The sequence below is a fragment of the Drosophila biarmipes genome, chromosome X (genome assembly GCF_025231255.1).
Source record: "Drosophila biarmipes strain raj3 chromosome X, RU_DBia_V1.1, whole genome shotgun sequence".
Taxonomy (NCBI): domain Eukaryota; kingdom Metazoa; phylum Arthropoda; class Insecta; order Diptera; family Drosophilidae; genus Drosophila; species Drosophila biarmipes.
In genome coordinates, this window is record NC_066611.1 from 24760578 (window position 1) to 24880601 (window position 120024).

Consider the following 120024-nt stretch of genomic DNA (forward strand, 5'->3'; position numbering starts at 1 on the left):
GAATGGAGGTGGATACCATTTCGCTTTGTTATGTATAAATTACCCTTATCTATTTACCTATAGTTTTAATAGGAATTTTCTCTCTCTAATTTTCTTCCTTATGAGTCACGAACTTTTCCCTGCCACCACTGCCTTTCTGGCTTTTAAGCCAATCCATGCAAATTAGCATCCAGTACATTATCAGCTCCGCAAACCAATACAGACAGTTTTCCTTCACTTTCACCGATGGCACGCACTTGTGCTTGACCGCTTTCCCGCCCCTCCGAAATGTCCTGCGAAAACCCCCGAAGAGTGCAATGCCAAATATGCGGAAAAAGCTGGGAAAAGTCCTGGCTTGCCAACTGGCAGTCAGATCTGATAGAGTGGCACAGAAATGGGGCGGGGGAGGAGGGGCGGGTGTCTGGGCATTGTGTTTCCCATTTTCCGTTTCCCGTTAGTTCGTCTTTAGCTTTGGCTGCGTGTCAAACGGTAAATTTGTGCAGCGGTCGCTTGTCAGTTACAGTAGTCATTCGATAGACGAACTCGTCCTAAAAATTCAATTTGAGAGCTATAATAAAAATACATGTTTTTTTAGATAATCAGAAATAAAAAACCCTAGCCTTAGTTATAGAAGGCTGTATCCCAAAAAGGTCGGTGGCACCGCTATACATTCCTCAGTTCATTAAGGTTATTAACTGTTCTTATGTGTGTATCCCGATATCCCAAAAAGTTTAGTTATATTAGCAATCGTCCTCCAGTTCCTTAAGGATATTCACGGTAAATTGTACGAGACAAGCTAAAACAAGGCTGTATCCTAGAAAGCTCGGCTATAGTTCGAATCATTCTTTAGCTCTTAAGGATATTCACGGAAAATTCTGCGAGACAAGCCAAACAAGACTGTATCCCTAAAAGTGCGGCTATAGCAAGAATCATTGTTTAGTTGCCTAAGGATATTTGCAATAAATTATTCTAGACAAGTTCATTAAGGTTATTAACTGTTCTTATGAGTGCAATGGTGCATTTGTTACAGAATCACGCGGTATCCCAAAAAGTTCAGTTATATTAGCAATCGTTCTCCAGTTCCTTAAGGATATTCACGGTAAATTGTACGAGACAAACTAAAACAAGGCTGTATCCCTAAAAGTGCGGCTATAGGAAGAATCATTGTTTAGTTGCCTACGGATATTTGAAATAAATTATTCTAGACAAGCTAAAACAAGGCTGCACCCCAAAAAGTTCGGCTCCTTGGAAAAATTCTGAACAAGATCCTGGGACTTGTCTGAGGTAGGGATCTGAGTTGCTTTATGATCTGGATTTATTCTACCGAGCGGCCCCTGTGCCGTGCAATTGTGTTTTGTCGCGCATATTAATCATAAAGCGGACACGCGTCGCTTTACGCACGTCTGCCGGCTGCGGATGCGGACGCGGATGCGGATGCGGAAGACAAGAGACTCTAGCAAGTAACCCGACACCCCGCCCGCACCCCAGTCGCCACCACCGCCTTCTTGAGCACTGTCCGCGTATTAGATTTAAGCGCGTTATAAATGAGCCGGGCCAATACACAAACACACATAATTTCTGGCTGCTCTTCTACTTTGGCTTTCGGCTGCTCATAAATCAAAATTGTTCGTTTTTGGCATTTTTAAAGGCCACAGAACTAACAGCGAGGAGCCCGGGCTTTTTTCGGTACTTTCCGGGAGGAAAGCCGTGATGGTGGGGTGGGGCCGGAAAAATGGACAGCCCTTTGCTGCTTTTACTGTCCATGACGGATGATTGGATTTTATGTTGATTACGAAAATGTCTGCCACTGTATTTGTGTGTGCAAGTCGAAATTTTGGCTTTGCCTTTCCCAGATATCTTTTATTCGCCCCTGAAAAAATTAGGCAAAAGTATGGCAGGGTAGCAAGCCGGGGTGTTTGAGGCTAGTGGCACCATAAGATGTTTTTGTGCAGATAAATAAATAAAATAAGAAATTGTATTATTTTATTAATGCATTTTCCTACCACCAAAATATGGGGATTTCGGTATGACATTAATTTACCAAAGCTAAAAATTTACTGAGTGTTACAGGAACCACGCAGATCCCGGCTCTGATGTCATTTCCTTAGTTTCACCCCCACCGCTCGCTCCCCACTCGTATTACCAATTTTGGTCCGGCCTGAACTGCGCCATTATGCTCGGGGTAGCCGGGATATATCACATGGATATTCGGTTATTATTGGCCATATTTTAATGCTCTCTAGCTGCTCCGTCTGCTTCGGGCCAACCGAGATTTGTCGTAGTCCATTTTTGATTTATTTATGTGTTTATTTGCCTTGTTTTTGGCTTTGCGTCTGTGATTACTCATGGCTCCATAGCTCCCTGTTCGCCGGTTGTTTGGGATGGCTCGGGTTCGATTTGCATATTATTTTATTTGCATTTTACATAATAATTTAATTTTATTAGTTTTGCTGCATCATCGTCGACATGATGATGGTGTGCGGCTCAAGATTTGCCAATCCTAATGGCTCTAATGGCACCTTGGTGGCCCTGCTTCCACATCGATTATGTGTATGTGTGCTTCGAGGTCGTTGGCCGACATTCCATCGTGGTTTTGTTTTTTCCTTATTTTTATTTTTTACTCTATTGGGGACACTTAATGCCAGCACCGCCTACTCGCCATTTGCCGGGTGTATACTATAATTTCTGGTTGCATTTTTGGGCATTTATTTTCACGGCTTACTTGTAGCATACTTCGCAGGCCACCACATTCATTTAACTTTGCGGTGCAGGGTATTAGGAGGGGGAGGGGTGGGCGGTAAGGCGGTAAGGCGGTGGTCAGGGGTCAGCGGGTTGCTGCTGGAATTGCTCGACGATTGCCGCAGTCTTTGGAGGGTCTTCCCAGCGCGACGGGCAGCCGTAAATTAGTTGCGAATGGCAGCAGTAACACCATCAACAACAACACCACAAAACAACAATCACACCAACAACCGACGCAACCACAACAGGAACAACAACAACTGAAAAGTTCCACCGTGCAGAGGGAGAAAAGTTCAAAAAGTCGAAAGGAAAAGTTCGGGAAAAGTGTGAGGTGAAATTATTATCAAGTGCTTGCCACGAAATTTGCGGTGGCCTTAAATGGCTGCACCTGTTTGCGCTCAAGCGAGAGTGTTCTAACTCAACATATCCACATGGAAGCATAGTTCCCCGACCAATTATTCAAATTCAAAAGCGGCCTCCCGTTTAAAGTGAAGCCGAAAGCAGTTGTTCACCTAACGTACTCGCATGCACAACAATCACAACAACAGTCTGCATCAACTAAAACATTTGGAAACTACTCCAACAATAAAAATGTTTTTCGTTACTAGATATGATAATAATAATTCAACTGTACAGCATTAAATCCCCCAAGATATGTTATTGATAAATTGAATTCATGATGAGTTTATAAAATAAAATGATATCCAGTTATACCATTAACATTTACACCAACAGTAGATATTTTAAATTTATAATACTGAATATGGAATATGTGTTTAGTAAAATACACCAAATATGGATTAATATAGTAATATAGTTAGTAATATACACCAACAGTAGAAAAAATAAATATAGAACTAGATATAATTCAACACAAAATTCGCAACATTAACATCAATAGGAAAGGCATTATCTAAGTATCGCCAATAACTTGAATTAAATTAAAACACACCAACAATGAAAATATTAACTGACGATCACCAACAACAAACCACTCAAACCTTATCTCTCAAGATATGTATTAACTTAATTAGATTCATGGTGGATTTACAAAATAAAATTATATCCAGGTATACCATTAACATTTACACCAACAGTAGATATTTTAAATTTATAATACTGAATATGGAATATGTGTTTAGTAAAATACACCAAATATGGATTAATATAGTAATATAGTTAGTAATATACACCAACAGTAGAAAAAATAAATATAGAACTAGATATAATTCATCACAAAATTCGCAACATTAACATCAATAGGAAAGGCATTATCTAAGTATCGCCAATAACTTGAATTAAATTAAAACACACCAACAATGAAAATATTAACTGACGATCACCAACAACAAACCACTCAAACCTTATCTCTCAAGATATGTATTAACTTAATTAGATTCATGATGGATTTACAAAATAAAATTATATCCAGGTATACCATTAACATTTACACCAACAGCAGATATTTTAAATTTATCATACTGAATATAGAATATGTGTTTAGCAAAACACACCAAATATATTTTAATATATTTAAATGTAATCTTTTAATTGGAAAATACCCCAACAGTAGAAAAAATAAGTACAGAACTAGATATAATTCAACACAAAAATTCGCAACATTAACACCAATAAGAAAGGCATTAACTAAGTATCACCAATAACTAATAATGGCAGAATGAAAACTTCACCAACCACAGGTACAAGAGAAATAGTTCGGGACCCAAACAAAAGACATCTTGGCCATCAGTGCAACACTATGTGCCACTCCGAATCTATTTTTCCCCCACATTAAACAGTTGAGGAAACAAATGGCACCGTCTGCAGCCCAAAGAGAACACAAATACCCGTTCCACCAGTTCAGCATTCAGCATGACTTGCAGACAAACCCGAAAATCTGACTCAGAAGCCTAACGTTCGATGCAATTTGGGCGGCTTCTGGTGGCGCTTGCCACTACCAATTATTTGCGCTGTTATCGCGACCTTCTTGTGCTGACCCCAATTTGGCCAATAAGGTTTCCTTGTCGAAATGAAAAAAGAAAATAAAAACGGAAAGAAAAAGTAAACACAAAGGAAAAGGGAGCCGCAAGCCCCGAGTTTCGAGCTTGTTGATTGCCTTCGCGTCTTGGCGATGGCAGCTGATTGAAGTGCAAGGTGAGGCGGCGCAGGAGGGGTCTGACAATTTCTCTCAGTGTTTTCGAGGGGGGAAATGCAGAGGGTCCTTGGGCAGGTTTCTCTTTCACTTTTAATGGCAACTGGCATAATGAGCTGCTATGTGTGCCATGTGCCACCAGGCCATATTCGAACTTGCTGCATTTGTTTCGGCCACTTGGGACCTGGCTGAAAAGACCCCCTTCTCGCCTCCTTGACTTTCTTTTTTCCCCGCCCCTCGGCCAGCATTGACACAATAAAATATGTGTTGTCGTTGCATTTATTGACGCATTTGCTCTTTTGCATATTTTGAATGTTTCCATACTCTTTGAGGAGGTATGTCGGATGGAACCAAAGCTGATCCAGTGAATGACCGCCAAAATAAGACAAAATCAACAACAAAACAGGCACCTTCTCAGGCATACACCAATAAAAGTTTGCAATTAGAAAGTCATCAATCAAGCCAATATATACACCAAAACTAAGCAAAATAAAGGAAATCACCAATAAACAAGTACCTCTGTAAAATGTACATCAGATAGTATTAAATAAAAGTTAAACACTAAAAACAACTAGCTATATTTGTTTTAGTTCAATTCACTTCAATAAAAATATACCAATAAAAGTACACCAAGAAAGTATTATTGGTGTACTTTCATTGGAAAAAAAGGCACCTAAAAATATACCAATAAAAGTACACCAAGAAAGTATTATTGGTGTACTTTCATTGGAATAAAAATGCACCTAAAAATATACCAATAAAAGTACACCAAGAAAGTATTATTGGTGCACTTTCATTGGAATAAAAATGCACCTATAAAACACCAACCACACCAACAGTGAAGAAAACCCATTTTACACCAGTAAACGCACATTTATCAAAGTTATGCAATGAATAGAAAATACACCAATAAATCCCCAGTATAAAAGACACGAACTGTATAAGAAAAAATTAGTAAACGACACCCCAAAAACAACAATCCACAAGCCTGCAAATGTTACACCAACATATGTATTTTCCCATTAGGTTACACCAAAGAAATATACAGAGCACCAGCACTAATATATAATAATAAAATGTCTGAGAAAAGTGACTAAAAGTAGAGTATTCACTATTTCCTCGCCTCGCTTCCCGCGTTTCCCTTCCCCCCTGCCGTTCCTGCCGGGCTCCGCGACATGCGACAAAATAAAATGTAATTTCTCTTTCAGGCCCAGTTCCAGTTTGCAGTTTGCAGTTTGCAGCTCCCAACCCTGGCCAACATGCGACAATTCAATGCTGACAACAACGACGAAAGGGGCAAAAATAACAACGATGGCAACAGCAAAATATGCAAATCGTAGCTTCTAGTTGGGCGAGGTCAGGCACTCGGGGTTTGGGTTATTGGCCAAATTGGAGTCAAGTGCAATCGTATTCCCGCCCCATCGAACATAAATAATTTAAGAGCGTGAAAACATTTTTTTCCGATTGTGACTGGCCCGTCCGGAGTTTTGTTTAGATTGTACTTCGGTTGACTGGAAATAATTACGGCAAAAAAGACTGAATTTCGTTATTTTTATAATCCCGTTGAAATGCGATATTCTGATTTTTAATTGTTAAGCCCTTTTAAATGATTTTATTTCGATGTTAGACTGTGTCGTTGCCGTTGATTTTATTAGCCCGCTTAATAGTTTTCACAGCGGCCGCACTTTGTTGACTTTATTTGTGCCGCACATTTGTATTCAAATATGGGGCAGTGACATTTTAATTTCGGATAATTTGCATGCCAAAGCTGGGCCGTTTGATTTAAATCATTACTTTCCAAAGGTCTTCATTAGATTGAATATTTCTTGGGCAAACATTCGATTTGGACGGTAAATTCATTTTAAAACAACACACAAATGTTGCAGTTAATTCGGTTTAGGCCTACACATTGGTATATTCTTACGATTTGGCTTTTTAGGCATATTTTTACGATTTTGTCACTTTACACATTTTTTTAGCATTTCAAATTGTTTCGAATCTGTTTTCAAACTTCCCAGTCTTATATGAGTTTCGAGCTACTTTTCGAGGCTGCTGCCTGGCCGTGCGAGAACCAACGGATCGCATGGAGGGCACTGTGGGGAATCAGTGCCCTCCATCCAGTCCGCCGAGTCAGGCGGTCAAAGCATCAGCCTCCTGCTTCTTGATCTCCGAAAAGTTGGGGGAATAGTTGGGGGAGGTGAAGAAACTGGACCTGTTGGAGAGCTTGGTGCGCAGTCGCTTGCTGGTCACCAGCTGGGACATCTTGCGCAGCGTTATGTAGTCCTTGTTGAGCATGCGGCACAGCTCGATGAAGGTGCACAGCTGGGGCGACTTCAGCTGGGTGGCCAGGTCGTAGGCGGAATTGAGGACCTCCGTCTGCCGCTCGTACTTGTGGAGCACTGCGTGCGACTTGGCCATCAGCATGGTGCTGAGGAACTCCCAGATGCGGCTGTTGCACCCCCGGGCCTCGTCGATGGCCTTCTGCGCGTAGGACAGACTCTGGACGAAGTGGTTCTTCTGCATGTGCCGGTCGGCCAGCTCGTGGAGCAAGTAGCTCCTCTCGATCGGAAGGCGGGCGAACAGCAGGCGTTTCTCCAGGTACTCGATGAAGTTTCTAGCATGGAAGAGGAGTTGAGGCAATTTAGTGTATCTTATTCATCCGGCCTTGTGAGGAATAATAAAGGGGTATTATAATTTCGAGGGATTGAAGGATAGGTGGGAGCTTTAGTTGAATGTTCGTTCATATAGAGTGGGTCATAACTGAGAAGGTTTCCCTCTAAGATGGTTTTTTGTTTTTTGTTTCTAATCGAGTTCAAAAATGTAGAAACCTTCCAAGCAATCCCTGTTTTTAACCAAGTCAACGCAAGAACTCACTGGTCGGCCAACCGGTCGGTGCTCTGCTTTTCGGGACCCGCGTAGGAGTAGGTGGACCGGTCCCCGAAGACGAACTCCGTGTGCTCCAGGGGCTTGGCGGTGGGTATGTTGAGCAGGTGGCACATGGCGCCCTTGTCGTAGGGCGTGACCCGCGTGGGCGGCAGGCGGTATCCCTCGCACAGGCTCAGGGCCAGGTTGTTGTACACCTCGTTCATGAACTCCGCCTTCCAGGGCATCAGACGGTTCGTCTTGATGACCACATAGCTGCCCATCACGTCCTCCACGAATTTGCGAAGGCGCTGTTGGCGTAACAAGGATATACAGTTGAGAAATGTGCGTCATAAATGTGGTTAGCCGTTAGTCACCTTGAGGTCCTTCTTCTTTCTCAGCACCTGAATGGTTCGGAGGATGCTCAGCATATTGCGCCTGGTCTGGTACTGGATCCTGAACAGATTCGACTCCCGCATGCGCGCCTCCATGCGCGGACTTCGCTGAAAGTACTCGTTGTACATGGGACTCCGGGCCTGGAGCATCCGGGTGAAGGTCTTCAGCCGCTGGAATGAGTGCTCCAGGTAGGCGGTTCTGTCCGGCGAGGAGCCAAAGTTGTTGTCCAACAGGCTGTTGGGGTTGCGGCGAAGCGTTTTCAGAAAGATGAAATCGGTCCAGTTGCGGCCCAGGTAGTTCTGGTAGTAGATCTTCGTCTTGCGGCGCCTGCGCTCCATTTCCAGCGGGGAGAGCATCTCCTCCTTGCGATCCATGCTGCTCTGGACGTCGCACTCGTTGCGCTCCTTCAGGATTTTCCACAGCGGTCGCTTGTCCGCCTTTCGCACCTCCTCCTGCTGATGGTCGTAGAAGCCGGGCAACTGGGACGAGTGCTCCATGAAGAAGTTCGCCAGGCTGAAGCCGGTGCAATCCCTGAGGTTCTCATCGACCACCAGGAGGCGGTTTTCGAAGGCCTTCAAGGCGGTGCCCGCGTGCCGGCGAACATTGTCGTGCAGCAGGCTCTTGTTGTCCTCGAACCGATTCAGATCGTACAGGGCATCGGCCAGTTCCATGGACACGTTGGCATTCCACACCTCTCCCGCCGCCGTGGCGCGCAGACTGTCCTCCAGGGCGCCCTGGGTGAGGGCCACCGATCTCTGGAACTTGCTGCGCAGACACAGGGCCTTGTGGTCCAGCCCCTCGTGCTCCTCGATGCACTTGTCGAAGTATGAGTGGGCAAAGCTGTTCTTCCGCATCCTCGCAAAGTACTGGCCCCAACTGCGGTGGATCCACCGCTGCTGCTCCTCCGGCCAGTCGACGTTCTCCCACGGTCTCGGGTTCGCCGCCAAAACGCTCGTCGGTCCCGATAGACTCGAGTCCTTCATCCTGCGCCCAAGTCTCCTCGTCGTACAGGTAAAAAAATAAAAAAAACACAGGGAAAGCCCTAAAAATACAAGTGCTACAAAAAAGGAAACGTTCTAATTTGCCTCTCCTAAAACAGAAATTAATGTGAGGTAAAAGTCATGGATAGATGCTAATATCCTAAAAAACATTATTAGTTATCTTTTATAAAAAAAACCATTCAAGAAAAGTCTATGTAAGGAAAGTAAGTACGCAAGGCGCTTTGTTAATCAACAGTTCAAGTTTACACGCTTTTCGAGAGGCATAATAAACATTTAAAATGTGTAGTATAATATGGGTAAACCTCCGTCAACGACCAATAACCATAACGAAATACAAAATCCGAATACAAAGTGTGTACAAATATCAGTGCTCAGGATCGCCGGCGGGGGATCACTTCTGCTGAAAGGGATCCTTCTCGATGTTCTTGTCCAGCCGCTGATCGCCGTCGGCCTCCACCTGCGACAACTGGCCAAATCCCTCCTCGTCCACGAAGCAGATCTCATGGCCATCGGGATCGCCGAGAATCACCACGGAGACGGTGGCCTTGCCCGGCGTATCCAGGGTGATCAGGGGCGTCAGAATGGCGCCGCCGGCTGCTGTCACAGCCTCTTGGAGCGGCGACTGCCGGGCTGCCGGAATGGCAAAGGCAATTCGCCCATAGGCCTTGGCCCTGTTCAGGGGCTCTGCGATCTGGGTGATCTGCAGGGAGGCCTGCTCTCCGCCGTAGCTCAAGCGCAGGCTGCCCTCACTCTCCTCGAGCACCTGCATCTGCAGCAGCTCGTGCCAGTATGCTCGCGACTTCTGGAGACTGCTCACATTCAGCTCCACCGACTGGACGGGGTCGGAGCCAGCGGACGGCTGATCGATCACATAGAACTTGTAGCCATCTGGCGAGGTCAGCAGGCTGCCCGCCTTTCCAGCCACCTGCTGCACAGGATACGCGTGCTTGGCGGCCCGCGAAAGGATGTCCTTGGAATGTATGGTCACGCCGCCAAAGTCGTTGCCTGTGGGGATCACAAAAACTTATTAGTTTGCAAATACAGTTTTCTACTTTCCCTTTTTCCTCGTTTATTATGCTCACTATATTTATTAAGAAAACACCCAACACCCACTGTTAAAGCGTTTCGCATCACTTAATCCTGCGGTTAACAGCAATCTGTAAGGGTTTTAAAATAGCTTCTCTGCTCTGATAGATTCCCGCCTCAAAGATAACTATGTGTCCACTCATAAGGCAAAAGATTATTAACCTATTATCTGCAGGCAATTGTGCCTAGTCACACATCAAACAGCTATTAATAGCAGACCACTTAATTATTAAATTGTCGAAGACAGAACAACCCGTTCGTACGTGCAGATAAGCCCACCGAAATTACAAGTGGTAGCTAAATGCGCTTCTGAGTTATCAACTAATCATTGAGATTTACCGAAGGTGAAAACTATCACGTGAGTCTGGGGATGTTTTGGAGTTAAGGAAAGTAGTCTACTCTGAGTTATCACAATGTAAAGAACATACCTAAAGACGGATTTAACATCTTTTAAATATGAAGAGGGGCAGGTCCCCTAACTTAACTTTCTAGACACATCTTTAAGGCCTTAATTCTAGACAGCTATTCTGAAACTCCTGCTATGCAATGAAGATCACATTTGAGTTGCTCGGTATCCCTTTGAGCGCTTGTGAGTTCGGGAAGGTGCTCCTTGTCGTCCCAGGTGCTAGGGACACCGAGCCCTAGTCCTCTTACCCATTTCGTAGCTGCTCACGCCGTAGTTGTAGGTCAGCTCGATGACGAAGTGCGAACTTTCGGGTCCGTAGCCCACCATCGTCTTGCTCCAGCGGTTGTCGTAGGGCCTGCCGGGGTCAAGGGTTACCGGTTAGTCCTGTCCCAGGAGCTTAGCCCGCCCGCATGTCTGCTCCCCGCACTCACCCGTTGCAAGCGGCGTCGCACCCCTCCTTGAATTCCTCATGCCGCAGCACCTGTTGCCGTGGGGGAAGGGGGAAAGACAGAAGAAAAGAAGGCCATTTTAACAGCGTCGTTATATGATGTTAGTCGGCACCTGGGCTTCTCAATTAGCGGACGCGCGACGTCGACAAGACGTCCAGATAAACGCCGCCAGACGTGCAATTGCCGATAAGAAAGTCTGCCGAGTCGGGAAGATAGCTGCCCGGGAAGATGCTATCCCGCCGCCCCACCCCCGCTCACCGTCATTCCCAGTATCTGGCGGAAGAAAAAGGCGTTCTTGGCGCGGTCGCCGATCTTGAAAACGTAGTGCAGGGCACGTCCCGGAATGGCCGACATCTTTGGGCTGGTCGCTGGGGATTCACGCAGGCAACGAGTTTGCGGGCAAATTGTTTGGCGAGCGAGTCTCGAGCTTGTTTATGTACGTCCAGGGCGGTGTGACCGTACTCAGAGCGCCGGGAGCTTTCGGCCTATCGATAGTCGGCAGTCGCTATCGGCACCAGACACATCTCTAAGTAATCGAGTCCCTAAATTGAAAATATCGAATGGGACTATTCTCGTCTCCTGGTATCGATATGCTTACAATCGAGTGAAATGGTATTTTATGGTACTGACTAGTATAATAAAATACCAAGTGTTTCGGCGGGACTTCAGAACGGTCACGCTAAGTAACGACTATTTTTTAAATTTCGATAGCAGGTGAAACAACATTAAATAAACTGTGTTAAACAGTAATGACAATGGCATTTAGGAGCTACGCAGGCGTCCCCTGTCCAGCAGACTGCCCTGGAGCACCCAGAGGACAACCCCGTGGCGGTGGCCCATGACGGCGTCCAGCCCAAGGCCAGAGGCCTCTACCCTCGACTTGGCCGAGCTGCACCAGGAAGAGGTGAGCCCGAAGGTCGGTTGGAAGGCGTGCGTGTGCCGCGTCCAGTCCACCGATGGATGGATACGTCGACGTTAAGGTCCACAGCACCTCGCCGCGCGCTGCACTGAGAGCATACTGCCAGAACCAGCTTTAAATGCCTATAAAAACATGTGGATTCTTGACTTAATCTTCCATTACACCACAAAATTAGCTTACGAAAAGAGAACTGAATGTGCACCCCAAGATAGAAGAGTATTTCAGAAAACAGGATATATAAAAATGATTTAATACATTGTAATAGCAGTGTTACAAACGTGTAAAATAAAATATTCAACAATTGTCGTCTGGCATAGCACACCGTGGAATATTCGGCCGTGATCGGGGCTATGGTTTCTTGGGAATGCCTTGAACAAACACATGTAAGTGGATGGGCTTGCCAACCTAACTTTAGGTCATCATAAGGCTTTCGAAGGGCTCGGCTTGAAGTCATGGAAGTGCTCTTCTGGCAGCTCCATTGGCGGAACGTCGTGTGGTTCTGCGTCCTGCTCTAATTTGTGCTCCCACTCGGGATCTTGTGGATCCTCCAGCTCCACTTTGTGCTGCCATTCCTCCAGCAGACCGTGCTCCGCATCCAGCTCCGCATCCAGCTCCTCGTCCTGGCACTCTCGATCTTGTTGTCTCTCCTTTGGCTGCTCGGTGGCCTCGTTGGCGTGGTCCTCGCTTGGGTGACCCCTCTTCCTCAGCTTTTCTTTCTTGCGAAGCAGCTCCTGGTGCTCTTGCCGCTCCAGACTGCCCTGATCCTGGTCCTGCTCCTCCCTTCGCTTCCGGTGAGCCTTTCGCCCGCTGTGCCTCCTTAGATGCAACTCCAGAGTCTGCCGCGAAACGCAGGGCTCCTGGCAATGGGCACAGGCGAAGGGCCACTCCTCGGCGGCCTCTGCTGCTCCGCCGCCAGTGGACCCGGCGTGCAGCCGCTCGTGCCGCACCTGCGAGGCGTGCGTGCCGAACTTCTTCTCGCAGTGGCCGCACTGGAACCTCCGCTGGCCCTCGTGGACGACCCGGACATGCCGGCTGATGGCGCTCTTGTGGCGAAACAGCTGCGGACACTGCTCGCACTTGAAGCGCTCCCAGGTGGGATTGTGGGTGCGCAGGTGGGTCAGCAGCTCCGTCCGCGTCACCTTGGCCACGCCGCAGTGCTCGCACACGTGCTCCTTGCGCTGGGCATGCCGCTTCAGGTGCTCGCCCAAGGCGTTCTTCGTGCTATACTGCCGGTTGCACAGCTCGCAGATGAGGTCGCGTAGCTCCTGCTGCAGTTGCTCCAGCTGCGGGTGGGCGTTGCGCATGTGGGAGCGCAGCTGCTCGTAGCGGGTGAAGCACTTGTCGCAGCTGCGGCACAGGAAGGGCTTCGAGTAGCCCTGGTGGACGCTGCGGATGTGGGCCTCCAGGTAGGGCAGCTTGTACACCTGCTTGCCGCACTGATCGCAGGCCAGGCCGGCGCGTCTCTTGTTGCCAGCGGGCTGGATGAGCTGCTCCTGGCTGTCCGAGTACTCCACTTGGTACTGCTGCTCCTCTAGCGCTTCCTCCTCCTCCTGATCCTCCTGCTTCTCTGCCAGCTCCTCGGGCACGCCATCCGCCAGCCTTACCTGCTCTGCCCCCAGTTCCGGATGGTTCTGTCCGACAGTGCCCCCTGTGGCTTCCTCCAGCGGCTCCTCCTTCACCTGCGGAAGCCCTAAGAAAGTATTAATCCTGGCTTAGTCACCCGAAAAGGGGCATATATATGCACCCGGTCCATCGCCTGCCATTCGCCCAGCTTCTGGCTGGACTCCCTGGCCACCTGGCAGAGCTCCTCGAAGTAGACGACCGCATTGTGGCACAGGGTGCAGATCTCCGTGGGCAGGCCGTGCGGCTGCTGCAGGAGGTCGATGTCCAGGAACTTCTGCAGGATCGCGATGAGTCGGGGATCGGGGCGCTGGCTCTCCCGGTCCCGCAGGTGGCGCAGGCAGATCCTGCACAGGCGGGCCAGGTCGGTGAATGCGGTGAACATCGCTGCGAATCGTGGGCACCAGAATGCAACGCCCTACGTGGAAAAACAGCCCTTTTATTTCCCTTTTTCCTTTGCCAATTTCTTGCACCCACTGCCGGTGTGACCAGAGCGCAGCGACACCTGTGGCACCGCCTGGGATCGGATCCGTCGCAGTTCGGTCACTCTGGCCGCTATCGGCATCGGCATCGTTATCGATTTATTAGTTGGATTTAAATTAAGAGAACTAAAATGGTGGTTAACATGGCATAATTAAAAAAATCATAGGCCTGGGGGCTTGTTTTTATCGCAATTGTATGAATCGCAGCACTCTCGGGATTTGTTATTTTGTTTTCAACTATTTGGTTACAATAAAAGAACACACATAAACAAGAACAAACATACAATTACCCCAAAACCTGAGAATAAATACAAAAATAATACAGAATAATAATTAGAATTTTCTTCTAAGAGCTCTATACAATCAGAATGGCGCCCTAAATTTAAACTTTAATGTCGACCATGTGGGGAGTATGGTGAGTATGGTCAAATGGGCGCGGGGAGGGTGTCTCGGCTATCGCAGCTAACATTTTGGTGAGACCGTACTTTCGGACTATCGATAACAGCGGTATTTCAGGTGAAAATCACGATTTTCAGTTCAGTCTTTTATCGGCCACGATAACAGCGATACACGCGGTGAGCAATCATATTTATTTTTATTTGCCTATTAAATTGATAGCCGACAACCTCGGAAAAGCTATCATCTCGCTTTTCAACCACTCACCCTGAAGCTATCTCCCTTTTCTACTGACTTACGTTGCTTACGTTTCAACGTTAGCTCACGACTAAACGAAAAAATGAGAGACTTACAAATGATATCGCTAGGCGATATTTCGGCGTAGAAAAGTATCGCCACGATCATACCTTTCAATACAAATATCATCGATGTATCGATACCTTGACATCTTTTCACATCCCCACTAATTTGGTTGGTTTTTTGGTTTTTTAAAAAGTTTCAAAAAGTCGTGCTGCCGCGATCGGATCCGGACTCCGCACTCCCCGACTGCCTGACTGCCTGACCGCTGACTGCCTGGTACCCAGCAACGCAACCTTCGACCGCTCCGCACCGCACCGCCTCCACCGCTCGAGTGAAATGTCGCTGAATCCGCAGTACGAGGACATCGGCAAGGGCTTTGTGCAGCAGTACTATGCGATTTTCGACGACCCGGCGAACCGCGCGAACGTGGTTAACTTCTACAGCGTGAGTGTTGTTGCTGCCTCCTCCCTCTCCCTCCTCTCCGCTCCCCGAGCCCCCTTCCCGCCGCCCTGCTCCTCCGCATCCAGCTGTTGCCGTCCCTGTCGCACGCAGGTGACGCGCGACGCGCCCTTGAAAATTCGCCTCCTTTCACACTGCAGGGCGGAAAAAGAGGGAAGGCGGGCGCGAAAAGAAAAGAGCGCGCCAAAAGCAGCTGGAGCCTGCCGGCGGGACATCGGGGCGAGGGGAGGGGCGATCGCGGGCGGACGGGGCGGGGCGCATGGGTTCTCGAAGTTTCGGGTGACACATACGCCCATGCCCGCACAAATAAATACACATGCGAAATATATGGCCAACACACAGCCGAGGGCAGCACAGTAGCACCGGCAAAAATGAAAAAAGCACTTGTAACGACCAACATTTGATGTGTTAGAAGAAAAAAGGTTTATGTGTGAAACAGGCCTTTCTGGGGGGGCACAGTAGAACGCAGAAAATTTTTAAAAATGATATTTTATGTTGATATAATGTACGAATAGGTTTTAACAGCCGTGATCCAGACATGCAACCATCGAAAAAAGTACATAATTAATTTGATTGCTTTTAACTAATTAATTAAAATTAAAACTCGAACTTAGAACATAGTTCCAATACATTTACTATATCGAGAGGAACGGCTGAAGAAGACTTGAAGCATGGGTAGATTTGTGTAGAAACAAAAGTTAAAACTCTTTCGAAGAGTGTCCAAACCAAGTAAAAATACCAGGCTTTTGCCCGGGATAAAGTCGGCACATTCGGCTAGAATCTAATCACACCCCTGCTGTCTTCCAGGCTACCGACTCCTTCATGACCTTCGAGGGCCACCAAATACAGGGTGCACCCAAGATCCTCGAGAAAGTCCAGGTGAGTCCTGACCCACGCTATCTGAGGGCACTCTGCTAACGCCTTGCCCCTTGCAGAGTCTGAGTTTCCAGAAGATCACCCGAGTGATAACCACAGTGGACTCGCAGCCCACGTTCGACGGCGGAGTGCTGATCAACGTCCTCGGAAGGCTACAGGTAAGCAGGATCGCCACGGGAAGGGGCGGAAGCGAGTCGCCCTGGGAAAGTCCCACAACTCACATCGAGCGACTGCCTGTGGCGCGGCGGCGGTTGGGAGAAAAGCACTGTCCATCAGTCGAGTTTCATCACCTAAAAACTGTGTTCCCCATGGTTTGGTTCATCAACATGTTGCGCCAAGACCCCAATCATTGTGCTCTTAACTTCACATGAGAAACATACATTCACTGCCCGCACATAGTTTTTTATCTTTGATTTTTATACACTTGCTTGACCCTGCCACATCTGGTGATTCCACGAAGTACAAGTATATATGGTGTAGACCTAAACATATTGATTGCCCACGCTGAGTCATGGTACAAGCCTAACAGATTATTCAGAAATAATGATCTAAACAGGGCAAAGAATATGAACTCAACCAGTACTAGTGCCTCAAGGAAAGCATCTCTGTCGAGTAGGATCAACTATCAACCCATCACGATAACTTCAAGCTCATTTTCATGCAGCAACTGTAGATTTTGCAGTAGCTATCATCCCAAAATGTGTGATAGACAGCCCCTCTGTGGCCTGCGAGCAACCGAAATCAGTGCTCGCACTCGTTCGGGGTCTGAGCTCCACTCCATTCCCCATGGGGCAGTGCCGCCAGCCGCCGCCGCCGCATCGCATACACCTTGTGCATTGTACACCTGTATATCTCGTATATCCCAATCTGGTTGCCACGGAACCCATCAAACCGGTGCAGACCGACGAGGACCAGCCGCACGCCTACATTCAGACCTTCGTCCTGAAGCCGGTGGGCGGCAGTTTCTTTGTGCAGCACGACATATTTCGGCTCTCGCTGCACGATGTGTAGCCCCACCGCCCCCGACTTGCCACGCCCGGTCAACTGGCTGCCTGCGAGTACACCAATCGAGCTCCCGACCGAGACGAGCAGCCCCCGCCAGCAGCGACGAGACGAGACCCAGTTAAGAGGCGAAAGAAGACTACATCTACGCGATAAGACAGTGCTGCTGCTTGCCGCCCCTCTGCCGCCCACTCCACCCACCAGCAAATAGTCCACCTTCTTCCGATTGTCCGCACAGTACGTGAATGCCCGCATTAACCAAAAGTGTTGCGCATTTCGTTTCGTGCATGGTTGCGTTAATTTTTGAGTTGGTTTCGCTTCTCCTAACTAGTTGACGCGCAGTTGGTCGCTGGAACCCGGACACTGCCCTACAATGAGGAGTTCCCTAGCACGGATGATGTGATCAGATGCTTATGACGTCTTCCTCTGCACTTACTGTGCCCTAGAACTCTCTTTCAAACTGATTTTTATTTATTCACCATTTGCCATCTGAAACACCCTAAACGCCTTCAGATTGACTGCCTCCTCACAGAGAGTCCTGTAAATATCCTAAATACTTGCACAACATCGGAGGCTTGGCTTTCAAACCTCTATGTTAGCTAGCTGTATAGTTTGGTACAGTGAACACTCACCTGCACGCAACCGATCGCCAGTTGTTCTGTACACCCCTCTCCCCAGGCCCCCGGAGCTAAGTGTGTTTTCCCTTCCCGATCTAACTTAAAGCCCGAAATTGGTTTTTCGCACGCTTGTTAGTGAACTAACGCACCGCTTGAGTGACCACTGACCATTGATATGTGTCTATTTGCTTGTTTTGCAGTGCGACGACGACCCCCCGCACGCCTTCTCGCAGGTCTTCGTGCTGAAGGCCAACGCCGGCACCTTCTTCGTGGCCCACGACATCTTCCGCCTGAACATCCACAACTCTGCCTAGGAGCGCCCACTCCGCCGGACGCGCGTCCAAAACTATTTATCCGCACCACTCAGCAACCAGCACACACACTCAACCCACATCCAAAGATGCCCGGCGCCCAACGACATCAGCGGGCGGGCAGTGGAACTCAATAGGAAAATAAACTAACTATGCAAAGCAGCAGCACAAGCAGCGGTCTCACGTCTATCAGCAAATGCAAAAAGCAACAGAAAGAGAAGAAAAACACACACAGTAAAGGAAGAAATTAAATTGTAACTACTATGCGATGTAAACAAAATGGGCCACCAGCCCGCCACTCTCGTGTCCCCTTGCGCCCGGTACTCTCGGCTCGCGGGGCCAGCGAATCGTTTGTTCCGCGAACACCTGGATCTCGGGCTCCCATTTAGCCAGGGCTATCGAGCGGGGTATGTGGCCTGCGACGAGCTCTCCTTTCATTTTCCCCGGAAAGCAACCAAAACCGCTGGCAACTGCACGCGTTAAAATTGATTTTTGTTCGTACTTTTATAGACTCAACACACTTTCGATTGGGCCCTCGTCCGGTTCTGTATTGTAATTATTGAAATACTTTAGATAGCCGCATTGCAATGTTTTGTATCGAATACCCACTTCTTGAACCGCGATCTGAGTACCGGGACTATTACACAGTCGAGGATATCGACTCTAGCTTTCTTGTATGACTAATTGAGTGATGGCGAATTACTTTTTATTGAGACAAAAAAACACTTAAATATAAAGATTAACGTTAACCCTTGGCTTGTTGTCTTAAGGTTGGTGGACTTTCAATTTAGAGCGGCGAAAAAGTACGTACTTAGAACTATTAAATGCATCAAATGAAGCTCCGAAGGACTTGGCAGAGTGCTTTCCGGCCGAACTCCGGCCGACTCACTTGTCGCGAAATGTGAAGACGGCGTCGAACCCGAACAGCACCCCGTTGACGATCGACAGCGAGGCCTTGATGAGCGCGAGGTCCCGAGTTCGGGTCCGGAAGGAGAACTCCCAGGCCTCGATGATGAACACCCCGCTGGCCACGAACAGGGTGCAGCCCAGGACACTGAAGAATATATCGATGCGCTTGTGTATGGGCGCCCGCATCAGCACACCTGCAGGTATTTATCATTATGAGCACGAACTCGGGACCCTGTACATGGACACGTACCTGCGAAGACCCCAACGACCACTATGATGTAGCCCGTGAAGGTGCCAGTGGCCAGGAACGATGTCATTATGTCGCGGTCGTTGAAGCTGTAGAAGTGAAGCACTAGGCACGCCACGGCAAAGCCCTAAAAGTATAATGCAGACGAGGGGGACTGAGTTATGATCCTTGAAACGCGTAGAACACAGGTGCCGGAAATCGGGCTATAATTCCCAAGTGGTTTTTGGGGGCAAAATATTTGAGGATTGCGAATTGTTATGGCTTTATTTTGTGCATCAGTTCACGGTCCCCAAGATGTTTTGGGGGAAAAGTATTCAAGGATCCGGTAAGACATTCAGTTATCCACCAGAACGTAGACAGTCACTTGAAAAAAAATCCTTTACCAGTTCCAGGAACTTGACCACGTTAAGGCGTCCCTTCCGCTCGCCGTGAGACATTCTGTGAAACTGCTGCCGCTGACAGTCCTCGAAAACGTGGTCCAGCTTGAAAATCCGTGCTCCGTAGCCCAGGACCGTTCTGAATGGTTCCGTGGCTGTTTGGCTGCTTACTCTGGACGTGCTCGCGACGACAGTGCGCTGGACGAACTGAACCGAATGGACGTCAGATGGCATGCAAATGCGGCTGCAGTTGGGCGCAGTCACAGAGCCTCGCCGCCGAAATTAATTAATTACACTTAGGAAATAGGCTTTTCATTCGTGGCCCCTCTGCTGGTCCGTCCGCGCTTGCTGCTCGGGCCTCTCGGGCCCGTCTGTGAAGTGGACACCGCCTGGCTCTTCCGCCGTAAGCCGCACTCGAGCCCCAGCCTTCGCCCAGAAGCTGATTGAGTGGAGCATAATGGCTTTACATACGCGTGTGGTGTGCATGCTGGGTCGGATCTGGGCAGCCGCCCTACAGACCATTGTGCTCGCCTCGCCATTACCCAAATTCGCCGGCAGAAGGTTAGGCCCAAGATCGGAGCTATTTCCCGGAATTGGGGCCAGCGGGTTGGGTCGCCGTGGCTGAGTGGCCGAGTGGACGGTGCAAAACATATCGAGGCCTTGCTGTAGAGGCGGGTTGGAACATGTTTTATTCGAATTCAATCGGAAGCTATGCTTCTACTTACTAGATCGAGTTATGGATCCTGTTCTGCGGCTGCTTACTTCAAGTATTCCTCCACAAACAGGTTATACCTGTTGACCATCCCCCACTGTGCATAGTAAACTAAGGCGTTACATAGTCTCCACTAGTGTTACATTTTTTTAAACCCATCGGTTTTTGGGCTTATCAAAGGAAAAGCTGATAGGATTCAACAAATACAGGTGTGCTTCTAATCTATATTCGTTGCTTATCGCTTGATTTGTCTGATCAACCCATATTTTATTTTTAAACTTTGTGATGCCTGTTTCGAAGATTTTATTGAATAACCAGAGCGAAATATAATTGGGCTCTGCGAGCTTTTGCAATTTGATGGTAATTACCGGCAATTCGTTTGCTTTTGTAGTTCCATTTAATGTTAATCGCCGGCACTTGGCAGCGCCGACAGCCAAACAAGTTATGGCCAGAAGTAGCGAATGATGATCCAAGCCATACCCTCAACGTGCCGCAGGAAAAGCACTTGGGAATTATAAGCCTCGAATGTGAGGCTCCAGGCTTTACCACATGTCAACCGCGCAATGCTTGCTTCAAGATAGGGAACAATGTGGGGGAATCTCCTGATTATTGGAAAACATATTGTATACTGCGTGTGTAGAATTTAGAATGCTGACATTCCTTGGAATCGACACTCCCGGCCTGCAAGTGCCCAGGGTATCGCCGGGTTCTGCTTCCCAGCGCGATTACAACCGATTTCAGTAAGCAAGTGCAGCTGCAGCCCTCAGAATGCTCAATCCCGAGCTCATTTCGCTGGAGAACCAGGTGTTCCGGTGCTACCTGGGATGGTCGGCTGTTCTGGTGCTCAAGATCTTCGCCACGGCCATCTACACGGGGCTGATGCGTTTCTTCACGGCCGTAAGTGCTCTTTGCTCAAACTGCATCGTCTACATGGTATCTACACGATAGTGCGCAACAACTTCGGGTTTCTACAGATACACAGGCGTACACTTGCGGGCGGTTAAAGAGAGCTTTGAACTCACAAAATATTTGCTTATGAAGAGGTGTCAACTGTAATATTCCTTATGATGTTAGAAAACCAGGAGCTAAATCAAGTATTTAAAAATGATTTGTCTATGAAAAGGTCTTGAGCAAATGATTTCTTGTAGTGTTATTTCAACAACCCACTGAAATCCCCTACCAAACCCCCACAAAAGTCATACAAAATGGAATTGCAGCGTTTCAAAAACACAGTGCAGGGCAGTGCCACTTTCTTGGCCGCTGCTGTGTGTTCGAATTCGACATTCGCCGCCTCAGTGTGACTAGGCACTTTATCAGCTAGTCGGAGCGAGAGGGCAAGTGAGCCAAAGCTCCTCCGTTCGCCGGCATAAAAAGAGAGAGCGAGTGCGGAGAGGTGCTCATTCGATTTTTAGCGGCGTGCGAGCGAGCTGTGGAGTCGGTTATCAACGTTTTATAAGGCCAGGGAACCAGGAGATAGCACCAAAATGGCCAGCCCCGTGGAACTGCTCAGCCTCTCGAACCCCGTCTTCAAGAGTTTCACCTTCTGGGTCGGCGTGTTGGTCATCAAAATGCTGCTCATGAGCCTCTTGACCGCCGTCCAGCGATTCAAGACGAAGGTGAGCGGGGTGGGGTCGCACAGTGGGGTCAAAGTCTCGCGCCAGGGAAAGTTTATTAACTAACTCCCTATATGAAAAGGTATTGATCGCCTAGAGTCTTCATTTTAGTGTATATTCTACAACGAGTAGTCTTGGAAGTGCATCGCAAAAAACAACTTGAGAATTATAAGCACAAGAAGTAAATACTTGTTATACACAGACGGCGGGGTTAAGGTTGGAAGTAAAAGCAGCTCAAGCTAATTAGAAAGGCATTTAACTAACTTCGTTTAATTACCTGTAAACTCATTCATTAAGCTGAGATTTTAAGTTGATAATCTTCGTGTGTTGTAAATGAACTTGATTACCATTGCCCTAAAAATGTATTTATGCCTCTGGTTCAACTGAATGTGCCCACACTGTGACTGGACAGATCAGTATCGCGATGAGACCTAGTTCCTTGTGCCCTGGCTCGCCTGGGTTGGGAATCGGAGGACCCTTGGGATGGAGCATACTCACTTTCCAACTCGTTTTCAGACCTTCGCCAACCCCGAGGACCTGATGTCGCCCAAGCTGAAGGTCAAGTTCGACGACCCGAATGTGGAGCGTGTGCGTCGTGCCCATCGCAACGACCTGGAGAACATCCTGCCCTTCTTTGCCATCGGGCTGCTCTACGTGCTGACCAACCCGGCCGCCTTCCTGGCCATCAACCTGTTCCGCGCCGTGGGCATCGCCCGCATCGTCCACACGCTCGTCTACGCCGTGGTCGTGGTGCCCCAGCCCTCCCGCGCCCTGGCCTTCTTCGTGGCCCTGGGCGCCACCGTCTACATGGCCCTGCAGGTCGTCCTCTCGGCCGCCTTCTAGGCACACAGCTCTAGTCCTTGATGCTGTTCCAACCCGTTTCCGAAATAACTTCCTGCATATTAGAATACACCGACCTCGGCTTCGGTGCTGTTGGAGGATCACAGCCTGGGTGAAGACGGTTCTCCCTGCAGTCCACTGGAGGAGGGAAGGGAATCCAAGCGAGCTTTTCCACGGAAAAGGGGGCATTGCTTAGACCAAACTAAGAAATACAAAAGTCACATTGCAAATATGAAGATTGAACCGTTTTACATAATAAATTAAAAAAATATAAATCCCACTTTTAGTTTAGGATAACATAAGTATTTTCCAATTCACTTCCATCTTTCGGGATCATCCGTGGGGCAAAAACGGTAATTGTTAGGTCAAACGTTTAACTTAATGTGTTTTTTAATGATCACAACGACTGGTTGCACTTGTAGATGCATTGACAGTTTGGGAAAGCTTTTCTGGGCCTCGCAAACTATTACAGTTTGAAGCCATAGTTTTAGATTATTGCGTAGCTTTACAGTTTTGGAGCCCTTTTACGTGCGATTACTCCCGTTTTCCGTTTATTTTTAGTACAATAAATCACAGCTCAAGCCGCGCTGTGCGAGCGAGGGCGAAAACTGGTTATCGCTGCGAGCATCTCGCTCTCGCACTCACAGTGGGAAAGAAAACAGCAAATGAAAAATGCAAATATTATAAACCTTCGAAAATGTAAGTGTTCTTGATGATTTGCGGACTGCCCAATTACCCTCTGTTAAGCTGCAGGCGTGATCAAATGAGCTCAAAACAGAAAACTCGTCCTCTTTCCAAGCCAGACGTTTTACCAAAGCAAACGCATGAAATAAAATATATATTTATTTTCTGAAATTAGCTTCTTTCAAGACCTATAAATTTTTGGAAGTGCACAGGAGGTTCCCCCACTGCTGCGGGGCGACGGCGCCCACTGTGCGCTGCCGCCGCCTCTGCCGGCGTCGCCGCCGACCACCACCGCACTTTGTTGTCGTTGGTTGTACTTTTTGTTGGCTTTGTCAATTGCCTTCGTTGGCAGCATCGCAGCGGTCGCCCTTCGCAGTTCTCGCCACTTAGTTGCTCCTTGACTGGCCCACACCCGCCCCAGTAAGTACCACCAGAGCCCCAGATCGGCGGGGGCCCCACAGGTCCTGGCCCGCCCAGTTCCTGCAGCCTGCGCACCTAACCAAGAACCCAACCGGCAACCAGAGCAGGGAAACATGTGCTTTTTACGTGTTCCTACATACATATCGTCGCTGCTCTCCGCTTCTGTTTTTCTATTTTGGAGCCGCGTGCTTTGAGAAACAAATATATCGATGTACGCATAAATACATACATACTTACAAGGCGGATGGTCCGAGCGCGCGCGAGGGGGAGATAAACAAGAAAGAGCAATAAAAAACTCCTGAGCGGAGCAGAACGAAGAAGAGAGCGTACACTGAAAAAAGCAGGAGCGCGAGGAGTTCGAAAATCGTAAGCTGTTGGTAGTTGTTGAAAAGTGATTTTACAGAGATTTTTAGCTTTGCGCGAAGTTCCCAGTGATTCTTGTTCGAGCCTATGTACGCACTCAGGAGCAATAGACCCCGACCCACCCCAGTCCCAGCCCCAAGAGGTGCCCAGGTCCTGGAGCCCTCCCAGAGTGTGCGCAAACACTGACCCCTGCTCGCACCTCCAGATGACGGGCAATCAATCAGTGCCACCTGGAAGCCTTATCTACCACATACGACGCCACCCGAACGGCAGCTGCCCCAGTTATTCGGCAACCCCCAGGGGCCTCCGACTGGAACCATTGGGATTGATGAACGGGCCCATCCAAGGATGCCCGGAAATCAAGGAAGAGCCTCTGCACCGGCATGGCCAGGCTAGTTTTCGGATCCCTCAATGGCAAACTTTCCCTAGAGACAGTCCAAGCAGAACCAGGGATCTGCTTGCAAACCAAAAGAGTTGATAAGCGTTCCCTCCTGTTTCCTAGTGGCTCTGTTCTATCAATTTTTTGGCGCGTCATCGTTCTTCGGGCCCGACCTTTCGCTTTCGATTGAATAACAATCATCTCGTGCCACTTCACAATCTCAGTCGCAGTGAGACGGCAAGAAATGTGTTTTGATCGCTATCTTCGCACTTCCCTGCGTATGCCCACCGGAATTCGGAGGTGACAAGGTCCAGGATCGTCGGGGCCAACCTCGCCACCTGGCGCTGTTCAAGTCGAACAACCTTGAGGTCTCCGGCAATCAGTTGTTGTTTGCGATTCCTAGCAAAAAGCGATAGCTCAAAATATCACAAGTCGGTTTACTTTACTACCGCGAGTGCCCCATGCTCCCACCACTCCTACGCAACTCCAGCCCAACCAGGACCCCTGGAAAAGCAGGGTCCCACCTACCGCAGATGTATCTTGATTACACATCCACGAGTTACAATCCTTGCTCTTTCACCCCCGCAGAGATGCCACAGCCGAAGCCGTACGAAAGGCCCGCCGACTTCATCGATCCCGGAAAGCCGTCCAAGTGCAAATGGCACCTGGGGAGCGCGGAAAAGTCGCCCCACACCCAACGGGGCATCGCTCACCGCCAAAAGATCACGCCGAACATCCTCGAGGTGATCGGGTGCACTCCACTGGTCAGACTGAATCACATTCCCGCCAGCGAGGGAGTCGAGTGCGAGATGTGTAAGTCCTTGGCATCTTGCTAATGCATAGATGATTACTCTCCTTTGTCACATTCGAAAAGAGCCATCTGTTTTACAGCGGGGAAACCCAGAAACTTCAAGCCTTGAATGTACCTTGAAACAGGGAATCTTACAAAGAATTGAAGGCAATACGTATCTAAAACGAAATGTAAAGTAACTGAATGAGGTATAACTGAGACTCTAAGGATATTTTTAGTTACGTATTGCTTTGAATTTGTTGTATTCCTCCTTGAAGTAATGACAGTGACATATCTTATGTTTTGACCAACCCGATAAATACCTTGTGCTCTCGTAGATGCCAAGTGCGAGTTCCTTAACCCCGGAGGATCGGTGAAGGACCGCATCGGCTACCGCATGGTGCAGGACGCCGAGGAGCAGGGGCTCCTGAAGCCGGGCTTCACCATCATCGAGCCGACGTCGGGCAACACGGGCATCGGCCTGGCGATGGCCTGTGCGGTCAAGGGGTACAAGTGCGTCATCGTGATGCCGGAGAAGATGTCCAACGAGAAGGTGTCGGCGCTGCGAGCCCTGGGCGCCAGGATCATACGGACGCCCACGGAGGCCGCCTACGACTCGCCGGAGGGACTGATCTACGTGGCCCAGCAACTGCAGCGGGAAACGCCCAACTCGATTGTCCTGGATCAGTACCGGAACGCCGGCAACCCGCTGGCCCACTACGATGGCACTGCCGCTGAGATCCTGTGGCAGCTGGACAACCAGGTGGACATGATAGTGGTCTCCGCGGGAACGGCGGGCACCATCAGCGGCATTGGGCGGAAGATCAAGGAGCAGGCCCCCAACTGCCAGATCGTCGGCGTGGATCCCTACGGCTCGATCCTGGCCCGGCCCGCGGAGCTCAACGAGACCGATGTGCAATTCTACGAGGTGGAGGGCATTGGCTATGACTTCCCGCCCACCGTCTTCGACGACGGCGTGGTGGACGTGTGGACGAAGATCGGCGATCCCGACTGCTTCCCCATGAGCCGGCGCCTGAACGCGGAGGAGGGTCTGCTGTGCGGCGGCTCCAGCGGCGGAGCGATGCACGCTGCGCTCCAGCATGCCCGCAAGTTGAAGAAGGGCCAGCGCTGCGTGGTCATCCTGCCCGATGGCATACGCAACTACATGACCAAGTTCGTCTCGGACAACTGGATGGAGGCGCGTGGCTTCAAGGAGCCGGTGAACGAGCACGGTCACTGGTGGTGGGACCTGTCCATCGAGCAGCTCCAGCTCCCCGCCCCACCGGCCACTCTCAAGTCGAGTGCAACGGTTGGCGAGGCCATTGCCCTGATGAGGAAGCATCGCGTGGACCAGCTGCCCGTTGTGGATCCGGATGATGGGTAGGCCACAGAATTTCCGCCTCTGCCAGGTTTATAACTCTGTTTCCCCCACTTAGGTCCATTCTGGGCGTGGTGGGCCAGGAGACGCTCATCACCCAGATCGTGAGCATGAACCGCCAGCAGTCCGACCCCGCCATCAAGGCGCTCAACAAGCGAGTGATCCGACTGAACGAGTCCGAGACCCTTGGCAAGCTGGCCCGCGTCCTCGAGGTGGATCCCAGTGTGCTCATCCTGGGCAAGAGCGCGGCCGGCAAGGAGGAGCTCAGGGCGGTGGCCAGCAAGCTGGACGTGACCACCTTTATTGCCGCCGGCCAGCAGATGCACAAGGCCAACGGCACCACCAACGGCAGCAGCCACTAAGCTATGTCCACGCGTTTTAACTTATACCCGCAGCATTTCGTCTTATGTCCAATAAAGCACTTTAATGTACACGAATCCCATATTTGGCTACTTGGAGAGCACAGAAAAGTGCAGGCGATCTTTGTTTACTGATTTTTTAATTGTTTAGTTTCCTGTTGCCAAAGTACAGCTGTAAAGAGATTGGGTATAAGACGCGACTCTGCCTCAGCGTAGTCTAATTTGGCAGCCGAGGATTCCCATTTCGGTCATCACGAAGCCATTCATTCTTCTGGCGCTCGCGGTTTTGGAGCGGATACCTCCCGGAGCCGCTGTTGTCGACGAATGCCCCAGGAACATACTGGCACAGCTGGAGATTCCCTAACATACAATGCGGGTAATTCCTTTACTACAATCGATCGGGATAACGACCCCTCCTCGGCGGCGGTTGGTGGTACGGGTCCTGTGGTAACTGGTACGCACGTATCATCCATTAAAAACTACTTTAAATGCCTGACCCAAAATGTTAATTACAGTTTTCTAACTGACAAATTCTATAAGGATGGCACATCACCATTCCTAGGGGGAATACTATAAAATCGATTATACGACCTCATTTACCTCCGTTGAAATGATGATCAGGCCAAAATACGTTGGAGCTACAGAGGCAAGTATAATCTACACCGTCTTAGAACAAACAAAAGAGTAAAAAACGTGTGTTAGAAAAATAAACTATATTTTTTGTAGTATTTGTTGAATGAAATTCCTTTTCCAACTATCAATGCTGTCTAGTTTAAATTTATGATTTGTTTGTGGTGTATCTTAATTAGCTGCAGCAGTTGCAAACACACCTTTCTTATTATTGTAAGGAAAGACCCAACTCCAATGAATGAGATTTTGAAACTAGCTTTGATACGTTTTCACATATATATATATTTCGATCGATTCGCTTTTCTTGCTTAGGGACCTACACGCATCTAGTTCACTCGAGACACTGGTAAAAGTATAACGAAATACTTGGTTTTTGTGGCTTGGCGCAATAAATGCATGAGGCGAAAGCAGCAAATAATACTCGTTGAGCGAGAGAGAGATTACCAAATGTTCGAGATAGATAGAGATAGGGAGTGGGCTAATACACAGAATAGAGCGGAATGTTGGCGACCTGATGCTTTGATTAGACCCCGCGATTCGGCAGGTCCTTGACCTTGTAGATGCGGACTAGCCAGTGCTCCGTGGTGTAGGCCTCCTCCAGGACATCCAGCTCGAAGTCCTTGTTGCCGATTTCGGCCGCCCGGACCCGATCGTAACCCTGGGCCTTGCCACCCTCGGTGTACATTTGCCCGAAGCGGTAGTAGCACATCTTGTACATCAGACAGTTGAGCAGTGTGGGTGAGCCCTCCTTGTCCACTCGGAACTCGCCGTTGGCTGCATAGTAGTCCTTCTCGCGGATGTGCGCCCCACGATCCGTGCTGCCGCCAATGCGCACCATCCACAGGAACTTGTTGATATCGTCCGAGGAGTAGCCAGTCAGTCCTCCGAAGATCACCAGCACATAGTCCACATCCAGTTCGCGCATTATCTCGTAGGCCTTCTCCTCCGACGAAGCCATCGCCTGGCCGACGCGCGATATGTGCGTGTTATTCCAAGTGTTGTTGTCCACCAATATCGTGCGGTTGGCCATGGCCGTTATCTGATAGCCGTAGTCCCACCAGGACATAATGCGAGCATCCTGGTAAAGCATGTAAAAACAGTTTAGTCTCGGTTGCTCAACGGCAATGTGCAAAGGGATGAGGTGTTAATGGCTTTGTCAGCTTGTTTGTTTAGTACTCATTGTGTATCATACTCTTCCTATCAAGAATTTAAAATGTAGTCATCATGAGAAGGCGAAGATCTCGAGATGCCCACGCAGCCAGATGAATGTTCTATGTTTAAAGTGACTTAAAAATAGCTTCTTCCCATGGCTAGGCAGGCAAAACATTCGATAGGAGGACCTTATATGCTGGCAACTCACCTCCGGGGTGTTCATCTGCAGCCAGTAATAGGCCTCGCGGAAGTCGTCGAAGATGATGCGGCCGCCGTCGTGCGACCTGGCACTCAGCACAATGCTGGGCGAGGAGTACGCCTCCGAGGTGACCCAGGTGCAGTGTAGCGTGTACACGATGAGCATCAGTGTGATGACGCCAACAAACCCAATGGCCACCTCGCTCTTCACGCCGCCCGTCTGCTGCTCCAGTTTCTTGTGCTGCCGCTTGCTCTCCACTCCCTGTTTTCCCGATCCACCTGCATCCACGCTCTTGATATACTTGGCGAGCAGATGCGATATGGCGATGCCGGACAGCACACACATCACGGGCGCCAGGACGAGCATCAGTCGCACCATCACTCCGGCGAAGTAGATGCTGGTAACGCCGTACAAAATAATGAAGATATTGGAGTCCGTCAGCTTTGAGAAGCAGAAATACAGACCAGCTGGAAATAGGAACACCAGGATCTGCAAAGGAGTTCCGAAGAAGGATAAATAAGTGGTTTCCAAAGAGAGGTCACGATGCAAGGAGTTTCAATATCTATAAGACTGCCTCAGCGATCAAAGTGCAAGGTAATCATTTAAATGCATTAAGGCGCAACTCATTCGCATCGTGGTTAAGTTTTCATCTTTGGCAGATAAATCTTTTCCGCCAGTTTAGGGGGGATTATAGTTATCTCTCCTAACTTAAAATAAAGAAATTATATTTCTACATTTTACATACCATAATGGATTTTTCACAATCCAAAAAGTGGGAATGCATTTTAAACATTTAATGTTCTTCTTACAAAACTACGAAACCCACCTGCAGATCGAAATAGAAGGACGACCAGGACGTCGGCTGGTGCTCTGAGACCGAGGCAATGATTGGAATGTGGTTCTTGGCATAGGACGGATCGAGCAGCGAGTAAAACCTGCCCGTCCACGGCGAGACTTTGCCAGTGAGCGTGAGCAGGATGCCCACGACGAACACCACAGTCAGCACACTGGAAACCAAGGTCTTGAAGAGCAGGTCGAAGTGATCCTTGGGAATGCGGGAGCGCAGATAGTCCACAAAGGCGTGAATCTGGCACAGGCCGAAGGTTCCCAGTGCCTGAAAGAGAGAACAACGATTAACAGTGTGGTCTGCAATCTTGAGCAAGTGAATATATATTGATTCCTATCAGTGATCAAGTCAGCTTGGGTTTTTCGTACTCATTATGTTTCATACTCTTCCTATCAAGAATATATTAGGTATTCATCACAACAGATCACTCTTTACGTGGATAAAACTTCGATTGCTAAACAGCATCGGGCCCTTACCAGCATATGCTCGGAGCTCTGGATAGGTTGGAATCCCACGAACGAGATCTGCATGGACAGAATGGTGCCCACGCAGTAAAGCGTGCTGTACGCTATGTATATCCTGTGCGAGAAACGTCCGGTGATCATCAGCGCCAGCACGTGCAGCGGGATTAGATTGATCAGGAAGACATAGCCACCCCAGGAGGAGACCATATAGAAGTAGGCCAGGGCCGACATGGCCGACCAGAAGATCGTGCCCGTCTTTACCGCCTTGATCCACAGATAGTAGGTGAAGAGCATGCAGAAGATGGCGATGCCCTCATTGTCGTACGATCCCGCCACAGATCGGGAGATGTATCCCGGAACGATGGAGATCAGGGCGGCGGCCACCAGACCAGCTCCAGTGCTCTAAAAAGAAGAGGGAGATCATTAGGACCATGTGTAAGACATAACCTCGAAATGGGTAAAGGAGTTATTAGTTAAGATATCAAATTTGACGGGTTATAATAACAAAAAAAAGAAAACTAACAAGCCAGAAACAACACATAAGTATGGAGGGTTTAAGTTCGGAAATAGTTAGGATCGGCAGTCGTGATAACGTTTAGGGCAAGCATTTAGGATCCTAAATTGTAAAGGCAAGAAAAATTGAAAAGGAATGATCTCAAGTAAGGACAAGTTGGGACCCATTAGGTACATAACATTAACTACATACATATATTGAAATTCGTTGATATAGACACCGATCGGCGTGTTCAATAGTTAGGAACTGAGATCATTTTGAGATCTTAAGTGGAGTGTTTGGTTGTTTGGGGTCTGGGATCCAAGGTCGTTGTGGGGACGGTGACTTACGTGGATCTCCTTCGTGAGGGCGTAGGTGACCAGCGTGGTCAGCGAGGAGAAGAAGGGCGCCAGGAAGACGCACACGTTCCGGATGTCGATGGTCACGTTCAGCAGCCACATCAGGCGGTACAGAGCCGCCGAGGTGAGCATCAGGCCCGGGTAAATGGTGCCGCCGATGATGCGGCCCAGGGGATACCAGGCGCGGTCATCGAACCAGTTGTGGAACTTGTAGAAGCCCTGCTCGGCGAGGAACCGCGTGGTGCGGTAGTTGAAGTACGGGTCGAACTCATGGATCACGCTCTCGAATCGCAGCACGGAAAACAGGCGCGTGGCGAACGCTGTTCAATGGAAATCGGAAAGGGAAGTTCAGGTCGGCGTTGGCAAGAGGAAGACGCGCGGCTAGTGGTGGCAGCTGCGCGAGTACTGAGCTATCGATACTTCCGCAGGGCTGGCACAACAAGCTGGCGCTATTTCAAGGCACAATAATAGAGAACCCTTTTCGGGTTCCTAAGTTCTGAAAGCCGGTTTTACTAATAAGCAGGGCTCATTAAAGCAATAAGAGGGACTTCGAGTTCTAAGTAATTTAAGTAAAGAAAAACCAGTAAACTCTATAGCTTCCATCTCTAGATGCCTTCGCAGTTAGGGTCCACCACTAGGCAATAGCGACCGCCGCCGATCACCGATAGCTATCGATAGCGGGGAAACTCGAACCAGATGCGAATGTATTTTTTTAAGCACGCCCACTCGAATAATGCCAAAACAGGAGATGTACTCACACAGAACCGCTGCCAGGATGAGAATGGCCAGTTTGACCAGGTGCTCCTGCTTTTCCCAGGTGAGCAGTCCGCGGGCGACGCCGCCCACGTCCAGCGTCATTTTCGCCTGCCGGCGTTTTTCGGCGATGTTTATTCGCTTCTGGGGCCGTCAAATCACCGGTACGCGATGTTCACTCCACTCCGGATGTCCAGGACTGCGTGTGCCGCACCACGGAGCGCACTATTACCAAGGATTTCGCACAAAACACTGGCTGCGAACTTCAGGGCGATGGAATTGCAAACTTGCAATTCGTGGCAGCGAGCGAAGAGTGCTATCGGTTATCGCGCGCGGCGTCTGGCTATCGGCGGCCGGGTGGCAACCCTGGCGGCTGGGCGCGATTTAATTATCTCCCATTTTTACCGATTCCTGCGGTTTCTTTGGCAGTCAATGCCTGATTTACGATTAGTTGCCGGGGCACGGGTGAGTCACCTAAGAGCACGGCCTGCATTCAGATGGCCAACTCGTAACCGGCTGTTCCTGCGCCCGATTCCCAGCTGTTTTGCGCTCTCTCCGGGAGAGCGGGCGAGCGAGAGAGGGTTCGGAGCGCTCTCAGCCGTTTACATTTCATTTATTTCCCATATAAAAGCGCCGCTGCTCCGTGTTTTCGTTGCGTTTTACAAAAATGTCGGAGAAAATATGACAAAAAGACATCGGACAAACCGCCGGGCAGAAAACTCACGGTTTCCAGTGAAAAACTGCTGATACCCTATCGGATTTGCGCGATACACGATATATTCATCCGAAACGGGAGCCAAATCGCCGAAACAACCCAAAAAACGCCAAGCGGAGCGAATACAAGTTGACTTCTGCTGGTAAATACATAGGGAAAAAAGGAGGTTTACCTAGACCACACTGAGAAAAGCACAAGCTCACGTGCTAAATATTTAAAACAAATTGTTCTCGCCCTGCTCGGGCACCCCCAGTCGGTGTGCGTGTGTGTGTGATTGCCAGTGGAAGACGTTGGTTTTTTTTTGAGTGGCAGCTTTGTTATGTGCAATGTACATACATGTGTATATACACTGGCGGCGTTGTTGTTGCTGGCTTTTTAACTGAAGTCGCGCCAAAAGTAATTAAATAATAACAGTTCGCTTGTGTGTAGAGTTCAGTGGGAACGGTGAAAAATCGAACATCAACACGCTCTTAAAAATGCATGTGTTATGTACTCGTCCATGTATGTGTCGGGGCGTGTGAAAGTGTGTGCGTGCGGGTGGCGGCAGCGACGCCGGCAGAGGCAGCGGTTGCAGTTGCCAGCACGCATCGAAGAAGAGGAAGAATAAGTTATAGAACGGCTGGCGGGGGATGGGGCGGGGGAGGCGCAGAAGGGGAAACCAAAAGCAACAAACTCCAACTCCTGCCCCCCGCACTCATGCCGCCCACCCCGCTCCGCGTGTGTGTGGGTGCTTGCATTTGCATGGCATTTCTGGCATGCAACTCTCTGTGTGTGTGCGTGTGTATTTATGGAAGTTGGTGGTCCTGGGCGTGCGAAAGGGAGGCAAGATCGGGGGCCTCTATTTATTATTATCCAAGTTCCCAAAAAGATACAAAATTCGATTTGGGGTAAATTGTTTTACACGGTTTTGCACGGTTTTAGCATTCGATTTTCTAGGCTTAGGATCCAAGATAGGAGTTAAAGACGGAACTTGGAAATAGTCAGGTTCCCAAAAAACATCATCCACGATTTTTCATTCTTTACTAAGAATGATAGGGGGATAATAAGAGCACTAACCATCGGATGTTTTGGTCTATGGAAAGGGTAAACCACTCTCACGCAAGGGGTCCATTTTAGGTCTATAGTTTTAGATAAATATAATAAAGAAACTATGGTAATTAAGGGGAAAAGGGGTGTAAAATCAGTTGGAAAATCCAACATGAACATATCTTCAAAATGGCAAAAAAAAGTATTGGAATAAAGCACACGGTGAGACTATTCCCATAAGTCAGCATGGAAATCTAAGCGAACCGTCGAGTTTGTCATTATTTTGAGACACTATCTTGTCCACAAAGTTGGATAACCGCCAGCTACTTGATAGCTCGTCTCCAGAAGTATTCAGATTAGATAAGTGACCTTCCCCTCCCACTTGTCGCCCCTGGATGAAGGCTGATAATTGTCTGTCATAATGAGGAGTTTCCTATCAATGGGCTTGTGACGTAGCCGAAAATTGACTGCCGACCATCAGCATGACAATCCATCAGTTTTCTGTGTATCTTGCCGGCCATTTCCTAACCCATTTACATGGCCAGTGAGTGATTAAGTGATTTTTGCTGCACTTCTGCTTTCGCTCGAATTAATTTACAACAATTTTGCCTTTGCTCGGCCCGTTTTTGGCCGTAAAAACGATGTAAAATTTAATGTGGCATATGGGGCGAGAGACAATGTTGCTGGCTCGTTATTGTTATTATTTTCGCTTACACGTGGGAAACGGAAATTGGCGAGAGAAACAAAGCTGCCGCCGTTTCACTTTCGCCTCTGCACTCTCCACCTGCCCCCTCCAGAGTTGCTGAAAAATTACAAATAACTGGGGGACGCAGTCCGGGAACCCTTAAGAACCGCTGCCAGCGCCGTGTTTTTACACAATTAATTTCACGTAATTAAACCTCTGCGACGCTTACGACTCTAATGTCCGATCTCCTCCCTTTCCCCCTAATGTTTCATTTTTTTCCCCCATTTCCCTCATCGGTTCCACCTCCAATTGTTGCCTTACAAGTTCCGCTTCCAATTGGATTACGACCATAACTTGTCTGCGGGCCAAATACCGATTAGAATCGGCCAAGATACGGAACTCCGCGGGTCGCCTACAAGTTCTGATCGACGACTAAATACCCTTCTATGACTCGTCTCTGAAGTCTTTTGGAAGACTACCTAAGAATTGTGTTTAAGTCGATTCCTCAAAGTCCAATTTTAATGCTTTAGCTCAAGCGAAACAATAGTTTGAAAGATACAGTCTGTATTCCTCAAGCAAATCATGTACCTAAAATGTACCAAGATAAAAATTTCTCGCGAAATCGTAAAGAATCATGACAGAGCTCTTGTTTCCGGGCCAACAACCCCAGCTAACCCCTTAGGAAGTACAAATTACAATAACAAATTATAATTCTTGTACAAATGGTACATGTTCACTTCCTTTTCGAGGTACAAGCGTGCATTTCTATAGGAAAAAGCAGGTACACTTACACGATATCCATAAGAAGTGGCAGGTACTCGTACATTCATTTGAATTTTTTATTACCAAAGATCGGTACTTTCCCCACCATGACTCGAGCGATTCGAAGGGCAGGGAAGACGAATACAAACCGCTTAAGGGTAATGGCTATAGCGATATCTCATTAGATGCCCCACGACTGTTTTACGATGATTGCGACCGAGCAAACACCAATTGCTGGACAAAGGCAATCGATGACTTCGATGCGAAATTACCACGGAACGACGGAAGGGAGGGGAAGATGGGGAAACCAAGAGGGGAGTCCGCATCGCCCATTAACCCCCGCCTCTCCAATATTGTCACTGGCCATTGACATGCCATTCAACCCAGCCCTTTCCACGCGACTTTTCCCTTTCTTCTGGCAACTATCAGCCACAACTTATTGGCATTTTCGCATTAAAAGTTTCCCAGTCTGTTTTTCTACTTTTCTACTTTCCAGTTTTCCCTCTGTTCTGTTTTTCAGTTTTTCAGTGCCCACTGACATCGTTATCAAAAGAGCTGCTTGCTCTCGGTTTAAGGTTCGTATTGTTGATGTGGCTGTTTCAGGGGATCTTAAACATGCAAAAATAGTAACTCGGTTGGTTTTACATCGTGTTCTACCTAGTGTTATTAGGCTTTGGCCATATTTGTTTTTATTTTTCTCAGTCTTGGAGCTTGCTTCGTACCCCTTTTACCTTTGGCTATGGACTTCAGTTTCTGGTCTTCTAAGCGGTGTATTAGGTGTATTTGCATTTGTTGTTTTGTTTGCTTTTTGTTTTTGGTGTTCGTGTTTCTGTGGCTGTGAGTGCTTTATTTTCAAGGCAACAAAACGATGACTTCATCTGCTCTGCCCACGGTTGTTGTTGCTGCGCAGAGTGTGTGCGTGCGCTGGTGTGGGCATACCCCTTACAGAGGGTATTTGTAGTTTCGGACCTAGCCACGCTCCAGAGAAAGCACTTCCGACCCTCGAGCCGACCAATTAGCCCACAAACGGCGGTGGCAAATACCAATTACGAGATATGAAGAAAGCTGAATACATTTATATTCTAGTCATTTTCCCAGAGCCACTTTGGTTGTTTTCGGAAAGGAAACTCCACTATTGCTCTACGAGATGTAGCAATATAATATAGTACTAACACTTTGTCAACTTGCGAAAAAGTTCTTAACGGAATCTAATTGGCGAAGCGGACTTCCCCATTCTGCCGCATGCCACAACTGGCGATTTCCAGGGTATTCGCTTGCTCGGTAATCAACGCGAATTCGATTGCCCCGAGGCGTGGATGATAATGATGAGGAAGTGTTGGCCTTGCTGGCCTGTGTGGCCGATGTGTGTCGCTGCCACTTCATCATCGCTACCGCTATCAGCCACACGCCGAAGACATTGTTGCAGTGCAGCCAATACGCAAAGTGTTGGGTAATCGCCAGCCCGGCCGACATGGCCAGGGCATCATGTTCACCACCATCATCACCGCCAGACTGTCTGTCAACGGTTGGCTGACCGCCTTCAATAACTACACTGGGGAGAAGTGCCCAGCTTCACTTTCTGAAACACTCGGTTCTGAGTGATGAAGTTTACGCTCCTAGAAAATAGTAAACATTCGATTTGAATGGTCACATGGCCTTAAATAGGAAATCCCACTGTAACTTGGACTCCAGATGTGGGTGTCATAAGTATTTCTCCTGGTGCATTGGCGACCACGAACTTTGCGACAGCGAATTGATTATTTGGTGCCCTTCCCTGACGCCCTTCCACCACCGCCTTCTGCTCCTCCCTTCTCCGCTGTCTTTCCCACTCGCTGCTTTGTTTTATTATTCATGTCCAGCCCGGAAATGTTTCGTTTTCCAGTCGCACTCTCCAGACCAACCCCAACACTATAAAATATACGGGGGACCCCGGACCCCAGACCATGTAGACCATACCCTCACCCACTTTCGGCCACTTCCCCAGTTCCCTATTGGGGTCAGCAAACAAAACTCGCAGCCGTTGTTTGCTTTGTTCTATATGTGTGAGTGCTCTCCGGAGAGGTTTTGACCAAGTTTTGTTGGCCGGTCGGGAACAGGTTGTGCGGATCTCCGTCGCCAAAAGTAGAAAAAGCCAGCAACTGCAGATAGTCTTTGGCTCTGCGAGTTCCCGTGGATTTTCGTACGATTTATTTCGGATTACCGTGTAGATGCTAGTGTGAGATATAGCATTTGGATGTGCCTGAACTATGCTGGCGCTGATCTCAAGACGCGAACAGAGGTCAGCGAAGCACTAGACACTGTCTGAGGAGCAGACCACTCGTGCTGAGATTAGTCATCCTTAGGTATCCACGCACTGCTTGCCCTATCAAGCGAACTAAGTTGGCACATGTGACTAATCCCAGTCAGTTGTGTTGAATTCAACTGGTGGGAATGCCAGGCTTAGGGATGGAGATCCTACATCCGAAGCTTTCTTCATATATTATTCAATTATCCTTGAGAAGATTGACAAGAAACGGCTCTAGAGGATACAAGAAACAAGGTAGCTTTCTAACACGAAATGATTTATAATCCAAGGAAGGGAATACTAACGTAAAAAATTTAGGTGGACTGGTGCAATACATCGATCTCTGAGAATTGGGACATTCGCTGGCAGCTGCAGCAGTTCACAGGGCTCCCAACTGTGTTGCAATACCGATGAATAATTAATTAATGAACTGGCCTAGCTAATTGCATGCGATTTTCCTCCCTTTCAATAAGGCTCTACGTGGCTGTTACAAAGCCACGGGTTGTTTCAGCCCTTCGACTAGTTCAAAGTTTGTGGAACTGTCTTAAAAATGTTACTTCTTTCATTTTTCAGCAGCTGCCCAAACAATGCAACAATGTGACCGGCGGCAGCAGCAGCAGCAACTGTGCCAGGAGCAACACACGCGGAAATCCGGCGGCAGCAACAGCAACACATAGTCCAAACGCAATACTACAAAAATTAACAACTAATACTTATGCGGCAGCAACGACAACGGATCAGCGGGCAGCTCAAACTTGTTAAACGAAGGAATTTTGAATTAATCTTGCTTTGGCGAGGACAACAACCGCTGGAAAACCGTCTATTCGCGACACGAACCACAAAGCACAACCGTTTCGGAAAGGGCAGCGCAATAACCAAACCACCCACGAAAATTAAACAAAACTAAAATATTCATAAACTAAAAAAGGAAATCCCCAAACTTGTTCAGAAAAACACTGAAAAAGAGGAGTTTTTGCACCGAGCGCAGACAGGAACCCTGGGGCATAGTCAGCGAATACACCAACCCACTGGGCTCCTGGCAATTGGCGAGGAGGTGCTCCCAAGGAGTAGCTCAAGGATCAGGCTGAGGAGAGCGACTGAGACTGAAAGGCAGGCAGCGAGGCAGCACAAGCAGGATCATCCGGATCGGCGGAATGCCCAGCACAGCGGGCAGTGCGGCGGGCGTTGGGATGGGCGCTCTGATCAATAGTGCCGGCAGCAGCGCCAGCAGCGTCATGGGCATCGGTCTGGGCGGAGCAGCTGCACCAGGAGCCCCTGGACCAGCACCCGGTGCCGGAGCAGAGGCCTCCGCTGGCACTTTGATAGCCCAGAGCACGGCGGGCACGAGCGCCGCCAGCAGCGGCACGATCACCTGGGACAACAACGGAACCCTGCGGTCGATCAATCCCGGCGACTGGTCCATCGAACAGTGCCTCGGATGGCAGCAGCCACATCACCTGTACTTTCAGCTCGGCTGGGCCTTCCTCTTCCTGGCCTTCCTGGCCCCCCACGGCCCCTACGGCTCGCTGTGGATGCGGGCCATGCTGCTCATCGGTTGCCTGATGATGGGCATGCACGGCTATCTGGTGGCCTGCACGCCGGACGTGGTCCTATGGTCGGGCATGGGGCTGTTTGTCAACTTCGTCTATCTGGTCGTCGTGCTGTGCCGGCTGAGGCCCGTGAGGTTCGAGCAGGAGATCGAGGCGGTAAGTCATACCCACCTGAGTGCTACAAACTATCTATATAAGAGAGAATCGTTTTATACGGAGGTGCCACAGAAATCTCTTCCAACCAATCACGGTTGTTTTAGTCTATTGATTTACGTAAGAAACATAAGGGATCGTGGGTAGAAGGTTAATATTACAAACCTTAAAACCTTAGCGTTTTTTTGTATTATACGTACTGTTTTGAAATAGTGCCAAAGTCCGAAGCTCGGCTGCAATAAAGTCTATCAGCCGAAAAGTAGACAGCCCAATCAACACCACCCAATGGTGGAAAATTGATTTCATGTCAGCAAAATGACCCACTGTGAATCGAACTGGGGAACCCCAAGAAAAACCACAATTTCAATTTTACACATCGACCTTGCTTAGATACTTGTATTGATTTCATGTATTTGCTTTTATTTTTTGTTTGGTTTTTGAATTTTTTGGTTTTTTGTTTGTTTTCTTTTGTTGTTTTCCTTTTGTTTAATTATAAATTACATTCACTAAACATGCGCACTTAAAGCAGAGAAAGGCACAGTTTTCGATGGATTAATAAATAACAGAAGATATTAATGGATTTGCGTGCTCTCGCTCGAGAAAAAAAACCGTATAATTATTTATCAATAGGCTATTAATTAATAACTCCGTGTAAATTATTGGCTATCGACTATGGGCTAAATGTGCTGTGGTTCGCGCGGGGCCTGTGGGTGGCTGGGTGCTTGGGGTGGTGTGTGGGGCGGGCTGAGTTTATCACAGGAAATCAGATTGAAAGGCCGCAGAAAACGAGGCGTCCTCGGGAGAAAATAATATTTTTAATGCGTGGGGCGGAGGAGGGCGTCCAAGGATCAATGGTTCAATGAGCAGTAAACAAATTTGAGACAATTATCGAACATGGAAATACAGTGGTTGATGTGTGATGCGTGGTATGGGGGTGGCTATCCTAATCTATAAATTCTTCTCCGCTCCGATCGCCCTGCCTTAGCTGAGGCGTATTTTCGATGCCAGAAAATACAGCTGCAGGCAGGTGGTCAGCATGACCGTCATGTTGCCGATGGCGATGGTCATGTGGATGCGCCGGAAGCCCTTGTGGATGCGCTGGTAGTGCGGGCAGTCGACGAGGTCGCCCTGGACGAGGCTGCCCACCTCCTGGCCGCTGCCGATCGCGTCCTCGATCCTGTACTTCTCGTGCATCAGCTGCAGCATGGGTGGCACCAGGTACAGCCGCACCACCACCTCGATGCCCGCCGCCAGGGCCAGCGATCCCATCTGGATGCCGGCCGACGTCGTCCAGCCGCTCAGGAAGTACTTGGCGTACACCACCAGCATCGTCAGGCTGAGCACGGCGTTCAGGGCGAAGTAGCGCGGGAACAGGATCTGCTGGCACTGTCCGAAGACGTGGCGGGGCAGCGAGAAATACAGCGAGAGACCTGCAAGGATGGGGAAAGCAGTGCCCGTTAGTAAGCCGCGTTCCTCTACCAGAAGGGTCTACGAATGTAATTACGATTGACTGATGGTCGACTGATGATCGCTGGTGTGAATAATGTTCTGGATGGGTCTGGACGGATGTTCCCGGAGGATCAGGACAGTCAGGACAGTCCTGCGGTCTAAGTGCACTCACCCGAGACAAATGTCATCCAGATCTGCGACCCAAAGTGGGTGGCAAAGGCCCCCAGGAACACCAAGGCCGCCAAAACGCCGCCCGTGGCCGTTCGCGTCGATGTTGCTGCTGCTGTTGCAGGTGCTGCAGATGCTGCTGTTGCTGTTGCGGTTTCCACTGTTGTCGTTGGGTCGATGAGGTCGCGTCCCACAGTCATCAGCACAAAGGCCAATATGCAAACGGCTATCAAGTGCGCTGGTTGTGTTGTTCGCGTCAGAATTCTGCAATTGAAGCGGAAGAGTTTTCGATAAGTAAATAGTGACCATTGGTGGACTGTCGTTGGGGCTCTAATTTTGTTTAAATATTTGAAAAAACTAGTATAAAATGTATACTTCTTAAAGCATAACAATTGAATGTCTAAGCTTCCTAAATGAACAAGCAACACTCATTTTTAGACTTACAAAACACCGTTAAATCTGTATTTATCGAATTAATCGGAAATTGCGATAATTATATATACATCCGACAAATATTTTCGCTTAGCAGCTCGCTTAAAAAGTAGGAAAGGCCCATAAAATGATTTAAATGGTCGAGAACTCATGGGACTATTGATATGCCCTATATTTTTTCGCCGTGTGGCCTGAGTGATGCTTCTAGCGAATTTATTAACACAATAGAAACGTAATCGGCGGGGGTGCAAATTCCAAAAAGATATAGCCGCCCGATCACAGGGCTTTGATTATGGGTATGGGTAAATGGTATTACGTACCCACGTGGCCTCATGTCCGATTAGATTTGATTTGCGGCGAACTTTTGCACTGATTGCGATCGTGCGAATTCGCCGACCCTTTCTTCCCTCCCTCTCTCCGAGCCTTCCTCTGTCTCTTTCTTTTCGTGTCTACGCATTTGTTGCGTTACTCCCCCCACTCTTTCGTCTGTGATTTTTGCATATCCGTCTGTTACGTTTTTTATGTCTTTTTTGCACGCTTTTTCGTTTTTTGTCGTGCGGCGAATAGAGCCAAAGTGGCGTACGTGCGAAAACGCATGCAACCGAATATTGTATATTTTCGCCGCGCCCCCACTGCTCCCCTCGCTGGGGCTGCTCTCGTGGAGACCAGAACTAAAAGCCAGAAATTGGCAATCTCTGGGCGGTATTCATAGCATAAGAGCGTGTATATTGCAATTTGCACTTGCACTTGGGGCGAATTCGGGCGAATCAGCTGGCGAACAGCTGATAAAACGATCAAATGCGGCAAAGCCAGCTAGGTACAGTTGTGCTCGAAGGAATAAGCCAAGGAATACGTTTAAATTGTACCTACATAAGATCAGGTAAAAGCAAAAAGACTGTTAGAATTTTTTCTTCAATAATTTGATTTATAGTAACTCAGAATAAATTACAATTGTAGAACATAATCATAAATCACTAATCATCGTTAATCTCTCCCGATGGCATTCTTTGCTGAATAGGTTTTACTTTGAGATAAGGTGTTCCCCTTCTGAGCTAGAACTGCGACCTCGAGTGTACGGCTGGAAAAGCTTCGCCAAATGACGTAGGACCCGATCGCACTTTGCTCTCCAGCAGGTGGTGGTGGATCGGTCGGGAGAGCGAGACGGCCAGAGCGGGTGATTCAAGGGGTCTTAGGGAACTCTATTGACTCGCCAACAGTCGTCACGGGGCCCACTGATCGCAAGATAGCGACCGGACCCAGACACACCCCCGCCCGCCCGAGGCTCAACTTATCGCCTGACATTGAGTCAGCTTACGGTCAAGGCATACCTTCGCATATCGTATTTTTAGACGCGCACACTTATCGTAAGTAATACCCCCAGCTGGGAAAAATCCCAGTGAATCACCCCGAAAAAATTGGGCTCTTCTCCAGCTCAGTTTGTGGGGAGTTTCCGAGGGTTATCGGCGGAAAAGCGTGATACTGCCATAGCCCTGAGTTTCGATTCCTCGACATCGTGCGGGTCACGAGTTTGGCGTCTGCTGTCAGGCATTATCAATGTCGCTATCAGGGCAACAAGGGGCAAGAACCAAGTCACAAAATGAAGATCAATGGGTTTGTGGTGCAATTGGGAGTCGGTGACATGTGTTCTATAGTTAAACCACCTAATTCCCGATATTAAATTCGAATTAGTCTTTTATAAGAGGAACGGCTGAAGTTTCCTGGGTTCGCCTTTTGCATAACGGCCTTGCGCCCTAGACAACAGCAGACGGTGGAAAAACTATACGAATGTATTTGCATTTATAGATGCCAATACAGAGGCGTGATCAGCATGATCCACGGCCATGACAATGAGCTGATAAGAGCTGATAACGCCACCTGATGCATTACGGCTTCTTAATGGAGGGGGCGTGCGCTGTGTCGATCGACGACAACTACAGAGTGGAATACAGTGACAAGATGGGATTACCTCTGTACCCGTGTTCCACTATTCCACTGCATTATCATTAGTCCAGCGGCTAATTTTGGGGCATTACTAATGCGCCGTAAAATACAAAACATCTTCTGTCTGCGAGGCGGGACAAGCCAGAATTAATTGGTTTTGCGACTTTGTCGTCCCCAAAAATAATAAAATAGTTGACGTTTCCTGTAATTTTTCTTCGGCATGTGCGGCATGTGTAGGAACAGCAGTAAATGTCATAAATTGACTGCTTATTAGTGGTCATAATGGTCGAAAGACTAACAATCGCTTATTCGGGTGCAGGTTTGCATATGCTTTTGTCAGAAAGGGTTGGAACTTTACTTTACTCTTTGTTCTATGGGTCTAGGCAAAGGTTAGAGTGGAACAAATATATATTAGAGGGCTCCGATATAACAGATCTCGAAAACACCTAGAAAAATTGTGGCCTAATAGATCTCAAATGTACCAGAACATGTAGTATATAGAAAATATCAAAATTTCGAGATTTTTTTGTTATTTACCAAGACAAATAATAACATATCTCCAAACTAGCAAGTCAAACAGCTGTCAATAGGTAAATATTTATATCAGGGAAGTTGGGGAGGTGCTTCTGGGGAAGACTTACGTGTAAAGGCGACTGGCCTGTAGCTGCGCCACCAGGCAGGTGATTCGCTCGGACACCTGTCGCGTCATCTGGGTGCCAATGGCCAGGGCGTCGTCCATCGACGGTTCCATGGAGCTCAGCTTGCGCTGCTGCTGGGCCTTCAAAGCGGCTGCCGTGGCGGCGTTGGTGTCCACCGACTCCTCCTCCTGCAGCTCCATCTCGCGGAGCATCTGCTGCTGCTGCTCCTGCTGCAGTTTCCGAAATCTTGGGCAGAATCGCAGGAGTTCACTTTTCGGTGTGGAGGAGGAGGTACTGCTGCTGCTGGTGGTGCTGGTGCTGCTGCTCACTTTGGGACTGGGAGCGGTCTTCTCTGCCGCTGACGGGGACTCCACGAGGGTCTCGGTGACGCCGCTGTCCTCGCTGTCCTCGCTGTCGCTGCCGGCGTTCGAGGAGGAGTCGCTGCCGCTGCTGCTGCTCAGTTCGAGCTCCTCGAGGAGCTGCTGCTCCCTCTGGAGGTCCTTCCTCTGCCGCTCCTTCCTCTCGCGCTTCTTCAGCGTGTACTTGACACTCTTCACCGCCTTCGAGGGCATTCCGCAGGCCATATAGCGCTCGATCTGCTGCTCGTTGCCTTTCTCCACGATCCCCGAGTTGTGGCACATCTTCGCATTGGTTTCCTAGGACCTCGGCTCCTTCCTTGGGTTGGTAATCCTCGTCCTCGCTCGGCGGCCTCTTTAACTTTGGTCTTTGGCACTCTTCTTTGTCTCGCTTCGCACAGCAAAAAAATTGACTTCGGGCTAGCTTTACTTTCTGTTACAATGTGGGTTTGGAGTCTGGGGACTTCACTGCACCGCGCTGCTCGGGGTTACGTTGGGTCGGGGCTTTGACTTGGATCTGGGAACTGGGGTCTGGTTAATATCTGGGATGGTTATTCGGTTTTTGGTTGCCGGGGGACCAAGTGCGACACGCGGCGCGCTGATTTTGAATGGGAAGTCGGGGCTGCCATTAGGTTTTATATATACCGTCGCCGACGCCAGTTCTTGCGCCGACGTCGCTGCCCGCTCTGCTTCCGCTCTCTTCGGACTCGGACTGGGGCTCGGGTGCGGAGAGCGCTCCACGCTCCACTCTGCACTCTCTTCGCTCTTCGGGAACCACTTCTCGCTCTCTCGATCGGCGGAGCTGATGCAACAGTGGGCCCCATGGCAGTGCGGGCGTCTGGTAATCCAGGACGGGTGCTTTCTTATCCGCAGACTGCACCTAGCTGTACACGAATTTGGGCCTGTAGAACCTATTTTTGACGAGACAAAGTGAACAACAAGTGATTAGATAGGCAGTCTTTCACGCTTTGAGGTCGTAAAGCTCCCAATGCATAGTAATGCATCATATTGGAAGAACAGCCATCTAAACAGTGGAAAATATTGTAGTTTAACTCGAATTTGGTGTAGTAATATTGTAATGCTTCCTGATTTAGTCAGTAAGGATGGTTTAATGTATAATGGTTAAAATACATTTTAACATATTAGAGGAACAGCCATCTAAACAGTGGAAAATATTGTAGTTTAACTCGAATTTGGTGTAGTAATATAGTAATGTTTCCTGAATTAGTCAGTAAGGATGGTTTAATGTATAATGGTTAAAATAAATTTTAACATATTAGAGGAACAGCCATCTAAACAGTGGAAAATATTGTAGTTTAACTCGAATTTGGTGTAGTAATATAGTAATGTTTCCTGTATAAGTCAGTAAGGATGGTTTAATGAATAATGGTTAAAAAAAGATACGATAGTGTGTTCTTTGTGGGAAATGTGATCTAGGTCAGGTCCCCAAATGTACTGTTGGCACCCACTGTGCGACGCACTTGAACCGGGTTGCCCCAGAAGAGCGGGGAATGGCGGGGAATGGGAGGCTGGGCTTTCACGGGTCTCTTGGGAGCATCCCAGGGCTTAAGAGAACCACCGCCCATCACCACCACCCAGCCGCAATTAGCGGCGGCTGTCACGCTGCGATCGTTTGGCATTAGGCCCCTTATAAGCACCTGACAAATGGACGCCACATGTGAATAGTTTTCGGGACAGCCCTCGGTCGCAAAACTTTCCTACACTGTTGCGCCGGGAAAGGGTTGGAATTCTCTGAAATATGCATGTGGTGTAAGTTCCTCAGACACCCAAATATATACTTTGAGTTCCACCGATTCCGGTGTACCAAGCATGAGTCGTCGGATTGCGACCACTGACGTCGGGCGGATCGTTCTTTCTTCGACTTGGAGAAGCTACCAAGCAGATATTCAATATGGGTCTGGGAAATATTGGCCAACCCTTGGGGGAAAAGCTGTAGAGACATCCGATTTTGTCCGAACTCAAGTGTTTGGAAATCCTCTTTTACTCATTTCAACTCCAAGGGAATAACTACGAAACGTTTATTACAAAATATTGTGAGTTACACAGAGGGAACTGCCACCAGTTGATATTGGAACGTCTTCCAGCTGGTCATACACACAATCAGAAAGCATTTATTTATTCGTTTAGTGGCGAAGTGGAAGGAAGCCCACTGCAGAAATATGGCTGAATGCGGGTGAAATAGGCCAGATAGGAAACGCTAGTGATAAGAGTGGCCCGGGTGAGTCACGCAGTGATTCAGTTGAAGCTCGGCGAGGATCAACCGCTGACCAGGGCCGCTCAAGCCCGCCAGAAGCAGACCACTGCTGGCGATCCCGCAGACATCACCCACATAATGCGCAAAAACGAAGCGAAAATACCCCAGGCGGCGAACGTGATGGCGAAAATAGAATAAACAAACTGATTAGTTGATTAAAGGTCGTTGGTTGCGCTGGGCGCAGAGGCTAATCAGGGCCAATCAGCGGACCCTGGCATTATCCCCGATACATCCGCGGACCCCTGGATTCCTGAGAGCCACGGTGAGTGGGCAAGAAATCGAGACCAGTGGCACGATGTCCGTCCGAGTTGGGCGACCAAAAGCGGAATAATGGCGTTGTTTGTATGCATCATAAGGAGGCGGCTGTGGGCCCAAAACGATCGATCGTCTCGATCGGCGGAGATAGCTACGTCCGGCCGAGCAGAACGCGGTCTATGGGATGGGGATTGGGACTGGGACTGGGACTGGGGAGCCGCAATTAGATAATGAGCAGTTTGTGGGCAGGCATCGATCGGCGATCGCCCAGGAGTCGTATATAGAAAGCACTCTCCATGTACATCTTACCGATTCGAGGAATCCCCTTGTCATGTGGCGCACGTTCCGCGAGTTGGCGGCCCCAAAAAAAAGCAGCAGTACTTCTGGTGAATGAATCTCGAAATCAAATCGCAGTCAATCGATCGATCAGTCAGCCGATCAATCAGTCAGTCCATCAAATGGGGGGAAGTGGTCACAGATCAAAGGTTGCTGGGCAAGAACCTTGGGTGATCGGTCAGGCGCTCAACCCTACAGAAAGTATTTAATTACTTCATTTAATGATATGACTTAAAGGTTCTGAGTTATGTAGGTTTCCTCCAGGGCCTGTAATTTAAATTCCTAGCAAAAGCTGCATTCCAATAAGCCCAAATAGATCGATCATTGTGACAATGACTTTTTGGGGCTGCGTGCTAGTAAATCAATCCTTAGATTGGTTAATCATATATGATATACGGGCCGGTGAGTGATATAACGATTAAGTAAAACTATTCATAGACTGTCGACATTAACTGCACCGTAAATTGTTTCTGCACACTCTGTGCAAGATTTATTTACTACAGTTTCGATGATAGATTATAAAAAGCTGGTAATACAGAGTAATTAAAATTACCAAATAGGGCCAAATGAGCGCAAATATTTTAATATATTAATATTTTATTTATTGTTTTATACTTGGTGAACTAGTAACTGTCAAGCTGTTATTATTGTGCGCAGTATTTAAGCAGTATGATACATGAGGCATTTGCATTTCTTGAAGATCGTATTCTTCGCTGGTTATTCGGACCTCGTGGTGGTAGTCTTGACATTCGATTAGAGCTCATAGTTTTCGCTGGTTTCTTTTCCTATGGACGGGATGGTACGTGGGCCAAGTCTGGTTTGTTGTTTCTCGGTTGGCGCTGCGGCAAATTCCACTCGACTTTGCCTCAAGGCGGACGTGCCGGCCGGCTTTCGCGTCTAATGGGCCAGCAAACGGGTGGCTGGCCCAAAGGGGTCTGGTAATTGGAAGGGGAGGCCCCAACAGATCGCGGGACACTCGGCGATCAGCACCAGCTGTCCATCGTGGCAGTGGGCCAACGGAAGGGGGAACGTTGCCACCGCCCCCAGAACCAGCCCCAGAACCAGCCCCAGAACCAGCCCCACTTTCCACACCCACCCACGCGCCTTCGCTCAATCATTGTTCGGGTCGCGGCGCAATCCCTTCACGGGCAAAAGCAAAACACCGGCCACGTGAGCGGCCCGAGCAGATCCGGAGATTCAGGGGTTAGTCTAATGAAACGCCCAACGCCCCTTTCTGGAGTCACATGAGTCACCTAAATCACCTGCAGACCGCTGACAGCTTAATTAGCGCCAAAAGTGACGAAAAACATGAAATCAATTTGGAGAGCAGACAACAAAAATATTTACCACATCTTTGTTTTTCCCAGATCTATCTTGATACCGAGATAATAGCTCTATGAACTGAGATAGTGGGTGTGAGATATGTGTAAAATCAATTTGCAGAGCGGCAAAATATTTACAATGTCTCTGTTTTTCGAAGCTGTATTATCGAGTTTATGTTGGACTTTTGACACAACACCGACTTAGAGACACTGCCTCTTGGAGGATTGATGTAACATCTAACACTATTCCCAGGATGGCGGTGGAAAGAAGTATCCAGGTACTGTAGTTAGGTTTCAGGAATGGTATTTCACCACAGCTCCGACTGGTTGGCCACTGATAAGCGACTGCACAGTGCCGGAGGGGAGCCGCGGAAAACTCCCTGCAGTTGAGCTCCTGTTATCAGTTATCAGTTCAAGTTGGTTGTTGACGGCAGGCGATTTTGTTTACGAGCTCCATCGCCACCCGGCGCCGTCGTGCGCAGCGATCGACACTTGCAGTACCGTCTAAAGCTACTATGTGGCCCACTGTTGCCGACCGGCCTCTCTCTGGAAGCCCCAAGAGAACCTCTCTTCGGCGGCTCACCGCGGGGCAGAGGCAACGGGTTCAACGGCTCTCGGGCTCGCTCTCTCCGTGATCCGCCCGGGGATCGTTTGGGCAGGTCAGTTAAGAGCAAGTAAGAGGCGGAGAAAGCTGAAGAGGCCGAGCAAGGAGATAATCAGACCGATCAGCGGTAATTGGGCCGCTAAGGGTCTCCCACAACGGCCGATCGTCATCTGAGGGATGCACCTGGAGAGTTCTTCGCATCTAGGGGATTGCCCTTGGGAGAGTCTTCGCCTTCTCAATTCTTCTTGTTTTTACTAGGTGAATGGTGATGGTGATAAGGTCCTAAGTAAGTGCTATCCCAAGCACAGTGCCAAGGTATTTATGGATGTTTGCTTGCAGTCAGTATGACATCAACATTTAGCCGGGTCCTTGGTCAACCTTCTGGGCAACCCCTGATAAATGAAGGTATCAGCCCATTAAAAGGGCAATTCATCATCATCAGAAAGGGTGTTCCTGGGCCTGCTCGATTGGTTCATGACCTGAGGCCAGTGCCTCTTTGCTGGCCAACCAAGTACATTAATCTGGCGCGCTCGGATCCAGAGTAGAGCACTATCTCTGGCCGGCGATCGCCCGCCATTGCTTTGCTTCGGTTTTGATACGCGCAAACTCTTGGAATTCTGGCGCTTTCATTGATTTCAATTCGCAAATTGCGAGCGGCACAGCGGAACTGCGCTTTGTTTCCCACAGCAAAGGAACAACGACCCATCCCCGCTCCGAGTGCCCTGGTTCCCACTCGATGGCAGTCCATCATGTGCGTAGCTGTCCAGCCGGCGGCTCATCACCGTCCAGAGCCCGCCAATCTGCGGTATCTGCAGCTCTACACAGAGACCAATTTGCTGCATCACACGAGGGCAGAACGATCTCAAAACTGGATGGAACTATTGCGTTCTAGGTATGATATTCTTTGTGATGGCACTCCAAATGGAATTCCGAAAAACTTGGCAAGAGTAGTTATTGTTGAAATATTCCTCTTTTCACTTTCTAGTGAAGTGAATCTATTATAATCAGTGTTATTAGCCGGTCCACTAGTGATTTTAATACTCTCGAGTAGTGCGAATTGCTTATCTATATTATGATATTAAACTATATGCCGGCCCCAGTGATTTCTTTCGAGGATGTTTTTCTCCGTGTATCCGTGACTGTGCCTGAGACTCTTTCTTCCCACTGCCTCTGTGGATTTCGGTTTTATTGTAATGCTTTTTAAGGCTCTCTGAGCTGCGCCTGGTGGCTCAGTGGTTTAGTGGCTCTGTGCCTCTGTGCCTCTGTGGAGAGTGGCCTACGTGACTCGGGAATCCGCGGCAATGTCCGACGAGCGACTGGCGACCGACGACTGTTGCAAATCGAAACGATTCGCTGGATCCGCTGGATCCGCCACCGAAACCTGCCCCGGATCGCAATTTGTCCGCCGCCCGGCAAACCTCTTGATTATGTTATTTATTTATTTAGCCATGCTCGTTAATGTTTAATGTTATGGCCGCGCGTCACCTCAGTCACAAAAAGCGACAATATATGCACAAAAAATCAATCGAAACCGAACCTCGTTCGCAATAATAAGGAGTCCTTTGTGTTAGGTCGACGGCGCAAGACCCTGAGTAAAGTATAACTAATGGCTTACAGCTGATTTTTTGACTCATGTATTGAGGAACCAAAATGTAGCGGAGCACAAATAAAAATATACATATGTATGGCCTTTTCCTTTGCAACTAGACAGTCTTGTAGGAAACAGGTGTTTGGCTTTTAAGCGAACATGTATACCTTTTAGTCAGGGTAGCGGAACACCGAAAACTGTCGCCGTTTCACGTTGCTCGTGTGCAATGCGATCGCCTCTGTGTTGCCGTTGTGAGTGCTGCTGCTGTTGCTACTGCCCCGTCCCATGGGCGCCCCCGCGGAGCTGGGAGGGATCGGGGGCTGTTGGCCGCTCGGCTGGCCCGTCTAACGGCTGCGTCAGCAAGCCACACAATATTTTGCATGGCAACAGCTGTGCCCCGCTGTTACTCTGGCTACTGACACCACGGGTCTTATATTTTGGCCATGTGATCGCTGTCTTGGCTTTTTGGCTCGCCACGGGGTGGAGAGCGGGCGGGTGGCCCGCCGAAAAACTAGTCACAGCATAATCAATGTGGCCTCAGGCCCGAAGCTCATCCATGAGCAAATGGGAATAGGTGAACAGGTGGGAAAAGGGGGCGTGCTCTTGTTATACTGGACGCCTTGCCATCAGTTAACACTCTCGGTCAGCGATAATATTTGCCCATTCCAGTTGCCCATGTGTTTGCCCAGCGTTTGGTGTAACATCTGCCTGACAACAGAGATTGTCAGCCGGCGGACCTCCATGGGAGTCTTTTGGCCAGCAGGCTCGGGATTTCCGATACTCCGGTGTATCGTCTATTACCCATCCAATCTGTCGCATAGGCCACACAGACTTGTAAATTACCCACGATCAAGCTTGGCATTTGATGTTTCCATCACCTGGAACCCGCGACTATTTGGATGGAAAGTTTTCAGCGCAAGGAAGGTACACGCACGAATGAGAATCTAACAGAATAAACAATATTTTCTTAGTACTTATGGGGTAAACGATCGATATTCTTTTTTGCGGCTTTGGATTAGCTTGCACTTGTCGTTAAATATTTATGTGGTTCCCCTGGAAGGGCGGACAGTAAATATCAAAGGGAAATGCGGCAGAAGGAAACGCTAAAAAATAAGTCATTGTTTTAAGGCGCCAAATAAAACGCAGATAAATATGTTCAATTGATCTGTAGCTGTCACAATAATCATTCACTTGTTGATCTCACTTGCAGGTGTACCTGGCCCTCTTCCAGCCCCTGCACGTGACTCGCCACCAGTTCAAGAAGGTGCTCAACTGCATGAAGGTGATACGCGCCCTGAAATACCAGGAGGTCTACGCCCAGGAGAAGGTCACCAAGGTCGACAGCCTGTCGCTGGTGCTGAGTGGCAAGTGAGTGCTTCCCGGGAGATTCATTTCCGCATTTCGGATGATGGATGCACGTATACCATCCTACTTTTCAGATTGGTGGTGTCGCAGCATCAGCGAGCCCTGCACATCGTGTTTCCACATCAGTTCCTAGACTCGCCGGAATGGTTTGGCGTCTCGACCGATGACTATTTTCAGGTGGGTCGCTCCTGCGCGCCAACGATCCACCAGTTTATTAACGATCGAATACTTTGCTTATGGACAGGTCTCCATTATGGCCATGGAGGAGTCGCGGGTGCTGATCTGGCATCGCGACAAGCTCAAACTGTCAATTATGGCCGAGCCCTTCTTGCAGACGGTCTTCGATCACATTCTCGGCCGGGATGTGGTCAAGAAGCTGATGCAGGTGACCCAGGTGCGTGGATGTGCTCTCAGCTCTTCTCGCTGTCTGCTTCACCAGTCACAGAGTAGTTGTCACTTTGCATTAACCTGCTTACCACGTTTTCATCGCCAGGTGAGCGAATCAATAGCCAGCAATGGCTTCCTGCCCTCGGGTGGCTATGCAGAGGATGCGGAGGACAAGCCCATGTTGATACTCAAGAAGAGTGTGGATGTGGGCCACGGACTGACGGCCCTGATCAACCGGCAGCTACAGGGTGAGTGCGGCGTCCTCGACCCCTGACCCAGTCTACTCCCTCAGCAGTCTGTTCACTGTCCACCTAATCTTGCACAGCGGCGGTTAGCACAGTAGTGACAGCCCAAGCCCAAGCGTTTGTTGAATAATGATAATCCTTATTGAAAAGATGAAGTGTTCCCTTAGAACCTCGACGACGTTTAATCATTATATATTACTGATAATTGCGAATATTTATTTATTTGCAAATGGTTAAATAGCAATCGTTTGCAATAGGGGCCTTTATAGTCGGAGTTGTACCATATGAAGGGCGCTTTTCAAAATACATTCGCTGTACTCTTGCTTTGACCGCTGCTGTGGCTAGCCTTTCCCCACGCTTTCATTAACTTTCTTGATGTTTGGGGTTCTTGATTTCTTCACCTTCGACCCTTTGTGCCTCTCTCCCCCGTGTCTCTATGTGTATCTCTGTTTGCACGCTTTCTGCATGGCCTAAAGACCTAACTTCAACCCGCAATATAGTTTGATTTGTAATTATTTTCTGCTGTAGTATAATTTTATTTGTGTATTTTCTGTGCATTTTTGATTTTTTGTTTTGTTTTCTTTTTACCTGTTCTACGGCAAAACTCTAATTTTAGAAGAGCATGTTCCTTTACTCGGTCGCACGTACAAACAACAACAACTACTGCAACAACAACTAGAACAACAACAGCCCGTACAAGAAGCAACAACCAGCGCCAACAACATCGTGCAAAGTGCAATCTGAAATAATGCAACCGCCCCGCTGCTGCTGCTGTCCAACTTGCCACGAACAGAAATCAGATCACTCCTCCGTCCCTTCACCTCCGACCTGCACAACAACAACAAGAACAACAACAACAACACCAACCACAAAAGCAAACAATCATCAGTCAGTCATCAATCACATGCAGCAGCTACGGCAACCACAACAGCAACATGAACAGCAACATCACGATCATCAGAAGAATCTGGAATCTATCCATCTGAATCCTCATCTTGAATCCAATCATACATATATAACCATCTCATACCTAGCATAGCAACTAGCACTAGCTAAACAAACATCTAACACATCTAATCGTTCTAATAGCCAACTCTGTATCACCCCCGAAGCCCAGCAAGTAGACAGACACTTGAGTTTTTGTGTAAACCCATCGTCTTGGGAAACATAGGCCTTCCACGCCAGCGGAAAGTTCTGAAAATCAGTGATGCCAGGTCAAGGACTATTGACATCCCCATCAAATTCTATTAACAATTCGTTTAGACTAAACTTACGTGAGCTACTAAAAATATTTGACTAACTATAAATACTAAATGTAGGAGGAACCCAATAAGTTGTAGTTTGCTTTGTAATTCAACCTGGCAACCCTGTTTAGCTATTGTGCATAACACACCGAAACAACTCTATAAACCAGCATTTTTCTGCTTATTAAAAAGATTTTGTATGCCACAAAAAATCCACAAGCGAAAAAAAGTAGGAAACATGGCAACACTGTTTGAAAATATTCATTATCCTTAGCAAAAAACTATCGTTAGCTGTAGTCAAACCAGTTGTAAAAATTGTAATTTATTTTGACTGATCATGGTTGTAGTTGAGTTGTAGTCAGACAAGACACTTGATTGCTCATGAATTAGTTTCGTTTTGAGTGGGCTTGGGCTTTTGAATTGAACGCGACCAGACAGCCAACCAAGGTCTAAACTTTAAAATAATTGATTGTGGTTTTGAATTGGAATTGGAAGTAGTATTATTTGATATGTCATAGAAATGATTTTTATAAAAGTGATTGAAGATGAGCTGGAATAAGTTTGGTTTTATTATATGAGGACAATTTAGGGATGTTTTGATCAAAGAAAACAGCAATATTTTGGCATTTATTATTATTAACAGTTATAATTTAGTCACAAACTCGCATAAAAAACAAAATACGAATAGAAAGTTATAATATTTACTAGTTCTTTGACACGCTTGCGATCTTAGCAAATAACATGCAAACTGGTTTGATCAACAGTTCTTCAGTTTCAATTACCGATTCCAGATCTCAAGATCTCAAGATCGATCGGTCTAGCGACAGGTGATAAATGAACTTTTCCGCTGGCCCAAGAGTTTTCATCGCTTTATTTGATTAAATTGATTTGGTACCGCTTGGCATTTAATGGAAAGTTACTGTGCTGGCACATCCACCAAGTCTCCATACGTTCCATTAACACATTATTATTTTTGTATTCCCATATGCAAGGGTTTTTTCGTTGATTTGTTGATTGATTTGCATACAAATTGAGCTCGAAGAAAGCGTGAAAACTAATTAGAATTAATATCGAATAATATTGGATAATGTTAAGCACTACATAGCCTAAGTTGTTGTACATACGCTACATAATATAAATATACTTGCTGTACATAACCCCGATGACCGTATATCCAAGAACCCCTCCATCCCAGACGCCCCCAAGAAAGTGTAATAACCGAAAAGGAATCATTGTGAATGTAAACAAGCCAAAAACGAAAGCTAATAAAAAGCACTATAATATCAAGATGCAGTATTGGAGATTAATCCACTAATCGATCCGGCGGCGAGTTTGTTTTCAAGAGCGTCGTTGGCACAGGCACGCGCTCGGCCATTTGACATCATTAATGGCATTGATATGTTTTTTATTCTAATTCGCCAACAATATTTGCTACTTAATTAAACAATTCGGTTGTTGTCGCCATCGCCGAGTGGCGGCTGCGATCGTCTATCGTCTGAATAGGGCGAAGTTTGTGCGGGGCAGGCATTCATCGGTCCGCTGGGCAAACAATCATGACAAACGGAAAGCAAAACAGCAGCATGCCCATAAGCTGACACACAAAGTGCATCCGACAACAGCACGCCTGTGCCACGCCCACCTGCCACATCGTTTCCGCCCCTCTATAGTGTCTATCTGATGGTGTTGTATGGAAAAGAGAATCGAATTGCATTGGAGACGTAACTGTTGAACAAAAAACCAAACACTTGTAGTAGATCCTCTGAGCTCAAGGAACTCAGTTTCATTTTCAATGTATTCCATGTTCTTAATGAATTCACATCTTATGGTTATTTGTATCACTTCATTCTGCTATCACCGGCGATCGGCACGCGAAAGTAAACTTAGGACCTAAAATACTTGCTATTTGATTAGAGGTTCTGGAAATAGCGCTCGGTTCTAAGTAGATGACGAGCTCTGCCTAGTTCTATTTCCAGAATAGTAAACACCCTGGTGCATATAAATATATTGCCTGATTTCTCACCCGCCCCCTGTATCGCTAACCACGTTCTTCTACTGATTTTTCACCTCAACAACAACCAGTTTCTATCTATGTATGTTTGATTTGTGATGAAATTTATGTATTTGATTTTCTATTTTTTCGGTGACTATGATTTTGTTGTATGTCTAACGTAAACGTTCCAAACCAAACTCCATCATAAACGTTAATCAACAACAACAAAACTACAACAACAACACCTCCAATCAAAACCAACAACTACCACCACGAAAACAGCCCTGCCCAGGATATCGAAGTATTACGATTGCGGTAAGTTTCAAGTCCTATAGGAAAAGGATCCTAAGTTTCGGGAACCGAAACCTCGAATGCCCTTGCAGACCGATTGCTAAGTATACATTTTGTAGCCTAATTGTCCGGTTAAATGGTCATGATTTTGGGAAAGTAAATCTCTGGGTGTCCAACCGCTGGTCATATATACATGTGCTTTATGCAAAATGTATCAGTTATTAGAGATTTTTGTCCAGAAACTTGAAGATAAAACCACCCTTTACCAGATCATTTTTGTAACTGAGGGTTAAGTCCGATTCACGGAGATTACCATCTGAAATTCCCCCTCTCCCTCTGCAAGGGTCCAGAAACAACAACAGCAGCCCACGCGTATGTATGCTAGCCTGTGTGTGTCCCCGTCTCTTTCTCTGTCTATACAGCTATCTCTCTCTAAGTCGGTGTTCAACTTTCTGTAGTGTGACCGTTTGTGTGCCTGCTTTTAGATTTGTGCATGCGAAACTTTTTAAACTGTAATTTCCATTGTTTCGGATTTGAGTCAAATTTAATGAGCAAAATTTACAAAGTGTTTGGTAAATCCGGGAATTTAAGTCTCCTCCCCTTAGCCTTTCGTTGAATGAAATACCTATAAATGTTTTGTTTTCTTTTCCTTTCCACATCTGTATCTTTCAGCTGGAGATCCCAACTCCTGGCGCCTTGGGAGAATCGATGAGACGGACCACGAAACGGCCGTCTGAGAGGGATCGAGACGAAATGTTTAGACTTGAGTTTTTGAGTATTATTAGATGTATATTTTAGGCAATACTGAGGAACGGCAGTTGCGGAAATCCAACAAAGAGGATCCACGGAGCCCAGATACCATGAGGAGGTTACAACTCGAACACGGGTATTCTTCTCCCGTAGTCGTGGAAGTTAGAAAGGTTATCCTGCTGCATAATTGTATGTGTACATCAAACCAAACAATTATAAAGCCATTTATATAGCCAAAATTATTGTTAAGTGTTGCATTCGGCCTACACAAATCTTAAATGTTTTTCTTTAACAATTAGCCAAAGAGAAGAAACCCCAATGGTATTTAATATGTTTTGAAGCCGCTACGAGAAGAATACCCTCGAAAAGAGAATGAAAATATATATATACACAAATTATATATTAATTAAAACTAGTCTAGTTGCAAATTGTATTACGCTATAACTACGGATTAGACGAATGACAAACCAGACGAGAATTAGAAGGAGAACAACTGAAATGAAGCGTTTATTAATTAAATGGAGAAAAATGTATTTTTTTATTACCCTAAAGATAAGAGATTGTAAACGAAAAGAAATCTTGAGCCCCAATCGTTGAGTGTGCAACATGCAGATATAAATACACGATATGTACATGAATATATATGAGTAGTGGCCGAAAAACATGTTTGTGGCTACTCCCGCTAGAGGCAGCAAGAAGACATTCCATAGGCCATCGTTGATTGAGCCCCCCAAAACCCCAAGCAATCCCTTCCAGTCTTACATACCGTTCCCGCCCAAACTGACCCTCAATCATTAACCACTTGCTGTCACATGATACCGAACCGAAAGTTGGCTAGATCCTGGGTTCAATGGTGCTGTCATACCCGTACATATTTGATGCCCCTGTTCGTATTTATTTGCCTGAATTTATGCAAGTGCATCAATCACACGTTGAACAAAACGAGAGCCGGGAAAACTAATTTTGTTGGACCATGAACATTAGTTAGGTATAAAATAACGCAGCCAGCCGGCAGGAGAACACATATAAACGAGAGTTCCAATTAAATGCGAAATGTTGTACACTGCCAGCTAGCAACCCCCGGCCCGCCCCTGGAGGTTCAGGCTGGCAGTCCGAAACTCCCGACCCACTCATCTGAACCACGGCCACCATGCGTAGAGCAGCAGTTTGGTTTCGCGCCCACAGACCACCCCTGAATTGCAACCCGTGTTAATGTATCGATCCCAACGTTTGTCTCGTGTAGGTTAAGGGTTAGGAATAACAGATCCCGAACAGATCCCCATAGAGCGTACACACAACTGCATACCAACCAAACCAAACCCGAACTAAACCAAAACCAATAGTTCAATGTATTTCGTACCTTTGAGCATAATTAAAAATAAAGTAAAACGGACATGATTTAACACAAGGCGGTGTCACTGAGGAAGGGAAAGGGAGTGTGGTACGGGATCGCCAAAAAGGATCCTGGGCAGCAGAGTGTTTTACTTCTTTTCAGTCATTTTCAGTGGGGTATGTACACGTGTTTGCATAGTCCTTCCTTTTAATACCTGGAAGGAGTCTGAGACAAAACGAGATGCATTTGTACTCGACGGAGCACTGCATCGTGAGAAACGAAAGGGCACAAATGAAGTTAATTAGGCGCTCCGTTGTAGGGATGGCCGACCATCAGGACCACCAAGGTTTCCCGGGCTCTGAGCATTCGGAATATTAAGCTTCAGCCTTGGGTGCTTAACAGTTGGCGAAGCGACTGCAACTAATGCATGCTAGTGGCCGCAGATCCGGACCCAACTTTTGGCCAGCAGCAAGGACAGTGTCCAGTTGGCCAGCTCGCCAGCTCGCCAGCCGCGGGCCAGGCCAAAACTCTCGCAAAGTTGGCCAAACGACATTTTTAATATTTGATGCGGTTTTTTCTACTGTGTGCGAGCCAACGGGTTCGTTTACTATCACTCCGAGGAAAAGTAGGAGAGAGTAGCCCATTTAGTTTGAAATACCATTGGACCAACGTTCTAAGTCTTAAATTAACATGCCAGTCTTAGTGTTTACTATACTTATATTTGTCTTAACTTTTTAAGTATTTGCAGCCTCTTAAGTTCTTAAATAAAACTCTTCTCTGTAATACATTAGAAATAACGCGTGGTAAATTACTTATCTGAGCTAATCTTAATTAATTATAATTATTACTAACTTACCATAACTGGTATGTTCAATGCCCAAAGTTTTGATTTAAATACATTTTATTTACCCGTAGAATTTTGTTTGTTTGCTTTTTTGTTTTTTTTTTTATGTTTTTAATCCAATATGTAGTTTTTTTTAACCATATGCATTTGGATAACCAACATTTTTCTCAGTGCCACGAAGGGCTCCCCGAGGTATTTATGCATGTATTCAAACTGTGAGCCACAACCTTTCGACCCCTCCCAGCTTGCCTCAGATTTCCACCTCCTGAAGGCGACTGCTGTGGGTGCAGAAGAGCCTGTTCCACGAGTTTTCGCTGCGACTTTAATTACGCGTATCACTCCAGACAAGAAGTCGTCAGATGCAGGCTGCGCGGAAAACTGTTGCATACTTAGGGGCGAGGGTTAATTAACTAAGCGGGACTTCAAAGCGAAGTCCTGTGCGCGCGAGTGTATATTGGGACCACAAACAGGTGGACTCAATCCCAGATTAACAGGTCCATGCTTTATTTTTAACTCAGAGCCTGGTCACGTGTCCTGGGGTGTGTAAGTACCACAGTGCGACCCCCCTATGGGGGATACGCGTTTTTTTAAAAAAAGAGAATGTTGTACACATTAGCCTCGTATTGCTATAAGATGTGGGTATTATTATTGTTATCTAAACTTCAATTACTACCATAATAATTTGTCGTGGAGAGCTTTCGCTTATCGCGAGAGGCCTGGACACATGCATGTGCTGCGGTCTTGTTTAATGGAAAATGCGGCAGAATGATTGAGTCCTGAAGTCGGGCCAATATTGACTCATTTCTGCACCGCCCCGCACTATTTGCCCTGGAATTGGATTTTTCCATATTTTTAACGAAGGGCAAATCAAATAAATCGCTTCCTTTTGACGACCGCAGGTGCCTTTTTATTGGATTGTGCAGCGACAATTAAATGCTCAATTTTGTTGACTTAATTCATGGCAGCAGCAACGGCATGTGCAAAATTAATTGCAGGTCCTTTGCTCATTTCGTTTGCTGGCCACATTCTCCTTCCGCTCCACTTGCGCCTGAAGTTGCGGCTCTGTTGCCACCGGAGTTGAGTTGCTGCGGATTTAGGTTAGTCGTTCGCCTTAAATCAGTTAATGTTAATCAGGGTGTCGGTGGTGTTTTCAGGGGCGGGCCGAGAGGGGCGGGGAAGGGGCGGAGCAGGGGCGGAGTGGGGCAGGACCTGTCACTCAGTCAATTGCTTCCGTTTCCGTTTGACGCTTCCCATCCGGCGCAGGATGAGCAAGTGGTCTGGTTATGGCTGCTCCTGGGCTGGCTGTCGGCATTGTTGTCGCTTCGATGGATCTGCTGCTACGCTTGCACCGAGCGAAATCGCGTTGTTTGCTCAACAACTTTTGAAATATAATTGAGATACTATGAGAGCCCTACTTTCCCTACACTTAATATGCGTTTTAAAGTTGATTTTTTTAACCGTTTAAGTAAATTAAAAAGTACTGAACAAATACTGATAAAGCATCTGCTGAAATCAATTTTGTTTACTCAACTATCTACATTTTTTAAAAAGTACTTTTTGTGTGGTGCTTGTAAAGGAAAAGCCTAAATAAACGTTAGTTCTGAAATTGAATAGTTAAACCTTTCTAATACAAGTATTATTTTTGAATGTTTTTGTTCTACTTCAACGCTGTGAGAAACTAGTTGTCAGTGCACTAATTTTACTTTTTAAAAATATAATCCTCTCCAGTACATTTAGTTCTTGCTTTCCAAAATAAAGTGTAACCCTCGCCACATGCCATACTATATGTACTCGTATTTATGTGATTGGGTCAGTCGGGAAGGCAGCGAAGCGTTGCGCCTCGACCCCTGGCAGGCAGCAACCCTTCGCCAAGCGGTTGGTCAATAACCTTAATTGCTCATCAATTTCCACAGCAGCGGCGACAGCAGCCACAGCAGCAGCACCAGCGACAACAGCAACATCGCAAAGGCGCTAATCAGTCAGCACGACGGCAACAAATCCCTCCCTGCGGTATATGTGTGTCACTATGCCCGATATCTTTGGGTCTTCGGTGCATTTAATCAATACTTCCGAAATGCCAGTGGCAACGGCAGCCAATCGAAGCTGGCAAAGTGTCGGGAGAAATGCGAAGAGCACGAGAGGCGGACAGTTTTAAGGCGTCAATGGAAAACCTATGCCTCACGGACCGAAGGAAAGCCCGCCCTGTTGCGGGAGTCAATAATGGGGAGCACAAAGTTTCGCCTTGGCCTTGTCAGCTGCTGATGTTGGCCAAAATGGGACTGGAGGTACGCTTTCGCAAACAATGTCTTTCTGGCCGCAAGACAGAGGGCCACCGCAGCAAGGGTCGGCAAGGGGCTGAGCCCACGGACTTGCAACTGGCAACTGGCAACTGGCAACTGGCAACTAGCAACACGAGGCCCCCGCAACAGCAGCACCAGCGATAATAGGTCAGATCACATGGGTCATAGGTGCAGCACGAGACACGTTGCATTTCCAAACATTGAATACACTTTACAGGCATTTAGTCACATTCGTTTTCTGCAACTATATCAAGTTAACCAATTTGCAGCAGCAGCAATCGTTAGAATTGCAACTGCAGCAAGTGGCTTACAACACAATAATTGATACTTTCCGAATTGTGTTTGATTTATAATAACCAAACGCACATAAGAAGCTTAGAAACACCAGCAAGTCTGGAAACTAAATTATTAAAGTCGACCGCAAAATAGATTCAAGCAGCTCATTGTTATAAAATGGGTAATGCTTTAATTGAGCTTTAATTTCATCGGGAAATTAAAAAATGCTCAGCTTCGAGGAGATAAATGGGAGTATGTTCTGGAACTTCTTTGCTAACCTATGAAATATCCCTTTTTGCCAGTAAAAACGTGGAAAATGGTGGAAAATGAAGGAAAACAACGGGGATATAACGCATACAACTGCATAAAATTAGCAACCCACACATACGGTGGTCGTCCTTAAAGTCCTCACTCACACGCACGCTGGCATTTACATACTGGCAGCAACACTAACAACGCGGCCGCGCCTGTGCCTGTGTGCATTGGCAAACATTTGACAGTTGCAACAGCAACAAAAAGCTATTCAAAAATAACAAAAAAATTAATAAAAAAAATAATAAAATAAACTGGTGAAAAAGGCCAAAGTAAACTGCCAAAAGGCAGAACACAAACAAAAAGCAACGAACGTTTTGTTAGTCCTCCGTGCTCTAAAAAATAGGGGAAAATAAAGAAAGCGGGAAAAGTGTTGCCAGCATTTGCAGTGCATTTAGATGAAAACTTTTGCGAAAGTTGTAAACTCTGCTCTCTATGTATTTAAGTGCTGGAACAGAGGCGGCAGGGGGCGAAGGGGCTTAATTCTATGGCAAATTAAAGGCGCGTCCAACAACTTGTTGGCATTAAATTAGCACATCTTTGTTTGCTGCCAGAACGAGATTTAATTAAGAGTTTAATTAATTTGTTTGCCTGCGAAACAAAATGGTGAGCAAACTGAAGGCTGTTTGCGTAAGCCAAATAGTGTTTTATTTAATCAAGGGTTCGCGCTCAAGCTTAGTTCTCTAGCATTATTTGGTGAGCTTACCAACTGAATGAACTCCCCCGATCGGTGTAAAGAAAAGTGCACTTCAAAGTTGCCAGTTTGTAAGCCCCTTTTGAAGTTAAAAACACGGAAGACTGATTTAACTTTAAAAGAGGCTTAAAGCCAACTTGCATTTCCCTTCTTTTTATTTCGCTTAGAGTAATTAGTTCATTACTATGAGCTGGTCCTTATAGATACATCTTGCTCCTTGCTCCTTCGCCTTACCAAAAGAGGGATATGGGATACTTTTCATTGTTTTGCTTTTGATAAAAGACATTTACTCTTCCCAAGCAAACTTCGTGCCTATATACTCGGAAATTTCCATTCCGCCTTAGAACCACTGAACTTTCCTGATCGAATCTATATGATGCGGTTTTTGGGTCCCTGGCAGGTGGCCTATGTGCCATTGTCCTTGGCTTTTTGGGCCCTATGGCCAAAAATAGTCTCCTGCCGGCAATAATCGGCAGCCTTTGTCTTCCATTTACTAGATTACACGTGCCTCTCATGTGCAAAATGTGCTCTAATATCCAATCCAATTCTGATGAATACCCTTCCTCGGTATGTCTCTATACGTGATAATACTTGGTCGACAGCTGGAAGCTGCCGCAAAGGAGTGCACAGCAAAATATGCGTAAGATCTTCAAGGATTTAACATAAAATTGTAGACAAAGTGTCCAAGTATGCTGTGTAAAAAAAGGAATCAAGAGTTCGGATTCCATATACATATCCTGGCACGCCCTTTGACAACTTTGATTAAAACTAGAGTTTTTAAAACTCCTAAAAGGTGTCTGAATTTCAGACCCGAAATATGTAGGGGCATAATTTCGCGCACCTTTTTTAATGAAAGCTCTGTAGCTTTTGAGTAAATAGTGCAGTAAATAAACGTGGCTTCCAAGTTATGTTGCTGAACACTTAAAGACTCCTCTGTGAGGGATTTCAAATTAGGAAACCAATGGTTTTCCAAGTTATCAACTTACCGCTTCTGTTTCCTTTCAGTGTGGATTTGCCGCTTAATCTCCGGCTTTTGTTCCGAACTGCTCTTGTGCCTGCACTCAGCAATTCCACACTTTCACAAGGTGCACTTAACAAGGTGCTCTGGGGCAAAAACGGAGTGTAAGTAGGAGTGGGCTGAGTATTTTCGGCTGGGGGCGGGCGTGACTGGTGGGTGGGGCTTTGTTGGCCATACCCTTTTAATGTGGCACAATCATGGCACGAACTCACCTCAATCACATGTGGGAATTCAATTAAATAAAAGAGAGCTGCAGCGGAGCGGGCTGGGGCTGCAATAAATGCTTAGATTTGCAGGCGAGTGCAACAGCAACAACAGCTGGGATAGCCATATCCCATATCCCATATCCCATATCCCATATCCCATGCCCCAAGTCTGCATCTGCACACGTATGTATGTGGGACATCGCCACACACCCTGGCACGCACACAGACAGACAGTGGGGATCCCCGAGCGACCGGAAGTCACTTTTAGCTAACAACGGAAGTTGCAAACGTCTGCTGGTTGTTGCTATTGCTACTCCTGCTGGCCGTTGGGCTACACAGCGAGGAAACTCAAAGCGTTTTCCACTAACAAAACCCAGTATTTCTTATTTTAAAGTTACTCTCAAGTGCTCCAGTACTATTTTCCAGAGGAGTGTCAGCCAAGGACTAAGGGCTTACTAAACTGTTTTCATCCCGCGGCACATTAATTCCCAATTTAATTTACCTTCAGTGCATTTGATTCGGCCACATGCAGTTTGTAATGTTCACATTCCGAATAACTGATGCGATCTGAACTCGCAGGCTGACTCTCGAGATCCTGGATTTTCCGGCCGTGCAAGTGTGGGAGTTAATTTACCATTGGTCATAGCCGCTAAATTTAGGTCTGCCAAGGAAAGCTGCGAATCAAGGATTGGCGCTGGCCATCAGGCGAGGATTGCTGCTGGAAGGGAGACCATCAAAAGCGGAGATAAAATATGGCTGCTGTGTTTTATAATCGCAAGTGAGCACCAGCAGCAGCAGCAGCAGCAGCACGGCAGCAACATCATCATCCGGAGCAGCCGAAGTCACTCGTTTCGGCTGTCGGCTGTCGGTCGTTTACACGGCCGAGCTGGGTCCTGTGGCCAGGACCAGCGCTTCCCTTAGTCGAGTGAAAGTTCCTCAGCGCAGCGGACGTGCCAGCCAGCAACAGAACAAATCCGCTCTTTGGCGCGCTTTCAAAGTGCTGGACTGAGTTGAGTTTCGTCTGTTTTTTCTCCTTTTTTTTGTGTTGCCCCTTGGTTTCGGTTTGGTGGAGATAGTTAAACATTTGCAACGAAAAATGAGAGACTATCCTTCGGTGCCCAATGTGTTTCGCGTGGCCTCTACGCACAGCATCAACAGCGAGAATCCCTACAACAACGCCCGGCCAGCGAATGCCAACTGCAGCACGATCGAGAGGCAGCCGCTGGCCATCCACCAGCTGACCACCAGTGCGTCCATCGAGCACAGTCAGCCCTCGCAGCAGCAGCAGCAGCAGCAGCAGCAGCAGCAGCAGCAGCAACTGTTGCTGCACCACCAACAGCAGCGGCAGCAGCAGCAGCACCTGCACCACTCCCCCTACGCAACACTGCCGCGGGGCCAGCGATTTGCACCGCAGCAACACCAGCCAACTGGCCTGATCAACACCATCTCCGGCAGCATACCAGCCACGGGCTTTAGCTCCCTGGCCGGCAGCTTCAGTGATCTGCACTTGAACAACATCAGCAGCACGGGCAATTCCAACAGGACCCACAACAGCAGCAGCCAGCGACAGCAGCAACATCGCCAGCAGCAGCAGCAGCAGCAGCAGCGACAGGTGGTCTCCTTGAGTCGCCAGCAGCCAGCCAAGGAGGTGCAACAGCAGAAGCAGCAGCAACATGTCCAGCGACAGCAGCAACCTCGCCTGGCCAGTGGGGGTGCTGGTGCTCCCGATCCGCAGGGTGGTCTCAGCAACATGACCACTGTCCACGGAGGTTACCTGTGGCTCCTCACACCTGTTGCCGCCAGGTTAGTATGGGATCATGATGCACCATTTTCTGATAATATAAAATTTAAAAGGCGAATGGCAAAATGTATAAGCTCGAAAATAAATGGTAGTATATGCTTTTCATGATATACCCAGCCAGATGAAATGTAAGTGAGTGTCATATGGCCACAACTGGGGGAGAAACTGCAAAAATATATACTTTTTAAGATTCTTAAATCTTTCCTTATTATATTCCCAATTTTGTAGGGATATGTGCTCGCGTATTGAATATTTCCATTCACTTTACAAGTATATTGCTCTTACAATTTTTGCATTTCATTATTTATTATTGCCGAGTTTCGAGTAAATCACAGCTTGGGCGGACTTTGTGAGTGACTTTCGCAGGAGACCTTAAAGAGTCCCTTGTCAGATCTCGAGCAAAGGCAAATGCTCGAAATTCCTGTAGGCAAAGAACTAAATAGTCGAATCCCTTAAACCGGTGGCGAGACAGCAGCTGAGTGCCAGCAGCTTGAATTCCTGCACAAGACGCACACACAATTTCCGCCCGTTCCGTTTATTTTTAAGGAAACTGAGGAAGCGGGGTTCACGTGCTCCGCAGCTGGAAATGGCAGCTCGTCCTTGTCACAGGAGCAGCCGGGACGTCAGGACATCCAGACACCCAGGCGCCTCCTTCATCCTTGTTGCTTGACAAATAATTGTGTTAGCGACACAAATCACTGCAAAGTGGGCTTAATTTGTTCGCAAACTATTTCGCACGGAGTGCACAGGGAAAACAGCGTACGTGAAACCCACCTGACCATTTAATCCTCAGAAGAACAAAATTAAAACCCATTTATTTTGTTTTCATCCATTAATCTATTTCCATATTTTAAGCCACGATCTTCTTTTAAAAGTAGGTACTATCTTCAAGGCATTACACTTCGTGTTCTATCACAGTGCTTTTTCGCGGTGTAACGGGGTGGCAGTGAAAGTGGGAGCGGTGGGCAGATTCATTCTGGCATTGTTCTTCGCCCGAGTTGCTTGACTTCACTCGCTTGCGAGGCTCTGAGCTTCGCCAGATTGCGCTCGCAGGCTCTGGCGGAGTGCATGCGTTTAAAGCCCGCTGTGCGGAAGACCTGGCCACACTGCGCGCACCTGTGTGACCAGGTGTGGTGCCCGGCCTCGCGCTGGTGCTTGTACAGAGAGCGGCTAAAACGAAAAAATCATCCGTAATTTTTACCAATAGTGGAAAATGGCAAGGAAATGTGCAATCTAATATACGAATTTTCCTAAGTAATTCGATCTTATCCGAGGCAACATTTTGCTGCACAGGAAAACTCTTGTGCGGCTCTGGCAGGCCTCATTATTTAACTAAAAAACTCACCGCAGTGCAAAGTTCTGCTTGCAGCTCTGGCAGATAAAGGAGCGGAGCGACGGCTCAATCGGGCCCATGTCGAGTGGGTTGTAGTCCTCGTCCTCGTCGGAATAGCGACAAACAGCCTGCGACTGGCTGCGCAGTTGGACGTGAGGCGAACTTGGTTTACAATTTTGGTCAAGGTTCTGGCCGACGTTGTGGCTAGGGTGCTGGTCTGTGATCTGGCTATCGACCTGCTTCATGTTCTGGCCATCGATCTGGGTTATATTCTGGCTAGTGCTCTGGCTAACGCCCTGGTTAATGTCCTGGTTGGCGTTCAGGTCAGTGCTCTGGCTCTGGTTTTTGGACTTCTTCGTCGAACTCTTCTGGGGCCTTGCTTTCGGCTTAAGCCCCTCACTATCCGCGTCCTCCGACTCCTTGGAGGACTCCTCCACTTCGGTCTCCTCTTCCTCGTCTTCCCCCTCCGACGGAGACGAACTGTCATCGCCAGCGGGCGCCGCAGGGCGAAGACCGCCGACTTGGACGGCAAAGTCCGACGCGAGTCTGGCCACGGTGGCGGCCGTTGGAGGTCGACCACGTCGCGCTCTGCCGTTGTGGCTAAACTCGTGGGTGGCCTTGTCCGGATTGTAGCGGGGCATCAGGAGCTTGTGGTGCCTGCCCTCGATGGCGCGGCGCACCACGATGGGCAGGCGGCTGCTGGACAGCCAGGTGTCGTTGTCCAGCTGCTCCCGCGTCAGCCTGGCCACCTGTCGGTAGGACAGATAGCGTCGTCGAGAGCTGTTCGGATTGAAGACCTGCAGCTCGGCGGGCTCCACCGGCCTCTCGTACGGGGGCAGGCTGGGATGGAGCGCTCTGGCCGCTGAAAGAGCAGGAAAACTGCTTACACGGCGTAAAGCTTATCTACGGAAAGACTCACCTTCGTAACGTTCGTAAAAGTCGCGGCGCTTATTGTTGTACCGATTCGAAAACAGGCTGCGCATCGTACGGACTAGTCAAATGTATATTTTCAAAACACAAAGTCACCACATGCAAACAAAAACCAAAACGGAACTGAAGCGGGAAGCTAGGGAATATCAAACGTCATTGAACTGTCAGGGCCCTCTGTGACGGAAAGGGTCCTACTTATTTGCTTTAGTGTTGCAAAACATATTCTGACGGCCCAAATAATACCAAAAATAAGGCATAGCCAAGAAAGCTGCTTTGAAACCGAAATTATACATAAAGCCCTCTTTGAGGGCCACAATAGTATGGCCTTATTGGATTGGATTGGATTGTGCTGAGCGTCCATTGTTCGTTTTATAAATCAATTGGCAATTTTTAAAAACAATATTGAGTACTATGACAACACATAGAATCCATCTCTGCGCTTGCGAGTACACTCGTTGCCGAATCGGGCAAATATTGGCGTTCGAGTGCACTCATGAATGTATTCACGAATACCTGGGCCACGAGGTGACGATCCCTCTAAAATAAAAAGTCCCACGCCCTTTGACCTTTTTATTCGCCTTTCCCACGCTTCTTTTTCGCACATTTTTCAGCGCCAACAATTTTATTTGTGCGCTTCTCTTTTTCGGGTGGCGACATTTATTTGCATATCACTGCGAACGTGTGTGAGTGGGTGGATGGGAGGCGTGGTGCACATTAACCTTCTGGTTTTTGTGGAGTTTTGGCCTCGTTTTCGGCAATCCCCTCGTCCCCTCCCCCAACCCCAAAGCAGGCCGAAGTATTTTTTAATCAGCAGCCTCAACCCAATACTTGGAAGGCCCGGAGAGCCTGGGACAGGCATTTCCCTTGATTACACTCTAAAACCCCCCCACCCACCACCCACATCGATTTTGATTTGGAGAATGCAACTTTCTCTGCTCTCAAACAGCACTAGAAAAAATTGTTGAAGAAGTAGGCTTTAAATCAGCCAAACTGGGTCTAAAACCCTTAAGCTTGTATAAAAATGCATTATGAAAAACATTAAACTAAAATGATTGGAAATTAAAAAATCGAAGACATCAGCTCCAGGAAGCATACGGACAGACGGACATGGCTAGATCGACTCGGCTAGTGGTCCTGATCAAGAGTATGTATAATTTATGGGGTCGGAAACGCTTCCTTCTGCCTGTTACGTACTCTCCGGCGAATCTAGTACACCCTACTCTACGAGTAACGGGTATGGAAATATACCTAACTATTGATATTTAATTCCTTAGATTTTCCAATGAAATGAGTAATTTTTGTAACGACTGGGTGATCTCATATTTGAAACACGCTTTACATTTCGGCAAGTGTCTGATTCGGCCTCCGCTCGTTTTCTGCAGCATATCGGTGGCCATTGTCATCGCCGCCCTGGCCGGTCCCCAGTGGCTCTTCACGGAGGAGAAGCTGCCCAATGCCAACTACAATGGAACGGCCAACTTCAAAGCCATGGACGATGGCGCCTACATCACCAAGTGCACCAAGTCCAGTCTGTGGATATTGTGCACCAGCCTGCCAGGTGAGTGTTGCAACACCGCATTCCTTTTCCTTTCCAGCGCTGCCACCACCGACAAAGGACACAGATGTGTCCTGAGCATTTTTATGAGCTGGTGTGCTGTGGTGTGCTGTGTTGTCCTGTGGCGTCCTGTCCCTTTTTCCTACCGTCCTACCGACCTACCGACCTACCGACCGAGGACAACGACGCGTGCGCATTGCCTGGGATTTTGCGGTTTTAATAACTACGGTGGCGACATCAGCCCGAGGGTTCTGCTCCGGATTTGACCAAATTAAATTGCAGTCCGTCGGCTAGTCAATCAATCAATCAGCCGTTCAGTCAGTCACTCAATTATGGCTCCTCACTGACAGTTGTCCCTTTAACTGTTTGTTCTCATAAGCCAACTCTTGGGTGTTTGGTTGTCATGCGTGACATTTTATGCTATCTAAAAACGTATGAATTATTGCAGATACGTCTATGAGTTTGTTTTCGATTCTCTAATAATCAAGAGGGTCAAAACTTTTACCTATTTTCATGTGTGGTTTTTTCGTATGTCCAATGGGTTTCGGATTGGTGACACAAAACTGCTCATCAATATTGCGTGGGATACCTCTAAGAGTTTGTATTTCAATTCCCTGATAATCCGCATTCAAATATTTGATTTTGAAGGGGGTGAAAAAGGACGGGCTTGGAACGGTACTGCTGCTCCTGGAGGTAGGCGTTGTTGAAGATCGCCAGGTGCTCGTTAATGCCCTCGGGGGCATCTGGGACCACTGCACGCCGGAGCTGCGCATCGTCCTGATTTGGATAGTCATTTTTTCGGTGTGCTGTTGTATTCTCAGTTGTAGGACACGTGCACCCATAGGTGACATTAAAACAGTGTTGTATAACTGCCGAAAATGCAGCCTACTAAGTTCAAAGTGATTGGCAACCCTCGGCCAATTCACAAGCCGAATAAGGTAGCTTTGACAAAACAATAACACACTATTACTTTTCCATGAAGGGAATATGTTTCTGCCTGATTTTGGGAGTACCAACAAACCATTTACTATTAAGTAAGGGAGCCCATTGTTTATTTATAGGCCAAGATGCTGACTCCTCGTACAACTGCGTTAAGATCGACTACTTTTCCAACGAGGGCTATCAACCGGATCCACACGACTCAACAGCAGCAATACCCTGTAAGTACATGGATTTTTATTATATAATAGTTCATTTATATTCATGTAAAATAATGCATTTTATATTTGTAATGTTCAATATATAAGAAGATAATATACGGAGAATGTTAGGTAACTAAAGTTGCGTGTCGAATCGAAATATATATTATATGTATATTAGACTGTAAACCAATCACAAATTTAGTTGAATGCGATAGAAATTCCACTCATCAAGTACTACAACATAATATTATTTATTTTTCCTTTCCTATTTCTGACATTTAATGTTTTTTACGTTTTGGTTGTTCTAAGACGGTGTAGATTATATTTACCTCCTTAGCTGATACGTTTTAAGGCCTGATCATCATTTCAACAAAGCTAAATGAGGTCGTATAATCGATTTTATAGTAGTGCCAATTTATTCCGCCTAGGAATGGTGATGTGCCATCCTTATAGAGTTTGCCAGTAAGAAAACTGTAATTAACAATTTGGGTTAAGCATTTACTGAATCGCTGTCATTATCTCGATCAATTGAGGTAAAGGATTTACCAGCATTGTATGTTAGGGTAACAAAAGGCCAATAAAGATCGCCAACAGTAATTTGTTCTGCTCGACGGGTAGAAAATTCGGAGGAGCTGCGTTCTAGCAATGACGATAGACCGCCAAGAAATAGGCTAATGACCTCAAAGATTCGGAGATATTAGTTTGCTTTAGTGAGTATTCCATCTGAGGAGAGTGTGCTCCATGGAGAACAAAATGCTGATGGCAAACGACTCGCAGTTAGCTACACCGGCAGAAACAGCACTTTCCTTCGTGTGCAATTGCAGTTGAATTCATCTCAGTCGCGTTTTAGGATTCCACTAAGCCTTAATGGGCTCAACTGGCTTTTGGCATTTAAACAGGTGAATGCCTCTCCCTCCCCGGCCCCCTTTCACCTTTCATCCCCCGGATGACTGGGCCAAATTGAAATTGATTTATTGCTGTTTGTTGGCCCACCAACGCACTTGCACATAATACAACTTTAGTTGGTGAATTTTAATTAATTCCGTTGGCCTCCGTTGGCCCACTCTGGGCCCTGTGATTTGTGGCCCTGCCGGGCGAGGGGCAAGTGACATTGGCGAACTTTTTCAATATCTATTATGGGCTTTCGCCCACACTTCATAGCTGCGGCCAAGTCCGAATCAAGCCGCAAGTACCAGTCTCCTGTGCCTGTCGGAGTTCCATCATTTTTACACAACTGACCAACGATATGAAGTATTGGCACTAATTTTGTTTTGTTCTGGCGCTCAAAAACTAATTTCAAGCTGGCCGCGGGTGACAATTCCGAAAATAAAACTATTAGGAGGTCGGCCAGAAGCGAGTTGCTTTGGGTGGGATTTTTATTGCCCAGGTCCTTTCTATTTTTCGACGTGTTTTTGCTTAGCCGCAGGATGATTTGTCACCCGCTGACTGCTCAAAGCGGGGAAAAAGTGAGGAGAACAAGGCCGAAAAGTCGGAAATACTGGACTAGGCGAAGGAAGGGTACTTTTACTAAAGGTCCCCGCACAGAAATGGAAAACAGGGGGGCAATACTTTGTTGTGTTGCACAAACGCCGATGGACAGAGTAGTTTCACTACCAATTAACCATTTCCTTTTGCAGATACCGTCACCAAGTCGTGCCCTATTTTCCTGGCTGCCGGTGTGTTCCTGGTTATCAGCTTCATAGTCTTCCTGATCCCCACGTGCTCGCATCAGAACAATCTGTATTATTTCAGCGCCGGAATTCTCTTCATTGTCAGCGGTGGGTTGTGGGTTCGAGTTTGGGCCGAGGGGACGTAATCTCTTACTTGTGCTTCGATCCAGGTCTCGTCATGCTGATCGGCCTGATTGCCTACATATCCATACTAAAGGCGGAAATCGGCTCGAAGCTGAGACCCCGCTCCACCCTCCAGCCCGCCCTCATCAAGGTCTCCTATGGCCAGAGCTTCTTCCTCTTCGTCTTTGGCTTCATCATCACGGAGTTCGTGGGCGTCCTCAACATCTTCCTCTTCATCAACCTGCAGGAGGTCAGCTACTACAGCGTGAGTAATTCCAAAAGTCCCGAGTCTGTATAAGATACCTTTCGAAGGTGACCAGTACCGTGCCATAATGTTATTGGAAAATACTTGCATAACATTCGTAGAATTTTCCTATACCTATGGTAGGTGCCTCGAACCACATTTCTCAATGATTTGCCAGTACTTGCAGTACTATTATTACTTAAACTGTTTCATAATATGTTTTGTTTGTGATTCATATTCATTCTGCTACACAAAAATGTGTAAAATGGTTTTATGGATTTTATATATTTAGTTGGTGGTTTGACGATTTAGAATTTAATTGACGGTACATTATTTGAATGTTTGAACAAAATATCTTAAAAATGATTTTCCTTTGAGTATCCTTTATATGAGTATTTTTTCCCAATGATTGGGCCTGCTTGATGTTCTATATCCCCCATCCTTTTGTAAGTGCATCCCCAAACCCCCTGGCGCATTGGCAACCTCTTGACTCGCAATTCCACCGTCGACTGCGGAAACCTTTCAGCTTAAATGCAAGCGTCGCCGGATGAGTCCTTCGGGACTGGCTGCATCTCATGCTGCGCTCTTTGAAAATTCCATCTGCTCCATTTTCCACACAAAACAGCGCCTGCCCTGCTTCAGTGTGGCCAACATCCAGGCCAAGTTCAAGGAGGGCCAGCATCCCTTGAGCGATTCCTACAAGCGGTACAAGCAGCCCGGCGGCATCAGCACCGCCTGCCAGGAGGGAACCAGCGGAGCGGGTCAGCAGGGTCACCAGGCCCAGGGCCAGGGTCAGCAGCCGCCACACGGAATCCTGAGGAGCGGCGCCAACGCCCGCCTCCACCAGGTCCACGATGCTGGCCGCGGTGTCCTCGCGGGTCATCCTGGACAGACGCAAACACTTCCGGGCGCATGTCGCAAGCACCCAAACGCTGGATCCAACTTGAATCTCTATCTTCACAACGACTTGGAGAGGCGGTAAGCAATCAAAGGGGTTTTCAAGTGATTTGGTTTAGTTTCGATTTCACACCTTTTAGTTTTTAGAGCCATTAAGCGGCATGACTCGTATATGATTTGTTTTTAGCGCAAATTAAAATTTTAATTTTAATAATGTTCTTTTTTTGCCAAATATGGAATGAAGCTGGAGGCATACAACATCAAAATTATTATAGCTTAAAACCTTGCCAGCCAGGATTCTATTTTATTCTCCTTCAAACTAGCCTTCTTTATTCCATTTAAATATTCATTGATTCTAGATAAAAAATATATATCTTACACACCCACACCTTAGTTTCTACTTCGAAAAGCCGGCGGTGTCCAAGTGCAACCTGCACTCGCGCAGTTTCGCCAAATCGCTGAACGAGCTCTGCACGGAGGCGTCGGTGTCCTCCACCCATGTCCCCCTGCCCCTGCCCGCTCCTCCGCCCGATCACGATCCCGAGCCCCTGCCCGCTCCTCCCCTCTTCGCCGACCTGCCCCAGGAGTTTCCCCTGACGCGATCCGTGTCAACCGCCACGGATATATGCCCGGCTCCGGCACCGCCCTCCGCCCAAATGAAGCGCAAGCAGCAGCGGAACATGGCCACCAACACGCACACGAAGATCTCCGTCGCGTCCTCCCACAAGCCGCCATCCTCGCAGACCCAATTGGAGGACCAGTCGCGGCTGTGCGGCCTGAAACGGGGATTGCGGAAGACCAAGGACGAGCTCTTCCAGGAGTTCTGCCGACGGGCCGGCATGCGCAGCAAGCCCAAGAACATATACTACATCAGTGGCGGCGAGGAGGCGGAGGAGGAGGAGCTGCCGGCGGAGCAGGGGGGAGCCAAGCGGGAGCAGGCTCCGGGGGCCCCCGATCGCGATGACGACGATGATGCCGACGGGGATGACCACGGTTTCCGGCAGTTCAACCGCGGCGAGGAGGACCATCTCTATGTGGTGGGAGGTGAGGGACAACTCCAACCTGGAATTTATTTTAGTCTTTTCAGTTTCGATAGGTCCTTAAAATAAGTTCCTCAAAGTTAATGAATTTTTTATCACTTTCTTTAGATATATATACCCTAGAATGTGATGTTTTTATCTTCCTTGTATAATGGAGGAGTCGAGAGCCCGGACTAACCATTGTACGGCTTCTTGCAGATCACGCCCAGCTGGTGGTGCCGCGTCGCACGTCCATGTGCGTGGACTCCTTGGGCCAGCCGCTGCGCAGGCTGAACTCCAACCTGTCGCTGCACACGGACTCCGGCTACCCGGCGGCGGGGGGCTATCCGGGGATGGGGCTGCGCATGCCCCTGCTCCCGCCGGCCGATCTCGGCCAGAGTCGCACCCTGCCGCGCTGCTTCCTGCGGCAGTCGTCCGACTCGCTGGCCTCCCAGGGCTTTTCCCTGGGCGCCAGTCAGCAGCGGTTCTCCCAGCTGATGCTCAATCAGCAGCCCCAGCAGCAGCCGCACCCACTCCAGCAGCTGCAGCGCCAGAACCTCTTCGTGTCCTCCACCTTGACCCTGCCCCAGGTGGCTCCGTCGAAGGGCCAGGTGCAGTGGCCCACGGCGATCCCCTCGTCTCCGTCGAACTACGCGAACGGCTACCAGCAGCACCCGCAGCCGATATACCCAGCTCCGGCGGCGGGAACTGGTGGGCCAGGCGGACCAGGGTCCGTCCCCGTTTCCGGCCCTCCGAAGTTCCAGCGCGGCTACGCATTCGACGACCAGCAGCGGCGGTCCAGCTTCGTGAGCGACGCCTTCGACCTCGACGAGATCGAGCGGGATCGTCGGCGCTCCCATGCCAGCCTCTTCGGCTTGGGCCAGAACAGGGATCCCTACGACCTCGTCAACGGCACCGCCGTGTAATCTACCACTACGCACTCGTAGCCAAAGAGAAACCAAAGAGCTAGATTTTTCGGAAGTAAGTCATACGCCAACCAAGAGCTGCAATTTTTTTCGGAAGTAAGGTGACAGAAAGTATATATATGTCTATTGCAACAGAAAATAATACTATTTAAAAAATATACACAAGCAAATCATAGGTGGTCTCAACAGGCCTGAACAAATTGGTATTGTCAGCGCACAATTTTGGCCACTTTAAATTTATCAAAAATATACACAGGAGTTAGGCGTGGTTAATTCGGATATAGGTCTTTAAAATTAATAAATGCGCACACTTTTGGCCCGACAAACCGAAGGAGTTTTAATCGATTGGGGCCACCTTTTAGCAGGACACTCTTGTAAGAAGGCATCGAGCTAGTTTGGATCACCAACAAATCATAAATCACAACAAGTGCTACTTTTAAGGTGCGCACTCGACCGGAAAGCACGGACTTCTGGAGGCGCACACATCCTTTTATGTATATTCTATATTTAAGCGAGTGTTCCTTCAACAAATCTACCAGACTCTCCCTCGAATGTCTCACAGGTTCATGCGCTTCCAGAAGGCCTGGCTGTAGGAGGCTTCCTGGCTGGACTCCGCGCTCCGGCGCTGGCCACCAACCACTGCGCTGGCGACCAGCTCCTCAAAAGCCTCGCCCGCCGTTCTTCCGGGCAAGGTGCTCTGCGAGGAGCTGGACGTGGAGTCATCCAGCTGGAGAATGGGTGGCTCAGCCTGTTCGCTAATCGAGTGAAGAGTGGGCGCCGTGTGAGGGCGTTGCGGAAGCGGCAGGCCCTCCGCTCCCGATCCCGCGGTGGGTGCACTCACAGGCCGGCCTGCTCGTATGGGCGGGATGGGGGTAGCGGCGGGTTTCACCGCATCCACGCCGCCAAAGAGCAGCTGCATCTTGGCCATGGACTGCTGGAGCTTCGTACTCGGCGCCTTGCCGGCCCCCAAGGATTGCAACCCCAGGGTGGTGCTGCCACTGCCACTGCTGCTGCTGCTGCTGTCCAGGAGCGGATGTGGCGTCTGCAGCCCCAGGGCCTCCTTGGCCCGCTGGAGGAGCAGGGTCATCTCGCCATTGCTGCTGCTGCGAGTGAGTTCGGGTGTGATATCGGTTAGCAGGCGGTTCAGCTCCGGCGCCTTGACAGGATGCGGGACATCGGGCGGCTCCGGCCAGTCCCCCGCCTCCCTTCCACCCGGGATTAGCCTGCCGAGCAGCTTGCTCCTCGCCTCGGAGATGGCGTTCGTGAAGGGATAGCTGTCCTGCTCGTGACCCTCCTCCAGCTCCGACAGCCACAGCGGCGAGGAGACCTTGGAGTCCAACATGGAGGCCGGTACAACACGCTGCTGCTGCAGCTCATCCAGCTGGGCCAGACTGGCTGCATCTTCCTTGCGCATGCGCCGATGCCAGTCCCGAAAGCCATCCAGGGTGCGGCTCATCTGCTCCCGTTCGCGCAGGCAACTGGAGCGCATCCTTCGAAGCTTCGGCGGATCTTCCGTGGATTTCTGGCCAGGTGTCTTGGCCTTGGCCTTCTCCAGGTAGGTGCGGAAGCTCTGTTCCAGCAGATCGCTCTCCTGTTCTAGCTGCAGCATGCGGTTTCTATATGGGGATTGACCCGAAAAACAGGAGAAATGTAAGGATCGACGCAGTTGGAAAGGGCGACAAAAGAAAACATACTTGGCACTTTGAAGAGCCTCCTCGAAGCTCGGGCCTTTCGGGGATTTTTGAGAAGACTGCTTCAGTGGTGCCAATTTCAGTGGCTGTGGAGCCGTCGTGTTGGTGGCCACGGAGTGCATTGAGGGCTTCGGAGGAGCTGGAGCAGGAGGAGGTCTGGAGGTGGATGCTGTGGAGGGCACAGCACTGACCACAGGCGTTGGACGATCCCGAGGAGCAGGCACTGGTGGAGGAGCAGGGGCTCTCGGCGTAGCAGGGTCTCTGGAACCCATAGATGGTTATCGAATGGGGACTAGAAGGTATCGGTAATTAGGTTACTCACTTGAGTATGTTTTCAGATGAATTCTTTCGGGAACTAGAACGTTTAGTATCGCTGGGGTTTGGAGGATCACAGCTGGAGTCTGCGGGAATGTTACCCGGTGGCCCAGACGCTTTGGTCTTGATGACTGCCGCAGGAGGCTGGACAGGATCCGCTGCAAAATGGACCGAGAGTCGAGGAGTTACGGACACAAGGGCGCCTGTAACTGGAATTGCACCTGGCGGACCTAGTGCCAGGAATTGAAAGCCAACTTTCTTTGCCGGAGGAGCCGTGTCGGGCACTCCACTGGCGGGCGAAGAGGGCGTGATGGACGCCGCGGAGTTCCAGTTTCTGGAGGCGGCGTCGGCATCGCCATCTCCCTCCGTCCACAGGGGCAGGAAGCGAGCCGCCTGCTCCGCCGCGAGCTCCGTCTCCTGGATCTTCTCCGCCAGCAGCTGGTGGTGCGCCTCGTAGTGCTCCAGCAGCCGAAATATCTTCTGCACCAGCTCCCGCGCCTCCGCCGACGATTGCGAGTCCTCCTCCACTCGTTTGCACAGCGTCTGGATGGGATATTCACATTGGGTGTTAATAAATGATTCGTTTTTATAGGTACGTGGAGAGTCTCACCCGCCAGGAGTTCTGCCGCCTGCTCAGTCGGAGCATCTCGGCCTGGTGGCGCAGCTTCACCTGGAAGAGCTCGTCCAGCCGCGCCTTCTGCAGCTCCAGGGCCTTGGCCAGGGAGAGCTCGACCCGTTCGAGGAACACCTGGCCATTGGAGGTGTGCAGCATTTCGTGGATCCACTCTTCGTAGGCCTTATGCGACGACTCCGGCTGCAGACTGGCCTGATTGGAGGCGTCCCTGAGGTGTCTCCTGCTCGTCTGGGTGTGGGCATATCCCTGCTGCGTCGATCTCCTAGAGGTTTGGGTTCCCCTGCTGGCGACGGCGGGTGGCGTGGCCTCCACCTGGACGGCGGCGTCGCGCATTACGGGCGGCGGTGGCCTCTCCCTGTCCCTCTTCCGCTGGTCGAACTGCTCCTGCTTCTGGCCCTCCTGGCAACCCATGTAGTGCCCGTGGCCGAATCCCTCGCGATAGCCCGCCTTGAAGCCCTTGTGCATGCCCACGGCGTGCTCCTGCTCCATGCAGAGGTTAAGCAGGTTGCCCAGCAGCTGGACGCAGAGGCAGACGTCGCGCATGAGGGTCTCCATGCGCTCCATGGACACGTACATCCTGCCCTGCGGCTGGCGGGACTTTCTCTGGGCCTTCTCGACGGACTGCCGGATCACGGCCAGGCTGGCCAACTGCTCCTCCTGGAGGTAGGGCAGTCGGGGCAGGGCCACCTCCAGGACGGGCAGGCGAATGGGCCCCACCTCGGACTGGACCACCTCATCCTCCGGGTTCCTTGCACTGGCCACCGGCTGCACCCTCTCCGAGGGCACGGCCAGTTTGATCGCCGTCTTGGCGGGATCGAAGCCAATGCCGGCCTTGAGGAGGCGCTCCCTTTCGCGCAGCTCCCTCCTCAGCAGTTCCTCTAGCCTGGCCGTGGGCAACACCTCGACGGGCGGAGCACAGGTCTTGGCCACCTGGCGAATGTTCTTCATCAACTGGTGCATCTGCTGCTCCACGGTGTGCAGCGACTGGGAGACGCGGCCGCCCACGAAGACACTGCGTCCGTCGGCGCCGAGGATCAGCTCGTTCTCCTCCGCCTGGTAAAGATTTGAGGTGTCCACCCCGGGACGGGCCTCCAGGCAGGCGGAAGGCTCCGTTTGGCATCCGGAATCCTGCACGGAAACGGGTACAGGCTGCGGCTCCTCCTTCTCCTTCTCCTGCTGAACAGGCCTCCTGATCTCCACCAGGGATCGCATTAGGGCCATCAGCAGGCACTGCGTCTGGCCAGCCAGGTCCTCCTCGTAGTGGGCCCAGGCTATCTGGGTGAGTTCCGCATCCGGTGGCGCCTCCTCGCCGCCCAACACGGCGCTCAGCACTGGCTGCAGTTCCTCCTCGCGGAACCGGAACTCCGGACGCCTGCGGAAGTCGGGCAGGCTGTGGCGATGCGGGGTCTCGCTGCAGAAGACTGACAGGCTGAAGTGGCAGTTCTGGGAGTGCAGGAACTCAGCCACCAGGGTGTGCAGGATCACCGCCAGCGGCGAGAGGAGCAGCGAGTGCGAGTGGGCCATCTGCACTCCGGCGGCCTTGCTCAGGAGCTGACCTGGAAGAAAATGGGATACTATATTACTACTGTAAGTATGGGAAGTACTGTAAGATGAAGACCCATAGATCATGACGATAAGTAAACATACCCAGTAAACAAAACCATATATCACTAGGATCAGTAAAAGTATTGGCAAATAGCGATAAATATTCAAAGAATTACATATATATTATATAATACTTTAAAGTACCATGGATTTTAATGGAAGAGTCCTTCAAAGATGTGAGCTAGTACTCTAAAACATATCCTAGCCTACAATGATATGCATACTTTTCTTAAAGTGTATCTTAAACCTAGCTTAACTTACCGAGAGCCGTGTTGTTGAAGCAGTGGATGAGCTCCACACGGAGGTGCGAGTGCATCTCCCGGGCAATCCCCTCCTGGTCCAGCCACTGGCGGAACTTCACCTCGAACTCCTGCTCGGACAGGCCGGCCAGCTCCTCCAGCTGCTGCCTCAGGCGATCGGCCTTGATGTCATACTCGTCCGGTTCGTCCTTCTGGTTCTGATTTGCAGGAGCTGAAACTTGGCCCACTCTCTCCGTCCGTTTTCCTACTGTTCCTAGTGATCGAGGCATAAAGTTATTGTTAATTGGGAATTTATGACGCTGTTGAATACAGCACATATTATAATAACATGATATGCTGTACTCTTTTTAAGCTCAGGTAAAAATATTATTTTCACAACTAGTTATAGTTGGTGCTGAAATAATTAGTGGTTTCTTTAATGCTTCAAATAGGAATCTGAATAGCTTTTTCAATTTAATTCAAATTGTAAAAACCTTTTTCTTAAAAGAGTATTATTTAATGTTTCAGAGATGATCAGAGTTGACTCGATAATTCCTAAGTGTGGGGCAAATACTCTTTCAGTGTAGCTCAAAATACTTGGTTTTAAGATTTAAGCCCACCTCCTGGGACATTTGGTCCGCCTCCCAGTCCCGCCGCCCTGGAAATCCCCTTGGTGAGCGGCATCCTCCTGTTCTTCGCGAAGTTCCCCTCGATGGCTTCCATCCTGCGATTGTGCTGGCGCACCCGCTGCGCCGCCGCCGCCACCGCCGCCAGGGCTCGCTCCCGCTTCTGCTGCTCCTCCCGCTCCTGCTTGGCGGCCTCGTGCTTCCGCTCCCGCTCGCAGGGCAGCCCGATCCCGCCCAGCCTCCCGGCCACATCCCGCTGCTTGGCCCGGAACGAGGCCGTCGTCGTGGTCGCCGGCAGCTGGCGGGTCTTCATCGGAGGATCGGCTCAGGATAAGCAGTATATATGTATGTATGTGGATAGGTTCTTTCACCGGCGCGCGTTCCTTCGCCGTGTGCGAGTGACTGAAATTTCCAGGTGAGGCAAGCGCGAGACACACTCACCACCACCGGCGAAATGTGACAGGTGCGACGTGGCATGCCCCGGCGCCTGGAAAATGGATGGATAGGGAGGGGGTCGGATCGAACCGGCCTACCAGGGGTTGGTCCGACGTCACCTGTAATGAAATATAAAAATATTAAAAAGGACTTGTTATTTTGTTTCTTTGAAAACATAACAAATGCAGTCTGCTTTATTAAAAGTTCAAACTTATATAAAACTGAATTATTTCTGATACAAAACCCTTTTTATATACCATACCAAATTTGAATTTAAATTTAAATTCGTTTACAATCGATAGTTTCAATAAAGCCATACCAAACTCTAACTGCGATGAAACAGTGGCGCGCGGCAGAGGGAATTTAAGAAATATAATAAAAGGAAGCATATAGAAGACACGTGGACAAACACTAAAGCCTTTTCTAAGAAATGTATTAATTTAAGAACGTTTTGTTCTTGAAATTAAATTCGTTTAGAATCGATAGTTTCAATAAAGCCATACCAAACTCTGCGATGAAACAGTGGCGCGCGGCAGAGGGAATTTCAAAAATGTAATAAAAGGAAACATATAGAAGACACGTGGACAAACACTAAAGGGGAAAGCCTTTTCTAAGAAATGTATTAATTTAAGAACGTTTTGTTCTTGAATCCTGTTCCTCAAACCGATAGCTGTCGATGGAAACTATCCATAACAATGATTTGGTATATAGTTGGTATAATTTCTAGGAGCGGACGGTATTATTTATCGACGACACCGCGGTCACACTGGTTAACTGCAAAATAATAAACACATCTTTTATTTGCGTTCTAAAGTTCCTTTAATTTGCGTTCGTGCTTTCGTTTCGTATAGTTTTTGTTCGCACAGTTTTTCGATCAGCTTCTGTTGTTATTTTGCACCTCCTCAACACAACGCCAGTGAAAGCACAAGGAAGTCGCTGCTGACTGCGCAGCTTTCTTTGTTGTTGCGGGCAGGAACACATGTGCGCGCAGTAAGAGGAAGAACCATAACATCACGTCTCTCGGTAAATATTATGACTTTCTTTGTGACGTGGTCCAGGCACTGACACCCCCCTCTCTGAATGCAGAATCATCCGTTCGGCCGCACTCCCAGAAATGTCGCACCTCGACAACATATTCATCCAGGTTCGGGCACGCCTCCAGTCCGAGGGCGTCAAGCTGTGGGAGGAGCCGTACTACTCCGAGGATCTTGGCAGCGTAGAGGGCGCCCTGGAGGTAACGTAATCCGCTAAAGGATATATGCCTTCTGGGCTCACAGATCACTAGCTGCAGCCGAACTTCACAGCTCAGGTGTCAGACTTGTGGTGAAATTACTACCCCAGAAGTTGTAAAATATCCATATGTCATAGTAATGATATATCATCTTACATTTGTTTACACAATACTGTTTAATTTAACTTCGCAAATAGAGCGAAATATGAATTATGACCGCGAATTCTCCACGGCAAGAGAAACTATGTATCCGTAGATTCATTCAGGGAAAGAGGTTGTCCCGTCCCATTAACCAATTTTAATCGACTGACTCGCTTATCTCTTCCGCATGTTAGTATGTATATTTCTAGGCCTAGGGTTTTGCCAATGTATTTTCGATATGATTTCCCAAACTCGACCCGAAAAACACAAAACATACACTGTACATACGATACGATTGCGAAACGCGGAAGGACGAGGACCAGAAACCGGAAAGATCTGACCAGTTAAACTTCCACTAGGTTCGTGTGCTTGGTTCTTACAGAGCACTCTTAGACCTATGTTGATACAACTAATAGCCTTTAAGAGTATCGTACTATGCTAATCAAAACCGACTAAATGGAAAGGATAAAATGATGGAAACGAGTTCAGAAGTGTTAGTTTTTTGCGGAGTTCCTGAAAAACTCCCACAACATTTATTATGCAGCGCACAAGAAATAAGTTAAGAGATTGAGAAGATTAAACAAAATAAGAAGTAAAAATCCAAAGGAGTAAGCGAATGGAAGGGCGATGATTGATCGACAATTCCGAGAGTAGATCGTAAGTGGAACATGTTTTATATTTTAAGATTGATGGATGCATCGTAAAAGTAACTTAGTAAAACTCGAACCGCAAATTCTTTAGAGCAAGTGGATGAAGTAATACCTTGGGATTGCGAGGAGAAGAAATTGTAAGACTTCAATAAAAATTTTATTTTTTACAATGTAGTAATATGGTTTGAATAGTATAATATATTATAAAATATAAATAGTGTAGTTGCTTACGTAAAAGTGGCTTACACAACATGTATTAATTAGTAACTACCTATTGCAGAACCTGGCCAAGGAGTACTCCAACATCATGGGCTTCGAGATGTGTCGCTGCAAGTTTATCCTGACGGAGCTGCAGGAGAACGCGCTCCGCAAGCTGGCCGCTCGCCGGGAGTACAGCTCCACCGGAGTGGCCACGTTCAAGGTTCGCCGCATTGACAAGCACAGCGGCGCCACCATGGTGGACATCAAGTGCGACCTCAACGCCCTGGGCTCCGACCTGCAGGCGGCCATAGCCGAGAAGCTCCAGCTGCCGAATGCCGAGCATGTGAAGTGCATCGCCGCCGGAAGAGTGGTGTCCAGCAATGCCTCCTTGGCTGATCAGCTGCTGAGGAACAACCAGCAGCTGATTGTGATCGTGGGCGATGGAGATAATAGCGGCGAAGCCCTGTACGAGCGGATCAATCGCATCAAGGCCGATGTCCAGGCAGTGGTGTCCTCCCAGAACCGTCTCATTGAGGTCAGTTAATTCTGAAATTCTGAAATATTGCTCATATGAAGGGCTAACTTTAAAAGTACTTGTCTACTTTCTCTAGATGGAGGACCAGAACGGCAGTCCCGTCTTTCTGCCACCGGCCGAGAACCGCGCCCTGCTCATCGGCCTGGGATTCAGCGAGAAGGCCCATGCTGCAATGCTTCGCGAGGATTACGAGGAGGCTCTGCTCCTGCTCTTGGAGGCCGACCAGTCTTTCGCCACCTGCGACTCGCAGTTCCTCGAGTCGGTCGACAACTATGCCTTGCTCAACCTGGACATAGTTTGGTGCTATCTCTGCCTAAAGAACGTGACCCAACTGCCGGATGCCGACCGTCGGCTGGCCATCTGCGGCCGCAATTTCCGTCGCAGCTATGGCGAGAATTTCGAGCGACTGTACTCCATGAAAGGCAAGGCCTGCCCGGAAAGGGCTTTGATAATGCGACTGCAGCTGCTCCAGGGCGTGGTGATGTTCCACCAGAATCGACGCGATGAGGCCTTCGAGCGCTTCGAAGCGGCCAATTCCCTGTTGAGGGAGCTCAAGATCAACGGCGATCAACTGGCTCTCCTCGTCGAGATGGGGTTCGAGCCCGCCGAGGCGCGGCTGGCCCTGCGTTCCTGTTCGGGCGTAAACAAAATTGAGCTGGCTGTGCAGTTCATCCAGGAGCGTCGTCGGCAGCTCAAGGATGCCCGCAAGCAGTCCAAGGCTGAGCGTGCTCTGCAGCGCCGCCTGATGCGATCCAATGCCAATGATAGCGAGTGGGTGAATCCCCGCAGCGTGTGCACCCTAACCGAAATGGGATTCGATGGCGGACTAGCTACCGTCGCCTTGCAGCGCTGCAAAAATGATCTACCAAAAGCGGTGAGTTAATAATATAAAGTTGAACAACTGCTTTGAAAATAATAAAAATTATTGAAAACATTTTTAGGACAATTTCCTATTCATTAAACCTTGAAGAAATATTATTTTTTCAGTTGGAACTGCTGCAGACTGAGGCCGACGTGCTGCGTGCTGCCTTGCCCCGAAATCGGGTCCCCAGCGACCAGGACAAGCTCAACCAGCTCCTCCAGCTGGGCTTCAAGGAGGACAACTCGCGCGTGGCCCTCGAGAACGCATCGAATAACATTGAGCGGGCCATCGAAAGCCTGCTGCGCGCCTTCCAGAGTGAGGATGAGCTGAAGGAGACTCTGGAGCGCGTTAGCCGTATGGCCGGAATCGAGGGTCAGAATTGGGATGGTCCCTCCACCTCACGTGCCCCCACTGCTCCACCGTCGCCTCTCATCGAGGCGGTTCTGAAGCACGCGCGCTCTGAGATAGAGACCTACAAGGCGTACGAGCGCTTCAACGCCGACATCAGTCAGAACGACATGGACTACCTGGACTTGCCTTTGGTCCAGGAGGAGAAGGTCCTGCATGAATATCTCAATTTGTTGCAGCAGTAAGATGCACTAGCCTTATCTTTGCAATATGCCGACAGAAAATAGGAAAACGAAAACCGGTTGTGGACATAACTGTAATCATGACTTGTTTATATTGCAAATCGCAGTCTTATAATGGCACTTAAGTGGCATTCAGTCGGCTCCCGCCACCCCCCGCCACCCCCTCCTGGCCGTTGTTTGTCCAACTCGGCAAATAGTAACATATAAAGATTTATAAGTACATGCCTGCCCCTTCTATTGACAACTGCGAAATGTAATTACGCCGGACCGGCGGCAGAATCTACCTTTCTGAGCCACCTGAAACTTGTTAGCGCCTCTGGCAGTTACTTATTTTTATTTTTATTTTTTGTCGCTTGACTCTCGACCCCGGCTCGAACGGCGGCGCTTGATTGGCTCCAGTCGTGACCTTGTCGGGGCCAAAGGGCGCCGCCCACTAAGCTCATCTCCTCAACGAATTGAACGCAATTCACCCGGTCTTCTATGGAAACAATCAGCTTCGCAAAGCCATTTTGTTAAATATTTTTATAGAACTAAGAGCCACGGCTTGAAGACCAAAGGAAGCGGCACCCTATTACCCAAAAATCATTTTAGCCCTAAAGTTGACATACTGTTTTATACGGGTTTTCAATGGGGATTTTTATAACCCGTGCAGTAAATTGGAATTTTGGTTTTGTTTACGTTTTTATTTGTTTCTATTTTTTCCATTTTTATATAAAGTTATTCAAGTGTGAAAGGGAAAATCAAAGGGGGGAAGTTGTATTTAGATATTTCTATTTGAAGTGAAAAAATCAGATGTAAACAGGTCGTTCGCTCAAATACTTTATACTTTTCAGATATGTGATATAAGTAAACATCGATGTTCATGAATAAAGCCCGATTTCATTTTGATAAAAGTTCCCTTTGCATAAGCAATTCTACCGCTTAAGTATAATATATAAGCCAATTGCATTTACTTTTCATCAAGTAATTTCCGATATAAAAAGTGTATTCAAATAGCAAGCGGAGGGGTGGTGGAAAGCGAAGTCAAGGGCCCGAGCGCTGCTCGATCGGAAAGCAGCTAAGTGGAGGTTGAGCTAAGCGTGAGACACTTGAACCGCCCACCTCCCCATTAACCCTTCTCTATTGCAGGGGGTCGCATTCGTGCCGTAAGTGGGAGGTGACGTGGGGTGCTGCGCTAACACGTGGCAGCAAGAACAGAAGCTGAGTCAACCGACTTCCAATCCGTATTCACTCCGGAGCCCTCTTAATGGAAGCCGGCAGTGAATGAACCCAGCCAACGAACCCGGAATGGCATCAAGGTGATTCTCAGCAAAATCCTACTTTCAGCCACTAACTAACGCACAAAAATCTGTTGGGAAACTGATATGATAGTGGGGTCAGCCCATCAATCACTTTCAATAGTTCACCTTTGTTATGGTTCCATGCCATATAATTCACACCATTTTCCATGTGCGTGCCCTGAAAATACCTAAGCATGTTTTCATGTCCTATCTAACGCCAATATAATTTATTTTATCTGGAAAATTGCGTTATGGATTAGAGTTCTTTGTTGCTTTGTCTCGGGGCTAGTTACTAAACTTAATTACTCTGGCTTAACTTTGCCACTTGGTTTCCAGATTGTCATCGCTAGTTGGCCGTTTTCGCTCCGCGCCTCGCTTTATTCCGATAAACAATTTCATAATTCAGATATATAATTTTAATTTCAGCATTTTGAGCGTTTAGTTTGCTGTTTTACGATTTCTGCCGTAATGGCTTTGGGCATTATGCGCAACTGATACGCGGCCAAGCGAGACTTTTGGACATTCTGGGTCCGTGGACGTGGACTCCGCGAGGCGGCTGGACCGAGAACGGTTCTGGTTGGCGTGCTTCCGGGGAGGAGTGGGGGACTGCCCCTGGCCGCGGTCCAAGCTGGTGGATGTGGAGGTGGGCGCTGGTGACGCAGATCAGCGGTCGTCTTGATTCTGGATCCAAAAGCACTTGACAATTGTTCGCACTCTCCCCCAGGAATTTCCATGTGTTCCCCGTATCCAGTTTCCCACGAAAGAGTCGTTTGATTTGAATTCCCTGATAACAGCGGTTCGAACGCACTCTGAAGGGGGCTTATGCATTCACATCATACCTCCCCTGGGCCTGTTTTCCCAATCGATTGCACTTTTCGGTGCTTCACGTTCCCAGAAATGGTCGAACGAAATCCTAGTCCTATTCCTATTCCAACTGCCAGAATCAATAGTATATACTGATTCTGGGATAAAGTTCAAGTTTCCATGAACCTAACTAACGTATTTGTAGTCTAAGTTAATGGTAGGCGACTTTAGTGTTGACTCCCTTGAACCTGGATGTCCTAGTCCAGGAACTTCATTTTCTCGCACCTCTCTGGCGAGCTTATACCAGTTCTTGGGTTCCGATCCATTAGCCTGCGCCAGGTACAAAGTGCGGGCGTGGGAGCCCCCTTTACACGGCCGACTGGCTCTCGAAATTGGCACTAATTCGTGGACCCGCTGCTCCGGGAAGGGTTTTCACGTATTTTGGCGTTTCATTGCATATAAGTACAGCTGTCCGACGGCCAGGGCTGCAATTAGAGCTTCCCGAAAGACGGGCTAATTAAGTCCAGCTCTGCTTTTCCCTGCGTGTCACGCACAGGCTGCTGGGAGCCAGAAGAACAGTTGGGAGCAGGGGCGCACTGCGGGGAAGTTCGGACAGGGGTCTTTGGGAAGCCCAAATCTCGGTTGTCAGGGCTGACTTAAGGTGACTTCTGATTATCTTTGTTTTGTTTGTTTCTGTTGGAACCTAGGGACATGCATACCTAAAGAACTCGCGGTACTAAAGAACTCGCGGTACTAAAGAACTCGCGGTACTAAAGAACTCGCGCTACTCACGTTCAAAACAATCCATCTTATGATGTAGGAAGGCAATAAAGATATTCGGCATAACATGACTGGTTTTGTGTGGCTTGTAATCTTCTTTAGCTTCTGCAAAAGTTATATTAGTTAAATGTTATCTTAGGATTAGATCTAAAGAACTCGCGGTACCCAAGTTAAAAGCAATGTAAGTGGACAGTTTAATTTGATAATGTATAAGGTATTTCGCCTATGTGTAGTAGTTATGCAAAATGTATGTTATTAAGTACATTTTAATGTAATCTTAGGACAAAAATATGTAAATATGCATGTCTCACACCTCACCACGCTCCGACGTTCAGGGGGCTGCGGCTCGAACCCCCGCGCACGCCCATGGCCCGAGCGGGCAACATGTTGCTGGTGCGACGGACGCGAGCAACATGTTGCCGCCCCCACGCAACAACAACGAAGTTGGAAGTTGGCGATCGCCGATCGACGGCGTTTGCGACGTCGGCAGCGGCGGCAGGCTGGGAGCGGAATTAAATATGTTCCGTAAGCGCGTTTAGTCAAGCTCAGTTCAATTGCGGCCAGCTTTGTCGGCGGACGTCTCAGGCGGCACTGTGTACCAAGAGCACTGGCAACCCAGAAACCAGCGAACCTAACCGAAACCTGGCTTTTTTTGACTGTGCTAACTGTGCGAGAAGTGGAGAGCAAAGCTCCGAAAGAACGGTGTGGGGAGTGACCACTGCAGTGACCGAGAGACCTCTGAAGGGGGCGAGACAGAAGAACCACCTGCGCAGAGGCCCAAAGCGCAGCGCGGAGACCAACAACTCGTTCAGCGGGGTCAGTAAGTCACCGATTTTGTACCTCCGCCGCTTTCGGCTGTCTTAGCAACTTCCCAAACACTTGGTGCACCCATTACTGCGGTGCTGCAGCGGATTGCAAAACGAAGCTGCAACAGCTGTTTTCGATGGCTGCGTCGCTCTCAGTGTTGGTACACTGCAATTACGGTGCACTCACTCTGAAAGTAATCTGAGGTTATAGTGGCTTAGTTGGAGGCATTAACGTCGCTTAAATGCCTTATATTTTTGGCCAGGGGTGTTGGGGACACTGTTTTGAAAAAGGTTTTTAATATCACCCCGAGCATATAAAAACATTTCTGAATCTGCCTTAATTTGCATTATTATCTATTATTTAGTTGTTATTTTTGGTCGCCTCTCCAAGAGTGTAAATATTTTGACCACATCCGCTTATTGGCCTAGGGCGTTATATTATATTTCTGAATTTTAAATATAGGATCAAGGATCCTTAAGTTCTGAACTCGTTTCAAATTCCCCAAAAAAAAAAATAAAACAAAATTGCTCACGCTTAAATAGATTATCTTCAGCTGAATTCAGCGATGTTTTACTACATCCACACCTAAGCCTAAATAAATTCCACGCCAAGTTTGTAGGTAATCCAGTCTATCGCCGTTTTTTTGAGTGCATTTCTTGAGCTTCGCTTGGCTTCTGGCGTTTCTGGTTTTTGAGGTTTCTCGTCACGTTTTCTGACGTTGCTGCCCAAAAAGGGCTGGCCAAAACAAAAAGTTCGGAGCAAAACAAAAGAGTCGGACCAATTGTCCATACGGAACACCGACCCAACACAGCCGCAGAGTTGTAAACTTATGTAGGTGATCGCCAAGTGGGCGGCTCAAAAAGAGGTGGCAGGCAACAACAGCAGCAGGCGATGAAAGTGAAAAGCACAATGAAAGTGAAAAAACAAACAAACAAAAGGGAAGTGCGTACTCCCTAAACTGTTAAAGATTGTTTGGAAAGCACACAGAAATGAGCCCAGTACTTCAATGAAATCTGTAAATTTTACTAACGAATCATTTTCAAACTTAAAAACGGATTTTGTATTGTGTCCCAGCACTGAGAGTTAGTGCCCCTTTAAGCAGCTAATAGAGCATTTCCAATACTAAGCAATTCGTTTTGCCTGCATCTCAAAAACATGATACCCTAAACATACGCACACTTCGCCTAACAAACCTAGCCTCGACAGAACCCAGCCAAGGCATGAGATCTGTAATGAGCATAGCCAAGTAATTACCACGTGTGAGGCGTTGTGGGGACGGTTTTCCCTGGAGGGTGTCCGTCATTGATTTTTTCCGGCAGTCGGATCTAAAGTTTAAAAGTTGCAAAAGCCGAAGTGTGGGATTTCTGGCAATTAGCCGTGTGAAACAGCGAGGGGAGCAAGAATCAACTACAGATGCACTAGCGTCTCAGATGCACTTGGTAATTATTTGATATTCATAAACGTAGAGTAGCTAGATGGCTTTGAGAATGAAGTATGGTTTTTCATCTCGCAATAGGTATTAGAGGTTGTTGATATAGTATCTACATATCTAGCTATATAGGATACTGCCTTCGCAGAGTTCTCCCCAGAGTTGTGCATTAAGTGCAATGTCCTTTGTAGGATCTTTGCATAGAGATCATGATGCCGCTCCTGGTGAAAATGGCCGCTGTTAAGTGGTGCATGTTCTGTGTTGTAGCGTTGGGTAAACAGGCAAATTACTGGCTGGAAGCTTAGTTAGAATTCTTGACCCGTCCTCCGTTTCCCGAGCGTCGTCGGCTATCGCTGGCATTAGCATAAAATCTTCGGCACACCGCTCCAGAGGCCCTGAGCGCCATTATCAGACTGGCTACTTATCCAGACTTAATTGCACTGCCGGTTTTTGCACATGTAAGCAGCGACCTTGCCGCGGCTGCTGATCTGGCTTAAAGCGAAGTAGCGACGAGCTAGCGCTTATAAATAAATAAATAAAGCGAGCGGCATTTCCTATGGCCGCCGAGGGGCTTTATAGATAAAATATGCGGCAGAATCTACATGCGACTGGGAATATAATTATAGCCAAGTCTGCGCCGGTTCTTGTCGACTCATGCTGATCGGTGCTCGGTTGATCGGTTGATCGGGCGACTCGAAGTGATTCGCTACGACACCAACCTGAAGTTGAAGTGAAATCCAGAAATCGAAGTCAGAAGCTGAGCAGGAAACGCGTGCGTTTTTAAACGCTTCACTGCCGGCAATCGCGTTTTTGTCAGTCGGCGAGGAGCCTTATGCAACATTGCGCAAATTATTATGTTACCATATCAGGTAACAGTAAAGGACCCACTTAGGGCACATCAATTCAACAATCCAGAACAGTCAAAATTCAAACTGTTTTGCGGCTGCTCGAAGCAGAAAAGGGGGAATTAAACAGCAATTCATTTTAAATAAATGCATTAACTGGAATGCAGCTGAAATGCACAGAAAAAGCGTAAATAAATTAAAAGAAATTAACGAAAGAAGCGCCAGGAAGCACGTGAACTGAGTGCAAAGCACAAGTGCAATACCTGCACTTATGGGGTGGAGTGCAGTTGAAATACCTAGATATAAATTGGCGCATAAATTGCCAGTAAGCGCGTGCGACTTTAAACGCTTGACCACACGCGATTTAATCAGCTTGAGGGTGCCGGGGCAAAAACTAAGATTTCCATGTTCAGTTTAAGTGGGATAATCACCCGAGCAAGAACCACTAAAGGGCAAGGGGATCACGGCTGCCTCTGTCTGTCTGTCTGTCTGCGGCAAACCAGTTTCGCCTTCTATCACTGCGATGCTTCGATTCTGCCACTACTTGCTAGATTTAGCGACTAGCGAAGACTCATGGCCAAGGTCGCGCTGAAACCCGAGTGAGCCAGTAGATCGATGATATATTGCGGCTAGAACCCACTCGAGTCGGCGTCGTCTGGCGGAGTTTTATGTTTATGCTGCCTGCCAAGAAGGCACAGAGAGAAAAGTCGTTGTAGGTTTTTGAGAGCAACCATGCTTCCCAGCAAATTAGAGCTGTTTGTGTGGTACTTTTGTCTAAATTTATTTTATTCCACACTGTTGCTTTTTCCTATGCGCCGTAATCTTATTTTGGAAATGATAAGCCTTCCCGCAGAAGATTTCGCAATTTTGCTCCGTGCATTCGATGGTCGTTGGTGGTTTTCAGGGAGGAGCAGCAGGTGGGTCAAGTTCTCGCCTGAATTAGTGCGTCTGTCAGCTGAGGCCAGTCGCGGTGTTCGTATGTAGGTAGGCGTATGCAAATGGAATTACACTTCACACGTCAAAAACCTGTGGAATTTGTTTATTCAAAACTAACAGTGTATATATACAATTCACAACCAGAAGAAACAGTTGTTGCAGTCTTGTAGCAAATACATTTCCTTTGATATTAGTAGCTCTAAAGGTAGTTATGGGACACGAACGATACACACTTCTTTGTTTCGTGCTTTAAGAATACCTACTAGATATTAGTAGCTCAAGGGGTAGTTATGAGATTCGAAAGAATACATTTCCAATAGATATTAATGCTCAAAAGGTAGCTATGAGATACGAATAAGTACACTTCTTTGTTTCGTGTTTCAGGAGTTCAGCGTTACCCTGTCTGCTTTAATTGAACAACTCAGGTCGGAGATTGAGTCGGATGCTGAAACAAACCTGCTGAAACGCAGTTGTACAACACCTTTTATCTAACCGGCCCGGAGGTCTTAAAAGGTACCTCCACGAAGACTTAGAACGAACTTGAGTGCTGTCTGGGTAATTCCAGGAATTCATTTGCATCTTGAGTGACTAAACGTGATCTAAACAAGTTTTGATTCGGTATACAAGTGGAGGGTCTTGAAAGCGCCTCGAAATCCCGTTTCGCAACTGCATCTGATTCGCAGCTTATTTTCGCTTTATTTTAATTAGCCGAAAGCAAGTATTAGTTTCGGTTCGCAGGTACCTGAAAAGTGCGCAAAAACACCTGCTTATTATGGGTTTTCGGGGGGCTGCTGCCGGTGGCTGGTTACTGGTCTCCGGGGGATTACGTGCCGGGAGTGTCTAATTGCCGCTGGAATCGCAGGCGCTAACACACTTGCCTACGGCCGATGTCTTCCTTGAACCGAGGCTGGAATGAGTGCCGAGTCGTGGGCGGCCTACCTGCTAATTGGAGCCGCGGCCATCCATCATTTTCGCTGCCCAACTACCTTGCAATTATCAGCCACAAGTCCCCAGCGAAGCTGATAACCCGAGCGCAAATAACCACATACGAGTGTACTAGGCATCACACAGTGACCCAGTTCTCCGGCGGCGGGAAACCGGAGCGATCGGTTCGCGCAACATTAGCCGGGGATCAGTCCAGTATTAGATAGTCCCGCCGATGATGACATTGGCTCCGCTGCAACATTATGCTCAGGCCATTGACTAATCGCAAATGCAACTGAAAGTGGAGTGGAGCTGGCGCTAAATCTGGTGTTCCACTAGATCTGGTTCCATAGGCTTTGCCAAACGAGTTCGGCTCTTGATTTGGCAGGCTTAGAAACTAATTTGATTGTTTCGATTGCTGGGACAGACTTCAAAGTTTTGCTTCTTTATTTTTGATAACACTTCTCTATTTATATCCTATGTTATATAAGGTTGAATAACTTGGGCTCTTCTTAAGATAGTTATTACTTATAGGAGACCCAGAAAACCATTATCATAACACCACCTTTCCCTTATATAGTGCAGAAAGCTGAGCACCAATGACAAGTACTGATTTGTAACAAGAAGCTGGATGATCAACTAAGGCGAGAATACCAGTGCAGGATTAATATGTAGTCTATCTCCCGATGTAACAACCTATGCCTTAGTTATTGTAAAAGATGCCTAAGAAGTACTTCTGGCATATTCTCTATAGAATTCGAACGGGGATCACAAGGTTGTGCATATATTTTTTACTTCTTTGAGAGCTGCTTCTTTGAAGCTTTAATAGCCAAGCTTCAGCAGTTGGCCAGCTTATTAAGAGGCGAAGTACCCTGAGCCAGATTTAGCTTCTGCTCATACTTCCCCACGTGTTGATATTCTTTTGTCTCGCCCCTCGAGATTTTCCCACTTTGACTAAAGTCCCATCCAAAAGTCAGAAGTCAGAGTGCTCACAGCGCGGCTGAAAGGTGTATGTGCTTGCATGTGTGGGGAATGTCTGTGATCAATCCAGCCGGAGTTGATTGGCATCTTGGCGAGATCAGCGGGTGGCGTTCATCAAAGTCGCGGGCCGGCTTTGCATACCAAACAAAAAGCGGCTAAAGAATGAGCACTCTTTTACTGCCTGGCAGTACGTCTGTGTGATTTGCAACTGGCTTGGCGAAGTTTGACATTGTCGGGGTCATAAATCGCCCGCCGGCTAGTGGCGCGGCTCATCTCTCATCCGCACCTGACTCAAGTGGACAGCTGGGCGCCACAGCGCCATTACGATCTCGAGCACCTTCACCTCGGCCATGTGGAGCCGGAGCTCCTGTTCGAAGCCATAACTCTTTGGCCGATCGCCCAGTTTACGGGGCCTAGGCCTTGGAGGGTTCGGAGATACTTTCTTGTGAGAAAAGTTGCACGACCCGGAGGCAATGACACTTCTTAAATAGAAATGGTGATGGTATTTTCAAGTAGGTTTGGAGATTAAAATAGTTTAGTACGGATATGTAGATATGATATTTCTACTACCCTTATTATCTTTAGATATGTGTGGTTTCGTTAAGGCAAGCCGAACACAAATGTGTTATCTTAGGTGCAAGCAATTATCGACCGTTTTGTAGTAAGGCAAGGTTCATGCTTGGTAACAAGTCTGTTTTCTAAAAAATAGTACCTTATATTAAAACTCTTTCCCCTCCGTATAGGCATGCTAGGAATAAGGAAACTACAAACTTTCCACTGGTGTTTACTGATTGACTGTCCACTTAGCTGTGACTCAGAGCTATCCGCTGAATAATTTAATTCAAATTACAGCAGCACGCTTCAGAGTAATTGTCAACAAATGGCGTTTACCGACAGAGCTGGCTGCAGGGGTCGAGGGGCGGAAAGAGGGGCTTAACTCTTCGCCTGCCACCGGGAAGCGTTGTGCCGCCAAGGCGAGCCACTAAGTAGCCCGAATTAGCAACGCGGCGAGCGGCACAAAGGCGGCCAACAATGCGAACAGGGGTTAATTATGCTGGGGAAGCGATGTCCGTAGGAAAGCAATCCTATCAGCCGGGGCAGTTAACACCCGGCTCTCTTCCGCCGCCAATAAATAGAAGTAGGAAAATAGACTTTACTAAAATACTATAGAATCGGAATCATTTTTAAATAATAAGCCGGTTATATGCACCCAAGCCATTCACAAGATTTAAGGTCTTCTCCACAGCATATACAGTTTTAGGTAACACAACGCTACATTTGAGACATTGCTTTATACGAAATGGAACGTTGAAATATTTTATACCTTTTAGGTCCCGTCATTATATGTGGAATACCAAACAAAAGCACAGAATAGAGTAGTATATAGAAGTACCCGATCATCGCTTAGCACACACATTTCTCGCTTATCACCTCATTAAACGTAGAATAACCAGCAATAAATAATTAACAATAAATTTAGAAACGCTCGAACAGGTATTCAAGATCGGGCGAATAACTTTTTGCGTCACCTTGACATTTCGATAGGAGACTTTTGTTCGGTTAGACCTTTGACTTTTGTTGAGCTACTGAAATATGCTTTTGGATCAGCTATGAAGAGCGATGCTACAAATTGACAGTGATTTCGATTTTCCCTGTGCAGACGACGAAGATGCCCGAGTGATCCAGCCGAAGCAGCAATCGCCAGTGGGAAACGCGGGAATCGCGGGAAAAGTGGGACAAGCGAGGGAAGGCCATGAGGATGCACCTGAGTGGCCGCGAGGTGCGGGAGCTGCTGCGCAAGGACCTGCTGGTGCGATGGCGCCAGAAGGGCCTCAGCCTGGTCCTGCTGGCCTGGCCGGTGATGGTCTTCATGCTGCTCTACCTGATCCGCCTCAAGTACGGGTCGGAGGAGGTGGCGGCCTGCCAGTACCCCACGCGCCTGCTGCCCACCAAGAACCAGGTGGTGCCTGCCGCCTTCTCCTACATCTGCAGCATTGAGAACCGCTGCCAGCCGGCGCACCCCTACGAGGAGTACTCCCTCTGGAAGGAGGCGCCGTAAGATCGCCTGGGGACCCCACACAGAACTAGCCCCTAATTGCCTCTGCATTCCAGCCTGCACTCCGTGATCGATGTGGTCAACGCCTTCGTGACCGACGAGCGGCTCCACAAGGCCGTCGTGGAGCTGGCCGAGAAGGCCAACTTTGTGTCGGCCATCACCACCCTGATCACCAGCGATCGACTCGACATCATTCGCAGTGAGTACCTAGCAATTAACCCAGGCTAGCCAGTGGACCAGCGAGCATCAGTGCAACACGGGGTGCAATTAGGGGTATTCACAACGCGGCGACCGTGATCCTTTCCCACTGCTGAGCTGTTAGCTTGGCCTGTTCGAGCACTATTGCAAAGCCGCGAAGCCCCTGTAAACTCGTGGAATACTTCTCCACACACTCTTAAGACAATTACAATTTCATTTGCACCAGGTATTGTTTATAAAGCCTATAAAATGTTTATGCCGGTCATTATTTGTTACAAAATTCGCACTCTACAGAATGATGTTGGGACTGCTGGGTACAGGTTTGCCTTTCTAGGTTTTCTATATATTTTATATGGCATTTATTGGTAGTAAGTATTTCCATCATTAACCCCCAGGTAACATAAGTGAAATCATTTCCCTGGTGCCCGAAATCGAGCGACGGATGAACTACAGCTTCGACATCAAGCACTTGTTTTCGAGTATGTCCACACGTAATCCCCGTGAACCCGATAGCCCCAACTGATTCCCCTGATCCCCCCAGATCGCGAGACCTTCGTCAAGCTGGGCGTCCTGCTGTGCGGCCATCCGTTTCCCAACACCGACACCATACCGCTGGTCAACGAGATCCTGGAGTCGGAGGACTTCAGCCAGGCCAACGACGCGGAGCTCGATGCGATGCCGAGTGAGTTGAGTCCTCTGAGGAGGCGGTCCCCTGTTGAATTCCCTAAACCTGCAAATTGCCAACCTTGCTCTGCCTCCAGGCCGTCGTCGTCGATCCGAGAAGCTCCCCACGGACTGGAGGCCAAGTGAGCATGATCAGAGATCCTTACAATAGCTCTTCTTGAAATTGCTTAGTTCTTGTTTCTTAAGCTTGGGGCAACTCTGCTAAAATGGTTTCGAGGGCTGTGATTGCTGTCTAATTTTGTACAATGATCCTATAACCGATGGCATATTATTCCTATACTAACAAGCCCCTTTCTATACTAATTTAATATTGGCTTATATGTTTCATGGATTATAACAAAACCCTTCTACCCCTTAGCCAAGTACTGCAAGCGCCTCTATCGGGATGTGACTTCTACCAACCAAGGAAAGCTCACCTGGAACACCATTAAGCCCATTATCCAGGGTCGGATTCTGTACACCCCCGCCAATGTGGCGACCGACAGCGTGGTGAAGTTTGTAGGTCATCCTCGGGGAACCAGGAATACTGTGTAACATTTGTACTAAATTAAACTCCCCGCAGAGCAATGCCACCTTCGAGGAGCTGGACAGGCTGAAGCAGCTTTCCCGAGCAGCCGCCACGATTCTCACCAAGCTGCACACAAATGCCACTTTCCAGGAGGCCTTCGACAACCTCCTCAAGCTGGCCAAGTCGCCGCTGGTCAAGAGTTTGGTGGGCGACGACTTCGACGTTGCGGAAATCGAACGGGTGTTCCAGTACATTCGCACCAACCAGCTGATATACGACATTCTCACCACCGTCGCCGATCTCATGGACTGCGTGTCGGCGGACCGCTTCGAGGCTGTGGAGAGCGCGGAGGAGCTGCAGAAGAGGGCCTACGAACTGAACCAGAACAAGCTCTTTCTGGCCGCCCTGAATCTGGAGGACGTGGCCCTCAAGCAGTCCTCCTACCGCCTGCACATGGACACGGATAACACGCAGCCGACTTTCGAGAACCGGAACAGGTTCTGGTTCCCCGGACCCGCCGACAGCATGGTCATCGATCTCAAGTACCACCGGGGCTTCGTGCAGCTCAAGCAGATGGTCGATCTGGGCATTATCAAGTACAAGCGCAATGAGACGGGCTTCGCGCCGGAAGCGGACCCCCTTGAGGGCGGGCGATCCCTGAGCAGTCTGTTCACCATCAAGCATGTGGACAACGACGAGGACGACGACGACGACTTCGATCTCAGTCTGGAGGGAAGCGGTGCGGACCACGCCACCCAGAAGGCTTCGCCAGCGGCAGAGGATCCAGACGGCAACACCATGCGCCCCGAGGCGGGGGTGGAGGTCACCACCGAAGAAGAAGGGGCTACCACGGAACAGCTGGCGGCAACCGGTGAACCCGATCTGCGGCTGCTCGACAATGACGATGTTCTGAGGCGCTCCAAGCGCCAGGGTATCTTCGATCTGCTCGGAGGACTGGGCGGTTCCGGGGATGCTAGCAAGAAAAACAAGTTCGAAGTGGACAACATGCAGTTCTACACCAAACAGTTTCCCTATCCCGCCTTCCTCAATGATGTGTAAGCGACCCAACTATTTTTTGGTGGCCTAACACTGTTTTTGAACATTTTCTTTAGCTTCAAACGTGGTCTCTACTTGGCCCAAGGTGTCCAGGTTGCCTATCTACTTGGTCTGGTGGTCTTCGTGGCCCTTTGTGTGAGGGAGCGCATTTGGATGCGGGAGAGCAGGAATAGTATGGTGAGCAAAGCATATGCAGTAGATGCTAGAACTGGGATCGAAATAAAGGATTGGTCACCTTTTTCTAAGGCTGTACTTAATCTTCTTTTCCGTTTTCTATTGGTGCAACCAGAGCATGTTGTGGTTGCCTTCGAAAAATTATAAAGAACCCCATTGAAGGTGTCTAACCTATACATAATCCACAGTTGATGCGATCGATGGGCCTGAAGGCACACTCCGAGCTGGTGGCCTGGGCTCTGATGAGTTTCCTGGAGCTCTGTGCCATCTTCGTGCTGATCAGCGTGGTGCTCTACAGTGGCGGTATCTTGGGCTACACCAACTGGTTCTTCATGATGTTCTACTGCCTGAGCTTCGGCATTTGTCTGATATCGTTCTGGTAAGTAGCTCGCGTAGGACCTAGAAGAACAGACTTGACATATGGCGCGCTTTGCAGCTACATGTGCTCCAACTTCTTCAATTCGGCGAACATTGGAGCGGTGGCCTCCGCCCTCCTGTTCTTCATCAGCCTGTGTCCCTTCATCATTGTGCTGATGTTCGATGCCAAGTTGAGTGTCTTCGAGGGCTTCCTGGTGGACCTGTCCTTCACCACGGCCTTCGCCAAGGGCTGGGGCGAGCTGATGCGGATGGAGCTGCAGCAGGAGGGTCTGACCCCGGCCCATCTCATCCAGGTGGGTCCGGCGAGAAGCGAGTGCGCCATGGCGCTGCTCATGTTCCTCCTGGACTTCCTGCTCTACGCGGCCATTGGGCTGGCCTATCAGCGTTACAAGAGGAGTAAGTGAAACCCCAGTGGGGGCTCATATACATTCTACTAATACTTTATTGGATTTTTCAGATAACTATAGCTTTGTAAAGGTCAGCCGGTCGCAGATGGACGACAAGCTGGGCGCCTCGCTGGTCAATGTCACCAAACTGTTTGGCAGCAAGTGCGCCGTTTCCAACCTGAGCCTCGACTTCGCCCGCAACCAGGTGAGCTGCCTGCTGGGCCGGAACGGAGCTGGCAAGAGCACGCTGATCAAGCTGCTCACCGGCCAGATCCGCCAGAGCAGCGGCAAGGTGCTCCTGGCTGGGGAGCACCAAGTGGGCGTCTGCTGGCAGGACAACATCCTCATACCCACCCTGACGGCTCGCGAGCACCTGCATCTGTACGCCCGGATCAAGATGCCGCCAGGGGAGAGCGGCGGAGCCGAGGAGATCCGCTCCGAGGTGGCCCGCACCCTGCAGAGCCTCAACTTCGGCCAGCACGAGTCCTATCCCTCGTGGCAGCTCTCCGGGGGCTACAGACGCCGCCTCTGCGTGGCCATCGCCTTCATCGCCTCGCCCAGCGTGGTCATCCTGGATGAGCCCTGCAACGGCGTGGACGCCAAGGCCAGGAAGGACATCTGGCAGCTGATCGAGCGCCTGCGCCAGGGAAGGGCCGTCATTTTCGCCACCCACTTCCTGGACGAGGCCAAGTACCTCAGCGACTCGCTCCTGATAATGCGCAATGTGAGTGGTGTACTTATTTGCTTAACATTATATTATGTAAGTCTAAACCCCTTGCTCACCCAATTGGTACCATTTTAGGGTCGCATTATCGCCCAGCACAGCCGGGACTCCCTGCAGCGGTTGTGCACCTCGAACTACAGCATCCGCATGCGGTGTGCCGACGCCACTGGAGTGACCTATATTGCCCAGAAGGCCCAGCAGCTCCTGCCCCAGAGCCAGGCGATTCCTTCGGGAGGGGCTGACCATCCGCACGGACTGACCATTAGCGCCAGCTATGCGGAGCACCTGACGCCGGGTGCCATGGAGTTCCTGGAGCTGCTGCAGTCCCAGGAGGCGTCTGGCGGCATCAGCGATGTGGAGCTGACGAGCAGCTCGAGCTTGGAGCAGGAGTTCGAGCAGTTGAACAGGAATGGCGAGGAGCCACGACGCCAGGCCAACGGGGATCGGAGTGGAGGAGTGGTCACCGGACCGGCGATGATCACCGAGGATCCGCCGACGCCGTGGATGCAGTTTCGACTGCTCATGGGCAAGCGACTGAGACACTTGTCCCGCAACTACCGCCTCCTGCTCTACGTGCTCCTGCTGCCGGCTCTCTTCGAGCTGTGCGCCATGTGGTTCGTTAGCTATCGCCTGGAGGACGACTTCGACACCGTCCTGCCCCTGAGTCGCTCGCTCTATCCGAAGAGCGCTCAGTTCCTGTCCCAAGAGAGGCCCTCCAGCCTCTCGGAGCAACTGCATCTCCGGCTGAGGAGCTCTTGTGATCTGCTAGGTGGTGACTCCTGCAGGGAGTTCAATGGCTCGGAGAAGGCCTACGATTGGGTCTTGGACTCCTGGGATGAGTATCGCGAGAGGCGCTATGGAGGCTACGGCTTGAATGGCTCGGGAGCCACAGTGTGGTACAACAACAAGGGCTACCACTCCATGGTGGCCTGGCTGAACGATCTCAACTCGGAGCTGCTGCGCACCACGTTGAACGACTCGGAGTACGGGATCCTGACCCTCAACGAACCCTGGAAACTGGGCTACGCCGAACTCAGCACTAGTTCGGTTCTCCGCCAGGCGGGTGACGGATCCATGGTCTTCATCCTGCTGATAGCCTTCGGCCTGGTGGTGGCCGCCGGTTCCGTTTACCTGGTCAACGAACGGGTCAATGGCGAGAAGTTGCAGCAGAGATTGTGCGGGGTGAGTGCGGTCACCTACTGGCTGGTGGCCTTCGTCTGGGACTACCTGGTGATGGTCCTGGGACTGATCGTCTGTCTGGTCGTCGTCCTGATGTTCGGCATGCCCGTCTTCGTGGACCGCCAGCAGCTCGTGGGCATCATTGGCCTGTCGCTAGCCTTCAGGTGCGTTCTAAAATATTAAATAAGGTGTCAAAAATGAATTAATACATTTTTCCATATTTTAGCTTCGCCTGTGTTCCTGCCGTCCATGTGGCCGAGAAGATCTTCAGCGACTCGAGCATTGCCATTGTGTCGATCTTCTGCGCCAACCTCATCATCCCACTGGTCACCATGGGCATCGTGCTGATCCTGGGCGTGGTGGGCGACGGTCCGACGTGGGACAGTTGGCGCCACGGCCTCAACCAGGCATTCCTCATCTTCCCCATCCACGCCCTGGGCGATGGCTTCCTGGAGCTGTGCAAGAACTACATGGTGGCTTTGGTATTCCGGCGCTACGACATCGACTCGTACAAGCATCCGTTGGCCAGTGACCTGCTCGGGCGCCACTTCACCGCGCTCCTGCTGGTGGGCGTGGCCGGTCTGATCCTCAACGTGCTCATCGAATGGCACCTGCTGCGAAAGCTGTGGCAGCGCGTGGAGCGCATGATGGACTGTACCTACCGGCGCGAGCTGGACAAAATGGGCCAGCTGAAGCTGGTTAACATTCAGAGCATCTTCAAGAGCTGCGTGGCCGCCGGCGAGGCCGTGCGGGCCGAGAATCTCTGGCTGGCCTACCGCCGCGGACGCTACGCGGTGCGCCAGGTGCACTTCAGTGTCCAGCGGGGCGAGTGCTTCGGGCTGCTGGGCAAAAACGGAGCCGGCAAGTCGACCATCTTCAAGCTGCTCACTGGGCAGCTGCAGCCTAACGTGGGCCACATCTACTTCGAGCAGGTGGGTCTTGTTTTTGGGATGATGTGGAAAACTATTCCGTTGATCGGCAGAGGTGAAAATATTCTGTACAGGAGATTTCCCACTCATATTATTTTAAAAACGGCTTAAATAATATCCAAAAACGAACTAATCTGTTTGTAGTCAAATCGAATCAGAGAACGTTTCCCAAAAGTAAATTTTTAAGAATAAGACAATATTGCAGTAGGCTTCTAAAAAATATTTATATTATATTTACACTATTATTATATCAACTGTAATGTATTACTCATACGCAGCGTTGCCTTGTCTTATTTGATTTTATTTTATATATAAGTGTCGTATGAAGATTTCCATTCAAGCTCTAGGCTCCAAGTTACAGGCGATTACAGTTCCGAAAGCGAAGGGTCAGTACGACGTTGTTTATGTTTACAATGAGAGTGCCTGTAATGTATTACTCATACGCAGGGTGGCCCGGTCTCCACTTTTAAAAGTAATTGTTGTGATTTTAAGTAATAACCTTAACTCGATTTTGCAGCCCGGGGTCTCGTACTGCCCGCAGAGCAACCCGCTGGACCCGCTGCTCACGGCGAGCGAGTGCATCCGCTTCTACGGGCAGCTGCGCGGGATCCGCGACCTGGAGCAGTTCCTCGACCGCGTGCTGGACACCTACGAACTGCGGCCCTACAAGGACGTCCAGGTGCGGAACCTGAGCGGCGGCAACCGGCGGAAGCTGACGGTGGCCGTGACATGTTGCGGCTGCACGCCCACCGTCCTGATGGACGAGCCCACGAGCGACATGGACCCGGTGACCCGGGACCTGGTCTACGGCACCATCGAGCAGCTGCTGCTGGCCCGGCGGGCGGTGGTGCTGACCTCGCACTCGGTCTCGGAGATCGAGCACCTGTGCCAGCGGGTGGCGGTGCTCCGGGCGGGCCAGGTCATCGCCAGCGATAGTCCGGAGCGGCTGAAGGCGGAGCACGGGGGCTACTATGCCGTCACCTGCTTCTGCGGCCCCGCCCAGCAGGCCATCATCTCGCGGAGTCTGGGACAGCGGCTGACGGGCGTGCGGGATCTGCAGCACTACGGCCACAGCCTGAGGTTCCTCGTGAGGATACGCTCACCTGGGGCCCCGGGCGGAGCTCCCCTCCTCTCGGAACTCTTCGCCGCCCTTCGGGATCTCTGCGTGGACACGGCTCGCTTCTCGCTGAGCCGCTGTCGCTTTGAGAGCGTCTTCGAGCGCATCCTGGACAGCTGCGAGGCCAACGGCACCAATGGCGTCCACAAGGAGCGGCAGCAGGATGCGGGCAAGGATCTGCCCAGCAAGTCACCGGCCGTCGGTGGCTCCCTGGAGACCGGCTACATTCACTGTGGCTACGAGGAGACGAGAACCTAAGCGACTCGTCCATGTTCTCATTTTTAAACCAAAAAGGACTAAATTCAAATCCCTTATAGTTTTTTTTACACACTAAAGTCTTTTATCTCTGACGTTTTAAAAAATAGGAATATCAAAACTTTAGAATGTGCCTAGGCGTTTCAAAGTGTTTCTGAAACCATTTTGAAAAACCTTTCAAGTTTAATTTACTTTTGAAAATGAATTTAAAATTATTACCTACGTGATGATATTTACTTCCTGACGAGTTGAGTTAGAATGTTAGAGCGGTATAGGTTTTTCTCGGACAATAATGTCCAGGTATTTCATAAGGCCTTGAATGTAAAAATAATAAGATTACAAATCTAAAATTTACAATAGTGAATGGAACTATTTGTAAATATGCAACAAGGGCCTGTACATTTGTATACCCTTCCGATTTTTATGTAAGAGGTAGACCAGTTTTTTGTGATAAGATGTGATAAGTTGTGCCCCCGCGGCAGTAATTCACTTAATTCCGGGTGTTCTGCTTAGCCCTTAAGAGTCCCTCCCTTGCCCCAAAACATTATCCCCCAGAGCTTTAACAAGTGATTGTACATTTATGTAGGAACGCGTTTATGTCCGGGCGGAATCCTTTAGGATCCGCCCTGAGCTTTGTATTGCAATTTGATAACTAATAAAGTGAGCGATGTATATATTTTATTATATGATGTTATATTTTACTGGATCTTTGATGATATTGGAATCATAAATGTAATCACCTGAGTGGGTTCTTATAATTCCCAATTAGCTCTAGCTAAAACAGCATGACCTGAGTGCCATGTGATCACTCGGTGCGATTGTGTGTGGGCTTGTGAAGTGATAAGAAACGTATACATCTTTCATCGTGGTGCAGCTGGACTCCAGGATGCTACTAAGCCGAGGACCTCCCAGGAATGCATGTGCCTTGAATCTGCTTACCTTGCCTTAAGTTGGTGTACATGGCTCTGAAAATGTAAGGAAGTAAAACGTGGCTTTATATTGCTTCTATGGAAAAGTTAAAGAGTTTACCTACAATGCGGATTATGCAGGCGACCAAAATGAAATCAAAAGCCAAACTCGCTGGGTAAATACTGTGCTCGAATGCGGTTAAGGCTGCATAATGCAGCTGAATCGGCTTATCAGCCCGGCGCAATTATTAAATTATCGGAAAGTGCGGCATATCGCCTGATATCGCGAATCGGGACGAGTGGAGAGCCAAACTGGCTCCCCGTATTTAATTAAGCTCTTTGAAAACGGCCACGGAAGTGAGCAAAAAGCGAGTGCCGCCGTTCTTGGTTCAAAAGCCAAAAAGTAATTAAACCAAAGTGGTGTAACATTAACCGAAAATGCCCCGAGAACCCCTGGACATTCCTGTTATCAGCGTTTGGCATTTGAATAGACGCTTTTTGAAGTATTTTTTCCGCCAGAGCTGGTAAAAATTCGTTGGCCAAAGCGCTTTTATAATGTGGCCTTCCTTTTTCCCCTCGCTTGCCTTTCGGCTGCCTTTGCCGGTCAGCTTAAACAAAAAAGGATGTGTATTTTTTGTTTTTTTGGTCTAAAGGATTAAATTAAATTCCATTTGGCCTGTGCTGCAAACCTAACGAACGCAGGTAAAAATTAAATCAGCGAAAAATCAACATAATTAAAAACGTTCGGTGTGCGTTGCCCCTCCCGCATTTTCATTTGTCCATTTCACACACATTTTCTCGTTTTCCATTTCCATTTCCCATTTTCACGTTTCAGAAAGGCAGAAAACGAAGCGATGCATAACCAAATTAAAAATGCACGTGTGCGAGCTCTTTATTGTTTTCGGGCTTTTCGCCTTGGAAAGAGCATGCGGCATGCGGCAAGCGGCAAGCGGCAGAACACAACGAAACAAATAGGTTTGCGAGTCTAGCCACATGTCATGGTACCCTATAAACGGGCATATAAAATAAAAGCCTCCTGCATAATTCATGCCCCTCATTAAATCTTTTTCCCTGCTCACAATTATTCAATTATGCGTTTATTGAGTCCGGAGTGGCGTAAAAAGTAAATGCAAAAAATCAAACCAATTTAATTGCGGCCCTAATGAAAACGCTAATAAATTAATATGAAATTATTTGTTTGTCCTTCCGCTTTAATTATGCACAGACATCGGAAGCGCCACTGTTTCTTTTGCAGAAATTAAAACCCAATTTAACCGCTTTGAGTACCTTTAATTTTACTGCTGTCCAAACTCAATGCGTATCTCTCAGCCAAATATGTGCTTTAACATCATCTGGGATTAAAGAGCCTACAACCACTTCCTCGGCATGACATAATACCTTTTAAACGTCACTACTCTCCGCTTTCCCCAGTTTTAATCACCAGAAAATCGATTCGGGCCCGAAACTGTTGCGCTGGCTGTTCAAACATATTTTGGCAACTAATCAAATCAGATTCGGGCCATTCAAAGTTCGATGATTAATACGACAGCCCCTGCTGGGCCCTCTGTCCTTGGCCTTGTTGCCGATTCGGGGCTGATTACAATTCATCAAGCGCTGGGGTCGCGCTGCGAGGCCTAAACAAACGGACTGGCCACAGAACTTTGTCCCACAAAGGGCTAAATGCCTTCAACACCAATTTGTTTGCATGCCAGCCGAACGCCCTGCCCACCACTTCGGGGTCCTCTTCGTCCTGATGGCGTTATTTATTGTTATCAGACACTCGGGCACATAAAACATTTTATCACTTGGCCAACAAACAGGGTGCAAAAAGGGAAAAAGGTGGCGAGAGCCGACGAGGATAACAAAAAAGGAGAAAGATTATGCCGGGGAATAGGCCAGGCCAACAGGGCCAGGATCGGGGCACAGGGCGTGGCACGGGGCAAGGCAGATCCTGGGGCCTCGAAACTTCATCACTCAATGCGCCTCGATGCGCGTGTTGAATGCTGGACCGGAAACGGAAATAACGCGTCGTTGCCCCGACCTCCGACCGCCGAACTCCGCCGACCCCGCCCCTGACTCCAGCCACATCCTTCACCTCATCCGGTCGCTCTATCTATCTTTAAGTAATTTGTGCGCTGTCCACCACTGTTTGGCACACGCTAAAAAATATTTCACTTAAATATGTTAGAAGCTGTGAGTATTTCCACTCATTTGCATTCGGTTTAAATTCGTTTTCATATTTTATTTTATAATAACTTCCATAAAAAATGAAATATCGAAATTGGAATCTAAATTTGCTACCAATAAGGATTTTAAATTAATCGCTTAGATTAATGATAAAAATATTTCGTTTGGTTGGCACTGTCAACTAAATATTTTTTTCTTTTTTGACATACAAAATTTACGAAACCTATTAATATACGTAATTCTTTAGAAGAGTAAAGAAGAGGGAAGATTTAAAAACAACACATTTATAACATAACGTAGGGGAAAGGCTTTTATTTTTTCCACACCCATCAGGGGGACTTTTTTCTCAGTGCAGGCCAGCTAGCCGGAAGCGCAGACAAAGGCAGACTGGATGGGAAAGCGCAAAGAAAGCGATAAACGAAAAGCAACGGAAAAATCACATTTATGTCTAATAGTTTTTTTTGCGTCCCGGACTCACTTAGCCATGATTAATTAAGCCTGCAGCGCACGCCTAATGGCCATGGAGCTGGAGCACTACCAGGAGCAGGAGCAGGAGCAGGACTCCCTATCCTTGTCCCGTGTCCACTGCTTCTCCCGACCATCCAGTCCGGGCCATTGACCTTGGCAGCCATGTTATTTGGACTAATTGGTAATGGGGCTAAGGAGCGATGGCACTGGATTTCTGGATTTATGGAAACGGAAAATGGAAAACGGAAAATTAAAATGCCGGCCTGGGGGATGGGTGGGTTGAGGGTGGCAAGCAGGCGAAGGAGACGGAGGAAGGGCACAGCGGGTCAAGGTCGAGCCAGGCGGTCGGCTGACAAGGGTTAATGAGTCCGGGGAGGCTCGAATGGGGTCAACGATGACTGCACACTTTTCAGCACTGATTGCAGAAGCAAACGGGGTCTCCTGATTAAATTAAAATTGATTTCCCCCTGGTTGTGCATTTTGTAATCATATTTTACAAATAGGGTTATTTTTGGAGCAGATTTGCCGACCCCAATCCGTTTGCCCAAAAAGCTAACTCGAGGTTGATCTCGTTAATCATACTGCAAATCAAGTGGATTTTGACCAACGAACATTTATTATTGTAATTTATATGACCAAATTAACTCTAGCCTGTCGTGCCCTAAAATAACAAACTTTGCGGAATCCATTAGCTTTTTACGTTAAAGTATATAAATTACTTTGGCTTTTAGTGCCTTTTCAGCCAAAAATTATTTACACATAATCAATTAGTTGCTCGGCTTTTAGGTCCTTATCAGCCAAAAACTAATTTACACACGCACACAAAGCGACCAATGTGTCATTTTTAATTAGCCCAATTTACGCATTTCTTTGATGTGCTATGCGAGCTTTAAAACAGGCCGAAATAGCAATTATTGCAGTGAATTTCGATTTGAAAAACATAATAAATCACGTCACAGTCGAGGGTGTGCAATGGCTTCCCCAGCTTCTTCCGTATATTTTTGTGTACATTTTAATAACCATTTCGAGTGGGCGGGCGGGTTAATTGCTTCCTTGCTGCAGGCTGAGCTGCGCAAATAACTCAATTAGAGCTGCCAGAATTTTCCGCCCTCCACCCCGGCCCCGCGCTGACCAATGGGGCATTTTCACCTGGCGCTTACTTCGCTTCTTCGATCCCAAACTTTTCCCGGCAGGGCCGCGTTGATGAAGAGGTGCGGCAAGGACATGAAAGGAGCTGGTGCAAACAACTAACAAAAACTCTGACAAACTCGACGCCGGCGGAGCCCAGGTGAATCGCCCCCCACCTGCCACGGCCCTCCTGATTTTCGCTTCAACTGCAGTCTTGCAAATAAATAAGAGCATAAAAGCGCAAAGTGCGCGCCGGAACTTGGCCCAAAAAATAGCGTGAAAATGTAAGCGAAAAACAAAGTTAATTGTCGGCAGCCCCACCGCCGTTTCCCCCTCGCTGACTTTCCCCATTTTCCGGCGCACAGACACAAGTGCATAAATAATGAAATCTGTCTGCAGCTCTCAGCGATCTCGAATTAGTCGCAAGTGGCAGACTAAATGGCAATCATTCAGCGGGCGACTTTCATCTGGCAAACAAACTGCACGGGAAAGGGGAGAGAGGAGGGTGGATAGTGGCAAGTGGGAGGTGGCAAAGGGGAGGTGAAAGGTGGGTGCCGAGCACCCCCTTCCCCAAGCAGGCGTCCTTCGGAGGCTGACAAAGTTTTCCCACGAAAATCGCAGGCCGCGTTGGGTGTTAAGTCGTATACAAATCTTCGGGAGAGGCAGTCATTATAAGACTCCTGAAGAAGACGCACTGAAGAACTTGCCACGTCTTTGGACCCTCTCACACCAGGGGTAGTGTGTCTATTAAATACAAGGGGGACCTCTTCCAGTTATGACAGATACTCGAACTTCGCCAAGTACTCGGCTATTTTGGGTGGGGTTCTCACAACATCTACGAGGTAATAGCAGTTGCTAAAGGTATTTTGTAGTATGTAAACTTTCATATCACGATGGGTCTTGGGTTTTTGTTTGGCATGTATACATACGAATTGTAGGCTATTTGATAACGTAAATACAGTGTTAGTCGCCGTATTTTATGTAGCTGAAGTATTACCTATTTTGTCTTGTCATCCTTACCAATTGACTGTGCTCCCCACTCGAGCTCGCCCAGCAGCCTCCTCTTGCCGCTGTTCCACTTTCACGGATAGCTGGCAATCAATATGTCAACGCGGGCGCTTTCAAATCTCCTTAGCCCGGCCACGCCTCCTGCCAAATCCCCTCCTTGACGGGCCTTAGACTCCCGGGGAGCATTTGAGATATATATTTTTTGTAGCTCAGTGTGCTGGCGTGCCATAAGCTTGCTTACTTATCATAAGGAACAGTTACAGTTAAATTTAAGTGACTGCCATTGTGCAAGCCCCTGAAGCCCCTCGCGCCGAGCCACTCCATGCGATTTTGTCAATTTCGTTTTACGCGCTGCGACTCTTAAATTGCTTAGGCTCCTCCCACTTCCGGTTTTCTCACCATACCCCTCCCCTCGCCAGAGTTTTCCACACTTTCCGCCCTCCATATGCGCATTGATGCCAGCAGAAATCTGGCGATGTTGCCGTCAAAATGTGTGCACACACGCTGCCACGCCTCCCCTCCCACCTTTCACCGCCCCTTTCCCAAGTTGAAATGGGCGGCCTGGGCGGGCGTCCTTTTTTCGAGGGGGTTCTTGTCGTAGAACGCTCGCGTAGACAAAAGAAATGCTAGAAGATGCAACTTCGATTTCAATTGAGCCAAATGCAACTTGACAACGCTGACGACGTCGCTTTGTAAGTTGCTACCCTCTTATAACCGCCCCTCCCCTTTTCCCCTTCCCCTTCCCCCCCGCCCTCACCACCCAGCGCCCTAACCCCCGCAGCCCTCTCTGTGTTCCGCCCCTCTAAGCCAGCTTCTTCACTCACAGTGTGTACATCAAAGTCATCGCCAAGTCGCTGCGGGAAGTGCACTTCAAGAAATATAAGTGGGAAGTTTTAAAACTAAAAAGATTTAGTTCACCTTAAATTTAAAAAAATATGACCATACCAACTAACTTGACAAACTAACAAAGTAAATTTAATCAATTAAATTTAAAAATACATCACCATCACAAGGGCTAATAAATATTGTTTATAGTGTAAAAAGCCATAAGGAAAGGCGGAGCCGGTGACTTGCCACTTAGCTGCTTACCTTTAAATGCCAAACAAGGCGACACGGCGGGCGTGGCACTGGGGACTGGGTGTAAATGGTGGCTGATAGAAGAATCCGCTGGCGGATTCAGATGGAGATGTGGATGAGGATGGGGATAGCGATGAAGACATATGCTAATCCACGTCGATGGTAGCATCGACAATGGATGGCAATGGCGGCATTCAAATGGGTGGAAAATTCCTTTGTCTTTAATGCATGAGCATTTCCCATCAACTAATTTGATAGAAAAGGTGGCATTTCGAAATAGGTTTAATCATGGAAGTTATGGAAAGTAAGGGGGTGGAAAAATACATTTAACTCGGCTTATTTGGTTCAAAATGTTTTCTATAATTTAGGAAACTAGCCAGTTCATGACTAGTACAATGTGTGTAATTTGAATATATTAGTGGAGTATGTCTTTGAGTTTTTATATGAATATAGTTTATTATTATTACATACGAAACTAATATAGAATCATTTAAGAGTTAAAGCATAGTATAACTTAGAAACAAGGAAAGTATGCATAATAAAGGCGCAACCATTCGAGGCTTTCAATATAAATGAACCCATCTTTTAACTCCTCCTGAACGAAGACGAGCTGCCCACGATTGTTGTTTATATCTAACATAAAGCTGGGTACACCTTTTGAGCTTCCTAGCTTTGCACCCCAATTAAATGCACGAATCACACCCAAAGTTAAACCGTTGCCAAAACTGAAACTCAGTCCCAATCAAAGGGCTTGGGCGCCGAATTCGGGGCTGCGATTTCCGTTTCCGGTCGCCTTGTGGCTGCTGTTGCTGCTTGTCCTGCAAGTGTGTGTTTATTAACTTCATTTGGGCTTGAGCAGCAAAAACGGTTTGCATTTCGCCTGGGAGTTCTAGTGGAAAATGAAGGAAAACTCGGTGTGTGAGGGGCGAGCTTACGGGGTGAAAGAAAGCGGGAAGCGAGCAAGTTTTGGGCGAAACTTTTACCTTTCACTGCACTTGGGCTGCTGCTGCGCTGCTTTTATCACCCATTTTCTGGCCGTAGCTCACCTGTTGTTTGTGTGCTTCATCCACCTGAGCGCCCAAAGCTGTGCTTTAAAAAATTAACTTGAGACGCTGATGATGATGGCGCTGAGGATGCGGATGCGGATAGGGATGCGGATGTGGCTCCTCCCAGGACTCTTTATGCCTGGGACTGCGCACTTAATGAGCGTTTAATTGGCTTCATTGTTTACATTGTGGGCGTGTCCTTCGGGGCGGCTCGAGTTTGGCTGATTGAATTTCTTGAGGAAACTTTTTAATTACATCCCATTGTTGCTGCAACAAAGCAAACAGTTAAGCACACAACAGCAACGGCAACACGCGATGGAAAGTGTTTGGGGGAAATTCACTGCTCGGTGCGTTCAAAAACGCGTGTGCGATTTTCATTTGGCAAATTGCTCGGGCGGCTATAAAAAATGTAGAAAGGAATGTAAAATCTGCTACAAAGACAAGCCTCGGTTCCCTTCGTGTTTTTTGTTTTCGAAAACCCACCGATTTATTTACAAATGCTGCAGCATTTTATGTGGCCATTAAAATATTTTATTGCTCTTGGCGTAAATTTTAAGCAACAATAAAACGTATAGGAAGCGACCGACAAAAACGCAGAAACACAGCCACAAAAACGTGAGTCAGCCCCAAAACATCTTAAGGATGAGGATACAAATGCGGCAAGAAAAATAAACGTGTGGACTACGGAGTACCCTACTTTGCAGTAAAGTACCAAAATAAATCAATTAAATTTTAAAATCGTCTACAAAGGTGCCTAAAAGTATGCCACAAACTATTTTAAATTGGCAATTGCACACATTGTACTACATACTTTTAGACCTATAAAAGGTTGTAAGACAGCTCTTTTGTTATTTTGGAAGACGTTGGAGTATAACCCATCCCATCTGTACATCCTATTCCTACCAAAATCTTCGTATTTGCTCGACTTCTTAGGAACGCCCAGATTCTTTCGACTGGCCGCGTGGCAAGGCGTTTTCCCAGCGATCCGGTGGAAATATAATTTGCATTTGCGCATAAAATGCTGCTACATCACTAGTGGCCATGGGTGTGTGGCAGGAGGGGCGGACTGCCACGCCCGCTAGTTTGACTTACACCTTAAAGACCCCCTCATGTGCGGGTCTCTTTCTCGTTCCGGCTTTCCGTTTTCCATCGCTTTTCCCACCAACCATATTTATGGCAGCAGCTGTTCGGGAAAATGTTGAAAAAACGAATAGAAGGCAAAAATGAGGGGGGTGGCCCTCCGCCCATGTTACGCATACAAATGGCAGCCAATTGATTTACTTGTGCTGGCAGTCATTTGTTCTATTACCCCCTTCCCTGCCCCTGCCCGCACCCACCGAGGGGAGCAGCTTAAATTTTACTATTGGAAAATGGGAAGTGGAAACCGTCGTGAAACGCCGGGTCTGCGTTTTATGGCAGTCCATGTAAATTATGTTTATGACGGCCGGAATCGAGAATCCGCCGAATCTGTTGGGAAAACAACATCTACTCGCGCCAATTTCGTTTCAATTAAATGCCCAGTTATTATTAAATTTGCACTTAATTTCATTTGGCGAAAACCCATTTTAAATTCCTTTTAATTCGTTTTCCCTTTATTTGCTTAATAATTCTATTTAACTCGCCGATGAAAAAACAGTCCAATATTTTCCCCTCCCCCACTCTTTCTGTTTGATATTGAGCACTGAAATGTGTCTATTGAAAAAGTGGCTGTGTCGAAATATGCAATATGCAAACGAAGGCTCTCGCCCTCTTCCCACCTGCTCGTGCGAGCCAATAAAGGTCTACCTGGGTGGGGAGTGGGCGGGTGTGGGTGTTATGCAGCAATAACTGTAAATGACAAACAAATGCGCACGTTAAAATCGTTGATTAAAATCAGCATAAACACACACAGGACAAAGGCTAAAATGGCAACAGGCGGCGGCGAGGGGTAGAAGGTGGGGAGGGCGGCAGAATGATTACCAGCAAAGTGTAAGCACCCGACTGGGATATACCCTGGAACAAATTAATGAAACAGTCTTTTTATGTTCAAATTACAAGTTACACAGTATTCACAGTACATGATATATGTCTACGAGTATGAACTTTATAAAGTTTCGCTTGTTATTCCTACTTACTTCACCCGCGGTTGCCCTTTTATAGCATAACCTCACAGCTCAAAATATAATTAATGTAAAAACAAAAATGATCGAAAATGCTTTAATAGTAATAGGTTGAGAATACATTAGTTGAGCTAGGCAAAGAGCCTAAAATGTATACAATTTGGTGGGGTTGCTTGCTAAACCTATTTGTGGTTTTTTTAAAATAAGTTGGGCCCTTTCTTGAATTATTTATTATTATTTATTAAATATTTAATTGTGTTTACCACCCAAATGCTGTTCGCATCGAGGGTAGCCAAACAAGCCAGCCAGGCCGAGGAGGGGGCCGGGACACTCTGCCAAAAGGGCTCCATGCAGTGCCTCATTTATGCGGGCCTGTGGCCAGGGTACTAAGCAGGCGAGGAAGGCGGCGCTCCGGCATTTCAGTTCGGTCGTGCCCAGGTAAATAAGTTGCACTTTAAAGCAAACACGGCCCAGGAGCAGTGCCCCTCGCACACCTCTGCCACTTCCAGCCCACGCCCCTGGGCTGCGCCGACGTCAACATCAGCCAAACAAAACGGCCTCGTCCCCGGCAAACCCGACTATGTGTGCGAGCTCGAGTGTCCTGCACGGACTGCTAGTTTCAGGGCCTGTAAATGTCATTGGCAGACACAGACGAAAATATTTTAATAACTACTCGTATTCGTTCTGCTCCGGCAAATGTTTTCATTAGCTGGAAAAACAGGAGAAAAATATAATCGGGAAAGTATATAGCACGTATGTGTGTGTGCGAAGGAGCGGCGAGGACTAGATGGCGCAAAGGAAAACAAAAGCCAAATGAATGGAAGGTCCTGGGAAAGCCAGTCAATTAGGCTGAAGAGAGAGCGGAGAGGTCCTCGAGTGATTCCGCAAATAATTGCACGACTTTAAGGCCAAGTGAAGCGGATTCCTGCACTTTCAACAGCCTTTGTCACAAGGCCCCTCCTCTCCTATTGATCTCCGGGGAGTCGTAGGCAGGCGAACATTTCGGCAAATGGAAATGCTTAGCTGGGAAACTCGAAAGGAATTCGCATAAGGATGGAGCTCTTGGCAGAACATTTATGCTTTTTTGACTGCAACGCTCTCAGGAACTAAGAACAACCTGAGCAAATAAAAAATATTTAATGTGTAATAACAAAGATACGCGATGGCTTCTACGGCAAAGGTGTTTTACAGTATGCTGCAATAAAAAGGGGTCTTTTAATATTGTTGCCTACTTTTAGGCACCCATTAAAGAGTTTCAAGTGATGATACAATCAAAGTACATTTAAACTGATTTTTAATGGCTTGAGAAGGTATATAAAAGTCGTCCTTATATATTGTTGCCCGCCTTTTTTGTAGTTACGTTTAAAAATTTAAAAATATGTTCCTTCCTCTGAAGAGGTGCTCATTCCGTCTGATGCCCTCCATTAGGCCCCGCTAAACAGCCTGACCAATTTCATAAGCCCCTCTTAGCTGAATTTCCTCTAAGTTTACGTGGTTCTGGCGGCGAGGGGTTAACTGCTGGTTGTGGTGGCGGCGAACAACATTGTTATTATTTTTAAAAGCGATTTTCGCAACCGGCACGCAGCTGGGCTCGTTAAAAGCACAAACAACGAAAAGATGCAGGGGTGGTAGAGCACGGGCAGGGAAAATATGGGTAGGGATAAGGGGGATTGGGATTTTTGGTGAGTGGGTTGGTGGGAGCGTCCCGCACCCCCGCACACCCGCACACCCACGCGCTCACATACGGACACGGAGAGCAGTTAGCCCCGCGGTGTATACACATAAGTCATTTATTGAAAATCCACTGCAGCAGGAAAAGCTGGAAAAACAGGAACGGCAGGAAAGCGGGAAAAGCGACGGCAACGGCTGCCGTCCAAAGTATGACAAACAATAGCCAAATGGGTTTTTCCTACAACAACAATTTTTCAATATGCTCCGACCAAAATGACCAAAAGAGCAGCCTCCTCCTCCGCCTCCCCGAACCGAAAACCGAGCCCAAAAAATTCCAGGAAAAGGGTGGCACAACGGGGGTTTCGGGGCGTGGGCGCAATTCGCTGGTATTGTTTGCGTAAGCAGGGGGTAGGGAGAAAACCAGGGTATTTCAATTCATAGTAAGGTGATCATCTTAAGGGAAAGCTCCCGAATTGGGGAATCTTTTAAATTCCATCTTTAGTAAGTTTGAACCTTAGATTATTATATTAATTATTATTCAACTTGCTGCCAGTGTGCTGCAACTACTTCTGAAAGGCAGTCATTTCCAGTACACTACAACCAATTTAAAAAGTAGATAAATGAATATTGTTCTTATTTGCATAGGGTATTCACAGCTCGACTTGTTGGCCCACTACCATACCCTACTTGCCATTATTGGGCATTGTGAGGCTGCTGCAGCTCCAGTCCTTCCGTCCGATCCTGCCTTCCGCTCCTCCCTCCCACGCCTTCTCCCTCCCACCGCACCACCCACGACCACACTTTGCCCCCCCTCCCCACGCCCACGCCCACTCACAGGATGGCCAAGGCTAAGAACATTCATAGGTCGATTGTCGCCGCCATTAAGTGTGCATAAATGTGACAAGAACAACAATAAAAAGGATAGGACGGCTAAGGATGTGGAGACGTGGTCAGGTCGAGTTCGACACGCTCGGAGAAGAGCTTGGTATTTGTGTATTGAGTAATGACCTAAAAAGGTATATCCAGTTATAATTTTCTTTTTAATTTAAAAAAATAAAGCACACGTTTTTAGTTTTCGTTTGGTAAGCCATTGAGCATTTTTTGTTTAAAAGCAAAGTCAAGCCAATGTAGTTACTAGTTACCTACTTTTTATGAGCAACAAGGCACCTAAAACCTATAAAATTGTCCAATTCTGCAGCCTCGAAAAAGGGTCATATTTGCCAGCAGGGAATAAAAAATAACGAATAAAAACTAGCTTAAATCTGCTTTCACGCTCCGTGGACGGTTTGCATTTGTTTCTTTGCCGCTGCAGCAGGACGCCAGCTGCTGCCCAGACACCAGTTTCAAATATTCAGGAGCGGATCGGGCGGATGTGGATGGGGATGGAGAGGTGCACGGGGATCGGGATGGGGATGCCCACGCCAGCCCGAAAACCTTTAAACAAAAATTGTCGGAAAATAAATTTTAATTTGTGACATTGGCCATGGGGCAGGCGAAAATGGATTGAACGATCCGGCGGCCAGGAGGATGGCGACGGACGGGAGGGCCGGGTGCGCCGCACTGGGCAGTTAACAAAGGACATAAAGCGGAGGAAGCACTGCAGCGGCCATCAAGGCTAACGATATTGTGACAGGTTATCGATATTGTCGCAAACTCGAATGGCTGACAATCGAGTGGTGCTCTGGAATTGGTCAATTACTTAACTACCAGGGAAATCGGTTTGGCTCTTGATTGCAGTTCTGAAGTGTGCTCGTTCCCTGCTCGATTGTTGTGCCGTTGTGCTCGTTAAAGTACACGTTTTTTGGCAATGTGCGGAGTTTAAATAAAGGTGTTTCCGGATTTCACGATGGGAACTTAACACACTTTCGGAGTGTTGTGAGAGAGAGTAAAATGCAAATGTAAACGGAAAGGTTGGAACTACTTTGAGTAAAACGATTCCATAACCTTCATAAGCGAACGTTATCATAGTCTCCCTGGATGAACACAACAACAAAATGCTAGAGAGGAACGCAACAAATGGGTTCAGATCCAAAAAACATCTTCTTAATTCGCCTTTTCATCTTTACCCTACGATAAAAACCATTTTGTAATGGAAACGTCGGATCCGGCGATAGCTTAAAAGCCGCAGCGCTCAAATGTAGGCAACATTTCAGAACAATTGGAGATATGCAGTATTTTAACGGGCTTCGCAGCATTTTTTCAGTCGAAATGCTTGGTGCTTGAGTTTCAGACACCAGGCGAACAGAAAACATAGCAAGTGGCAGCTGGTAGCCAAAAGCTAGCTTAAACAGCTGTTTTTTTTTCAAGATGGCGGCCACTTCCATATTTTCCCTCTCCCCGTTGACCAATAGGAAGCGATCTCCATGGGAAAGAACCGTTGGTTGCGAAAAAAGAGCAGACGAGAGATGCGCGAGCATGGTGGTTTCACGAGTCCGTCACAAGCTTGTCACGATCTAGTCACGATAAGCACGATATTAAAATGAAACCCCATGTATTTGCTGATACCGTGACAAAGGGAAGCAATCATGAGGGCATCTCTGATAAGCTCAGAATAAACTGATCAGCTGATCGTTTCGACACCTCCTAAACGTTTATGTTCGCCTGGTGTCTGAAATTAGGAACTAAGAAATTCACCCCAAAAAATCCAAGGACTTCGTAACATTTTCTCAGTCGAAATGCTTGGTGCCAGAATCTGAGACACCAGGCGAACAGAAAACACAGCAAGTGGCAGCTGGTAGCCAAAAGCTAGCTTAAACAGCTGTTTTTTTTTCAAGATGGCGGCCACTTCCATATTTTCCCTCTCCCCGTTGACCAATAGGAAGCGATCTCCATGGGAAAGAACCGTTGGTTGCGAAAAAAGAGCAGACGAGAGATGCGCGAGCATGGTGGTTTCACGAGTCCGTCACAAGCTTGTCACGATCTAGTCACGATAAGCACGATATTAAAATGAAACCCCATGTATTTGCTGATACCGTGACAAAGGGAAGCAATCATGAGGGCATCTCTGATAAGCTCAGAATAAACTGATCAGCTGATCGTTTCGACACCTCCTAAACGTTTATGTTCGCCTGGTGTCTGAAATTAGGAACTAAGAAATTCACCCCAAAAAATCCAAGGACTTCGTAACATTTTCTCAGTCGAAATGCTTGGTGCCAGAATCTGAGACACCAGGCGAACAGAAAACACAGCAAGTGGCAGCTGGTAGCCAAAAGCTAGCTTAAACAGCTGTTTTTTTTTCAAGATGGCGGCCACTTCCATATTTTCCCTCTCCCCGTTGACCAATAGGAAGCGATCTCCATGGGAAAGAACCGTTGGTTGCGAAAAAAGAGCAGACGAGAGATGCGCGAGCATGGTGGTTTCACGAGTCCGTCACGATCTAGTCACGATCTAGTCACGATAAGCACGACTTAAAAATGGATTCCCATGTACTTAATGAGACCGTGACAAGGGGAAGCAATCATGAGGGCATCTCTGATAAGCTCAGAATAAACTGATCAGCTGATCGTTTCGACACCTGCTAAACGTTTATGTTCGCCTGGTGTCTGAAATTAGGAATCAAGAAATTCGCCCCAAAAAATCCAAGGACTTCGTAACAATTTTGGCTGAAGTTTAGAAAGCTGGAAATTTCACAGATTGTTGGCAGCTGCCAAAGCAAGAAGGACAGTTCTGTACGAATGTAGCTCTATATTTTTGTTCAGCTCTTGACTTGGGGAAATTCGCTGGCCTGGGGCGCGCAATCGGTTGAAAATTAAACATAATCATGTGCAACATAAATATGCAAGTGGAGTGCGGCTCGCCGTTTGCTATTGATATTTGGCCAAAGCAGGAGCAGGGCTCGGAGCAGGGGGAGGAGCGGGACGGCAGTTGGAGGTGGAGCAGCAGGAGCAGGAGCGGGAGCAGCCGCTGGAGTCGCAGAAGCCACCGGAGCAGCAGCGACTGGCAAAGTTTGCATAGCAAACAATGTGCACTTCTGGCAGCACACCCTACACACACTACGCACACCCCGCACAGCCCGCACACCCCGCACACCCCGCACACCCCGCACACCCCGCCGCATCTCCACACACAGGCTGTTCGTTAGAGTGGCAAATCAAACAGCTCCCACATCGCCCGATGAATATGTTTATGCCAGTTGGCATTGCAATAACTTCATAAATATGCAGTGCAGACTGCAGACGGGCCGAGTCCGAGCTGCTGAATTTAAGCTCGGCTGCGGCAACAAAGTCGAATTTAACGCCGGCAGGCGGGCGCACAATGCATATAATTCGGCTGTCAATTAAATGGCAAATTTGCAGCCCTTCAAGTGCAGTGGCGGCCGAAATGCGGCGAGTGCGGGCTGCGACGGCCGAGTGGAGCAAGCACGAAATAAAATCAAATAAAATATCAATAAAGCACACAATTTATTGCGGGACACTCGGCAGAGCGGGCAGCTGGGCATCCTCCGGGAGCCCTGGCTGCAGGCTCTGCCCTTCGAGGCTTGAACCCTCAAAGCGCACCTCTACCTTGTTGTAAGTCACTGAGACTCCAAGCCATGTTGAAATGTCAGTTAACAATTTGGGTGCCAGATATTGTAAGGAATCACGTACTTTACTTATGTATGTAGCAAGGCACAACCTGAGTTACTTTAATAATCAACAAATGGAACGCTCTGGATTTCCCATGTAAAGTACTTCGCTACCATGGCTTGTAGCTATCGAAAACAAAAACCAAATTCCAGCAATTCTTTAACAGTTTACCTGCAGAATACAATGCAAGCCCCTCCTAACAACGCATCTGTATTTTATTACAAGCTG

At 48.2% G+C, this 120024-nt stretch overlaps 16 protein-coding genes and 2 non-coding genes across 29 annotated transcripts; 8 read left to right on the forward strand and 10 right to left on the reverse strand.

Moving 5' to 3' along the window:
• Window positions 1-6534: 6534 nt before the first annotated feature.
• LOC108027590 (uncharacterized) lies at window positions 6535-9191 on the reverse strand. Its single transcript, XM_017099108.3, has 3 exons — window positions 8110-9191; window positions 7745-8043; window positions 6535-7484 (listed from the first exon to the last, which is right to left on the reverse strand). The coding sequence occupies exons 1-3, from the start codon at window positions 9109-9111 to the stop codon at window positions 7001-7003; spliced, it is 1785 nt and encodes a 594-aa protein (XP_016954597.1). The 5' UTR covers window positions 9112-9191; the 3' UTR covers window positions 6535-7000.
• Window positions 9192-9324: 133 nt separating this feature from the next.
• Window positions 9325-11542, reverse strand: LOC108027591 (glyoxalase domain-containing protein 4). Its single transcript, XM_017099109.3, has 4 exons — window positions 11329-11542; window positions 11053-11102; window positions 10870-10976; window positions 9325-10134 (listed from the first exon to the last, which is right to left on the reverse strand). The coding sequence occupies exons 1-4, from the start codon at window positions 11422-11424 to the stop codon at window positions 9521-9523; spliced, it is 867 nt and encodes a 288-aa protein (XP_016954598.1). The 5' UTR covers window positions 11425-11542; the 3' UTR covers window positions 9325-9520.
• A 674-nt stretch (window positions 11543-12216) lies between these two features.
• LOC108027616 (zinc finger protein 501) lies at window positions 12217-14116 on the reverse strand. 2 transcript variants are annotated; one of them, XM_017099136.3, is made up of 2 exons: window positions 13734-14116; window positions 12217-13668 (listed from the first exon to the last, which is right to left on the reverse strand). In XM_017099136.3, the coding sequence occupies exons 1-2, from the start codon at window positions 13992-13994 to the stop codon at window positions 12409-12411; spliced, it is 1521 nt and encodes a 506-aa protein (XP_016954625.1). In that variant the 5' UTR covers window positions 13995-14116; the 3' UTR covers window positions 12217-12408. The 2 variants fall into 2 exon arrangements, with proteins under 2 accessions (XP_016954625.1, XP_043949462.1); XM_044093527.2 differs by having other exon boundaries at window positions 12217-13679; window positions 13734-13880.
• Window positions 14117-14914: 798 nt separating this feature from the next.
• On the forward strand, window positions 14915-18801 carry LOC108027609 (probable nuclear transport factor 2). Of its 2 annotated transcripts, XR_001768337.3 has the most exons (5): window positions 14915-15231; window positions 16054-16125; window positions 16182-16280; window positions 17023-17361; window positions 17942-18060. XR_001768337.3 is itself a non-coding variant. In XM_017099130.3 (4 exons), the coding sequence occupies exons 1-4, from the start codon at window positions 15124-15126 to the stop codon at window positions 18053-18055; spliced, it is 393 nt and encodes a 130-aa protein (XP_016954619.1). In that variant the 5' UTR covers window positions 14922-15123; the 3' UTR covers window positions 18056-18801. The 2 variants fall into 2 exon arrangements, 1 of the variants encoding a protein (XP_016954619.1); XM_017099130.3 differs by lacking the exon at window positions 17023-17361 and having other exon boundaries at window positions 14922-15231; window positions 17942-18801.
• A 94-nt stretch (window positions 18802-18895) lies between these two features.
• On the reverse strand, window positions 18896-20946 carry LOC108027519 (uncharacterized). The gene is made up of 4 exons (XM_044092800.2): window positions 20311-20946; window positions 19592-20248; window positions 19212-19335; window positions 18896-19155 (listed from the first exon to the last, which is right to left on the reverse strand). The coding sequence occupies exons 2-4, from the start codon at window positions 19817-19819 to the stop codon at window positions 18938-18940; spliced, it is 570 nt and encodes a 189-aa protein (XP_043948735.1). The 5' UTR covers window positions 19820-20248; window positions 20311-20946; the 3' UTR covers window positions 18896-18937.
• An 84-nt stretch (window positions 20947-21030) lies between these two features.
• LOC108027617 (microsomal glutathione S-transferase 1) lies at window positions 21031-23025 on the forward strand. 2 transcript variants are annotated; one of them, XM_017099139.3, is made up of 2 exons: window positions 21031-21194; window positions 22427-23025. In XM_017099139.3, exons 1-2 carry the CDS (start codon window positions 21066-21068, stop codon window positions 22751-22753), a joined length of 456 nt encoding a protein of 151 aa, XP_016954628.1. In that variant the 5' UTR covers window positions 21031-21065; the 3' UTR covers window positions 22754-23025. The 2 variants fall into 2 exon arrangements, with proteins under 2 accessions (XP_016954628.1, XP_016954627.1); XM_017099138.2 differs by lacking the exon at window positions 21031-21194 and adding an exon at window positions 21686-21913.
• Window positions 23026-23733: 708 nt separating this feature from the next.
• On the forward strand, window positions 23734-27201 carry LOC108027607 (cystathionine beta-synthase). The gene is made up of 4 exons (XM_017099128.3): window positions 23734-23854; window positions 25185-25409; window positions 25725-26766; window positions 26823-27201. Exons 2-4 carry the CDS (start codon window positions 25187-25189, stop codon window positions 27124-27126), a joined length of 1569 nt encoding a protein of 522 aa, XP_016954617.1. The 5' UTR covers window positions 23734-23854; window positions 25185-25186; the 3' UTR covers window positions 27127-27201.
• A 616-nt stretch (window positions 27202-27817) lies between these two features.
• On the reverse strand, window positions 27818-32338 carry LOC108027553 (dolichyl-diphosphooligosaccharide--protein glycosyltransferase subunit STT3A). Its single transcript, XM_017099018.3, has 6 exons — window positions 32026-32338; window positions 31259-31587; window positions 30428-30817; window positions 29931-30218; window positions 29114-29593; window positions 27818-28831 (listed from the first exon to the last, which is right to left on the reverse strand). The coding sequence occupies exons 1-6, from the start codon at window positions 32123-32125 to the stop codon at window positions 28277-28279; spliced, it is 2142 nt and encodes a 713-aa protein (XP_016954507.1). The 5' UTR covers window positions 32126-32338; the 3' UTR covers window positions 27818-28276.
• Window positions 28903-28986, reverse strand: LOC122818682 (small nucleolar RNA Me28S-U3344). The gene has a single exon (XR_006368176.1). It is a non-coding gene; the product is annotated as a small nucleolar RNA Me28S-U3344 (small nucleolar RNA).
• Window positions 30294-30376, reverse strand: LOC122818681 (small nucleolar RNA Me28S-U3344). The gene has a single exon (XR_006368175.1). It is a non-coding gene; the product is annotated as a small nucleolar RNA Me28S-U3344 (small nucleolar RNA).
• Window positions 32339-32468: 130 nt separating the features above from the next.
• LOC108027556 (blood vessel epicardial substance) lies at window positions 32469-58239 on the forward strand. Of its 4 annotated transcripts, XM_044093531.2 has the most exons (8): window positions 32578-32877; window positions 38066-39198; window positions 51770-51927; window positions 51999-52101; window positions 52169-52318; window positions 52418-52559; window positions 56073-56105; window positions 56754-58239. In XM_044093531.2, exons 2-8 carry the CDS (start codon window positions 38647-38649, stop codon window positions 56816-56818), a joined length of 1203 nt encoding a protein of 400 aa, XP_043949466.1. In that variant the 5' UTR covers window positions 32578-32877; window positions 38066-38646; the 3' UTR covers window positions 56819-58239. The 4 variants fall into 4 exon arrangements, with proteins under 4 accessions (XP_016954510.1, XP_043949466.1, XP_043949465.1 ...); XM_017099021.3 differs by lacking the exons at window positions 32578-32877; window positions 56073-56105; window positions 56754-58239 and adding exons at window positions 32469-32485; window positions 53173-55087; XM_044093530.2 differs by lacking the exons at window positions 56073-56105; window positions 56754-58239 and adding an exon at window positions 53173-55087 and having other exon boundaries at window positions 32584-32877; window positions 38069-39198.
• On the reverse strand, window positions 39557-44797 carry LOC108027555 (transcription factor kayak). 2 transcript variants are annotated; one of them, XM_017099019.3, is made up of 3 exons: window positions 43827-44797; window positions 40817-41076; window positions 39557-40625 (listed from the first exon to the last, which is right to left on the reverse strand). In XM_017099019.3, exons 1-3 carry the CDS (start codon window positions 44462-44464, stop codon window positions 40177-40179), a joined length of 1347 nt encoding a protein of 448 aa, XP_016954508.1. In that variant the 5' UTR covers window positions 44465-44797; the 3' UTR covers window positions 39557-40176. The 2 variants fall into 2 exon arrangements, 1 of the variants encoding a protein (XP_016954508.1); XR_007765970.1 differs by having other exon boundaries at window positions 40481-40625; window positions 40700-41076.
• Window positions 58240-64910: 6671 nt separating the features above from the next.
• On the forward strand, window positions 64911-72675 carry LOC108027486 (uncharacterized). Its single transcript, XM_044093502.2, has 5 exons — window positions 64911-65617; window positions 69261-69436; window positions 70495-70593; window positions 72213-72353; window positions 72416-72675. The coding sequence occupies exons 1-5, from the start codon at window positions 64911-64913 to the stop codon at window positions 72664-72666; spliced, it is 1374 nt and encodes a 457-aa protein (XP_043949437.1). The 3' UTR covers window positions 72667-72675.
• On the reverse strand, window positions 66435-68034 carry LOC127010821 (uncharacterized). Its single transcript, XM_050885971.1, has 3 exons — window positions 67868-68034; window positions 66961-67810; window positions 66435-66785 (listed from the first exon to the last, which is right to left on the reverse strand). The coding sequence occupies exons 1-3, from the start codon at window positions 67929-67931 to the stop codon at window positions 66587-66589; spliced, it is 1113 nt and encodes a 370-aa protein (XP_050741928.1). The 5' UTR covers window positions 67932-68034; the 3' UTR covers window positions 66435-66586.
• A 468-nt stretch (window positions 72676-73143) lies between the features above and the next one.
• LOC108027494 (uncharacterized) lies at window positions 73144-75454 on the forward strand. Its single transcript, XM_017098938.3, is given in 4 exon segments — window positions 73144-73221; window positions 73223-73590; window positions 73904-74553; window positions 74748-75454. Coding segments are annotated over 4 exon segments (1803 nt in total).
• A 158-nt stretch (window positions 75455-75612) lies between these two features.
• Window positions 75613-81107, reverse strand: LOC108027622 (uncharacterized). The gene is made up of 6 exons (XM_017099144.3): window positions 80559-81107; window positions 79961-80212; window positions 78071-79650; window positions 77468-78003; window positions 77149-77406; window positions 75613-77070 (listed from the first exon to the last, which is right to left on the reverse strand). The coding sequence occupies exons 1-6, from the start codon at window positions 80875-80877 to the stop codon at window positions 76011-76013; spliced, it is 4005 nt and encodes a 1334-aa protein (XP_016954633.1). The 5' UTR covers window positions 80878-81107; the 3' UTR covers window positions 75613-76010.
• A 651-nt stretch (window positions 81108-81758) lies between these two features.
• Window positions 81759-86102, forward strand: LOC108027588 (NEDD8 ultimate buster 1). The gene is made up of 5 exons (XM_017099105.3): window positions 81759-82022; window positions 82086-82233; window positions 83302-83757; window positions 83834-84631; window positions 84745-86102. Exons 2-5 carry the CDS (start codon window positions 82114-82116, stop codon window positions 85210-85212), a joined length of 1842 nt encoding a protein of 613 aa, XP_016954594.1. The 5' UTR covers window positions 81759-82022; window positions 82086-82113; the 3' UTR covers window positions 85213-86102.
• Window positions 86103-88610: 2508 nt separating this feature from the next.
• LOC108027562 (glucosylceramide transporter ABCA12) lies at window positions 88611-104323 on the forward strand. Of its 5 annotated transcripts, none has more exons than XM_044093720.2 (16): window positions 88611-88893; window positions 92475-92603; window positions 95656-96050; window positions 96108-96250; window positions 96645-96728; window positions 96791-96931; window positions 97011-97055; window positions 97292-97431; window positions 97496-98496; window positions 98554-98674; window positions 98860-99050; window positions 99108-99445; window positions 99507-100159; window positions 100238-101502; window positions 101565-102270; window positions 102785-104323. In XM_044093720.2, the coding sequence occupies exons 3-16, from the start codon at window positions 95749-95751 to the stop codon at window positions 103640-103642; spliced, it is 5988 nt and encodes a 1995-aa protein (XP_043949655.1). In that variant the 5' UTR covers window positions 88611-88893; window positions 92475-92603; window positions 95656-95748; the 3' UTR covers window positions 103643-104323. The 5 variants fall into 5 exon arrangements, with proteins under 5 accessions (XP_043949655.1, XP_043949654.1, XP_016954528.1 ...); XM_044093719.2 differs by having other exon boundaries at window positions 88611-88889; XM_017099039.3 differs by lacking the exon at window positions 92475-92603.
• Window positions 104324-120024: the final 15701 nt, after the last annotated feature.

Bases quoted from the DNA above. Each gene is read 5' to 3' on its own strand.
- LOC108027609 (XM_017099130.3), top strand. From the start codon at position 15,124: ATGTCGCTGAATCCGCAGTACGAGGACATCGGCAAGGGCTTTGTGCAG. The intron at 15,232-16,053 runs GTGAGTGTTGTT...GCTGTCTTCCAG, and splicing joins ACGTGGTTAACTTCTACAGC to GCTACCGACTCCTTCATGAC. The intron at 16,126-16,181 runs GTGAGTCCTGAC...TGCCCCTTGCAG, and splicing joins AGATCCTCGAGAAAGTCCAG to AGTCTGAGTTTCCAGAAGAT.
- LOC108027486 (XM_044093502.2), top strand. From the start codon at position 64,911: ATGAGAGACTATCCTTCGGTGCCCAATGTGTTTCGCGTGGCCTCTACG. The intron at 69,437-70,494 runs GTGAGTGTTGCA...GTTTATTTATAG, and splicing joins ATTGTGCACCAGCCTGCCAG to GCCAAGATGCTGACTCCTCG. The intron at 72,354-72,415 runs GTGGGTTGTGGG...GCTTCGATCCAG, and splicing joins AATTCTCTTCATTGTCAGCG to GTCTCGTCATGCTGATCGGC.
- LOC127010821 (XM_050885971.1), bottom strand. From the start codon at position 67,931: ATGCGCAGCCTGTTTTCGAATCGGTACAACAATAAGCGCCGCGACTTT. The intron at 67,811-67,867 runs GTGAGTCTTTCC...CTGCTCTTTCAG, and splicing joins CTTTTACGAACGTTACGAAG to CGGCCAGAGCGCTCCATCCC. The intron at 66,786-66,960 runs GTGAGTTTTTTA...TTTTCGTTTTAG, and splicing joins AAGCAGAACTTTGCACTGCG to CCGCTCTCTGTACAAGCACC.
- LOC108027616 (XM_017099136.3), bottom strand. From the start codon at position 13,994: ATGTTCACCGCATTCACCGACCTGGCCCGCCTGTGCAGGATCTGCCTG. The intron at 13,669-13,733 runs GTGCATATATAT...GGGCTTCCGCAG, and splicing joins AATGGCAGGCGATGGACCGG to GTGAAGGAGGAGCCGCTGGA.
- LOC108027555 (XM_017099019.3), bottom strand. From the start codon at position 44,464: ATGTGCCACAACTCGGGGATCGTGGAGAAAGGCAACGAGCAGCAGATC. The intron at 41,077-43,826 runs GTAAGTCTTCCC...CTTCAATTGCAG, and splicing joins CAGGCCAGTCGCCTTTACAC to AATTCTGACGCGAACAACAC. The intron at 40,626-40,816 runs GTGAGTGCACTT...CCATCCTTGCAG, and splicing joins CTGGATGACATTTGTCTCGG to GTCTCTCGCTGTATTTCTCG.
- LOC108027591 (XM_017099109.3), bottom strand. From the start codon at position 11,424: ATGTCGGCCATTCCGGGACGTGCCCTGCACTACGTTTTCAAGATCGGC. The intron at 11,103-11,328 runs GTGAGCGGGGGT...CCACGGCAACAG, and splicing joins GCCAGATACTGGGAATGACG to GTGCTGCGGCATGAGGAATT. The intron at 10,977-11,052 runs GTGAGTGCGGGG...TGACCCCGGCAG, and splicing joins TGCGACGCCGCTTGCAACGG to GCCCTACGACAACCGCTGGA.
- LOC108027617 (XM_017099138.2), top strand. From the start codon at position 21,782: ATGGCCAGCCCCGTGGAACTGCTCAGCCTCTCGAACCCCGTCTTCAAG. The intron at 21,914-22,426 runs GTGAGCGGGGTG...ACTCGTTTTCAG, and splicing joins TCCAGCGATTCAAGACGAAG to ACCTTCGCCAACCCCGAGGA.
- LOC108027562 (XM_044093720.2), top strand. From the start codon at position 95,749: ATGAGGATGCACCTGAGTGGCCGCGAGGTGCGGGAGCTGCTGCGCAAG. The intron at 96,932-97,010 runs GTGAGTTGAGTC...CTCTGCCTCCAG, and splicing joins GGAGCTCGATGCGATGCCGA to GCCGTCGTCGTCGATCCGAG. The intron at 97,056-97,291 runs GTGAGCATGATC...TCTACCCCTTAG, and splicing joins CCCCACGGACTGGAGGCCAA to CCAAGTACTGCAAGCGCCTC.
- LOC108027519 (XM_044092800.2), bottom strand. From the start codon at position 19,819: ATGCCATCTGACGTCCATTCGGTTCAGTTCGTCCAGCGCACTGTCGTC. The intron at 19,336-19,591 runs GTAAAGGATTTT...TTATACTTTTAG, and splicing joins TGGTCAAGTTCCTGGAACTG to GGCTTTGCCGTGGCGTGCCT. The intron at 19,156-19,211 runs GTACGTGTCCAT...AAATACCTGCAG, and splicing joins GGTCGTTGGGGTCTTCGCAG to GTGTGCTGATGCGGGCGCCC.
- LOC108027607 (XM_017099128.3), top strand. From the start codon at position 25,187: ATGCCACAGCCGAAGCCGTACGAAAGGCCCGCCGACTTCATCGATCCC. The intron at 25,410-25,724 runs GTAAGTCCTTGG...GTGCTCTCGTAG, and splicing joins GGGAGTCGAGTGCGAGATGT to ATGCCAAGTGCGAGTTCCTT. The intron at 26,767-26,822 runs GTAGGCCACAGA...TCCCCCACTTAG, and splicing joins GTTGTGGATCCGGATGATGG to GTCCATTCTGGGCGTGGTGG.
- LOC108027622 (XM_017099144.3), bottom strand. From the start codon at position 80,877: ATGAAGACCCGCCAGCTGCCGGCGACCACGACGACGGCCTCGTTCCGG. The intron at 78,004-78,070 runs GTGAGACTCTCC...TATCCCATCCAG, and splicing joins GGCGGCAGAACTCCTGGCGG to ACGCTGTGCAAACGAGTGGA. The intron at 77,407-77,467 runs GTGAGTAACCTA...TATGGGTTCCAG, and splicing joins TCATCTGAAAACATACTCAA to AGACCCTGCTACGCCGAGAG.
- LOC108027590 (XM_017099108.3), bottom strand. From the start codon at position 9,111: ATGAAGGACTCGAGTCTATCGGGACCGACGAGCGTTTTGGCGGCGAAC. The intron at 8,044-8,109 runs GTGACTAACGGC...TTACGCCAACAG, and splicing joins GAAAGAAGAAGGACCTCAAG to CGCCTTCGCAAATTCGTGGA. The intron at 7,485-7,744 runs GTGAGTTCTTGC...CTTCCATGCTAG, and splicing joins ACCGACCGGTTGGCCGACCA to AAACTTCATCGAGTACCTGG.
- LOC108027588 (XM_017099105.3), top strand. From the start codon at position 82,114: ATGTCGCACCTCGACAACATATTCATCCAGGTTCGGGCACGCCTCCAG. The intron at 82,234-83,301 runs GTAACGTAATCC...TACCTATTGCAG, and splicing joins GCGTAGAGGGCGCCCTGGAG to AACCTGGCCAAGGAGTACTC. The intron at 83,758-83,833 runs GTCAGTTAATTC...TACTTTCTCTAG, and splicing joins CCCAGAACCGTCTCATTGAG to ATGGAGGACCAGAACGGCAG.
- LOC108027556 (XM_017099021.3), top strand. From the start codon at position 38,647: ATGCCCAGCACAGCGGGCAGTGCGGCGGGCGTTGGGATGGGCGCTCTG. The intron at 51,928-51,998 runs GTGAGTGCTTCC...CCTACTTTTCAG, and splicing joins TCGCTGGTGCTGAGTGGCAA to ATTGGTGGTGTCGCAGCATC. The intron at 52,560-53,172 runs GTGAGTGCGGCG...CTCTAATTTTAG, and splicing joins GATCAACCGGCAGCTACAGG to AAGAGCATGTTCCTTTACTC.
- LOC108027553 (XM_017099018.3), bottom strand. From the start codon at position 32,125: ATGACGCTGGACGTGGGCGGCGTCGCCCGCGGACTGCTCACCTGGGAA. The intron at 31,588-32,025 runs GTGAGTACATCT...TCCATTGAACAG, and splicing joins CATCCTGGCAGCGGTTCTGT to CGTTCGCCACGCGCCTGTTT. The intron at 30,219-30,427 runs GTAAGGGCCCGA...TCTCTCTTTCAG, and splicing joins AGAGCTCCGAGCATATGCTG to GCACTGGGAACCTTCGGCCT.